Genomic DNA, 141,037 nt, shown 5'->3' with positions numbered 1-141,037 from the left:
ACTTATCAGGGCCAACAACATTTGCAATTGCTTGATCCAAAAACAAATTAATTCCAGTTGTATACGCTTGAAAATTTCGTGGTATCATCAATGACACATCCCGACCAGAATCGAGGCATGTTGACCATCACATGAGGGTGACATAGCCATGTGCGCAGTGCGGGAGTGATAATGATATGAAAATGTGGGTAAATAAAAACCAAACTAGCTAATTTACACTAGATAAATATATAAATGTGTGTGGAGGTGCTTAAAGTATAGATACACATATTCAGAGCATAGGTAACCTAGATGCAGTCCAGCAAGCTAAATATTAATTATACAAGACATGAAAGAAATTCCTACATTATTTGAAGTCTATCAGAACCGTCGTAGAGTCCTTGTAAGCCACCAACACGAACGTCTAACTAGAACCTGGAGGGGCGCAAAATAGAAAATGTGAATGAGCAAAAACATAACTTTTTGAAACCATTTCTCTTTCCAAAAATAATAACCCCTCACCGTAAAACCCGTATAATTTCCCAGAAAATAATAATACATACGTATATAGAAATCATGCTTGAGAGCAATGAAAACCGAAGTATATGCCATGTCAAGTATCTGAGTAATAAATATGTATAAGCCCAGTGATATGAATTAATGCAAAATAATATGCCAGTCGGAGTCACCTAATGTGACATGTATGACTGAACCTATAGATCATCAACATATTCCTGCACATGAGTCAGAACCACCTAATGTGGTCTGTACGACATGATGGGTGTAAAAAGTACGCTCAAGTGCTATGATCACGTGAAGGATGTGCGATGAATCGCGGGTCACCTACGAGTTGGAACCACCTAATGTGGTATGTATGACATGCTGGCAACAAACTTGGATCCAAGTTGAGCGTACGATGCGGGAGGTGAATGATCACGTGAAGGCTGTGCCCTGGCCTTGGGCGGGAGCACTAACACCGGGGTGCAAGATAATGAGCTCTAAATACATCTACACATACCCATACACAATGCAACCACTATCATCATAATGCACTCACCTGAAGCTTACATGGGCCTCCGCAACATCATTCGATATTATGCAAAACTATACTAATGCAAATACTAAAATATAATGCATCCTTGACATGGCATTTAAATCTTGAATTCATTTAAAAATAGTTTTTGGAAATCGTAAAGCATATATACGTATATCTAGAAAACAAAAGCCCACACACTGGTATGTAGCAGGGTCGTAACCCCCGAGTCTCACTTGGCTACACTCGTCATCTGGAAACGTCTCACCTATATGTGAAATAACTAATTTAACATTAATTTGAAAGTATATAACCAAAACCATGTAATAACTTATCATACGTTACTCAATTGGGGTGTTTGAATATACCATCATGGCCTACTCAACACCACAAGCATCCCCATATTTTTAGAAAAAATTTCTGATGTCTCACACACCCTCACACGCCGGCTAAGGCACGTGCTTGGAACAGTTGGACGGAAACCCTAACTGCGTTAGGAATATTCCGTTAAATAAAAGCATATTCCATTATATTTACCTAACGCCGTTAGTATATTCCGTCAAAGTTGACAGAACATTCTACTGTCTTCTCTGGTGGTCTTCGTCGGAGCCGCCGTCTGCAATGCTGGATTCTGGAAAATCTTAAAACCTTAGTTTCTACTTCGTTTTTCAACCAAATTTCACAAATCTTCTATAGATTTGAAGCTCTCAACAAGGAGAATCATAATCTTACCTATTTGAAGACCTAAAACCTTCGGGAAATGGTCGGAAAATAGCTCGACACAACTGGCCAAAATTGGAACTCGACAAACCTGAGTATTCTGACATTCGAACCACTCCAAACTAGCTAGGATCCTTATAGAGTTGATTAGGACCCTTTTTTAGCCTTAAAATCTCATGAAATGTCGACGATCATGTCAGAGTAACAAAGTACCTGGTTCTTCATGATTTCGACGTCCTTTCTTTGAACAAAGGGTATGGTTAGGCTCGCGGGCTTGCAAGGAACCCGATGGTGGTCCTTAGAAGTTCGATCTGTGAGGTTTTGGTTCAGTTTGAGTGTGATGCCTTCAGCTGTACAGACAAATGAAAGAGTTCGAGAAAGATGGAGAGAATGCAGGTTTGTATGTGTGTGTGTGTGTGTGTGTGTGTGTGTGTGTGTGTGTGTGTGTGCGTGATCTGTCACGGGTTAGCGAAAGAAAAATATTAAAGGCTTCCCATTGGGCAACCGTGTAAGGGAAAGGAGAGAGAGAAAGAGTCCAAGTGGCCCAAAAAATATAATTTCAACCCCCAAATTTGATTGGTCTAGGAAATATAGGAATAATTGTGACTAGTTTAGGTTTTATTTTCCTATTTTTACCCAAATATATTCTAATGTTCGTAACCTTTTCGTTATGAACCTGATTCGGCCCTAATTCGCGTCAACACACTCGTGACGATGCGTACAATTTAATGACATCAACGAGAAAGATAATTTAAAACCATATACATACATCCACGTCACTAAGCCTTGAGGGTATTATCGTCACTTTACATACTTGGGGATAAATATATACAATAATTTGAGACGGGTCATCACAGTCAACCAACTCTTGTTCATGCTTTACCACTTTACGAGGGTAAAATATTACGTTGACACTAAGATCCCTACAATCTTTCAATCCCTATCATGTAGGCATAACTACTAGAATTTTCAATTTCTATCTTTCAACCCTCAAACTCTATCATGATTGCAATCTTTTAATTTTCAACACCTATTATAGTAAAAATAAATTAAAATAACAACAAACAGTTATCAAAATTATGCTTATATAATTTATTCTAGTAAATAACAACAAAAAGTTATCAAAGTTATCAAAATAACAACAAAAACAAATTAAAATAACAATTAGAGTGCAAAACAAATTAATTTAACATAATATATTCTTATATTACTAAATATTATAAGTTTATGTTATATTTAATATTGTTAATTTAACATAAATGCTCATAAATATTGTTCATTTCCATTTTCTCATAACAATTCAAGTGACAGAATTAATCAATTTGGCTAAATATTTATTAATTTCACAAAAATAGTAGAAATTTATCTAAGTACTTAAATTAGAATTTTTAAATAAATAAACTTGTGTATTATACAATTTAAAAAGTAAGGAATTTAGTGATAGAAACCTGAATTATGGAAGAATTCCATTGTTGATCAATTCTTTATGTACTCAACCAGCTCAAATAAATTCCCTACCAAAATAAATTGTAAATAAAAATTAAACATAAGAGGGAAAATAAAAATATTAGAAGCAAGAAAAACTTACTGTGGTGAAGAAGGAATTAATGAAGTTGGAAGAACAAATACAAAAGATGTGAGAGAGGAACAAGAAAACACGGGAGAGGGTTTATAAATTGAAAGAACAAATAAGAACGATGCGAGAGAGTAAGAAGAAGACACAGGCAGAGTATATAAAGGCAAGTGTTGTCGAAATAGGAATAGATTGTGTCGGTTAAAACCGACGTGAGTCTGACAGAGTTGACAGTGATGTAAGTGGTGTCGAAATAAGAAAAGTTGCATCATTTCAGACCAACATGAGCCTAACAGACATGACGGTATAAGAAGAAAACATAGGGAGAGTATATAAAGGCTATCAATTTGTCGCCTACAGCAAACACTGGGTTTCAAAACATTTAAAAAAAAATTAAAATCTATGTCAGTCAGAACCGACACAGGCTTTAAAATATTTAAAAACAATAATTAGTGTCAGCTAGAAGCAACACCTATTCCCACACCAACTTTATGTCGCTTAAAAGCGACACGGTTTATTTAATGAACTAGGGTTTCTAATTTAGGAATTTAGGGTTTTTGATTTATGTGGGTTTCTAATTTAGGAATTTTGTGGGTTTCTGATTTTGTTTTGATTCATCAACTAATGTAATTTGTAATAACAAGGGTGGAGGTCTTGGATCGGTGAGGAAGACGACGTCTTTGGTACGATTTGCCGAGTTGAACAAATTGGTTATTTGTGAGATTGATTTGATGTAGTTTTGTGCGTAAGAGTAATGGGTTCTGTTAGAAACTATGGATTTGGGATTTCATGGTTTGCTAATTTCGGGACATGCATGGAAGAATCATTAACATGTGCGGAGTATATACATTGATTTTGTTCTGTTTAAACACATGCAGTGCAAAAAATGTTTGTAGGATTTATTTTTCATGTTTTAAGTAGTGCAAATGGGCGGTTAGGTCCAGTTCCCAAACTCAAAATCTTTCTACCCGGCCCGGCCCGGCTTGTTACATTTTAAAACGAATAGGGCCAGGTTCTTCCAAATTTAGGCCCGGCCCAGCCTGTCCCATGCCTAGCCCTAGTGGTGGATTTGGCAGCTAAAGAAAAGTCCATGAGTGGTATAGTTCTTCTCTTAGGCCAATAATTGTCACATACAAATAATAAACTCATTTTTTTTTTATAAATGATGTTACATTTACAGAGATTTTATTTAGTTTTAATGTATAATTCAATTATCTAGTAGCTATTGAATGGATGAAATTAATTTAAAAGGTGACTGATTATTCTATATGTCCGTGTCTACAAAAAAATATTGTTAAGATTTTTATGAATGAATTGTGGTACATATTAAAAACTTAATGATTAGGTGTTACCGTTGGATTTTTGTAATTTTTTATTTGAATTTTTTCTAAATTTGTTTGAATTTAAAAAAAAATATTATTACGAAAATGTTAAGAAGGGTTGGATTAGAATGAAAATTTGAAATTTACCTCTTATATTTGGTCACTTGTCGAGTACATTGGAAGTAACCATTATGGTGGGCCCCACACTCTAGGAGCACGTGACGCCAACGCCATGCATTTAGATCTGGACTCATAAGCGACTAATGCCATGATTGGTGAGCCTTGACGATCCCAAAATGGTAGATGTGTGTTTTGGGTTGGATTTGAGACCTAGTCATGTCAGTTTAACATAGGTGAAAATGTTATACAATTCCCTTCCTACAATTCACCATATCCCTCTAGCCTAAATCAAAACCTCACTCACCAATAACTACCTACCATAGAGTTGCTCTACTGCCACCTCCTTCCCCAGAATTCGCCTCCTTCCAATCTCTCTTCTTTCTCCACAGCATGTGAGTTAGTCTCTTTATCATTCATAGAACCCTAATGGGCTTAATCTATCTCTAGTTGAAAATCAAAGGTTTAGGATAAATTTAGAATTCTCTACAATCTCATAATTCTCAAATATAACTTCAATTTTTTATTCTTCTCCGTAAGATGGTATTTATAAGATTACAGAGGAGCAATACTAGGAAATAAATCAAAACAATCAGTGGTCAACAAGACAAGGAAACATAAACCAAATCAAATCATATCAAAACCCTAATTAAATCATATAAAATCACTAATTAAATCAAATCCTAAATACTTTCCTTTTTATTTTTCAACACCTTCCTCAAACATATGATGTGAAATCATGAGTTTACCAAGAAAGAAATCTACCAGATTCTCCTTTCACTAACTCGTTTTGCTCAGGGGTACCAGGAGTGGTGTATTAAGCAACAATTTCATGCTCTTGCAGAAACAATGCAAAGGGACCAGGTTGTCTACCAGATTCTCCAAATTTTCCATAGTACTCTCCACCCTATCAGATCTTACCACCTTGATTTTGCAGTCTAGTTGATTCTCTACTTCTGCTTTATAAATTTTGAAAACAGCAAAGCCACTAGATTTCTCAATCAACAAGTATACATACCCAAACCTAGAAAAGTCATATGTAAATGTGATGAAATACTTATAGCCATCATGTGTTTGTGTTAGGAAGGGACTACAAATGTTTGTTGGATCGATTCTAACAGTTTGGTACTTCTAGCTGAACCTTTCTTTTTCTTGTTATAGTTCAATGATGGCAGGATTTGTTCTCTGGTCAATCTTTGCATTCTCTCTCTAGAAATATGCCATAATCTCTTGTGCCATAACTTGGATGAGGTGTCATTTGTCAGTGTTCGTTTGTGCCCCATTGTGTTAACCACACTCATTGGTATATTGCAGTTAAGCTTGAACATATCACCACTTAACACTCCATCACCAATTAGCTTAGAACTTCGAAATATTGAAAAACCAATCTCATTAATATCAAACTTAAACTTTGATTTAACAAGCCTACTAACTGAAACTAAATTTCTTCTCATGGAAGATATATAAGCAACATTAACCAAATCTAGCAAAAAAACAGAAAATAATTCAAGCCTAACTACTCCAATGTACTCCACTGCAACTCTAAGGAGTATTGTCTTGCTCGTTGGGAGCATTTTCAGTGTTAATATTCTGCACTGCATTGACTTGTTTCTTCCCCTTATCTTGTCGAATATTTTGCTCTTCATGCACACAGATGGCAATCAGCTCAGTTCAAGTCCCATTTTTCTTTTTGAACTCTCATAGGGTAAGGAATTTAGGGCGAGATGAACTAGAAAAGGATCATCTATCTTAATGTTAAGTGCATTAAGTTTTGCAGCTACATCAACCATTGAAAGAATGTGCTCTCTCACATCACCACCAAGGTACTTAGTGGTTATAAGGGTGTTCATAAGTGTTCCAGTTTCAACCTTCTCGGATTCCTTGAACTTGGCTTCTATGGAGTCAAGATATGCCTTAGCATTATCTAACTCAGTGATTGTCCCTCGAACTAGATCAGACATTGACCTTTTGATTACCATTAGCGCTATTCTGTTAGCCTTAACCCACTTTTCATATTCATTCTTCTTTTCTGCAATTGCATCATCAGTAGGCTTGGTTGGTTCATTCTCTCTTAGACCTAAATCAAAATCTATGAGCCCGAGAGTTATTTCAATATCTTGCCTCCACTTCTTATAGTTGGTTCCATTAAGTGTTTGAATTAAATTCAGTGAGCTAATTATTGAAAGATTTTCAAATGAAATTAAGCATTCAAGACTCTATATTCTATATAACTGAGACAACTCAACCTTTGTTTGGTTTTTGAAGTTAAATCAGTATCAGTGCAAAATATATAAGTTGCATAAGTAATGGTACAACGTGAAAGCCATCCACATTTGTTTGGCAATTAACTTTCAATGCTTACGCATCTTATATGTTTTCACTGAGCTATCAGTAACCAAACCAACATCTATTAGTCACACCTTTATTTGGGGATATAACCTCATTGTTATGGCTACTGATACAAGCTGATCAATTAAACCTTGAATTTTTAGCAGTTCTTGAATGATTGAAATGAATTTGTTGTGTTTCATTCATCCAATTACATCTCAAAAAACATTGATCATGTTATAACTTTCAGCGTGCTATGAACCTTAAACTTTCAATCATTAAACATGCTTAACAATCACGATTTATGAAGCAAACAATTTCTAAGTTTTAATAGGCCAAAAATAAGTTCTTACACCAGTTATGCATGGTAGATAGTTTTAGGGTTTCTGTGAATACAAGCATAATACAAGAAGCAATCATGGCACTTGTTTGCAGTCTTATATGTATATTACTTAGTTCTATACTCAAACGAGCTAACCCAACCAAAGGAAATTACATAAGGTCTGGAAAGGAGCGAGATTCTTATAAATATGTAGGGATACATCTCTTAAACTTTGTACATATACGTATGCATGCAAGCATTAAAAATAGCAGCAGAAAAGAAACCAAGATTGAAACTTGAAGAAACATCAGTTTATTCATATTGTATGCATGATTTCCTGTATGTTACTTCTCTTATGGATTTTAACTACATAAACGTTGGCTCTGATACCAACTGTTAGACTTAAAACCTTCATGCAAGATTAAAACACCATTGTACTAACCTTGTGAAGACATATTTCCAAGCACAGCAAGCACTGAAGCTGCAGCAAGCACTCTCAAACACTTTGAACTGGAAGGAAGGACTTCTACACACTCGCCACCATTGTATTACTTGAACCTATGGGGAGTTCTATAAGTATATGATTCAGTGGTGTATGCAGGGACCTTCCCATGGTATTTATACTACTACAACCCTACTACAACCCTAGTGCACATTCTCATAATCATGCACTAGAATTCCTTATTGTACAAGGATACAATCTACCAAATCTCAGTCCAAATAAGATAGTATCAAGAGCCCTTATTCTCCAGTTATAACTGGATTATATACTTTACTTGGAGTCCAAGTTATAACTTATAACTAAAACCTAATTGCACTTACATTCCACATCAATCCTTATTAACTATATTGACCTATTAGCCATTGGATTAGAGTTTAACATCCAACATGCTCTCCTTCAACCTGCAGCAGTCATTGGTTCTTGAGCGTGAAACTTATTTTTTAACTTTATGAGTTTTGATTTTGTTTAGGTGTGAAGGGTTATATAAACTCATTAGTTTTTGTACCATTAGATTAATCTTATGGCTCTAATAAAAGAGGTCCTCACAAGTCCTTAAAAAAAGACCTTAGGAGAGCATTCATGTACGTAGGAGAGCGAGTTCAAAACAGTTGGGCTCAGTTGGTTCTGGCTCCATGGTTAGTTGTGATGACTCTCTCTCAAGTCCAACAATCTGTGCTTGATATTCAAACACTTGAAAAAATGAATGCAACCGTTGGTTGCAACGGCAGCTCTTTTATTGTTAGATATTTGACCCATGTTCATTAAAACCACAACGTAGTTGTCACTTAGTATTATGGTCTAATGATATTTCTCTTCACTTGTAAGTGAGAGGTCTTAGTTCGATTCTCCCCAAAAGCGTATTTCAACCACATTATTACTAGTCATTGTGAGGTTTAGCCCACTCTCCCATCCTTTTAATGTAGATAATAACGGTTGTTCAAAAAACCACAACATAGTTTAATAGTCACACTGAAAAAAATTTCTCATATCATAGATGAAATAGTAGTGCCCTATATTTGTCTCTGTAGTTTAGGCTTAAATGTGATTTCGCACCCTCTTGTTTAATTTTATCTGATAGACCGTTATTTGGCTTAACCTACTCTCACATTCCCTTAGTATAGAAATAGCAGTTCCCTATATTTGTCTGTCCAGTTTGGGCTTAAATGTGATACGGCACCCCTTGGTTGGGCTGGGTGTCATCATAGGTTCAGCCCACTTTAGTCATAACCAGCCCAAATTATTTAACTGGACCATTCCAATAACGGCCTATCAGATAAAACTAAACCAATTTTAATATAAAAAAGGATTTTTTCGAATATTTATTTATAAAGAGAGCAGAGCTGTCTTGCTAGAAAAGAAAAGCTGAGAGCTCCCCAAACCAAACACAGTGAAAACCAAGAGAATGTCAGGCATGGAGAGGCTTCAGAGGATGTTCGCCGGCGCCGGAGGAGCTTTGGGGCACCCGCCTCCTGATTCCCCCACCTTGGATTCCTCCGAGCAGGTCTACATCTCCTCCCTCGCCCTCCTCAAGATGCTTAAACACGGTAAAGCTCTTTCCTTCCTCTTTCCATTTTCCAGTACTTTCCGTCTTCTCGAATCAGCTTGAATTTCGATCTCGAAATTGGGGTTTAGGGTTTTGATGTTTTCTGAACGTTGGATTTGATTTTTGGATTTCGAAACCCTAAATAGGCTATTATGTTAGTAAATCATGTCTAACTTATTCATTCGGGATCGTAATTAGGGTTTCTGGAGTTCTTGTTTGTAGTTAACTTTTTTTTCTTACTCGTGCTTTGGGATTTGATAATTAATAGGAAGGGCGGGAGTTCCGATGGAAGTGATGGGATTGATGCTTGGTGAGTTTGTGGATGAGTACACTGTTCGAGTTGTTGATGTCTTTGCGATGCCCCAGAGTGGTACCGGTGTTAGTGTCGAAGCTGTTGACCATGTTTTCCAGACTAACATGCTTGATATGCTGAAGCAGACTGGAAGGTATCTACTCTTCCACTTTGATTAATGAAATTTAGGGTATTTGATGCAAGTGATTTATATGGGTTGCGTTTTCCGAGTTTTAGGTGATAAACATGTCATTGCTTCTTCTGTCTTGTGCATAGATTACATTCAATTGATTGTTTTCCGAAAATCATTAAATTTATAAGAACGGTATGATTCAGTTGGAGACTTTTATTGTATAAGGAGCTCGTGCATGGATTTCTGATGTGGCTCTAGTTTTTAAATTTTTCGTTTCCTTTTGTGAGAATCTTGATCAGCATGGATTTTCATGAGTATGAGTGGAAAGTGAAGCTTGATAAGTTATAATAGCTTATAAACACCTGCATTGTGAAATTGTATAATATTTATACAATTGTGGCATGGGTTACTCTCTGTGTTCTGCACTTTTGTTGTTATGAGCAACTGTCTAGTTTACGCTGATTCCCTATTGTAATTTGTGTTCTACTGACTGGCAATGCAGACCAGAGATGGTGGTAGGGTGGTACCACTCGCATCCTGGATTTGGCTGTTGGCTATCTGGTGTGGACATTAATACACAGCAGGTTGGTTTTATTCACACTTTATAATTCACTGAGCTCAAGTTCATTTTCTTGTTGATATACCACAAACTTCTAACCATGCATAGTGCTTTTGTCAATTATTAGTTTTGCATAGTGTAAAATGTCATGTTTATTTGTGGACATCAGTGCATGTTGATGTCTTCAGGTCTCTTTTTCCTTGTGGCGTCGTTTCTGTAATGTCTGCTTATTTTGTTGTTAGTCTTCCTCTTTGGCTCCCAAATATTAAGATTACTTCTAATCATGCATAGTACTCTTGTCAATTATTAGTTTTGCGTAGTGTAAAATGTCGTATTTATTTGTGGACTTCAGTGCATGTTGATGTCTTCAGGTCTCTTTTTCCTTGTAGCATCGTTTCTGTAATGTCTGCTTATTTTGTTTTTAGTATCCTCCTTGGCCCCCAATTCTGAATCTTTACATTTGAAGGGAGGAGAGTTGCCACTGACTATTCCTAATAGTTGATCAAGATCATATGTGTTTGTGTACAACATTCTTTGATCCTTTTTTCATCAACAAGATTGAGTAATGTTATGCCTTTACTGGCAATGCCCTTGATTAGAATTTGATTGTTGGTTGGGCGGAAAGAGGGGCCTGGGGCTGTGGCAAGTAATTGTCATGCTGCTTACCAAAATGCATTGTTTCTTGTGCTTTTATTCGTGCAGAGCTTTGAAGCTTTGAATCAACGTGCTGTGGCTGTGGTGGTTGATCCCATCCAGAGCGTGAAAGGAAAGGTTGTCATCGATGCCTTCCGCCTTATTAACCCACAAACAATGATGCTTGGCCAGGAACCACGGCAGACAACATCTAATCTTGGACATCTTAATAAACCCTCCATTCAAGTAAGTCCTGAACAAGTAATTTTAAACTCCATTCTTTGTGACCACCACTTTATGAATTCTGATGCAATTTCCTCTTCAGGCATTGATCCATGGGTTGAACCGCCATTATTACTCTATAGCTATTAATTACAGGAAGAATGAGCTTGAGGAGAAAATGCTGCTTAACCTCCACAAGAAGAAATGGACAGATGGGCTGACACTTAGACGCTTTGATAATCATTCGAAGACAAATGAGCAAACTGTTGAGGTAAGAATGGATTTTGTGAACCTTAAGTGTGGTGGTTTGGGAACTTGAAGTTTTTATGTTGATTTTGGCGTCTATTACTGAAGTAAATGATAGTGATATTTAGTACTTACCCATATGGAACCAAGTTAGTATGTTAGTGCACTTGGCTTTCTTGATCACTATGAGGTTATCCGTTGATAATGGTTTCCACTGAAGGTGAGTAGTAGGCAGTGGATGATAAGGAAAGCAATTTAGGGCCACCATATTTTGTCTGCTGGGCAGACCAAGATACTTCTTTAACTGTCAAAAAATCTATGATTGTAGTTTAAGAAAAAACCAATAAAGGTCGGTCTCGGTGTTGTGTGCCTGGTTAGAGGTCCATATCATCACAAAAAATAAAAAACTATAAGAATCTGTATTTTCGAAAAGGTTCAAGGTTATGCCCCTTTGGACTATAGGTTCTATCCTCTCTTGCTAGAGGGACTGAATGTTTTGTTCAGGAAGTTCAAAGTGTGAGCTGCTTTGGATTGATTAGAGGTCGGCTAAAATTTTATTGCCCGAAGTCATGATTGTCTTTTTTATTTGGCTTTTACAGGAGATGAAGAACTTGGCTGTCAAATACAACAAAGCAGTGCAAGAGGAGGATGAATTACCACCTGAGAAGCTTGCAATTGCCAACGTAGGAAGGCAGGATGCCAAGAAGCACCTTGAAGAACACGTCTCCAACCTTATGTCCTCCAACATTGTTCAGACCCTGGGAACAATGCTCGACACTGTCGTGTTCTAGGGAGTTGCGAGTGCAAAACCTTCGTCACTGTCAGAAGAGCATTTAGTAGTTTTCATTGCTTTGAACAATGGGCGTATGTAAGACTAGTTTCATGAAACTTGCTGCATCCAGATGTGGTCTGTTCTACTTGGAGAATTTTCTACTTTCATTTAAAACCGTTTACCATGTTTGTGAAACACATCACCCCTTACTACATCAAACAGCTTCACTGTCACAGTGGCGTCCCGTTTCAATGAAACAGTAGCACGGGTCAATTTCAAACTCATGGTATTATGTTTTTTACGAATAGGTTTCGGCATCTGTTCAATCAATTCAGTTTCCTTTCTTGACTCAAATCGATTCAACCTTTTCCTACTCCGTCGGAGAGCTTCGTTGAGTCTATCGTACAAAGACGAGTCACTCATGGCACTGGGTCGAAATTGTTGCATATATCAGTTAAGGACCATGCCTTTGCAAGGTCAGAGACAAGAAATTTACTTTAAACTAACAAACCCAGCACGCCAATACGCACAATTCTAGCCAAACCTGTAAGAAAATAAAGAAAGCAAACAAGAAACTCAAATGTTAATACATAAAATTAAGCGCACATATCAAACTTTCAAAGAAAAATAAGTTGTGGGTATTGATTATTACAGCAGATTATCCATTTGGGGGCCGTTTCGATATCGAAATTAAATCACTAGCAATTCATTTCAAACCCAAAAAAGTAGAAGATCACAAATTCTCAGTGAAACAAACATGGGGTTTATCAAAAGTAAGTCAACTGATTAGCTTCTGAAACTAAAGCTTCGATTTTATGTACTGGTCCAGCCGGTGCAGCAAGAGAAGCTTCTCAGTGATGCCGGATTTGAAAAGCCATCGTGTTGGTCCTGTGCTTGGTACGGACTGGTCAAGCCATCTTGGTCACCTTACCTTGCTCCGGCACGAAGTGCGTCTCGGAGGAAATCCAGAACAACATCGTCGTTTTGGCCGATTACATCGTCATCCCCGACGATCACTCCCACTCCCCCACCATCTCCGCCAAGGTCTGCTCCAATTCCCCTCTTTCCTTTAATTCGTAATCGACGTCATCGTTTTGTCGTTTTGGATTCCTCATTTTGTTGCAATAGGCAGATACATAGATTAGCAGACAAACCCAGTATTTAGTTTATCGGATTTTCTGCCCTTTGGGTAAAATTTAAGAAGAAAAGAGGATCGAAAACGTAAAGTTTGGATCTTTGTATCCTGCTAGGATGTTTTTCTTGCTAAAATTAGTCGATTTGTAGATTTCACGTATGCCCTCCTATTAATTAAGAGCATACTAAATGAAACTCCTGCTGTAGATTGCGAACGGTAAACAGTTTCTGGTAACCCGAAATCCCGAAATAGTTTCGGTATCCTAAATTCCGGGAATTGCATATTTTCGGTTTGATTTTGGGATATAAAATTTTATCCCAAAATGTTTTGGTTTAAGATTTGAATTGAGGGTTTCGGTTCGAAATCTCGACCCGAATCAGCCCTAAGTTATTTTTCCAAACTTTCTAACTTATTTTATATAAGCCGCTCCCCTTGCACACAGCCATCCCAAATAAACGTATTTTAAACTATCCGCATTCCACACCGCATCTTTTTTTTACATCGATAAGCCAATTAGTCAAAACTATGCTATGCTCCAATGGTATAGTTAATTGGGTAGGCAAATTTGGCCTACTCCCCCAAAATAGATAACATTGCCTTCTTTCACATGTGTAGGCAAATTGGACTATATATCCTTCTATGCTAATCATTTTATGTGGAGGAGAAGATAAAAATAAAAGATAAAAGTAAAGGTTAAATATGAAAGAAAATGGATAATACTTGCATCCCTCCATGTGGGGATGCACATATCTCTCCATTTGCGAATAACTTATCTTAATTGAATAAAATCAACAAACGAAACCGTTCAATTTCTTAATCTTCATTTGAGATCATTCCTACAAATAATAATTTCAATCGGAGATCATTTTGTCATTCAAATATATAGCACAAATCGATGGTATAAGCACCAAGTAACATATTCATAGTAAACCGTCCATTTATTTAATACATTTGGATGATAATAATCTTTGATTCAAATTATTTTTCGTATGAGTGATCTTCATATCAACAAATTGAACAGTTTTGATCGTTGATTTATTTAGTAAAGATACATTATTCACAAATTGGCATATGTGCATCCCCCAAGTATTATCCAAAGCAAATATTAAAGTATCATTTTGCCTACTTGGTTTGCCTAGTTTATTGGAGCGACAAACTTGTTCATGAGGCAATTGTGTATGCGACATGCCACAGCCTTTATAGTACAGTTTTACCTATTTTGTTTGCCTACACCATTGGAGATGCTTATAGCTTAAGTTTGATTTGGACTTCATTCATGGATTGTTCTGTAATGCAAAAAAGTTTGTATCTCAAGAATATTACGAGCATTCACCTCTATACTTGAGATTTTTTGTTCGATCTCTCCTTCTGATGAGATCCCGTGTTCGTTTCTCCCCTCCCATTATGAGGTTTAAACCACACCCCATTCATAGATAAACTAGTATAATCCTATTGAAAATAGCTTTTCTTTATTTCATATCATATATCAACAAGATCAATCACGTTACAAATAAAATAAAAACAACAAGAAGTTTCAAACATTGACAAAGGAATCCCACCATTGAAAATGGCCCCCCACTTTGTCATTTTCCCACATAACAACATTTTCCACAAACTAAAACAAATGCTTCCAATCCATTCAACATCCATTAATCTTGATTAATGAACTTACCCAAATTCCCAATCAAGATCTTAGCCTTGTCACAATTGGGATTAAAGATATGAAAAACATGATCCTCCCCTTGTGTTTCAATCAACTCCTTCCTCCCTCCCCATTTGCTCTTCACCAACTCATCATAGTAAAGCATCCCTCTATCCCTCAATATATCTTTTCCTGCCACCAAAACAAGTATTTTGTCACAAGCCAACCCCTCCAACCCCGGCGATCCGCCCACAAACGGGTTGATAAGCGGGTCGTCGCAGCCTTTCTCCGACGGGCAAACGAAATTCCACCACGTGTCCACCATGGACTTCCTCACCAAATCCCCCACCTCCCCACCAAGTGGCTCCTTCCCCCAAAAGTATGGATTGATCATACCAATCCCGGCTATCTTCAATTTCGGATCCGGATCGGAGGGCTTGATCCGTAAGGCCAAGTGGTGTGCAATGTTGGCCCCTGCGCTGTCTCCGACCAAAAACACGCGCTCGAAATCGACGTGGTCCTTGACCCATGAATCACGACCTTTGCCGCCGTTGAAAACCCAGTTGAGGACGGCCCAGCAGTCTTCGTAAGCGGTGGGGAGCGGGTGCTCAGGTGCTAATCTGTAGTTTACTGAAACCCCTATGGCGTTGGCTTCCGCAACAAGGTTGTTGAGGCTGGTGTGGTAAAGCGGCTCGCCAGCGGAAGCTATGCAGAAGGCTCCACCGTGGAAGTATATGATGAGGGGAAGTTTATGGGCGGGTTTGGCGGTGTTGGGTCGGTAAAGTCGGGCAGACACGCCGGTCTTGGGGAAGATGACGATGTCTTTTGATAAAACTCCGGTTTTTGGGTCGAGGCCGGGAGGAGCGACCTGGGTTCCGGCGAGTCTGTCGATTGTGCCATCTTTGAGGACTCGGAGGTATGGAAGGACATCAAGTAACACTTCCGGTGAGGTGGTTGCAGCCATTTGTATGGAAGAGAAACAAGAGAGAGAGAGGAGAGAGAGAGAGAGAGAGAGAGAGATGGAGGCTTTGAACGTTGGAGAATGACTTGAGTTGACATGCATTTTATGGAGGGGATGAGAAGAGTGTGAGGGAATGGAATTGTATATGGTTGTACCATACACATGCGGCATGTGACATGCCTACACAACTAGAGTATTTTAAAGGTAGAAGAATTTTTGCGCCCAACAGAAAAATAAGGAAGAATAATTTTGCTAGTTGGTTACGGCAATATCATATTATGTGTGTACTTTAATTGGATAGTTTAGTGATTTTGGACAAATAATTTTTCTTGGTCGTATAAACAATTTTGGAGATTATTTCATAAAACACTTGTTATGTGCTTATTTATAAAGCACTTCAACGTGTTTTTAGAAAGCAAGCACTTCAAATTTTAAATAGAAATGTAAGCTTGTTTCAAATTAAAGCACTTCTAGCTAACAACTTTAAGTGTTTATAAGTGATTTTTAGAGAAGCAACTCTTATTATAAAATATAAAACATTGATGTATAACCAATTTATTAAACTTCTTTTTATTAAAAAAATTAATAGGGGACTTGATACCTTTAAACCATACGAGGTACTAATTAACTATAATTAAGTCACACGATGTTCTACTCTAATGGCTCGTTTATTAATTCATAATCAGAATGAGGACAATTGTATTTATGAGGAATTGAATTGAGGAAGAATTGGATTGGGGAGTAATCAGAATTAGATTTATGTTAAAGTTGTTTATTAAATATCTGAAATTGGAGTAGAAATAATGTTAATGGTCGAAGGATTGAGTTAAGTCATGCGATGTGATAAGTATAATTAAGTCACACCTTTAACCCTCATTTAAGCAAAGACTTTATATTAAAAATGTTGTCTCTACTCACTAAACAAACGTCTATAATGTATGTAGACGTTCTTGTGGTTACTAACTTACCAGCAACTTGTAATAACCAGACAAAACACTTTTGTTTATTGCAAAAGAATTATAACTTAAAAACAACGCATCTTCTTGCTCACATCCCTCTCCGGTATGATTCTTCGTCTCACGGCGGTTCTCAATCTCACACGCTCAGCTACCGTAACTTGACACTCCCAGCCGCTTTTTGGATCCGACCACGGTACAAATCTGTTTGTGGGAATTGAAGCCCTACCTTAATTGCCTTTAAGAATTCATATTGCTTCGCGAGGAATTCATTGATTCGTGAGGAGAAGGTGGAATTAACGAGGAAGAGGAGGGAGAAGAAGTCGTGTTGAAGAAGGGTGGTAGTGTAAACACGGATTGCACTACTACATAACTACCTATTAGTGGCGTTCTTAAAAACGACAAGAAAAACAAATTCTTGTCAGATATTAAGTAAAATTCGACAGGAAATGGTAGTAATGTCGGATAAGATAAGCGACATGAATGCTAGCGTTATGAAAGGACTTTTTCTATTGGATAGCACCTAAGTTAAAAAATTCATCAAATTCCAAATCCACTATTACAGTAATTTTTTTTTTTCTTTATCCATGGGCAATGAGTTTCAAATGTATTGGGAGCCCTAAACAAGTCCCCGAGATGGCTTAGTTGATCCATGATTTATGTTTCATCTTTCGTTTGTTTTGAGAAATATATCGATCAATTCTTATTCTTTCTTTTTTATTGATTATGTTCCGATCCAGATGTATGGATCCATGAGTATATCTGTCTACATAGATCATGTTCATGGATTAATGAAAAAATCCCAAAATTAACAAACCGGGTGACCAACAAACATAATTTTTTTTTTTTGAAGGAAAAAACAAATTGAATGAAGAAAAAAAAAAGGAGGATACTCTGAGGGAGAATAGGAAGATGAGTCAGAGAAAGAGCAGTTTGTTGGAACAGTAAAAACCAAAGCTTTACACTTTGGACAAGTTCTAGATTCTTAGATCATCTTCAAATGAGATGTTGAATCTTAAGTGGCACACAATCATATTTGCAATTAAATTTGAAGGTAGGAAGAAAGAGCAAATTACATTGTCACATTAGCCGTCAAATTATATTTTAACATCCCCATTGGACATCCTTATGTCATTTTACAAATATATAGGTACACGTACCTTATTCTGCAAGCAAAGTAATTACAAAGGATTAGGAAACTAAATCCTAAAAATTACATATCCTAATCCTACCTAAAATAAGACAACAATAACATTTACAATTAAGACTCAAATCAACGCTCCCCCTCAAGTTGGTGCATAGATATCGTACATGCCAAACTTGATAATTGAGTCTTGGAAAACCTTACTAGATACTGCATGAGTAAGAACATCAGCTAATTGCTCTCCTGAACTCACAAACGATATAGACACAATCTTCCTTTCAAGATTTTCCTTGATAAAGTGTCGATCAACCTCCACATGTTTTGTTCGATCATGTTGTACCGGATTATCAGCTATTTCGCTTGCAGATTTATTGTCACAATATAACTCCATAGCCTCCTTTGGTTCAAAACCAAGACATCTCAAAAGTTTATATAACCAAAGAAGTTCACATATTCCATGGGCCATCCCTCTATACTCAGTTTCTGCAAACGACCTTGACACCACTTTCTGCTTCTTACTACGCCATGTAACCAAATTACCTCCAACAAATGTAAAATACCCAGATGTAAATCGCCTTTCAGTAACATTGCTAGCCCAATCTGCATCTGTAAACCCCTCAACCTTTAGATGTCCACGTTTTCCATAAAGTATTCATTTACCATGTGCAGACTTCATATGCCAAAATTCGCATTACTGCAGTCATATGATCTTCACTGGGTGAGTGCATAAACTGACTTACAACACTCACAACATATGCAATATCAGGATGAGTATGAGATAAATAAATTAACCTCCGTACAAGTTTTTGATATCTACCCCTATCAACAGGAACCTGATCTGAGTAAATACCCAAGTGATGTTTCTCTACCATAGGAGTATCCATAGGTGTATACCCTAACATACCAGTCTCTTTCAACAAATCTAACACATATTTTCGCTGTGATAAGAAAATTCCTTTAGGTGAACGAGCGACGTCAACTCTAAGAAAGTACTTCAATTGTCCCAAATCTTTCATCTCAAATTCAAATGCAAGATTTACTTTAACTTCTGAATTTCTTCAGAATCATCCCCTGTAATAATCATATCATCCACATAAATGATTAAAGTAGTCAATTTGCCAAGCTTACGCTTCAGAAACAGAGTGTGATTTGAATGACTCTAGTGATATCCATAGTTCTTCATTACTTGAGTAAACCTATCAAACCAAGCGCGGGGCGACGGCTTGAGCCCATAAAGAGATTTACGCAATCTACACACTCATGTACTACCATTCACACCATATCCTGGTGGAAGGACCATATACATTTTCTCTTCTAAGTTCCCATGAAGGAACGCATTCTTCACATCAAATTGTTTAAGAGGCCAATCCATATTTGCAGCTAAGGAAATCAAAACATGCCCCGTATTCATCTTCGCTACCGGAGAAAAAGTTTCTTGGTAATCTACACCATACGTTTGAGTATACCTTTTAGCCACTAAACTTGCTTTGTACCTATCCACTGATCCATCAACCTTGTACTTGATCATAAACACCCAGTGACAGTCAATAGGTTTCTTCCCTTTTGGTAATTGCACTATCTCCTAGGTTTTATTCTTCTACAATGCTGACATTTCTTCATCCATCGCTTGTGTCCACTTAGGGTCTCAGAGGGCTTCTTTTACCTGAGTTGGAATTTTGATTGATTCAATATGATTTACCAACGCCCTACGTTCTGGTGAACAACACTCACATGATACATAATTAGCAATCAGATACTTGACCTTCCCTTCTGGAAAGAACCTGTCAGGTGACACATCACGATTTTGTCTTACTGGCAATTTATAAGTACTTACACCAATATCAAAATTAGTTGTACTATCATTTAAAATACTTACCTCTTGGATATTTAGAGAAGATGGAACAGGCACTGTAAGATCAGAGAGAGAAGGGTAATACATACATACTAGGCATTTCAACAGACTCTTGTCGAACTGGGGTGTACTATTCGGTGTGAGCCTGCTGAATTGGACTATTTTCTTCAATTGTAGTCTGCCGAATTGGGTTACTGGGTTCAGAAAACTCCTGCAGAACAACTGGGCTACTGGGTTCGAAAAACTCTTACAGAACAACTGGGCGAATCTCCACAACTTATCTTTCTCCCCTTGAAGTATATTCCAACCAACTTAGATCACCAATATCATTAATCTCCCCTTGGTAATCTGAATTGGATACAGATGAAGTATAAAAATATTCAAACTCTGAGAAAGTCACATCTATGGTTACAAACATACGTTAACTAGCAGGATGACAACACTTGAATCCCTTCTGATGCAGAGAAAATCCAAGAAAGACACAACGGTATGCACATGGATCAAGCTTACTGCGATGAACTTTCTAAATGTGAACATAAACCACAACTGTCTCCATGATATGACGATTTTTCCTTTCCGCCATCCCATTTTGTTGTGGGGTATTCGGACAGGTAGTTTCGTGAACAATTCCACGATCTTGTAGAAGCTCGAATAACTCATAATTTATGTACTCTCCACCATTGTCAGAACGTAAAACTTTAATATCAAAGGAATATGGAGTTTTAACCATCTGAAGAAACATACAAAACACATTACATACCTCACTTTTATTTTTCAGCACATACAACCACATCATACGGGTGTAGTCATCCACGAAAGTAACAAACCACTTAATTCCTGAAGTAGTACTAACAGGGGAAGGCCCCTACACATCAGTGTACTAGCGCAAACGGAGAAGACCTTCTATTCATACTTGAAGGGAATGAAGCACGATAACTTTTGGCTAAAATACATACTTCACACTTCAATTCTGAGTCTTCGATACCACTTAACAAATCAAGTAACATATGCTTCAAATAACCAAATGATGCATGCCCCAAACGACAATGCAATAACAATACCTTCTATTGATAACTATTACGTGATGCACAAACCAAATTAGCTCTTTCAGGAACCACGTGTTATAACAATGACGAGTACAGGTTGAATTTTGGATTCAGGTGCAACGAATCATATGACATATGATAAGACTTTGTTTCAATCTCTAACCCATCCTCATAGAAAGTGTGTGGCAACCTCAATACATTGTACAATTGCAAAAAACACAGCAATTGTACACAATTTATGGTTTAGTTTTCGGACCGAAACCAAGCTCTTGATGCCAAGAAGAAATACACTAATACTTCGTTATTTTATTTATCATCTAGGGTTTACAAATATATAGGCACACATACCTTATTCTACAAAAAAAGTAATTACAAAGGATTAGGAAACTAAATCCTAAATATTACATATCCTAATCCTACCTAAAATAAGGCTCCAATAACATTTACAATTAAGACTCAAATCAACACATATCAGTACTTAAAACAAAATATTAAGAAATTAGACTTACTAACAAAGTTCCAGCCAATGCCATTAACTACAAAATCACCAAAAAATAATACTAAATAAATAAAATCCCCAAGCCCGTGCCAGAAAGAAATAAAAATAAATAAAAGCAGTTGGAGTTTTTCTTAGCATCTTATGAACAATTATACTATGAGAAGCAGCCAGGTCAACCAAAAATATAAGAAGCAACCTCCACCACCAGGGCACTTACATTCTTGATTGGATATCAATTAATTTTCTATAAGCGGTCAAATTTCGAAATTAAAATAAACAAAAGAAAAAAAATTAAAATAAAAAACGTCATCAAAATGTGACAAAGCAAGGTCCAATAATTTAATTTGATTTGCAAGATGAAGAAAAAATTGGCTTGAAGAATGTGTATTTGAATTGCGATATAAAAATGTCCAACAATTTTGACTTTTAACACTGAAATTTCAAGATCATTCCAAACACATTACTTTTTTTTTTATTCAACTAGTATAAGCCTACACACAAAATTGTGCTGAAATTTTTTACTTTTGTTTTTAAAATTGAAGGAGATGAGAAGAAAGTGAGAGTGGGGAGAAAGGGAGAGAGGTTTGATTTTTTTTTTTTAAAAAAAATTAGAGATGATAAAATCACTTGTAGATGAGGTTTAAACAAAAAACAACAAAATTTTGTTGGTTAGATGTCCAAAATCATGATGTTTTTAGGTGATCAAAATATATGTATTTTATTTTTTTAATGCTCATTTTATATCTTTAAAACATATTAAAAATTACAATCTCTGATATTGCATTTTCAACCAAAAATTACATACATATAACAAAAAAAAAATTAGATTGTCATAATCTATCTGCAATATATTCTTAACTCATAACAAAAATATGAATGGATATTTACCTATAAGTAAGATTGAAACCTACTAAAAGGTAGAAAAAAACATTACTATATCTACAGCAACCCACATGAATCTTACTTGGCTTATAAAACGCATTTGTCATATAGGTAGATCAATATAAAAACTTGTTGCTATAGTTGATTATAAAAATAAAAATAAATTCTGTAACATGGGGTTTAAAACAAGATATAAGAACAAGAAAGAACAAAAAAATACTACTAACAAAGAGATATTAGAAGAGAAATTTTTCTTTTTATACTAACATCTTATCATTGAGAGATAATTATTGATCATAAACTAATAAGATTAAGAAATTGACCTTATTTTAATAAATTGGACTATTCCTACTATTGGCTCAAATTCGTAAATACATTTTCTCTCCACACTTAATTCGCAATGAGCATCATCACATCATCAATTTATTTTCTCATGAATTTAAATTTCGCTAGCAACCAATGCAACCACAAGCAAAATATGCACTCCCAAATTCAGCTGTCCAAAGCCCAATACTATAAGGCCCGGCCCAAAACAAAAGCTCAAAGGTGGATTCCACGTGGGATGCTAACTGTTGTTGTCAAGTGTATCACCTTTTCGTTCCAGTCTTCCTTCCCCATTGGTTTTCTGGTAAAGCTCCGTAACAATGGAGAAGATGATCGCTCTGAGATCGCTCTACCGCTCACTGTCCTGCAGATCTTATCGACTAGCCGCTGCCAACCAGAAGCTTCTGTGCAACTCCCAACCCATCCACTCTTCCGCCGCTGCTGCTCGAGCCCTCTTCAATTCCTTATCCCAATCGCCAAGGACCTCTCTTCCGGTAACTCCTTCCTTCTCCGTTCGACTTCAATCTGGTTTCAATGAAAATTTTGATAGATATGATGCAAATTTGAAATGGGTTATTGTTGCAATTTGATTTTCTGTATTAAAAACTGCATGTTTGAGCTTCTTGTGATGTAAAATGATTTGGGTTTTGTTTTTCTTTTATTTTCTGCTGAAATTCCATGTGGGTATGTTGCGAATCCGCAGATGACTGCAAGTTCCCGTTTTCAAGGGGGTTGGGAAGTAGGAAATTTTATAGTGATGATATGAGTCACTTGCCTGCCATTAAAGACCCTGCGCTGCTCAATGTTTTCAAGGATTTGCTGGCTGCAAGTTGGGATCACTTGCCCAAGATCGTCATCCATGATGCGAAGGCGGCATTGTCTGAGAATACTGATGACCAGACTGGCAAAGAGATTGTCACTAATGTTTTCCGGGCAGCGGAGGCTGTTGAGGAGTTCGGCGGGATGATTACTAATTTAAAGATGGAACTTGATGACAGCATTGGTGCGAGCGGAGAGGTACTATAATCATTAGGGACTTTGTGGTTTCACAGTCACCTGGCTCTGCTGTTCTTTTGATTTTTGTGTTTTCGTATTGTCTGTAGAATGTCAAGCCCTTGTCAGATGAGTACGTGAATGCACTGAAGACCATTTACAATCGCTACATTACCTATTTGGATGCATTTGGGCCTGAGGAGACCTATTTGCGGAAGAAGGTTGAGACAGAGTTGGGAACTAAGCTGATATACTTGAAGATGAGATGCAGTGGAATCGGTTCTGAGTGGGGAAAGGTATTTATACAAAGATGATTAAAGTTATAGCTAGATAAGATTATCGGTTAGTATTACCTTTTGAGAAAGCCATATCAAAGCATAGGTGCAGTTATCTGGTACTTTTCTTATCTGTATGAGCAGCATTGAAGGAAAATTATCTTAGTTATTTAGCTCACTTAGGAGTTAGGAGAATAGAACATCAAAATTGACGCGGTTGCGGTATATATTTTAAGTTTGGTAACGATACTCAGTCCCTTATTTTCTATCTCTCTTCCCGTGGGAACTGGAAAGGGGGTCTTTCAACATAAACGATGCTTTGGCATGAAGCTTTTCATTTCGGCATTTGTGGTACATGGTTTGTTATTATCCCGCAGTGTAGGGACTCCTATTTGGCACATTCACATGCAGTGTGCAAAGCATTACGAATCTATTTGTACACTTCTCATATGATTTTGTATTCTGATTGCAGATCACTGTTCTGGGAACTTCTGGACTGTCTGGGTCATATGTTGAGCAAAGAGCTTAATCCCAGAATTTCAAAGAATGTTAAATGTAATTGGAAGCTTTCCGGTTTTTGGAATCGTGTATGTTGGACTTTCTGGGTCATATGTTCAGATTCTGATGACAGTTAATAAGAGAATATCGATCTTGATCTATTAATGAAATAACGTCGCATCTTGTTCTTTCATTTACGATCGCGTATATCGTTGGAAGTTTTGTTTCGGCCTGTAATTTCAGTTTGATTTGTTTCATTTGCTTCTGTAGAGTTGATAATACTGATGATGGAACAATTTTCAACAATATGCACATGACAGTAGATACAGAAATGATCTCTACTTCTCTAGTAACAAATTACAGAAATTTTCTGTCTGCCAGTGTTAAAGATCGGATGTGCACTGATATTGGGTTGATATTATTGAAAATACATCGATAACATGTCATTATATTATGTTGGCATCGACACATTATTAATGACATATTGATGGTTCAATTGTTACGTATTCGTTTCATAGACACGGACTAAACAAAATGACGTTCAATTAGGGAACTGTCAATAATACTCTTGGCAGGCATCATTATGTTTCGGGCTGGACACAGGTCATGAAAACAAGTAAATATAGGGGCTAATCATGATTTGGATCGAGCTGGTTTCGAATATGGGAATTTATGATGGCTGAGATAAACTACCCGAATTCGAAATACATCTTGGATCAAAAGTATTGAATTAGTCGTCAGACTTTTCCTCCGACTGCAAGACTATATACGTATCTGTATCGGCTACATATCATGTAAACTACAGTATGTTTGTCACTTATTACTGTGATAATCTCACGCATTAATCTCTCTATGTGATGTTATTAAGGATAACACAAACTGCCTCCAGATTATCGCCTTCTCTGCATAGTTCTGTAGCAAGTTTAGTTCAACCGAAGTTTTTTCCGGCAATCAGAGCCTCGTGATTGATGTTCCTCAGTCCTTCTTTCTCTTTTCACCAGAACCATTTCGTTTGTCCGATGGCCAACTCTTCCACCACTGCTTCTGTCGACCCGTCTGTTCTTCCTGTACGTCTCTCACGTTATCACCGTCAAGCTCAATTCCAATAATTACCCTATTTGGTTGTCCCAAACTGTTTCTTTGCTTAAGAGTCAGAACCTCATGGGTTTTGTGGATGGTCCTTCTCCCTGACATCCTCAGTTTCTCTCCGACGATGCTGGGAACAAAACCGACACCGTCAACCCCGATTTTCGGCTGCTGGGGTTTGGTTTTGTTTTTGTTGTTTCTTCTGCGTAAGGCTGTTTCCCCAGTTTCTCTCTTGAATTTGCAGAAGTCAGACTGATTTAATTGCCAACTGGTTTCTTTCATGGTATCATGGCCCCGAAGTCCTAGGTTGCTTCCCAGAACCAATCAGGTATTGTTCGGGCAAAGATTTATATGGAGAAGGCTCCTCGGATCTCAACACAGCTCCCCAAGTGATTGGCACCTTGGATGTGTAGTCTGACTCTCACTTCTTGATGTGCTACAAGAAGAGAACAAAGTTAGTTCTAAAAGGTGCCTTTGTGGGGCCTTAGGTGTAGGACCTTGAGGCTCACAGTCAAATCTAAGTGCTAGGTATGCTACTACTATCTTAGTATAGCAAATGTAGAACAAGTGTGTTTCAAGTTGATTACTTACACCCCAAGTTACTCAAGCTTCTTGTTATCAAAGGATTGTCGTGGATGGGTTAAGTCTACGTTAAGTTATTTTTCTTGCCTTGTAAATAAGGACTTGTAATTCATAGTCTTGTATGTTTAAATGAAAGGAGTCCAAAGCCCCTTAAATTATTTGTTTGATTCTAGGTCACATTTAATGAAAACATCTCCATCACTGCTAATCATATCCAAATGCAAATGGACTCTTAAAGTAGAAAAACAGGTGGAAATAACTTGAATAGATACTGAAGAACGCATTAAGTAATAGATCTACTAATTCATAAAACAAACAAAGAGCTTCGGGCAAGATATCACCTTGTCTAGCAAGGTTGAATTTCTTGCAGTCACTTCTCTTTGAATTTACAGGGTTTATATGCTAAAAAGGGATGAATGGTAAACAAGTTTACACGAGGGAATCGATACTACACCACTGAGGGAGATAGCAGAGCTTTTAAATTAGACAAGAGATAGCTTTTCTAAAGAACTATCACTAGAAAGGACTGAATCTGGATTGATTTCAGCTCTTGGATGCAAATTTGGCTTGAGAGTAAGAGTTTGTTTGTTTGTTTGTTTGTTTGATTGGTTGAGTGTCTCTATCTTTGTTGTCTCTTCTTCCTTTTATAGACAAGTTAGCTCAACTATTGTAGCTTTTGCTCTTGCCCGAAAGTATTTAGAGGGTAGTGAGTCATCAACTTTCTTACTTGTAATGCCATTGGAAAATGTTCTTTGGCTGATAGTAGGTTAGTCTCCATCACTTGTTACTTCAATTATAGACACGTGGCTTGTGTTTCTTGGCTGAGAAAGCCTTAATTTGCTTCTAGGTTTGATGCTGGGCTTCGGGCAAGTCCTCTTTTAATTGGCATCCTTGGGCTTTTCGTCATTCGAGCCCTTTGTTCAAAAATATTTGGGAATTTTTGTATTGTATTTTTACAGAAGCTAATATATATATATATACACACACACACGCAAGAAAAACTTGTGTGGAGTTTGGCTTGCCATTGAATTTTGTTGAGTGGCACTACAATTCACTCACACCTTGCCACATGACAAGTGTTAAATATAATCTTTTATCATTATTTTTTATTTAACATTCTCATAATTATTTTTTATACTAATTAATATACATCATACACCATGAGATCAATCTAATGGTCCTCTCTCCCATTTTTATTCCCAAAATTTTCAAATCTCCGTTCTCTCAGCATTCTCCTACCAATTGGAAAAATCAAAATTAGACTAACATATTCTTAAAATACTCATAATAAAGAAAAGTAAATGTTGTGTCAAACATAGCCAAATAATTCATATTATAAATATAAAGAAGGGAATTTTCATGAAAAGGGTTTGGACTAAGTTTATTTTAATAAAAAATCATGCTATAACTTTATTTAATTAAAAAGACTTAAATTTTAATGAAAAATCCTTAAATTTTAATAAAAATGACAAAAGAACTTAAATTTTAATGAAAATGACATAATTTTAATATTAACAAAATTTAAAAAAAAAAACTGACGCGTGGACTCATACGTCCTCACACTGTTTATGAAACTTCTACACTGTTTATGAAACTTACGACACTATTTATAAAACTTACTGCATTGTTTATGAAAACTTACAACACCGTTTATGAAATTTACTACACTGTTTATAAAACTTAATGGTACTACCCCACTGTCTTGTGTTTGTAACCCGGCCCACTTTCTTTTCTTCCCCTTTTCTTTCTTCTTTTCCTTTTCCCCCGTGAATACTCCAGAACTCTCTCTCTCTCTCTCTCTCTCTCTCTCTCTCTCTCTCTCTTCAAACTCTCTGCCTTCTCGCTAAACCACCATAGCCAAAAATAACTCCAAGCACCATCACTACAAATTCCAATTTAATTGAGATCCCAAACCACCAAATACAAGACCTGCGCAAGCGGGGATCCCTATGGTACCATTGCATGTTAAATTCTATAATGGGAAGTAGGATAATCCAAGTAGGGGTTCTCGGTGAGAGTTGCTCTAATGGAATAGAGCTGCAAACTTTGAAAATAGGAGGTAAAATTAGCTTGGTTTTGTTGTAATCTGCTGCTAGTAATGTCTTCTAGCATCTTGGATCAAATCTGGGTTTGAAATCTGGGTGTGATGGAGTTTTGGGTGGGTGGGTAGGGGACGTTACACAAAGGATATTGAGAAGAAGAAGAAAACAGAAGTTGATATTAGTCATGGCGACAACTGAAACAGACACAAAAATCACAAACCGATCGATTTTTCTTGTCTCTTCGCTTCCTCCTCCACCCTTTAACAAAGCATGGCCAATCTTTTATTCGATCTTCTTCAACTCAACAAAATCTACCCTAGTTACATGCTTGCTTTTATTTTACATGCACACACACTCTCTCTCACTAGATTGATTACTAGCTACCTGCTGCCACTGGAGTGCCTTTAATGGAGCTAGAATCATACCTAAGAGGACTGGAGTGCCTCCCCGGTCCAGCCGAGGAAGCAGCAAATGACAATTGCTTCTTTACAGACGTCATTGATCGCGATTTTTATTTTTTATGTTTTTTTATTTATTTAATTTTTTTTCCTTATCATTAAATAAAATTAGTGTATGGTTTTCATTAAAATATAAAGATTTGAAGTCATTTTCATTAGTTTTCTTATAAAGAAACCTCATCATCTGAACCCAAAAACCCCTGATTATAAGAAAGAAACAAATAACCCTAAAACGCGATCAAACAAACTATTGTATAAAGAAGAAGAAGAAGGAAAAAAAAAAAAGAGTATTGTTTAAAGAACCAAAAACACCCAATTGCCGCTGGGTGCCTTTTTTTTTTTTTTTTTTTAAGAAAAGAAAGAAACAGGGAGAGAATAAAATGAAGAGTCATACACTAAAATATAATTTGGAGGGAACATTTGGGAAGAAAAAAAGGGGATAAGAAGAAATTAGATTGATTTTATGATGGATATTAATTAGTATAAAATTAATTATGAGAATGTGAAATATAAAAAAATGATAAAAGATTATATTTAAACTTGCCACGTCGTGAGTTTTTGAGTAGATTGTAGTGTCACTCAGCAAAATCCAATGAAAACCAAGCTCCACACAAATTTTTCTCTATATATACAAGCTAATTACAAGAGAATGGGAAACTATAAAATTGCAGGAAATCTTAATTACAAAATCAAGCATAGATGTCAACAATGCCTAACTTGTCGAGTGAACTATAATATACTTTGCTAACATGACTTTTGTAAGAACATATGCCACTTGATCTTCAGACTTAATAAACGGTATATAAATTAGTCCAACTTCCAATTTATATTTGATGAAATGTTGATCCACTTCAACATGTTTAGTTCGATGATGTTGAACTAGATTGTGAGCAATGTCGATCGCAGCCTTGTTATAACAATGCAACTTCATTGGTTTCAATGGACTAGAGCCAAAGTTTGACAGTAAATTTCAAACCCACAACAACTCACAAATGACATGAGACATACCTCAAAACTCTGCCTCAATGCTTGATCTGGCAACAACATTTGGCTTTTTGCTTCGCCAGGTAACGAGATTGCCTCCAACATATGTGAAATAACCAGAAGTTGAACGTTTGTCAATGATAGAACTTGTGCAATCTAGTGATAGAACCTACCCAATATGCATCTGTAGACCCAGAACCATCCAAGTGACCTTGTTTTGAAAACGTAAGTCCTTCCCCCAATCATCCTTAAGGTATCTCAAAATGCGATCAACTGCACTATGAGGCTCAATACTAGAACATGCATGAACTGACTAACCACACTTACTGCATATGCAATATCTGGTCTAGTGTATGCTAAATATATTAACCTTCCAACAAGGCGCTAGTATTGTCCCTTATTGGTTGGTGTTTGATCTTCTTGTTTGCACAACTTGTGATTCATCTTTGTAGATGTAGCAGCAAGTTTGTAAGCAAGCATTCCAGTCTTTGTTAGCAAAACTCCATCGCGTATTTCCGTTTTAAATAGGAAACTACCTTTCGGCCATCTGGACAATTCAATCCCCAAGAAATACTTAAGAGAGCAAGGTCCTTCATCTCAAACTCTTGAAACAAGTATATTTGTAGTGCAACTCTTTTCCTATCGCCACCATGTCACCTACATAAACAACCAATGCAATGATTTTGTCAAATAAAACTACTATGATAAAGCACTGATGTCCTTGTCGTCTACTGGTGTTATCACTGGACTTTGATGAGTAACACTACAATACATGCAAAACTCGCCAGTTGACAAGCCTTAAATATAATCTTTTATCATTCTTTTATATTTAAAATTATCATAATTATTTTTCCTACTAATTAATATATAATATGGATCAATCTAATGTTTCCTTTTCTTTTTTTTTTTTTTCCTTCTTTTCTCCTATTTTTTTTCTTCCCAAATTTCCCTCCACTTTGTTTTGCCGTTGGTGTTCACTGTCTCTCCTATTTCTCTCTTTCCCGATTCTGTTTCTTGCCTTCCTTAAATAAATAAAAAATATTGCACCCTCTCCAATTTTATCATGCAAAGCAACCAAGAATCTGTAAGTTTTTTTTCATTCTTTATACAGTAGTTGATTTGATCATGTGAACTTGACATGAATAACCCACGTATATATAGGCGTATTAGTTTTTCTTTCTTTCTTATTTTAATTGGGGATTTTGGGGTGAGGGTGAGGGTGTTTGGTTTCTTTTTCTTTTAAAAAAAATGCGGAGATGCTGGAAATATAGAGCTCATGGATTGAAAATGGATAAATTGAAGAACAATGTGAGATTTTTATTTATATAATCTAGCTAGTTGACAATTAGTCAAAATAATTTTTAGATTCACTTTGTATATCAAGTTTTTTTAACAGCTTATGTTTTGATCAAAGTTTAATTTTCAAACAGTATTATCTATAGTTCTTAATTATATTGGTAGAGATGTACTTTCTTGAAAATAGAAAGCTACTACAATCAAAACAAAGTGAAAGATAACATATAGAATGTGAAAAAATTAACTTGATAATCTGGAGTGTGCACTTTTGTATTTAGAGAGAGGAGAGAAACAGTGGGGGAAAGAAAACGGAGAAATTTTGAGAAGGAAGAAGGTGCAGAATTTCATAAAAAGCAAGAAACAAAACTCGGAGAGAGAAAGAAGTGGGAGAGATAGTGAAGACCAACGGCAAAACAAGATGGAGGGAAATTTGGGTAGAAAAAAAAAAAAAAGAAAAGGAAACATTAGATTGATCCATGGTACATATTAATTAGTAGGAAAAATAATTATAAGAATTTTAAATATAAAATAATGATAAAATATTATATTTAAGACTTGCAATGTGACGAGTTTTAAGTGGATTGTAGTACCACACTGCGAATTCCATTGGCAAGCCAAGCCCTACACAAGTTTTTCTCGTGTTGTTAGTCAGTCCAAGTTTCATCAGTGAAGACTTCTAGGCCTGCTGAAATACCTTATTGAACTCATAGTCCGTTTGTTGTGTTACTTTTAGTGCAAAAAAAAGTCCAATATGCCACTTAGTATTACGGTTTAGTGGTATTCCTCTTCACTTGTAATTAATGGTGAAGCCAGGAATTTTCGAGAGGAGGGGCGGAATTTAAAAGCATTAATAGATTCTGAAAAAAAAAAATTAGACAATGAATTTCTTTTAGATAGTAAACAATATTAATGTTGTTCATAATTTATCTATACAAACAAGTTGTAATTGTTATCGGTAAGGTTTCATGTCATGATATCACATAATAAGCTCATTATCAATAAATGCAAAATCATCTTTCAATATAAACAACCAAACTATCACACAATTGTTGTACATCTCTCTCTATGTAAACATTTCTTTCAATAAAAACAAAAACATTTCTCACATAATATGAACACTAATACCTTTCCCCACAAAACTTTTTGTATATATGAAACAAGTTCTGGAGTCATTATTTCTCAAGAATTAAAAGAAAATAAGATAAAATAATTTTAAATACTAGAAATAATAACAAGAATTAAAAAAGAACAATAACAAACATTAACATCAACATTTGTTTGTTTTTTTTTTTTTGAGTACATCGATATTTTTACACTAAGGGGAATGGGAGTTCTGCTAAACCACACGATGAACAACCTAATGGAGGGGGAGTTCGGCTAAGCCACATGATGGACAATCTAATTTGGTATCGAATTTGCCATGTACAAGATTCGAACCTAAAACTTCTCATTTTCAAGTGAAAATGGATATCACTAGACCGTAATACCGAATGACAACCTTTTATTTTTCTTAAATCTAAAAGTTTAAACAAATGAGACAGAGGGAAGATAATTTTAATTGTGCAGGGGTACTGCGGTTGGAAAAGAAACCACATCAATAGAATTAAAAAGTAAAAATAAAAATAAAGGAGCCCAACCGCACTGTTTCATTAAAGGAATATTGAGTTTTATAACCAAAACATATAATTATGTAAACGACGCAGTTGGGTTCTAAACAAAATTGGATCGTCATCTTCCCTTGATATCAAAACCCAGCAGCGCAACTCAGCGTAGCAGGTTCAAAAAATCGGTCGGAATTCTCACTCTCAGTGGCGATTTTCGACTACGTCGTGTTTTGGCCTGGCTGATTTTAAAAAAAAAAAAAAAAAAAAAGATTGAATGCAGCTCTGCTGCGCGCAGAGCAGAACCAGACAGAGACAGCACCGGAGGAGATGAAGAGCAGCAGCAGGAGGGGAGGGGCTAGCCAGCGCTCCAGCCCTATTTTTCCGGCGAGGAGAGTGGTGACCGCCACTCCTCGCCCTCACGTGGCTTCGCCACTGCTTGCAAGTGAACGTATTAAGTTCTATTTTCGCCAAAGGTGAATTTAAACCACATTATTGCTAGCCTACTATGAGAATAAGCACATCTCATCCCTTTAGTGTAGATAATATCATTTGTTCAAAAAAAAAATTCCAATATAAATTTGAACTGTAATACTGAAGTTGAAAAGCAGGGTGCACAAACGAACAAACAAAATACTACACTTATTCATTGACGAAAAAAAAAAAAATTGTAATGAATACAAGACTCCTATTTGTGGGAGAAGACCAAAGCAAACCCTAAAACTTAACAAACAAGACAAAGAACTCTAATCCTTGACCCACAGGAAAACTAATAACTCAATAAAAACCCTAAATTCCAACAAATGATCTGTGTAAGAATCAACCTGCAGCCTCATTCTAACCACTGAGTTGAATCTACAATTTTACTTTTTCCGGTAATCAGTTCCTGTGGCGCCACCCCTTCTATTGACATCTCCGTTTTTCCCAACATCTCTCATGCTACCACCGTCAAACTCGATCACAAAAATTACCAAATATGGTTGGCCCAAATTGTTCCTGTACTTAAGAGTCTGAAACTCAAGTCTTTTGTGGATGGTTCATCTCCCTGTCCTTCTCAGTTTCTCTCCGACAATGCTGGCAACAAAACCGATACCGTTAACCCCGATTTTGAAGATTGAATCCAAAAGGACCACCTTGCTCTATCCTGTATCGATTGCTCCTTAAGCCCTCATGTGCTCGGCACCATCGCTCACCAGTACCGTACTGCTCGTGAAACTTGGCAAGCTTTGGAGAAACTGTTTGCCTCTTCCAGTCTGAAACATATCTCGCAGCTCCGCAGTGATCTTCTTCATACTACTCGTAATGGTAGGAGGATTGCTGAGTTTCTTTCTGTTGTCAATATGCTTCATTTTCGGTTTCGGTTTCTATTTCTTTTCGTTTGCCGGTTTTCTTATTTCTTCTGTTTAAGGTTGTTTCTTGCTGGTGGACAATTCCGGTCAAATTTAATATATGATAGCATTATTTATCACAAAGTATAGCATAGCATTACAACTGAAACTTTTATTCAATTTGCATTTTATTCCATCCATTTAATCATCTAAACACGAAATAACATTGAACTTTGAACGTCCTTTATTGGTGGTGGTGCGGGCGACCTCCGACTTTAAACCATCTTAACAAACTTAGTGCCTTTTCTCCACGTCCACGACTCAGAGGGCGACTTTGGCAGCGGTGGAAGCAACACAGCCTTCCGGCAAAGCCCAAACGGCCAGCCCTCACAATGACTGAATTGCCGAATTATGGACTGCTGCCTATGAAAATCTCCAAACTCGATCCCACTAAGGCTCGAACAACGCGACAAACTTGTCTTGACAGAAAGAAACACGTCTCTACTTGCAGCGGTGCTTGAGCAGCAAGAAAGGCAGCTTGCAACCGATAAAAATTCTTCTTTCTCATTGCCTTCGTGATCTTCATGATCCTCTTGCTTTTCCGCTCCTTTCTGCGTTATGAATAAATCTCCTGATTTCGAAGAGTAAACGAAAGAGAAGCTATCTGTCAAACTGCTCGGCTTGCGCCTCAGTTTTTCCATAGCACGGCTTCGAATGGCAGACACAATAACCTGATAGAGAAAAAACCAAGCAAACAAAAACGATAAAAACAACCTGCAAAACACTCATGGGTTAACAGAAAATGAAAACTTTAGTATTGAAAAATATTCATTTCGGTTGACATGTAAGTACTTCTTTTTCCTCATCAAAGTCACTTGTCAGGAACTCCTCCCCAGCAGGGCTCGAAGCCGAAAGCTTTCTGCTGGTATGGCAATTCGCAAACACATCGTTGAGACAAGCAGCAAGAAACTTGCATCTTTTGGAAGGATTTGGTGGCTGTTCTTCTTCATGATGAAAGATGCTCATGTTGGAGTTGAAAAAAAGTGCTTTTGGTTTGTAAACTGTAAGCCACAGCTGCTTTGAGATATCTACAAAAGTTAGTGCTTTTGGTGTGAGTTATTCTTACTCGACATGATGCTCGGATTAGACCTTCACCTGCTTTTTTTGACAGTGGCTTCTCAGCTTATTGGGAAAATGGAGAATACTGGTCTCTTTTCTTTGGGGTAAAGACAAAGCTAAAAAAGCATACTAGACGTTTTAACAAAAGCTAAAACTCCTCCCTTGAGGTTGAAAACGCTTTTGCTTATCTCACAGCCAGTAATAATTCTCATTGAAGAAGACTCTTGTAACTTCAATCCGTTTCTTTGGTTTTCTTCCCTATATTTATTATTTAGTACTTTTTCTGTTGTCCGTTTCTTTGGTTTTCTTCCCTATATTTATTATTTAGTACTTCTTCTGTAGTTTTCAATTTACACTTTAAGTTGAAGTTATGGAGAACTAGGACATGATACCAAACCCAATTTTGACATTTTAGTATTTATTTTCTAACAAGACAGTATTCTGAACTACTTTAAACTACAAGAAGGGAAACTCGAACTTCAAGTGCTAAAAGCAGGACATACTGTTTTAACCAACTGACCTAACCTGCGCTTACGAAGTTATTTGTTAAATTTTCCCAAAGTGGGAGTGCTCTTAAAGTCTATATCTCAATGGATGAAAATCATGATACAAGTTAACACATAAATTTGGCATCTTTCCCCAATTTCATTTTCATTGATGACAATCAAAATTAGTTGAATTCAATGTGATGTCCCAACAGAAAGGGCACTTGCATGCTTTCTTCAGCAAAAGAATTAGAAATTTCATGGGCATTAAGTTCTAGTAATATCATAACAAAGAAAAATCATGAGTCTGAGATTTCTTGAGCAATATCTTTGATTTTATTTTCTTTAGTCTCCCTCCACATTGAGTTCATTAAAAACCCTAGATGTGAAAATGGATTGAGACTTAACTGCACCAAGTATGCCAGTGAGACGGTTTCCAAAGCAATAAAGAGTTGCCAAGTAGAAATTAAAACACATGACAATGCCTGTCACTTGCCTTGAATACTATTAGGTTGAAAGTATTAAGCAAGTTCTTCTCGACAACTAAACACATAATTGCATACAACCGGTAACACTTATAGGTCAAATTTACTACAAAATGGCACCTGTCATATCTAAATTAATCAATGAACCAAACCAAAATTTAAACAAGAACATAGGAAATCCTCTACTAGTGATTAAACATGGTTAAATACATCATTCATATCTCAACTTGATCAGACAAGAACAAAGGAAAATTCTCCACCTTACAAGTGCTCTGTAAAGTTTAAAAGCATCATCTCCACCACCAACACCAACCACGCTCGTGAAATCTGCTCCCAACACTAATGTCAACATGTCACTGGTCCCCAATTGATTGATCATTCAATAGCTCCAAATTATTGTTGCCGACCTCCAAATCCGCATGACCAAAACATGGAAAGTTGGAGTCAAATACTCAAACTTTTCGTCCCACCAAAATTCATGTTGTCACAATAAGTTGGATCCAAATGCCGGAATAGTATAATACACAAATAACCAAATTTTTTGATGTGATAATAAATCCGCTGCACTCGAGATCCTAAGTTCGATTTCTCCTTCCGTCATTATTTGCATTAATTAAAAAGGACAAGATATACTCAGCTGGTGGACTTTTGCAGATCCTGCGTTCGATTCCTTCTCCCCCGCCATCCTTGCATTAGTTAAAAATGAAATGATAAATATAAACTCCGAGATATTGTGTTCGATTCTTCCCTTTTCGCCATCGCTTGCATTAATTAGAAAGGACAAGATAAACTCAGGTGGGGGACTTGTGGAGCTGCTGAGATGTGAGAGAGATCAAAGAGTGGAGCTTGGCCACGGCAGAGGTCTGGTCAGGTGGGCACTTAGAGAGAGAAGTGTTTAGAGAGAGAAGGGCCTCGTCGAGCTTCCCAGCTGCCAATGCTGCGCAGCCTGCCTTGTATGCTTGGTCCGCCATTCTTGCATTGAATACGGGTTGATCAGAGCTCTCGGTTTTCGCCATCGAAGACGAAGAAGACGGAGAGCCGAGAAGATCGGTGGCGCGTGCGTATTCGAGATTGCAAATTGCTGTGTTGATCTCCGCCATTAGAGCTTCCGGCATTGCTTTGATGGTCTTCAGCTTCACGCCATCGAACACACTCCGCCATTGGGAGCTTTTTTCTGCAGGACCCATCTCCTGTTTCCGATTTACAGAGAAACCCAATTGTGGATTTTAGTTTAAAATCCCCCAAAACGCAGAATCGTTGATGAAAATTAAATTTCTTTATTTCACAGGAAGAACAAAGCCCTAAATTTTTGTGAAATTAACAAGAAGGAGAAGAAATCGTACCTGGGAAATAGAGATTTTCAACTTTCTTGGATTGATTGGAGAACCAGAAACCTGATCGGATCGCTAAGCATCGTAGACGTCAATTTTGATTATGTTTCTTCAAATTTTTTTTTTTTTTTTGTAATTTAGAATAAAATAAAATAATGAGGTCCTGATTCATCCAAACTCATACAAGGGCCCGTACGATGTTGTTGGGCCGCTATGCTGTTCCAAAAGTTCCGCTTTGATTCTCGAGTTTCAATTGTCGCAATTTAACTCATATAATTTGCTAATAGTAGCAGTTAAATAATAAGATACTCAATTCTGTCAATTTTTTTGACTAAAAAGGTAAAAACAGCGCAATTGCTTATCCAGTGTGAATTATGTGCATCAAAAAAGAAAAATTGCAAATTCTACGAAAAATCTTGAAATTAGGACATTTTTATATTGAATCGATCAGTGAACTACAAAACTAAAATTGCGACAATCGAAACTATAAGGACCGAAGTACAGATTCGCCGAAACTACAGAGAACATAATCATAGTTGGCCTTTCTTTAATCTCTGTTTCAATCATCCCACTCATCCCATTTTCCATGAAATTTCAACTTGAAACACACAAGGCTCTCGTCATTTTAAGCTGTTGAAACTAAAATCTTAAGAGAAAACTTCGTCCCCCATTCGATGGTTATCAATGATCGTAATAAAGTCATCTGAATTGATCAATATCCGAACTTTCAAAGAACAAGACCCGCAAGGGACGACAAGCGATGCTGGCAATGCATTATGTGCTTCGAAAGATATCTTGTTTCCATCTTTTAACAAAGCATACCCCATCTTCTCCAACTCCAAAGAATCAACGAAGAAATAGTCACCGCATCGGCACTGGTAAAAGAGTTGAATGACCTCTCCCGCATCTTCAACCATCACATCTTCTAAGCTGATATCTTCTGCGACCATAGCATCATGACTAGAAGCTCGAAGCGCACTATCATAAAGTGCGCGAGACCTTGAATCGCCAAGGATTTCCCAAGCCTTTTGCACCTTCAGGAATCTATCTCCCGACCCAGATGTACTTTGCAATTTATCAGGATGACTATCAAGGATAGCAGATCGGTAGCTTGCTCGAATAACTTCATAGTTTGCATCTTGCTTCACCGATAGTATGTCATAGTGAGTTTCCTGAATGGGGTGGCTGCCAAGAACCATGGTTGTAGCTACTTGCTACCACATTAGCTTCACTGCACATGAAATGAAAAAATGTCTGTAATTTCTTTACACGTGAATCTAAAGACCCATCAAACGTAACTGAATGCTTGATTTCAAATCACCAATACTGCAACGACACACAACTTTTAGGTTTCGAAATTTGACTATCAAACAATCTGAACAAACACATAAGAGGACATCTAGATCAAGCATTCGGGTTTCTATTGCTCATATAAGCATGAAAATACAACGGCATTCAAGTATTGTGCTAATATCTCTGCAGCTCAATAAACCCTAACCCTTCTCCATCGTTCTACATGTCCACCCGAATGCAGTCCCTCTTTTGGGTTCCTCTGGTCATGCAGACAAACCAAAACATATAAAAAGCTTTAAGCTTGATTCATTAATTTTCTACTAAAATCTTTGACGGATGACAACAAGAGCTTGAACCCACTTGGGAATCGAAAACCTGAATCGAAATTCAACTAAGCCAGACAGGAATATAATCTTGCAGACTTTCAATGTCAATGAACCATAGCTTGAAATCAGAGCCACAGAACGCCCAAATGCGAATTAAACCAATTAAGCAACAACCCACTAACAGAAATTTCCGAATTCTTAACAAGAATAATGATTTCAAAGTGCAAAGAAAAAACTTGAGAATTATATCCAAATGGATTGTTGGTTTTTCTGAACCAAATAACGATCGGATTCTGCACAAATTCAACCAAAATACCAAGACCAAAGAGAAACGTAGAAATTAAGTTACCTTCGTGGGCCGAGCGAGCTCCAATCTCGCGCGAGATGGCATCAATAATGGTGGGCAAAGAATAGCGCGGATTGGAATCGCTTTAAACTCTCACAGTTTTTTTGGCGGCGATGAGAGGCAGCGACTCTCAAAGTGCTATAAGCGTGCAGGTTTTTTTTTTTTTTTTTTTTTTTTTTTTTTTAATAGATGTTAAACAATAAGAAAGTCGGTTAAGCCTCACAATAAATTACTAATAATATAGTTCAAATTCAATTGTAGCCAGAATCAAAAATAAAATCTTTCACTTTGAGTTTAATCTAAAATTTTTAGCTCACTTTTAAAATAACTAAACGTTTATTTTTGTGACAGTATTTTGAAATTTAAAAGCACTTAAAGTCCATTTGTATTGTTATAAAAGATTAATTTCAAAAGTATTTTCATGAAAAACATTTTCAATCATTTTAAAAGTAATTTAAAAAAGTACTTATGGTTCATAAATCTGTTTTATGAAAGAGGTACATTTCAAATGATTCATTCACGAAGCATTGTCAAATACTTTTCAATCGTTTAGGTAAAATCATTGCTAGCATAAGCACTTATAAGTAAAAAGTATTTGTTTAGTAGGGTGGTTTTATCGTCCAACTAACTCAAGCGATCCTCACTAAAATCATTCGCCAACCTTCACTACAAAAACACCCAATTCTCGGAAGAGAACGCTCTCCGGATCTACTTTGTAAATATCCTACGGATGCTCACATTCTAGCTATTCATCGTATATCATACGGTTAGTTTTCGTTAGATACTATTTGTGTTCAATTTTAAATAAAAAAAAGTCAAATGATTTTTAACCGTACAATACACAATGAATGGCTAAGATGTGAAAATCTCTAAGATCCTCACCATTTGGATCCAGATGGGATCCAATTCCCATTTCTCCACCCTAGAACAACCGCGCCAACTCTTCTAGGTTATCTTAGCAAACACCTTGTTAGTCTAAAGAACTTTTGTTCTCGAGAGTTAATAAATCTGTTCAGCCTTCCCCTCGTACCGTCGAGGTTCTCCAAAACTAGTTTGTTCAGGTTTTTGTTATTTGGAACTGTCCTTTGTACAATTGATGAGCATTACAAGCTAAACGAAACTTGAGCAACAAGAAACTGAAAACTTTGTACTCCTACTTTTAAAGATAGAGAGCATTATGTAATCATCCAAAGAATTAGAGAGTATTACACAACGTTCAGACACAGAAATTCATATCCCTCGTTCATTCGCGGGGAGAGTTTCAACGTCTAACGACAAACCTCACTATGCCTCCGACCAGGACTTCTTTATCTTGAATCATCGGCGCCAGACACCATGACAATCCGTATTACAAAAATATGATTGTGAACAAACAAGCAGCATGAAGCGTACCCTGAACCTTCAGTCGCTCCATTTCCCTCTCTTCAAAAATTCTCCCTATTTTCTTCTATTTTCCAATCAACAATTTAAACGGAACTAAAGTATATAAACCCAGGGAGACCATGATTACATATTCCAGTGAAGTTACCTTCGTTCGTGTGCTTTGTGATGTTTCCAGAACATGGTAAGCCTTTGCAGGTCAAGTTACAACGACAAGGGTTTGTCCTTTTCTGCTGGGAGTGGCGAAATCCTATCGTGCACCAACAATGCCAGAGGCCCAAGGAACAACAAGCGGTGCAGATGGATGGCGGTCTCTATATGATTCAGAATACTTGTCCTTAAAATTAAGTTTAGGCGTTTCTGCCTGCATTTTGATGATCGAAAACAAGAAACATTAGACTCAACTGGATCAACATAATCACGAACAAAAGGCAATAAAATCAAATTATACATAAATTGTAATGAAAGGGTTGTTTAGTTCTTACGTATTTAAGCCAGCACTCTCCAAGTTTATGCTCGTAGATATCTGGAGAATAGCAACCAGTTTCTGACGGGCAGTAAACCCATATATTACATCTCTTTTGATTAGGCTTAGCACGTCTAGCTTGGTCCAAGCAAGCCTGACAACAGTCAGCTGCACTATCTTTGTGGTAGTTAAGTCCCCATCTTACAGCAGCACCATCATAATCTGTATGAACTTCTGCATGGCATTCAGGAGGAAGTGGCCTGCCAGGCAAAATTTCGTCTACGGAAAAACAAAGGAATACGTACATTCAACACATGGAATAAGTTTCCACTATCCGAACGAGTAAACTTCTCAAAACTACCAGACAAGGATCATGACTTTTTCTTTTTATTTCATAAAGGAAAATACAAATTACTTTTGTCTAATGATAGAGAGAAGGGCGTGGAGCAGAAATTGATGAATTACCTAAATCGTCTTCTTCACCCTCAGGTTTATCATGATGTTCCGTGTTACGAATTTCAGCAGGAATCCAAAGGCCCATGTCTTCCAAAAGCCAAGTCCAATCCGATTCCAAAGCTTTTAGTAGCATTTCTATAGAAAACAAAATCAGAACAGGAAACACCAGAGTCCGTCAAAACAATCACACTACCGTTTATAGATTGCTACATCATATAAGTTCTGAATCCTAAAAAGAAACCACATGTAGCTGACAAATAATGACCATACCTGCTTCCTCATGAAGAATTGTTGAATTTGAAGCCTCAGTCTCAGTTGCCAACTGCTTAGCTTCTTTTAGTTTTTCCTTGCACCAACTTTCAACTACTTCTGTTTATTTAAGCACCCAGCATCAAAATGATAAGTTAATTACTACAAGTAATGAGAGAATATGTTGCAAACTTGTAATGTACGAGTGAGAAAGCACTCGATACTTGAACAAGGTGAAAGCACTTTACACTCGATACTTGAACAAGGTGAAAGCACTTTACACTTAACTGGAACATATCTAGGGTCTAAAAAAATGCAAGATACACACATATCTAAACTATAGCCAGTCTTACTAAAAAGACAATCAGTATTGGCCCCACTTAATCACAGGATAAATTGAGTAATTCCAAAGTTAACTGAAACAACAGTTATCCAGGTCATCATGCACCACCTACCCAAAGAAAGAAACACGGCACCAGAAAACTAAAAAAGCCACATTAAACTATAAGTGTTTGCTCTATTACGTCACAATTTTTTAGTGTTGACAGAAATACAGAGTATGCCTAAAGCAATCCCTTCCTTGCAAAGATCAGGTTTGACATAAAATCTAGAGAAAATTTATATGCTACCAGAATACCAGGAAGCAATTTGTTCCTCAAGACAAAACAGACAACCTTCTACATCCTTTCACATGCAATCTACTTAAACTTCACTTTAATCCGTCTAACCTTCAGTCCTAAAAATATTTTATTTCTGGATATGTAACAGATAATTTCCCTCTGAAAGCTGAAGCAAGTAGTTGAAATATTGGAAGCAGGAAATCTACCATACGATCATGCAACATCATAAAGAAATAGATAACGGGAAAGCATGCACAAACAGGTAATAAACTTATAGTAAAACATAAGAAGCTTAATGATTAAGGATTTAAACTAAAGCTATGAAATCTTTGGATTCCTCCTTTACCGAAACTTGTACGGTAGCTCAAGAGAACGGTACACTTCATTCAACCTTAATATGACAGTATTAAAGAACCACTTGATAGCTTTTTGAGTTTGTTATCAAAGTCGATAATTGTAGTTTCAGATACAAAAACTAGAATCAACACAGTTCAAAAATAAATTCATCATATCTATTTCAGGACAAAGTTGAATGTCACGGTAAGATAATTATGTTTAAACCATTTATACAAGATTTCAGATTTGATATTGCATGGCTATTAACTATTCTAGTGCAACACAACGATTTGCTTGAAATGTATTTAACAAAAAGAGATGAGCTAAAGAAAATAAAATTGAGCTGCATTGACCTCTCTGCTCAGTAATATTTGCGTTGGGCCTCAAGGTTTTCAACCTATTAATTATCTCATTAGTCATCTTCAGTTTCAAAGGCTGTGGCAATTCGACTGCTGCCTCTCTGTAAAGCTCCTTCTTAAGTGCCTTCACCTTTTGAGCACAACAGAATAGTCCTCCATTAAATTAAAAAGACTCACAGCTATCGCTCTACTGATTCAATCAAACAGATCTACCCACCACCAGAGAACTCAAAATGCATATCTTACCAATCTAATTAGCTCAACCGGTTCAGCTGCTTTTCGAATCCGAATTGATTCCTCCATCTTCCTAATCTGATCCGGAGTGTACTCAAAAGCTGAACCAATTCACAAACAAAACATTCCCTCAATTAAACCAGCATTCAATGTCGAAAAATTCAAAAATTCCCAACTAGGTTCTCTCAAAAACACCTCAAACAGTTACTGGATAATCCAAAGCAGGAAAATTTAAACAAAACTCATCAAACAACAAGCTAAATTCCCAGCTGGGTTCTCTCCAAAAATACCTCAAATAGCTAGTGGATCATTCAAAGAACCAAGATTTACAGAAGCTAGTGAGAGAAAATTAGACAGAGAGAGAGAGACGTACTGGGGCCTGTATCTTTATCGGAGTAGATGTAGAGAGAAGCGTAGAGAGAGCGAAGAACATAGAGAGCAACGGCAATGTTAATGGAGCAAACGATGAGAGTGGTCTTCTTGTACGAAAAAGCCCATTTCCCTCTACCTTTAAATCCCCATTCTCCTCCTACCCGAGCCATGCCTTCGTCTCTTCTCCTTCATCCCACCATATCCGCCGACCTCACAGATCGATCGGAGCCAGACCCAGATCAAAAACCCAAAAGCCCAAAACTTTCGAAGCCTCGCCTCTGCCGACGACAGACCCAGGTCGTCTTTTGCTCCAACGCAGCAGTGGAATGAGTGCTTTGGCTTATGGCTTTTGGCTTCTGGGCTTTTCTTGTCTTGCCTTTTTGGCTGCGATTTCGTAAGATTAACGCAAAGCCATCGTCGTAATTAGGATTAAGGAAGGGATTAATATAATGATTAAGGTTAATGAAGAATGAGTGGCCTGGTCTGCCCAGGGGGGATTAAGGTTAGGACGATAGTGATGATTATGGTGTTTTTCGCAGATGATTGCGTGATTGTTGGTGTTTGCTCGGTAGAGTTGGGATAGCTTAATCAACCTCTTTGCCTTGTCTCCTGTGTCTTGCGCTAACGTGCGCCGTGGGTGTATCAGCTCCTACTGTTTTCTTTTAGGATAAGTAATAGATTTGTGAGGAATGGTATGGAACTATCACAATCACAAACGTGAGACCCTTTATCATCTCACAGTTATAGTTTAACGTTAATCTGGATCAATAATATAAAATATTGTATTAAAAACATGATGTGTTAAAAGAGTCTCACTTTATAAAAATTAGATTGGAAACATTTTAAAATAAAATTATATCATCACCGAACACTTTAGTGTTATTCCAATACAACTTGTATAACTTGAATTATTTTAGTTTGAATCAGTCTAGATTAAACTCATAATTTCATATAAGTTAGAAACAATACATTAATTGACACACCCCGACCTAAATCGAGGCGTGTTGGCCGTCACGTAGTGATGACGTAGCCATGTGTGCAGTGCGGAAGTGACAGTGATATGAAAATGTGAGTAATAAAAAAAAAAAAAAACAATCCAACACTAACTAATTTACACTAAGATAACTATAAAAGTGTGCAAAGGTGTTCAAGGTAGTAATACAAGTACTTAGAGCGTAGGTAGCCTAAGTGCAGTCCAGCAGGCTAAGTATTAATTATACAAGACAGGAAAGAAAGTTCCTACATTATTTGAAGTCTGTCAGAACTGCCGTAGAATCCTCATAAGCCACCAACACAAACGTCTACATAGAACCTAAAGGGGCTTAAAACAGAAAACGTGAGTGGGCAAAAACAAAGTTTTTAAAACCATTTCTCTTTCCAAAAATAATAACCCTCACCGTAAAACCCGTATAATTTCCCAGAAAATAATAATACATACATATATAGAAATCATGCTCGAGAATAGTGAAAACCAAATATATGCCATGTCAAGTATCTTAGCATGGAAATAAGCCAGGTGAAGTAAATCAATGTAAAATGATATGCCAGCCAAAGTCACCTAACGTGACCTGTACAGCTGAACCTATAGCTCATCAGGTATGCCTGCACAATAGTCAGAGCCACCTATTATGGTCTGTACGATAGGACTAGGTGTAAATAAGTACGCTCAAATGCTACGATCACGTGATGACTGTGCGATAAATCGCGGGTCACCTATGAGTCGGAACCACCTATTATGGTCTATACGACAGGGTTGTGCACCAAACTTGGATTCAAGGTGAGTGTGTAATGCGGGAGGTGAACATCACGTGAAGGATTGTGCCCTGGCCACAGGCAGGAGCACTAACACTGGGGTGAAGGATAATGAGCTCTAAATGCGTCTACGTATAATCACAAACAATGCATTCCACTATCATCAATATATACTCACCTGAAGCTTACCTGAGCGTCCGCAACTTCAAGCAACAACGTGCATATCTATACTAGTGCACATTCTAAAATGTAATGCAATTGATATGGCATTTAAAATCGTAAATCCATTTAAAACAATTTAGGGGAAAACGTAAAGCATATATATATATATATATATATATATAACCAAATGTCCACTCACTGGTATGTAACAGGGTCGTAACCCTCGAGTCTCGCCTGGCTACGCTTGTCCTCCGCAAATGTCTCACCTATATGTGAAACAACTATTTTAACGTTAATTTGAAAGTACATAACCAAAACCGTGTAATAACTTCTCATACATTGCTCAGTTGAGGTGTTTGAATATATTATCGTGGCCTACTCAACACCACGAGCATCCCAATATTTTTAGAAAAATTTCTGATGTCCCACGCGCCGGCCATGCACGGGCACGTGCCTGGCACGTTGGATGGAAACCCTAACGGCGTTAGGGAATATTCCATTAAATAGTAGCATATACCGTTAACTTTACCTGACGCCGTCAGTATATTCTGTCAAAGTTGACGGAATATGCTCCTTTCTTCTCTGGTGCCTCGCCGGAATTCGTTGCCAGCTGCTGCATCATCGGAAACTAGAAATTCTTAAAACCTTAGTTTCTACTTCGTTTCAACACCAAAATTCACAAATTTAATGGAATCGAAGCTCTCAACTATGAGAATATAACCATACCTCTTTGAGGTCCTAAAATTGACGGAAAATGGTCGGAAAATCCTTCAATATTTTGGCTAAGTCTGCAACTCGATAAACCCGAGTGTCCCGATGTTCAAACCACTCCAAAATTGTTCCAATATGCTAAGGAAGTTGTATGGCGACTGCCACGAGTCTTAAATTCTTAGATAAATCCCACGATCATGTCAAAGTGGTTCAATTCCTCGCTGGAGTTTATGGAATCTCGGATTCTCGAAGTCAAATCACCAAACAAAAGGTATCACCAAATTCTAGAGCTCAAGAGGAGTAGGAATCTGGAAACATCAAGCTCGATCCGTAGAGTTTTGGTTTAGTTTGAGGGTAAGTGCTCTCGGTTGTATGGACAGAAGGAATTTTCGAGAAGAGATAGGAGAAGAAGGTTGCACGTGTGTGTGTGTGTGTAAGTTACGGGATTGACAGAAAGAAGAAAGAAAATAAAACTTGATTGGGCCCAAGGAGGTAGGAGCCCAAATAATTGGTTGTAACTTACCCGTTTACGCGCATTACTAATCGTAACTTCCTCATTACGATTCCGATTCGACCCTAACTCACGTCAATGTGCTTGTGACGTGTAAAATTTAATTATGTCATCGAGAAAAATAATTTAAAACTATATACGTACATCCACGTCACTAAGCCTTGAGGGCATAATCATCATTTTCACACATTCGAAGAGAAAATATATATTTATTCGGGACGGGTTGTTACATTGATTGTGAGAACAAAAAAAGTAAATGTTACTCAATCAGACTTAATTTGAGTTAGGTACATCAAATTATTAACAGGATAGCAAACATAATCATTTTTTTTTTTTGGTGGAACCAAACCTAGTCTTTAACCTTGTTGATTTGAACTTCAATGTCATCCGAGTCCAAAAAAAAAAATTTCATCTATGTCAAGAATTGATTGAACAAATATATATTTACTTAAATTGTGATTAGTATTTAATTAATAATTAATTTTGTTTTAATTTATGACTATATATCCCTATCCATCAAGCTACGTGCATGCATTTCATTTTATACAACAATGAAAGATGTGATGTGCCATAGCTTTATTTGATAATTTATAATTAGGAGGATTATAACACTAAAACCTTATTATTTAATATGGAACTATCAATCTGTAAGACCACAATATGGGCTCGTTTGAAAAATGATTTTTGATGACTAAAAACGCTTTTAAAGAAACTATTTTTTAGTTAGTTCTAAAACCACTTAAAGTGCTTTATTTAAGAAGCACATAATTGGTAGTTCTTGAATGAAGCACTTCAAAAATATTTCCAAGATTAACTTGCTTTTTTACTAAGAATTGGTTTCAAAAACATTTTTTTTTCTAAAAACGCTTTCAATTATTTAAAATGTGACATCCCACATCGTCCAGGAGAGTGATCCTTATATGTATATTCCCATCCCTACCTAGCATGAGGCCTTTTGGGAGCTCACTGGCTTCAGGTTCCGTAGGAACTCCGAAGTTAAGCGAGAAGGGGGCTAGAACAATCCCCTGATGGGTGACCCACTGGGAAGTTGCTCGTGAGTTCCCAAAAACAAAACCGTGAGAGAATGGTAAGCCCAAAGCGGACAATATCGTGCAACGGTGGTGGAGCGGGCCCGGGAAGTGATCTGCCCCGGGCCGGGATGTGACATTTGGTATCAGAGCCTAACCCTGGCTGCGTGTGTGCCGACGAAGACGTCGGGCCCCTAAGAGGGGTGGATTGTGACATCCCACATCGCCCAGGAGAGTGATCCTTATATGTATATTCCCATCCCTACTTAGCACAAGGCTTTTTGGGAGCTCACTGACTTCAGGTTTCGTAGGAACTCCGAAGTTAAGTGAGAAGGGGGCTAGAGCAATCCCATGATGGGTGACCCACTGGGAAGTTGCTCGTGAGTTCCCAAAACAAAACTGTGAGGGAATGGTAAGCCCAAAGCGGACAATATCGAGCTACGGTGGTGGAGCGGGCTCGGGAAGTGATATGCCCCGGACCGAGATGTGACATAAAAGCACTTCTCAAACAAGCCCTATATGAAATTGTTTCACTTAAAATGTATATGACTTGTACGAATATTTTTCCAATAAACACAAATTTATAATAAAAAGTTCAACGTGCTCATAATAAAGAAGAAGGGAACTTTAATGAAAAGCTCTTGACATTGTTCACTTTAACGAAAAACCACATTTTTACACTAAAAAGTCAATCATGTTACTATTCCCCTTACCCTTTATTTTGTCCTTATCGTTAAAACTCAAAATGTTCAAGCCATTTTTATTAGTTTTCCTAAAGAACAATGCTTGGCTATTAAAATAAAGTAGAAACTCTTACTCAAAATTCTTCGTGTTCAAATCATAAAGCTTTGTGCTTATAATCAGAATCGTGCATAGACGGTTTGTAATGCTTTTTACCAATTCCACTTATCTGTTTTTATACAATTCGATAACTAAATGACCTTAGTTTTAATTGATTTTTGCAAGACGAACTCTTTAGAGTGATTTATAATATAAAAGATTGCGATTATAAACACGAAATTGTATACATTGTCAACGAATGATTTTAAGTAGAAACTCTTATTGTCACTCAGTACTACAGTCTAGTGATGTTCTTTTTACTTGTAAGTGTAGAAGTTGTAGGTTTAATTATCGCCAAAGACAAATTTGAACAAAATTATTGCTAGCACATTATGAAACTATTCTTATTATAGAAAATATCGTTTGTTCAAAAAATAAAAAATAAAAGAGTAGAAACTCTCCTCATTCAAAGTAGCCAAGTTGTTATAATCTAAACAAGCCGTTAGACCAGCGACTAAAACAATCATAGGGCTTACAAGAGGAAGCAGTATAAGTGGCCCAATAGGCCGGACTCGGTCCATGTCTAGTTACTCGCTCCGAAAGAGGAAAATGGCGGGAAAATCAAGAACTGCAGAAGTAGCTTTACTAGGGCACACGCCCTCTGAGACTCGGACCAATTTGGGGGCTGCAATTAGATTGAGATCAAAGCCATGGAGATGAACGACGGCGAGAACGAAGAATTTGGGTTCTCCAGAAACTACTTTCTGGCAAAGGAGCTCCGCGGCTCCGGCAAGAAATCGCAATCTAAGCTCTCGGATATCGATATCGTCGATGAGCAGGTACCGCTGGCTCGAATTCAATTCTTTCAGAATCTTCCATTTTTTGTTGTTATTATTGTTAAAGCTTGAAACTTTGGCAGGAACTGGTTGCGGCGGCGGCTCAAATCGAACCAAACATGAGAAAGAGGTGAAGGATTTGATGAACAGTTACAAGAGTTCGTACCCAGAATGGGCGTTTGAACTGAGGTATTCCACTGACTCGTAGATTGATTAGAAATATTTGAAACGCTGTTATTTCAATTGGGTTTGTTGATTTTTCATTTCATATCCGTTTTTCAGCATCTAATGTTCAAATTGGATGGATTTTCGACTTAATTTTACTACGAAATGAGAACATAATGATCTTCTGGCTGCATATGCTACAAATTATACTGCTTTATGGTACTTAATTATATCATCGACCACATTTGGCATCGGAGTTTTTTCACCAATGGCAATGAGTGCCCTCTTTCTATAGGCATTTGGATTAGTATTTGGCTACAAGGAGTTGCATTATATCCTTTCTGCAATTGATTAAGTTCTGGACTTGAAGTCTGCTATTTACTAATGTTATGCTATTTTGATGTTATTATTCACCCTTTGCTTTATTGTTCGTAGATGTGGTCTTGGCCTTCTTATGTATGGATTTGGATCTAAGAAGGCCTTGCTTGAAGATTTTGCTTCAACATCGTTGACGGATTATTCTGTGCTTGTTGTCAACGGCTATCTTCAAGGAATAAATATAAAACAGGTAATATTTATAGGGAACACTATTCCACATCCAAAGCAATATGCAATTATTCTACATTTTCCTGTTGTGTGGTTTTATCTTATTGGCAATAAGAATTTGATTTACCGGGTTTTCCTGGCCTAGTATATTGTATGCAATCTGCTATAAACTTTATGAACAATGTGTGGATCACCTTTGTCTCATGTAGGTTGTCTCCAAAAGCAGCCTAACCCATCTTCCTTGTCGTCTGAAAATATGACGTAATATGGAAAGAAGAAAAGGGGATAGGGTTGAAGCTAAAACAAACATTACCATGTCCGTTAACATGTTATCTAATATTTGCAATGTAGGTTGTGGTAGCCTTAGCTGAACTTTTGTGGGATCAATTGAAAACCAAAAGGACTCCTCTAGAAGCTCGTCAAAAGTGCAACAACCATTTAGTTCTAGGTCCATGGATGATCTTCTTGCATTTTTGGATGGATCAGAAGATACGACAAACGAATGTATAGTATGTGTTGTCATTCACAACATTGATGGACCTGGATTAAGGGACTCAGAAACCCAACAGTGTCTTGCACGAGTTGCTTCTTGCTCTCATATTCGCATTGTGGCCTCTATCGATCATGTCAATGCACCTCTTTGTAAGTCTATTCTTGTTATAATTTGTTATATCGGGTTCTGAGTCTCTGACTTATGTTGGATCCTGAAACTTTGCCTCTATGTCTTTGTAAAAATAGAACTAAAGAAGAAAACCGTTTTTTGTTACCCTGCAAGACAAAAACTTCATACGTCATCAAGTTTAATCACACCTTCTTTCCATTTAATAGTGTGGGACAAGAAGATGGTTCACACACAATTCAACTGGTGCTGGCATCACGTTCCTACCTTTGCGCCGTACAAGGTCGAAGGAATGCTTATTCCACTGATTCTTGCACATGGAAATACCACCCAAAGTGCCAAAGGTGCTACAATAGTTTTGCAGAGTTTGACATCCAATGCTCAGAGCGTGTTCAAAGTTCTTGCAGAATATCAACTATCCCACTCGAACGAAGAAGGTAAGTAGCCATACTGCCTATATTAACTCTTGGAGCTTTAGCCTCTATAATCCGTTCCATCCGTTATTTGATAACTTGTGTGTTGTTCAGGGATGCCGATTGATAATCTGTACGCAACCTGTCGAGAGCGGTTCCTCGTGAGCAGCCAGCTTACGCTTAACTCCCATTTGACGGAATTCAAAGATCATGAGTTGGTGAAGACCAAAAGGAATTCTGATGGCCAGGATTGCTTGCACATTCCTCTCACAAATGAGGCACTTGAAAAACTGCTAGCGGACCTGAGTCAATGAATTGTTATTTAACTACTCGGTCTTTCAAAATTATGTGGATTTTATGTCCTGATACAAGTGGCAATAATCCAAAATTCTCACTCCCTGCTTAAAAAGTGACTGAAGTGCATCGAAACGTGTACTAATCTCCTCGCTTGTGCTCGGATCATGTGCGGCTCTGCAGTGTGTGGGAGGTTTCATTTTTATCGCATGCGCCTAAACAGAGCATTTTGTGGGTAGAAGAGACTCAAATATAGGATGATGAAAGGAGTGTCAATCAGCCTCTTTAGTTTTGGTAAATTGTACCGATTTACTCTCTCAACTATTAATTTGACGTTCAAATACGTCTCTGTCAAATTTTCTAAAATATTAAAAGCAAGAGTTTTTGCCCATTCAATCAGGAAAAATTGATTTTGGCATTGGACGTTCTAAAAGTAGGTATTATCGAGTATTCAGTAACGCTTGTTGACATTTCAGCATTCGTTTTCGTTTCAAAGCCTATCCGAAAGAGAATCGTGGTGAAAATTGAGTTGAAAACGTAGCTCAAATGAAAAGGACAAAGGACAAATTAGATTTGTTAACATTTACTTCAACAGAAAACCAACCAAACCGGATGGAGATGGACTGGACCTCTCAAAGAAAACGACAAGTAGTCAAACAACATTACAACGCGTATTAATCTCTCCCAAAAAAATCAAACACAAGGAAGGGTATGGGTCTAAGTAATGTTAGGCAGGTCAAGCTTTTTTAATTAAATTTGTAAATTAAATAATATGTTATTAATAAGAAATAAGAATGTTAATCGACACCTAATCAATAATTCAATCATCTAAAACCACATTATTTGATTTGCAAATTTAATACTTTAGTTTAGAAATATTTCTCTTCGCTTGTAAGTGAGAGATTTTAAGTTTGAATCTTGCCAAATACGAATTTAAACCACATTATTGCTAGCTCATTGTGAGGTTAAACCAACTATTCTCCACATTAGTATAGATAATATAGTACTCCGAGTCTATCCAACGTCCATACACCTCCGTCTAATAAGCCACCGCCACGTATGAAGAAGAAAGGGTATTTCCGTAATTGACGGCTCAAACTGACTGGATTAGGCACGCTTTTTTGTGGCGAAGTGTAGATGAGCGAGCGCTCTCTGTCTCTCGGTAACTTAGCAGAAAGTCCAAAATGCCCAAAGCTGGCAATACGCCCATACCATTCCCCCCACCTGAAAGCTGCAAGCTTTTTACTTGGGACGGAAACCAGATAATCACACGCTCCATCTCTTCATCCGTTTGACGGAATTGAACTCCAACCCAATAATCGTCTGCAGTTTCCAGAAAAACCCAATTCGAAAAGTCAGCTTTTTGTTCTGCAGAAAAGTTTGGGTTGCTGGGCGCGGCGGCGGTGGAGGAGGAGGAGATGTGGGGGCTCGGGGGTCAGTGCTATTGGGGGAGGAAGGAGCGGGGGAGCTATGGGATTGAAGGGATAGTGGTGGTGTTTGCGTGGATGTCGAGCCAGGAGAGGCAGCTGAAGAGCTTCGTGGAGCTTTACTCGTCTCTGGGTTGGAACTCACTCGTCTGCCACTCCCAATTTCTCAATATGTAAGTTTCTGTTCTGATTTTTTCGCTGATCTGGAGATATTTTTCTTATCAAGTTTCTGCTTTTGCTTTTCCAATTGGGTTTGACTTCTTGTGGTTAATCACTTAATGGCTTTTGGCTTTTTGGGTCGTTGGAGGAAATTGGTTGCTTAATATTTTGAGTGTTTTGGGAGTTATTGTGGTTAATTTAGCGGTAGCTGGATCTAGTATGTGGTAATTAATGTTTCCGTACTCGACAGATTTTGTGTGGGAAATGTTTTTGAGCCCCCCCTTCCCTTTTCCTTGGTTTGATGAAAACAGGGTTATGTTAAGCAGCTGCATGAAGCTGCTTAAAACCTTACTGTGAAACCCGCATGGGAAAAACCACGGTGAAGGAAATAGAGTACCCCACATGCCCCAACTATAAATTACATTAATCCGGACTCCATCCAAATTGACAGACCCTCCCGATTTGTGGAGTTCTTTGAAATTGAGCTGCAGAAATAGTATTTCGACAGCAGAGGAGTAGAAATTGTATTGGATGAATGTTGTCGAGTTCCTTGATGTATGCGGAAATTTGTGGAGTAGAAATAGTATTTCGACGGCTTGCAACTTATTTATACTGGTTGGCGGCATTTAGGGAAACATTATTGGCAGCAGGCATTTTACAGAGGAAGGTCTGCCTTTAATTGAATAGACAGAATAATTCTTTTGTAGAAGAATGTTTCAGGAGGAGTACTAAGTACATTGTGTTTTATATCTCCCTCCCTGTGATGATATAATTCGCCCCAAAGTTCAATCTTCAATTGTTCCAAAGCTCAAAATAACTCGTAGAATACATGATGTAGTTTCAACTTTGATGGGTGGGCTTTTGCGATATGCATTTGTAGAACTCGAGTTATTATATTTGGATCTGTCTGTTATTGTGGCTGCAATCATTCAATTAAAATTGCATCATTTTGGTTTTGGACTAATGTTTGATATACATGATTTCTGCAGGTTCTTCCCCGAAAAGGCTACAACTATAGCGACGGATATTCTAAATGAACTTGTTGAGGTCAGTTTTATTACATTTATCCAACAATAGGTTCAGAGAGACTAACGATCCTGTCTAATTGATTTTCCTGAGTAAAGTTAACCAATTGCCGCTTCCTTTTATATGAAATGCAGGAGTTGAAGATTAAACCTTGCCCAGTGGTCTTCACTTCTTTTTCTGGTGGTCCGAAAGCCTGTATGCTCAAAGTTCTTCAGGTAATTCCTTTTACTTCTTAATGCTCCATATTTTATTTGTATTTTCAATGTTAAAAGGATTTCACTGGTCATGTAAAGTAGCTTTCAATTGATTGAGGATAAGTATTGACTGCGTTTTTCGTTTCGCGCAGATAATTGGGGGAACCTGTGAAGCAAAATTGAATCTGGTATACTTTTTTTCTTACTTTCGCATTTCACTAATGATAACTTGACAAAAAAATGTTAGGTAATTATTAATGATTTTATATGTCAGAGGCAATATAGGGTGTTCCATTTTGACTAGTTCTTACAGTTTTGAAAGTTATGAACATCAATTTTGATCATTCGTAATCATTTCAATTTTCAACTTTTTGGCCCTGAAGGATGATTGCCGATTAGTTAAAGACTGTATTGCTGGCCACATCTATGATTCGAGCCCAGTGGACTTTACTAGTGATCTGGGTGCTAAATTTGTTCTTCACCCAAGTGTCCTGAAAATATCTAAGCCACCAAGATTTGCATCCTGGATGGCGCATAGCATTGCATCTGGGCTCGATGCGCTCTTTCTCAACAGGTTTGAGGCACAGCGTGCTGAGTACTGGCAGACTCTCTACTCCACCACTGTGAGTAATGACATATACTCCAGGTTGTCTACTCTCTAAAAATCTCGTTTTTATTTCTCTTCCCTTTATTCTTTATGATTCTTATGCAGGGCATGCAGGCCCCGTATCTCATCTTATGCTCGGAGAATGACGATCTCGCTCCCTATCAAGTTATCCATAATTTTTCGCAGCGCTTACGAGAACTTGGGGCTGATGTTAAACTAGTAAAATGGAATGACTCTCCTCACGTAGGTCTGCTTCTAAACATAAACTCGAAGGCTATTTATAACGAATGCTATTCCTTGTAGAGCTTTCAACCATACCGTGTTATTAAATTTACAGTTTATGTAGTATTCTTTTTCCCAAATTCTTATTTATTCACGTTCTTTCCTGTTTTCGAGAGCATCATCTAAATATTCTAAAATCGTACAACTTGATTCAATTCTTCACTCACAGGTCACTACAGGCGTTATCCAATTGATTACAAAGTTGCTGTAAACGAGCTCCTTGGTAAAGCAGCAGGAGTTTATTCTCAAAGAATTAGACGGCTGGAAGGAGAAACATTGGGCATGCAGGCAACACAAGATGAGATCGTCGACAATGAACCGATGAGTAGCATTAGAAAAGCTGCGGGAGGCTCAAATGGGTTTCGAGGAGTCACTCTGGCCTCAAGCGATCACTTCTTCACCACGCCCGTCTCAATGGAGTATGAGGGAGGTAGACATGTTGGGTCCATGCAGGAAGAACGGAAGGAAGGGATAATTCACGTGCATAACCCGCCAACTCCAAGCATGAATGCCCACGGGGTTCTCGGGCAGATCCTTTTTGACGTCTGTGTTCCGAAGACTGTTGAGGATTGGGATATCAAGCCATCATCGGGTTCTTGGAGCGGGAAAGGCAGCTCACTGGCTTCAAGAAGACGACATACCCCCTTTAATCCGATCAAGTGCATCCGTCGCTCAAGATTATAAGAGAGATCAAGTTTTTATCTTTATTTTTTCATTTCTTGCTTTCTTTCTGGAATAAGGAGGATAAGCTGATGATGATCTCCTCTACCATAAAAAATGTAGAGTGACGCTGTTCAATGACACTGAACAACCCTTAGGCTTTAGAGGAAGTTGTAAATGTAAAAAAGAAAGCAATAATAAATTAGCAAAATAATGTTTCTTGTACCAAAATAAATCTTCAGAAAATGAGTTTGGCGTCCATCAAAATCAGATTAATATCAAGCAGATGGGAAGAAGAACGAAGTGGACGACCCCCGCTTGTAGCGTGGCTGCTGCTTTCTGGTTTGATTCTGAGGATCCGGACACTGCATTCTTCTTTAAAGGTTTTTTTTTTTTTTTTTTTTTTTTGGAGCAAAGGTAACATGCATTACCAACGACAAACATTACAACACAAAGGTCCAACAACAAAAAACACAAACAAACAAAAGAGCCCCAACCAAAAGTTGAGACCAAAACAAAGAAAACACATAAACAACAGGAGCCGATGTGTCATCCGTCATAACCGCTGTTGCAACCACCAAAACAGCAGCCGGGCATGTCAATCTAGCCAAATTCGCTCCCCAAACAAAGCCCCGCCTTATCAGTACCAACAGCCAATTCCAGGCTTCACTCCAAGCCCAGCTATAGATACCTGAGAACCTGCAGCCAAGTGAAAGAAGCTCATGGCAGTCCACGAGCAACACTGCCAACAAGGGCAAACAACAAAGAGAAGGGTGGGGGTGCAAGGAACACCCGACCCAGTGCAAGCACCATATCAAAGCACACCAACTCGAAACACCACAACAAATTGCGGTAAATGGTGATTGAAGCTTGGAAATTAGATGAATATGGATGAGAGACAGAGGGAGAGAAGAAGGCAAATCGACCAATAAAACCAGGGAAGAAAATAACGGATGAAAGAGGAAAAAGAGAGGAAGAAAGAAACAAAAGAAAACCCACGGATCCCAACCGGAGCTAGGATCGACAGCACCAGAATTGAACTACCACTCACACAACTCGGTGAGATTAACCCTCCCACATAGGGAAGGTCTCTCACGGAGAAAGGAAAGTTTCGGGTTTTTAGAATACTGATGCACACACTATACATTCTTCTTCTTTTAAGTTTGGTTTCTATTCATGGTAATTGTATTGTAACTCGATCATGAATGCAAATTTCAGTAAAACAAAAAGAAAATTAGTTTTTAATTTTTACCAAAAAAAAAAAAAAAAATTTTGACTTGGGCACGCAAATCAACTTCATTGAAGTGGAATCAACCAACTCTTCTTCTTCAAAAGTCAAAATAACAGTAATCTTCTTCACCTGGGACACACAGCAGCCGATCACTTTAATCAGACATGAAGATACTCGTCACCGGCGCCTCCGGTTACTTAGGCGGAAGATTATGCCGCGCACTACTGAAACAAGGCCACTCCGTCCGCGCCCTCGTCCGCCCCACCAGCGACCTCTCCTCCCTTCCTCCACCGTCATCCACCGGTAACGCTTACCTCGAGCTTGTCTACGGCGACGTCACTGACTACGAATCCCTCCTCTCCGCCTTCTCCAACTGCGAAGTCGTTTTCCACGCCGCCGCCGTCGTGGAGCCCTGGCTTCCCGACCCCTCCAAATTCTTCTCCGTAAGCTCACTATTCGCCAAAATCCTAAATTGAATTAAAAATTTTCATCTCTTTGCGAATTCGATTCTTAAAATTAGGTCAATTTTGCCTTCCGATTCCGTTAGGTCAACGTCGGGGGATTGAAGAACGTGCTGCGAGCGGTCCGGGAGACGAAGACCGTACAGAAAATCATCTACACGTCGTCGTTTTTCGCGCTCGGATCAACCGACGGCGGCGTCGCTGACGAGACGCAGGTCCATCACGAGAAGTTCTTCTGCACGGAGTACGAGAGATCGAAAGCCGCCGCCGATAAAATCGCGCTGCGAGCCGCACAGCAAGAGGAGCTGCCGTTGGTGCTGCTTTATCCCGGAGTCATCTACGGCCCCGGAAAGCTCACCGCCGGCAACGTCGTCGCTCGGTTGGTCGTCGAGCGATTCAACGGCCGGTTGCCGGGGTACATTGGCTCCGGGAACGACAGGTATTCGTTTAGCCATGTGGACGACGTCGTAGACGGCCATATCAGAGCAATGGCAAAAGGTCGAACAGGTGAGAGGTATCTGCTGGCAGGCGAAAACGCGTCGTTTAAGCACGTTTTCGATGTGGCGGCGGTGATCACACAAACCGGCAGGCCGAAATTTGGGATCCCATTGTGGCTGATTGAGGTGTACGGATGGGCGTCTGTTCTTTTCTCTCGGATCACTGGGAAGCTTCCCCTGATTAGTCCTCCGGTGAGTTTGTTTCGTTCTTTGTCGATATGGCATCAATAATGTGTTGATATTATTGGCACCAACCAAACATACTAGCATGTTATTGAGCATTTTTGTTATTTCGATAGTATTAATGCACGTCAGGACGTCCTGCACACAGAATTTCTGTATGTGCTTGAATTTTGGGTGCTGATTTTGTTGTGTGCTTCTTCTGTGGGTGCAGACTGTTTATGTTCTGAGGCATCAGTGGGCGTATTCGTACGAGAAGGCGAAGGCCGAGCTGGGTTATAATCCTAGAGGATTGAAAGAAGGATTGGGGGAGGTGTTGCCATGGCTCAAGAGCTTGGGTTTGATCAGATACTAATCCTATCAACTTTATGTTGTTAACTAGTGAAACTTTTCGGTAGAACAGAATGTGGTGCTATGCAACAATGTGTTGATATCAAGTTGGTGTTTTTGATTTGTGTGTTAACTTTTCTTCTAATCCCTACACAAGCAGAAATGGTGAACCTTATTTTGTGACGGTAGCGATAGAGTATCAATGCGGTCTGAGTTCGACTCGTTTTTAGATTGCTTGAGCTCAATTCATACCATTCTGAGCGGGAGTTTGGAAGACTTGGGATGATCTGCTTGTTCTGGAAGAAATTTTCTGGATCGACGGCGGTCTTCACCGTCACTTGTTCATAGCTATTGTTTCCAAATCTATTCACCCCGAAATTCAAGGTCCCTGTAGTTCAAGAAAGCACTTCTAGGGTTCTTGGACACACATGGGGTCATGAATCTGAAACCTGATTTCCGTTTGTGTAATTCATCTCTGCTTCGTACCTTGCTTCTCCTCCAACTCACCGAGTACTGAACTTTGAACAAGTTCCCGGCACGGTGTTGAAAAGGCATCACATAGGCCGGAATCTGGCTCATTTTCCCGCCATACGGATTGAAAACCAACCCTGTTTTACCTATTTCAATCATCTGCTCACAGCAACTCCAACCTTCCCTTAGCATCAACAATCCGATCATCAATGATATTGTTGACAGCCAGGCTGTACTTGCTCAACATGTTTCCATACCCACCACCGCTTGTGTGCCCGCCAACACCAACCGTGGGGCAAATACGGGTCGGAAAGCTGTGGACTTTCCCCTTCTTCGAAATCCAATAGTACAATTCCCCGAGCGTGGTGGCAGCCTGAACCCAAATCGAATTGTCTTCGATGTATATATTGACCAGACTAGTTAAACATGTCAATGAGTGATTAGCGAGTCACGCAACCCCAATAATAGTATTATTAGTAATTTAGTAGAACCCAATAGTATTGAGTCCGAACTGTTGGGATTGTGTGGTTGGCTAATCATTACTGATAGTACATTAGTCTTGCTAATAAAATTTTGCACTAGGATGGAACTCTAGGGCTTGAGCCACCATGTGTTGTAGTTAATCATGGGACGCTTGTCACAACCACAGTACATGCAGAGGGATTTGGGAAACAGCAGATTCGGACTCATTAAACCCACAGTTGATTGCTGACCAATCAGCTTGACTGTCACGGATCAATTACTCAACGCAGCGGGGAACTTAGCAGTCCACTAGCACTGGGGTTTTCAAATTTCACACTTTGCCACCATTTTCCTCCTTTCATCCAAAGTTACAGAGAGAGAAGGCCCAAGAAAATTTACTGTTTGTTTCTCGGGAAAAAAATGGTAGCGCCCAAGTTATCGTACGAGGAGTCTCGCCGGCAGCGAATGGAGGAAAACAAGAAGAGAATGGAAGCTCTCAATCTGCCTATGCTTGCTCAAGCTCTTAAGAAAACCCCAAATTCCCCAAAACCCTCCCCTGTAATCCCCTAAAACCGTAAACCCCTCCTTCTCTCACCAAAAAAATCAGCTCTGACTCTTGTTTTCTATTTTATTCGCAGATGAAGCGCGCGAAGGCCCGCACAGTGGAGAAGCAGCTCGTGGAGGTGAGGAGGTCCTCCCGGGTCGCAAATCTTCCGACCCCGGTTTACAAAGAAGTGGTAGGTCCTTTTGTTTTTCATCTGAATGCTCATGTGCTTGTTTCTTTTTGTATTTCGAATCGGAAAGTTGAAAGCTTTAGTGATTTTGTGGTTTGTGGCAGGCTGTGGTGGATCGGGAGATGAGGCCCAGAAGGTATTCTACTAATAGACATAGGGATTTGTCAAACCGGGTTTATGCTTCCGATGAAGCCAGAGATGACGCCACTGCGAGAGCTGAGGCATTAGAGTCCGATTTGGGATCCGATTACCCGACCATGGTGAAACCGATGCTGCAATCCCATGTTACTGGTGGATTCTGGCTGGTAAATAAATCTGCTTTTTGTGCTCAAAATGTCGCATTTTCATACCCAAATTTCTTCTGAATTCTATATGCTTGTTGTTTGATAAAAAATTTACGAACTTTTTAGTCATTAAGGCTGTAATTTCCGTTATCTTGTATATGCTCTGAAACTGATTCAAGAACCGATTTATTCTTTCTTTTGCTCTAGGATTTGAGTGAAATGGATAACCCACTATTTTCTCGGTAATTTAATGAGTAATCCATCTTCTGCCTTCAAGTTGGACACAATTTTTGCAATTCTTCTTTCAATATACCTTGAATATAGTGGGTTATCCAGTTCAGCCTTATCCACCAAACGAGGCCTACATTTATTATCAATTATCTCCAGTATCCTGCTTCATAATGTGTATGAAGGAACAGTCAATTTCATACACCAGTATAGGTATACTTTCCCTCATTCTGTTTAATGCACTGCAACAGGGTCTTCCAAAATATTTCTGCAGTAAGAACCTCCCGAAGCGTGATGATATTGTGATTTTGATAGATGAAGATGGGGACGAGTGCGAGGTTATATACTTGGCTGAGAAAAGAGGACTCAGTGGTGGATGGAGAGGGTTTGCAATTGATCATGGTTTGGTGGATGGGGATGCATTGGTCTTTCAACTAATTCGGCCTAAAACGCTCAAGGTTTGGTTACAAGTTACAAAGTTGAACTAAAATTACAACTGTTTGCAAGTTTCTGCTTAAAAGTTTTAGCATTTCACAATTGGTTTGGTTAAATGAGGCTGATTATTTGTTAAGCTCCAAAATAAGTATATTGCCTTCAATAGATACCAATTAATTAAACTAGATAAGTGCTCTACATAATACTATTTTCTGTACAAGATCATCCTATCATTTTGCATTCCACTTTCAGTTTTTTTGTTTCATGTACTCATGTTGTTGTTTCAGGTGTACATTTTAAGGGTGGAAAGAGCTGAATAGGGCTACAAGCTTCAACTATTGTCAATGTTGGTGGGTTTTTTGTGGTCATTGTTGTCAAGGTAAATTTTGAGTATTGTTTCTCTCTTGCCGTTTCAGCTATGCGTTGACTAATGGAAGAACAATATGTCATCTGATTTCTACTGCTTCCTCGTCATTTAAGACCGCTGATGATATTTTCTACGATTTGTAAATGTGCATTTCATATTTAGCCTCTTGGTCGAGTCATACACTTACTTTTTGGCTTATGGGTTCCCAAGTTCTTCAACAGATCAAACCCAATGTTTGTTCTGCTGCGAGATTGAGATAGGTTAATTGACCATATGCATAGAAAGCCTACACAGCTGTGACTTAATGAACTGTAAGCTAGTTTCAGAGTTGATTCGTCATATGCAACCATTAAGCAAGGCATTTGTTTGCATTTAGTTAACTAGAAGAAAGACACCTCGAAAGTTTAAGACTAGTAAAATTTATCATATCATTAAGGTTATATGAGCATATGCATTATGCATCTGTCTGTATTATACGTAGAAACCATGTATCTTGTAAATTCTAATGCCTTGACTCGCTTGAATAGCATACTAGGATGGATGTACCCGAAGCTGCCTTCAGTTTTCACGTAACTGAACGAATTTATGGTCTATAGGTTGCTTTCAACAATCCATAAGTTGCGTATTTTGTCTTTGAATGGCTTTCTTCCTTTTTTGCCTCTTGGACTTGGTTGCTTTCTACATAAATGTTAGCAATTTTACCTCATCAGAATTCAAGCGATTTTGTTCATCTTAATTTCTCGTCTTCTCTCTCACACGGCTCTTTTACTTCTTATTGCAGGTAAAAAGGATTTTGGACAGACTATCTGTTTAGTGATGAGCTTAGTTGTAATAGAAACCACCAACGGAGCCTTGTACGGTTAGCGGACGAAGCAATCATCTGCAATCATATTTTTGAATGTTCACTGGTGTCCGTGCATCATCCGCAATCATATTTTTGAATGTTCACTGGTGTCCCTTTAGACCTGTATGAAGAACCCACGAGCAAATATGAATGGACATCCGATTTATTCTTATCTTTCCCGTTTCTCTGCTTCTATATTTCATAAACTAGGAACTTAAAACTTCGCCGTGAAAAATGGCAATCAATACAATCAATTTGCTTCACGCATTCATTTCTTTAACATGGACAAGCAACAAGCGACGATTAAACTAAAACCCTCAATTGTTTTACTTTGGCAATGGGATAAACTTACCTAGGTTTAGATGACGGTTTAGATGTTACTTTGTCAGTATCTCAATCTAATCACTTGCTGCTACATTTCACCCGATTTACAAGTTACTAGACCGATGGTAAATTTGGAAGTTTGAATTTGAAAAGCTGCGTGCATGAACGTCCCATTTTAATGGCAATATTTATGGAAGTGAAAACAAGGAGTTACTGCTGGCTGTGTGGGTGCAGAACATTTCTCAATGCAGTGGGAACTCAACGGTCGACTAGCAACGGCTCTTTTAAATATTCAAACTTTTGCCACCATTTCACTTCCTTCTTTCCACCCAAAACCCTAAAGAAACCGAGAGCGAGACAGAGAAAGTCTCAGAGAATTTTCTGTTTGGTTGTCGGGAAAATGGTGATGGCCAAGTCTAAGTTGTCTTACGAGGAGTCTCGCCGGCAGAGAATGGAGGAAAACAAGAAGAGAATGGAAGCTCTCAATCTCCCTCTGCTTGCTCAAGCTCTTAAAAAAACCCCAAATTCTCCCAAACCTTCCCCTGTAAGCTTAAGATCCCTCTCTTTCTCTCTCTCTCTCTCTCTCTTCCCACACACATACACGAAATAAACACAACTCACATTCTGCCTGTTTCTCTTGTGTTTTCAGATGAAGCGCGCCGGGAAGCCTCGCACGTATGAGGTGAAGATGGTGGAGGTGAGGAGGTCCACCCGGGTTGCGAATCGACCTGCACCGGATTACAAAGAAGTGGGTCATTTTATTTTTCCTCTAACTTGCTCAAAGTTTCAATCTTTATATTTTTGAATATGTAAGTTTCAATCTTTTGTGTTGTTATGATTTGTGACAGGTTGTGGCGGAGCGAGTAATGATTCCAAGAAGGTGCTACGCCACCAATCGGCATAGGGATATGGCGAACCGGGTGTATGCTTCCGACGAAGCCAGAGCCACCGCGATGGTGAAAGCCGACGAATTGGAGCTCAGTTTGGGATCCGATCACCCGACATTTGTGAAGACAATGCTCCAATCACATGTCACTGGTGGATTCTGGCTGGTAAACATTATTCTCATCTTTTGGACAACATGGTTTACTTTATTTGTGTTTTATACGTTAGAATAATGTAAAGTCTGATATCAAAAATCTGACAAAATAAAATATGACATAGAATGAAAGGATTCACTAATAATTGCATCCTAGGATTTTTGTATAAAACCGCTCACCCGTTGCATTGTGCATGTGATTAAGTTGGTGTGACTAATGAAACGCTAGTCCGTCTCTCTCAAATCTCAAAGATTAGAGCCGTCGCTGGACAATGTAGCAATGTGCTGTCAAATTCACATGTTTAATTAGTATCTGTCCAGTGTGCTGTTTCATATTGTGTATGCAATTGCAATCATATCTTGTGTAATTTTGGCAACAGGGTCTTCAAGTCAGCTTCTGCAAGAACCACCTCCCAAAGGGTGAAGAAATTATGACACTGATCGATGAAGATGGAAACGAGTACCCGACTATATACTTGGCCCCAAAAACAGGACTCAGCGGCGGATGGAAAGGATTTGCAGTTGCTCATGATCTTGTGGATGGAGATGCATTGGTTTTTCAATTGATTCGGCCTACAACATTCAAGGTGATTGGCAAAGCTGCAAAATAAGTGTTTTGCACTTGAATTTCAGATTAGTTTTTGCTAATCTTCTTTGTTTTCAGATTAGTTCTCATTTGAAGTGTAATGTACTAGTATTATCTTTTCAGGTGTACATTATAAGGGTGGAGAGACCTGGGCAGGCAAGCTCTGAAGAATCAACTTAGGTAATTGTTTCTAGTCACTCCCATCGCGGTCAAATTTACTGATTCCCGTGTTATAATATACTATCTACAAGGTATAATATGATTAGACAACATAATTGACATTTCATTTGTCAAATGGTATAGTAGTGAGGCTTATTTGGTAAGTAAAATCGTTAATTTAAATGATATGAACTGATGTGGCGTGGAGTATTGATTTAACAAATATTTACACATGCAATAAAATCTGCGTATTCCTTTTGGTCATTTGTGATGTCTTTAGGAACACCAAATGGAGAGGGCAGTTAGTACATCATATATAAATGAAGCAAGTTGTGATGCAACTGTGACCACAATCTGATGCTACTGTCTCTGTTTATGTAGAAACCATGTGGCCTACTTTGGCTGGACTCACGTAATGTGATGCAACTCAAAGTTGCCTTCACGCAAGTTAATCAATTTATTATGGTTTATATGTCTCTTATCTCTGAGACATTCGTATCCATATCCGATTGTATACTATGTTTACGCTCTTTATTCAGTAGCGAGAGATTAATAGAATAGATATACAACCGGTTACAAAACAGATTCTCTCCTTGTACTCACGATTTTCTTAGATATCCATTTTTGTGTACATTTCTAATCCCGTTAGTTAAACATAAAAAATTATACAATCAGTTACAAAATAAATTCTCGACGTATCTCCTCTCTCTCTCTCTCTCATACAACCCCTTCACTTTTTTGCAGGAACAAGAGTTGGGGGATTGGAATGTAGAGTTTTATATGTATATTTTGCAACGAGTTCCATTTGCTGCTAGAAAGGTGCATGTTTTAGGGGATGAGTCAATCATCTGCAATCATGTCTGGTGTCCATCAACAGATCTATATATGGAACTCCGTTGATGAGCAAATTATGAATGGACAGGAGCTGCTTCTTTATCCTTAATTCCCTTTTTTTTCCATTTATATATATATATATATAACAATACTTGATAAAGAAAGACAGCTAGATTGCATGTTATGTTACGGGCATGTGGCTTTCAGAGACTGAAAACTTTTGCCATGGCAAATGGCAATCAATTCAAGCCATTGACTTCATTGCCAATTTACTTTACGATAATGATTTATGCACCCTATTTTTTTTCTCTTATATCTCGTTCACGCATTTTTTGAATTTTTTTTTTTGATTTAATCAGTTTAAATGTCAGGAATAAACAATAGTGGGTAGTGAAAAAAAAAACTGTGCATGTGGAAATATATAGCCTTCTATACTGTGAGAATCAATACACAATCAAAACCACAGAGAAAATAGCTCATCTAAATGTAACTGAGACCGAGTGCAATAACAATTGGGTCTAGAGTTTTTCCTTCAAAACGAGACTATTTGGCGACAAAACCAATTTACTTTTTTATTTTATTTTTTGCAATATTTCGTCAACATAGTCTTAGTTTATTGGTTGTGATTATAAATTAAGCCAAGTGGAGACCCGTTGTTGTTTTATTATTTAATTTTATTTAATTTGCTAGGCAAAAAAGCTTTGAGCTATTTTTCAGTTAGTAGTAGATGACATTTATTAAAGTGACAAAAAATAATAATATCTACACATTTTGATGTGAATTCGACTTCACCAATCGTCGTCTTAACTAGTAAGAATTTAACCCGCTAATTTATTAAAAAAAAAAAAAATCCTGCATGTAAGAAAAGCAAATAAATAGAACATGCGTCTGCGTCTGCGTGACATGTATGAAGGATAAATCTGCGCTCCTGTACAGCGGGATCTATTGTACGAAGCCGAATGAGCCACATGGAATCCCAAGCTGTTCGAGCTTTTGAGCCGATCATTTATTAAAATAAAATAGAAAGTAATTTATTTATTAGCGTGACTGATTAATTAACTGGCGCCGAGAATTCCGGACTCTCCAGGTGGAGGACGGGACAAAAGGGGGTTAGGATTTTTTCAAGCAAAAAATATTGGCCCAAATAAATCTGCCTGTGGGTCCCCCCATACCAATGGGTCCCACAATTTAATCATAATCTTCCGAGTCTAACTACGTGACATTAACGTTGTGTTATGATTGATCTTTATCATTGAGCTGAAACGAAAAAATGGTTAATCATTATGTCACATTGTGGATACTTTGATAAGAAAAATGTGAAAACAAAAAGAAGACAAGTGTTAAGAAAACTCTATCAAAGTAGGAATTTCGATTGAGTTTTTATCACCTCATAATCTAACGCTAATTTTCGTATCAATATTATAAATCGTTGTGTTAAAAACATGACGTGACAGATAATTCATAAAAAATCTTACTTTTGAGTGAGTCTCTAACTCCCCTTAGCATTTTTCAAATAGTAATTGATGGTTTCATTGCTTGTAGGAATCAAATGCCACCTAAAACCAAGGTTGGGCTTCTCCAGCTCTGGCTCTTGTGCGGGCAGTGGTTAGCCCACCGCTTGCTCTTGCCTTTTTGGATTGGTTAAGGTGTTTCTTTGGGATTGAGGGCAACACTGTTGACTTGATTTTTACCTTCCACGAAGGGGTAAAGATGCTTTAACAAGTAATTAAAAATACCATTAATTACACTAACCGGCTGAAACGTTCATTGTGGAAGATTAATATCTTTGTGATTAGTGTTTTGTCGGGGATTATTTGTTTTGTCGGGGACTATTTTGCTTGACTGGGTCCTCCTAAGGTTGCTAAGAAGAAAAATAAAATTAAAAGTAAATAAATCACATAATTTGTCCTAATTAGTCGACCACATCAGATTCCTCACAATCAAGGGGCCCACTGGAGCCCACCATCCCTCGTGGGCCCACACAGAACTAGAGAGCGAGAGACAGATCCTTTTCGCTCTTGGCTCTTGCGCGCCATACAAGCCAAACGGCGCGTAAAAAAAGGGGCTCCAAGCGCCGAATGTAAGAAATGACGCGATTTCCTGCCACGTCAGTGCCAGGAAATAATTACTTAATTGATCAATTATTCTCTCTAATTTTATTTCTTTAAATTTTGTTTTTGTTAAAATAAGAAAGAAAGCGAGAAGAACAGCTTCATTTCCGCTTTTTCATCTCATTATTCGCTCTCTCGAAGGAGAATGGAATTTTCACAGTGCGCCGGGATCCGCGTTTCTCGATCACGCCAACCCGCCACCGCTGTCGCATCCGCCGCGCCTGGCCCTCGTCTCCTTCCCGCGTAATCGTCATTGCTGTTTTTGCTGATCGGTCCCACTCTTCCTGTACTTTTTCTTCTCCTTTTCTCGGATTCGTGTTCCGCATTGCGATTTCTGTGCATTTGTTAACAAAATTTACGGCTTTTAAGACGATGAAAGTCGTTCGAGTCGTTTGAAGATCTCGGTGATTTGTTGCCGTTTTAGCTTCTGGTATCGACGATTTTATTCTTTTTTGAAAGGATTTAGATTTATGGTTAGATTGGAAAATGCGTGAAACGGTGCGTTTGATTGACGCACGTATGTGCTGGTTTTTGCTTTGTTTGCAGGATTTGGATTGAGAATCGGCGATGGAGGATTAGAGGTAGGAGGAGGAGGAGGAGAGAGAAAGAAAAGGAGGGGGGAGAGAGAGAGAGAGAGAGAGAGAGTGTGTGTGTGTGTGTGTGTTGAGGTGTTTGAGTTTGGGGAACAATGTCCACCAGGAGCGAAAATCATCAGACGGTTCCGCTTTCGGTGCTGCTCAAGCGTGAATTGGCCAATGAGAAGATTGAGAGACCGGAGCTTATACACGGTCAGGCGAGTCAGAGCAAGAAAGGAGAGGATTTCACGTTGGTAAAGACGGAATGTCAAAGAATTGTGGGAGATGGAGTTTCTACGTATTCAGTTTTCGGGGTATTTTTCTTTCATTTTTCGTTTCTTTCTGTTTTGGCGTTGTAGACCATTTGAATTGAAGAAAATGTAGAAATAGCTAAGAAGTTAATTTGATGTTCATCAAAGGGGTAAACTTTTTGACTAAATGCTATGCTTAGAAATGTCGGTCACCTAGTTTTGGGTGTATGTTTGTTCATGATTTCCTTCTTTGTGTTTTGGTATATGATCTTTTGGTAATTAAGATGCATAGTATTTACATAAACTAGATGTGTTTGAGTATGTAGTTGACTGCTGTGATGGTTCAGCTAGCCATGTGCGCAAGGATGTGGCGGTCATGCTGGGAATTTCAAACTTGTGCCCATGTTTGATAAAAAAAACCCAAGTTCTAATGAGCCCTTATTAGGATTACGCTGATAAGTCTGCCAAAACAGTTATTGGTAGTAGATCGTAAACATTTGCGGTCCCTTTGGCTTCTTCCTAATCTGAGGAACGTGTTTTTATTCCTTTTTTCATATTCTATAAATACTATGGGGACCATTGTTGAAGCATGGCTATATTCTTACTGAACCATGTCTTGCAGCTATTTGATGGGCATAACGGGTCAGCAGCTGCTATCTACTCTAAGGAGAATCTTCTGAATAATGTTTTGGCCGCTATCCCTTCAGATCTAAACAAAGATGAATGGGTAGCAGCATTGCCAAGGGCTTTTGTAGCAGGCTTCGTCAAGACAGACAAAGAATTCCAAGAGAGAGGTATGGATAATTTTAATCTGTTTTTACTTTTAGCTCTTGCTTTACCTTAAAGTTGAGTATTGAGTCTATTGACCAACTCTTAATGGTTTTTCCTATGGTAAAATTCCTATCATATATGTTGGTATGTGGGGTTTTTTTTTTTTTTGTACAGTTTGAAACTGGATTACCTTTGTAACATATGCATGCGATTGAAACTAGAGTTACTAAGTAGATGGTTTGGCTGTGCCTGGGTCATAAGGGGAGATGCATAATATTATCCCTTGTTTGAGAAAGCATCTCAAATCCACGCTCTGTGTGAAATTGCTCATATATCCAACCTATACTGCATACTAATCATATTTTGGTTTATATAAAATTATAAGTTAACTGTATGCCTATATGCTGTTTTTTTTGTCCTTCTTCTTATAACTGTCAAAGGTTTAGTGGACTGTAGAGTTTACCTGAGTTCACCCAAAATTATTTAAGCTGAGAATTTAGTGTCCTAGCTTTATGGTTTATACTACATTTACTAGCACCTGTATAAGTTCATTTTGGTATGAGAGCTGTGTCTTCTGTTGACTTGCAAACATATCATAGCCTCATGCTACTTATATGTGGGGAATTATAGCTCCAGTTGTACAGCCACTCAATCCCCATGTCTATTTTTCACTTCCTTAGCCTAACTTACCCTAACTTAAACTCCCAACACATGCACATGCAATGTATATGAGATCCTTCAAAAATGTGTGTATGTGTTTTTCTTGTTTATATGTTTGTTATAAAAATGTTTTCGTCCATTTTGGAGATTGTGCATGCCTAAGGATATCAACGAATAAGTTAATTGTTGTATTTGAGGGTTACCGGTTGTATATTTGATTTTGTAATTTTTATGAGTTTCAGTATAATGGTTAATTTCTTGTTTTGTTGTGTGCATGATTTCATGCATTTTATTGCCATCTTTCAGCTAAAACATCAGGAACAACTGTCACATTTGTGATTATAGAAGGATGGGTCATATCTGTTGCATCCGTTGGTGATTCTCGTTGCATAGTTGAACCTGCTGAAGGTGGAGTTTATTATTTATCAGCAGATCATAGGCTTGAAATCAATGAAGAGGAGTAAGTTATCTGTATGATGTGTTTTGTGACTCACTTAATAATCTGTAACCTTTATTAACCCTCCAACTAATTTAATAGGAGGCAGCGTATCACCTCAAGTGGGGGTGAGGTTGGTCGGCTTAATACTGGTGGTGGAGCAGAGGTAACTTTTCTTCATGCCGTACTTAAGTGTATTGTTCATGAAGTTTTCTGTACAAACACAAATTAAGAAATGAAGAAAGGCATATTAAATCCTGGTGGATGAGACAAGTGTGCGTAAGGATAGGTTGAATATATGTAGGACCCTGATGTTGATAAAATTAATCTTGAAATGCACAAACTAATTTGGATGACTTTTCCTTGTAGATCGGTCCTTTGAGGTGTTGGCCTGGAGGCTTGTGTCTGTCACGATCCATTGGTGATCTGGATGTGGGGGAGTTCATTGTTCCTGTTCCTTATGTGAAGCAAATCAAGGTGTGTTTCTAGTCTTGTTACATTTAACAATGTTCATTGCCCTTGTTTTGATTTCCATGTGCTTGATTCCCTCTTGGATGTTGGTACCAAAAGATTCAGCAGACATTCATAGAAGCAACTATTATATTACTGTGAACCTTTGAAATAGTTACCCTTATATTCTTATGATTTCTTGAAATAATCATCTGTTTCTTTTCATTGTCGAAACTACAGTATTCTTTCATGCTTCATTTGAAATGATTATTTTAAAGAAAATGTTGTATTTTTTTCCCACAGTTGTCAAGCGCAGGTGGTAGAATTATCATGTCAAGTGACGGAGTCTGGGATGCTTTGTCTGCAGAAGAAGCTCTTGATTGTTGCCGTGGGATGCCACCGGACGCGGCAGCTGCACAAATTGTTAAGGTATAATAACAGTTATGGTTTTCAGTTTTCTGTAAATAATGGTAGATATTTATATATTCCATAGCTTTGGTGCCTTGACACATGGTTTAGATGCTTTGCCAGAGCTATTGTGCTGGGAGGAATCTTGCTTTCTTACTTCAATACTATGTTTTAAACTTTTTGTTCTACTTCCAGGATGCTGTAGGGCATAAGGGACTTCGGGATGATACAACCTGCATTGTGATTGATATTTTACCACAAGAGAAGCCACAAGCTCCGTTATCCCAACCAAAGAGGCACGGAAAAGGAGTGTTGTTTAAATCCATGTTTAAGAAAAAGTCCTCTGAATCATCTTCTAATGTTGAAAAAGAATATATTGAGCCAGACGAGGTGGAGGAATTATTTGAGGAAGGTTCTGCTTCACTTTCCGAAAGGTTTGTGCTTAAGAAACATCTTCATTATGTGCTTAAGAAACATCTTCATAGCCTAAACATTATTTTGATCTCTGGATCAGGCGTCACGTGAAGTGTTGTATTTTTGTTTGGAAGTTTTGTTATCACTTGAACTTTCTATCATGGAGTTATTTCATTATCCGTATAACTTTGCATGGTGGGGGTTTATGTTGGTTTACTGGATTCTGACAGGATTGTTGTGTGGAATGCAGGTTAGATACAAAATACCCGCTCTGCAACATGTTCAAGTTGTTTATGTGTGCAGTTTGTCAAGTAGAAATTGAACCGGGAGAGGGTATTTCAATACACGCTGGGTCATCGAACCCAGGAAAAGTGAGACCTTGGGATGGCCCCTTCCTTTGCTCGAGTTGCCAAGAGAAAAAAGAGGCCATGGAGGGGCAAAGACCATCAGGAAGTATGACAAACTTTTCCCCCCTCTTTCATTTTATTTTTATTTTATTCGTTTATTTGTTGTTTTTCAAATTTATGTTGCATCCTCTAATTTATCTTCGGTTTGTTTCTTTCAGGAAGACGCGATAGCGATAGTGATTAGGCAACACTTTCTCAGCACTATTTTCTTTCGAGACCACTAACAAAATTACTTTGAGGTTGTTGATGAGTGGGAAGGTGGTGCATCTGTTGATACTATTTCCCTTCAATATCTCACCGGGATTTATAGAACCAGATCCGTTTTGGCACTCAACTTAGAAACCCTATCTGGATCTATCTCACATTCTCATGTTTCAAGTCGGAAGATCCCAGATAGACCTGCATGCTTCTTTAAGATCCGTATTTTTTACTTCAGAGCCACGTAGACAGTGCCTGCCTCCCTTAAAGAGGTTGTGGAAGGGCTGGATGAACTAAAGCATAATGTGCATCGGAGGTAACTCTCTCTGGATCCATACCCTTCTATTTTACGGAGCTAACCTTGATTCAATACACTCTTCGATGTCATATTATTATATTAGGTGAACTTGATGAGACCTCAGACTGATTCATTACACAGTAGGGGAAATTTGATGATGAATTTTTATTTTTCTTTGCCTTACGAAGGATGTCTTTTTATTCTTTTCTACTGATGTCTTCTTTCCCTCTTTGTAAATTCCCTGGTTCCTGCCATTGTTCTTCAAACGGTCAAAACGGTTGCTGTAATTGTAATTTATAAATGCCAAAAAGGCATCATTTGATAGATTTTTTGTTCGTGGCTTCGTAATGTGCACTTGAATCTACTTGTGGATTATTTTGTTTATCATTTTGATTTGCTATCAAGTCTGGTTGTTTAGAGTTGTCGTCATTTGGTAATGCGGCACGGCTGTGCTCGTCATTAATCCGGTATGCGAGTTTTTCGTACCGAGGGTCCCAATCCCACTCTGTCGTATGGTTTAGAGTTGAAGGCCGGCAGTCAGTAGCAGGGACCATTTGGCTGGTTGGTTTAAAGGAGCCAACTTGAGGTTAGAAAAGAAAGCTCGTCGGCACAATAGAAATGTGTTGACTTCATTTGACTTTTGTTGTGCTCACGAACCTTGGAACTTTTGAGATTGAACTTGCTTTTGCCGGTTTGGTTGGCTCGAAAAACCGAACCAAACCTGATCATTTGGTAGGGTTTGCCAGCTCACGGGTTAACGTACAAAACCTCACATGCTGATGTTTGTTTGTTAGTTAGTTATCACCTTTTGCTTCTCGATGGCTTTAGGGTTCCCATGACCTGGTAGTCCTCTATGAAGAAAGAATAAGAATATGAGTGGCTACTAGCTAAAGCAAAAAGGAAGAAGGGCATACTCACAAACTCTCTTAAGATCTCTCCATATGGAGTGAATGCGAAGTCTTTGTTTTATGCCATGTTTTCTTCTTCATTCTCTCTCTAGTGGACCAACAAGATAACGTGATCGTAGCTATTTCACTCAAACTGTAGCATGTAGATCTGTTTATTATATATATCTTATAGTTGGGACATATCAACATATATCGTCCAACCATAGTATGAGCTCGTTTGGAAGTATTTTTAAAATAACTTAAAACACTTTTAGAGAAAATATTATTGGATTTCAAAAGAACTTTTATACAAGAAGCATTGGTTATGTGCTTCCTACAAGAAGGACCTGATTACAAGTGTTGTTTCAAAAAACATCAATTTAAAAATACTTCCAAACAAACTCTATAAGTCATAAAATGATAAACGACCTCGCTTGTGTTATCAATATCTATATATAGAAGTTTCTCATTAAGTAGAGTATAACCTTATCCTTTGGAGAAATGAGAAAAAAAGAATATGGTAATATGAACGGTGTGAGAAGTGGTGAGGATGGATTGAGTGAGTCGACCACAATAATTGGTGCATGATTGAGATGTCGACCTTAACTATACGAACAAAATTCCTCTACTATGGATGATGCCTCATGGACCACTGCGTGCACGTGTGTTTGGGTCTACCATCACTCACACACCTTACTTTATAGTTTTGTATTCACCCACAATTTCTGCCACCCCATTCTTTTGTTGTATGTTAATCACCCCCTTGTGTATGGAAATGACAAATTAACCCATTAAGTTGTTAATGAGTACCCGTTAAAACCTGTTTAATTTGATATCACCATAATATGAAAGTGAGATTGGCATTAGTGATGATTGTGTAAAGTGAAATCAAACTAATGGATCTTATGAATATTCATTAACAATTCAATGGATTGATTTGCCACATCTAATCGTGTATTAGGGCTGCTCTAACTGGCTGCTCAAATTTGTTTATTTGTATCGATTAGATTAATTCAATCAAAAAGCGAAGTGCGCAAACTATTTCTCTTTTGAAAAATTGTCTCGCAAGTCAGTCTTAGTATACACTTGTCATATACATCCGCGTGGCTCATAAAGGTGTGCTCGAATATATCAATGAGTCGCATGTATCTATTCATCACATGACATGTATGTTGTATAAAACCAGTAAATAACACAAAATGTATGATTTTACATAACCATTTGTTTATTTCTCTCATTATGTAATTTTACAACAAATATTTGATCAATTGACACATGACAAGAGATATAGAACAATTCTATATACAATTTAGTCCTTTTTTGCTCACCCCCTAACTCAAAGTAACCTTTCCCCCTCTAAAATCATGTCACATTTATTTAAGTAACCGTAGTTGCCTATGCATTTAACTAAATCTCTTATAAGAAAAAAAATTTTTTGAATAAATTAAAAATATAACTTACCATGTATTCCTTTATCTATATCCCTTAGATTAAAGAATTGATCTCACTTTTCGACAACTCTGATCATGGAAAACCTTCCGCACCCCTTGTTCTCACTTTGTGCTATCAGAGCAATTCTACCTCTATAAAGCTCTTAGAGCACTTTCAGTGTAGGAAGGCTCCTTAGACAATATGCAACTCAATTCCTTTAAATGAACAGTAACTGCCCAAGTACATGTTCACCCCTAAATTGAATAGTCCAGGAGTATTAAAATATTAGTATTTTTTATTTTATGAAATAATAAAAGATAACTTTATTTTTAATTTTGGATAATAGTAAAAGATTAGTTGAAAGTATTCAAAAATATTGAAATGTATTATAAGGTGGAAGAACATAGTTACGTATTTAGAGAAAAATATATATAGAATTTTTTATATTTTTAATTAGCATTTTTAATAATTTTTTTAATAATTTAAATTCTGGCTGACGTCATGATGACATCATCCTTATGTCACATAGGCAGGGCGCTGAGTTAGACAATTATTCCTTGACTTTTCCATCGGGTTCACTTTGGGTCCTATTGCCCGAGTGGGCTGGAGTGTTTTGGGAACGGGGAGAGTAGATTGGGTTGCCTATCCCCAAGGCAATAAACAACGGTGGAGTTGCTCTTATAGGCAATTCAATCCCCTAAGTGAACAATAACTGCTTTTAGTGAACAGTAACTGTCCAAATGTATCTTTACCCCTAAACTGAATAGCCCAGACTATTAGTATTACAATATTGTTATTTTTTATTTATAAAATAATAAAAGATAATAGTAGTTTTAATAATTTCGAATAATAATAAAAAATTAGTTAAAAGTATTTGAAAATATTGAAATGTGATGTAAAATGAAAAAACATGGTTATGTATTTATAAAAAAAATATATATATTTATATTTTTAATTAATTTTTTCTAATTTTTAATTATTACTGATGTCATACTGACGTCAGCCTTGCGTAACATGGCTGGGCCTGTCAATTCCTACCTCGGGGGAACAACTCGGATTTTTTTGGGCTGGAAGCGCTGATGCAAATTTATTCTCCTCTTTGCCATGGTACAGTTCCATGGTGTAAGATAGTCAAAAGCGTTTTTCTTTTAGTTGTTGCTGTGTTGAAACAAAAGAAAAAGTTTGTGTAGCCGAGGAAGTTAAGGTGACCGGCCTCATTTCTTTCAAAACTGATTGATGGGTGAACCATATGAATCCAATCTTGGTCTTCATGATCATGGTTAATTAGTCTTATTCCAGAACATAGTCGTAATTATGACAAAATATCATGGGCCCTTCTCTTTCCGACATTGAATCATCAATCAGTTGCGTTTAATACTTTTTGACATTTTAACAGATGTATTGTGTATATATTAGTTGTCATATCATGTGATTTACGAAAGGTAAAAGGTAGTTTAAAATTTTGAACTCTTTGACATCATTCAAGTATATATATTTTTTATGGTACAAGTGATGTTGCATAAATCATCTTTTTAGATTATATTTTGTAGAATGTTATTGATGGTTGGATTCTATTTTTAAATCAGTAATAGCCAAATCCAATAATCAACCGTTACATCATGTGATTTACAAAATATAAAAAAGACGATATGTCTAACATTTTCTTTAGGAGACTTTAACGAAAATGTCCCGGTTACTGTTCACTTTAACGAAAAATCATATTTTTACACTAAAAAGTCAATTATGGTACTATTCACTTTACCCTTTATTTTGTCATTATTGTTAAAATTCAAAACTTTTAACCTCTTTTCAATAGTTGGTATTTGTGTGAACAAAGACCACTGTTCTGTCTCTCTACGCAACTTGTTTTAGACAATGAGAGAGTTTTATATATAGTCTCGAATATGAAGATCTCAGTATCAACTGGAAGTAGACAACTTTGACATATTTGGTGATGAAGAAATGACCCCGTGAGGAATAAAAGATTTAAGAATCAGAATCATCAAGAAAATGGTTTGAAACTTGAATCCAAGCTTCACGTCGCTCAATAGAAAATGAGAGGTGTTCTATAAAATACGAAGGAATAAATTGAACAAGGATAAGTTATAACACGTTTACTTATTTGAAATAAAAAAGTTATGAGCGGAGAAAGTGAAAAATATGGAGAAAATGAGAAGGATTGAGATAGATTACCTTTTTATCCTAATTAATCTAGTTCTTGAATTTTTAGGTGTTAGATTATTGATCGTGCCCACATATTTTTTTAATGTGTTAGTAAATGCATGAGAAGTCAAAATTAAGTATGACTTTAATACCAATGTGTTAATATTAAAGGTAATGCTAAGGAGACTAAATTCGTAGACAAAATTTGCAAACTAAATGATATATTATCAATAAAAATGAGCACGTTTATCAACGCTTAAATAATAATCTAATCATCAACTTCTATGTCATTTAGTTTTCAAAATTGTGTTTATAAATTTAGTCTCCCTAACATTAGCCTAATATTAAACCAAAAACGGAAAGTTACCCCTTCAGTCGAAGACTAGTGGTAGCCTTCGTTGTGGAAGGGTGGTGCTTCAGGATTACAACATATTGGTTCTAAGAACAAAACGAGCTTAACAGACCACTGTCTTCTCATTCTTGAGTGAGATGCTGGCATGTTTATGTCCAGATTTCAGAATTGTCCATTACTAAACATACTGATATTGTCTTAACTACCAACACAGCCTAATAGTTGATGAATTTCATCACAAAAAAAAACATCGTTTTGATTAAAAGTAAAACCATTTCATGTAAGTAATAATTTATTAAGTGAAGTTTCTAGAATTTTATTCTTCAATAATTTAGTTTTTAACGTTTGTATTAGAGTTATTTGATTCTTGACCTCTTACTTACAGATAATATCAATGCATATGGAGTCAACAAATGCTGAGCTACATGTTACATCATGTAAATCCAAAGCAAAAATGATACTTTTATCATCTACTTGTACCATTATTTATACTGTCTCTCTAATAAAGATAGGATCTACATTATGGTACAACTAGGTAATGATAGGGTCCACCAACGCATGTGGTTTTCATCTCTATTAGAGAAATGATACAAATGATGGTGCAATTAGGTGATAAGTGTAACATTACTCAATCCAAATTCTCTTTTATTCTCCCTTCCCAATTTCATTCTAAAACAAATAATCAAGCCATACGTGTGGAGTCTAAAATAATCTTAAAAATTCTAGAGGCGATGTGTGGATTTTTGGTCAAGAAAGACAAGATTGCTCTCATTACATGGGCATGCTTCTCAGATACTCCCATGAGCAGCTCAGCACCCTGAAGTTCTAAGCAACTGCTAACAGCTCACTTGCTTATGACAAGGAAAAGTGAAAATCAATTAGGGATATTTATACAATTATCTTAAGATATTATTTCCTATTTAATATCTTGAGAATATTCTCTTCGTACATCTTGGCCAATAGGATACCGTCATGTGTAAGATAAAACCTTAACACCATGACCAACCCTCTCCCTTATATATATCTCTATCTCTACCAAAAAGCTTTTGCTATCCCTAAAAGCTCTAAACACATACACTTTTGAGAGAAACCAACTTAGGCATCAGAGATCTATTGACCAAGCCCTCCAACCCCAGCTTAGTTCTTTGATCAAAGGTGTTAATTGTTTTGCAGGTACATTTTTGTAAAAGTATGAAATGACAGAAATTTACGTCAAAAATATGTATCTTGTTGTAAGCCTATTTGATTGAACGATCTAGGGTTTAGAGAGAGAGGGGGGCTAGGCACAATTAGAGAAAAGAGAAAGTGATTGAATTGTGAGGTGTGTTTGATTCACCCCATTGTGCCTTTATTTATAGTAGTAGGATAGGTAAAAACCTTTCCCTTTAGGATTACAACATTAAATATGTAATCTACTCCTAATAGGAATATAAGATACATTCCTAAATTTCCTAGGATTTACACAATAACATCCCTCACGACGGGAAGACTGTCTCATCAAAGTGACAATCCGCAAAACGTGCGGTAAAGAGATCTTCTGTCAAGGGTTCTAAGTAGTGAACAATTGATGGCGAATCGTAACCGACATAGATTCCCATTTTTCTCTGATGACCCATTTTGGTACGTAGTTGCGGCGCTATTGGCACATATATGGCGCACCCAAACACCCGTAAATACGAGACGTCAGGCTCGCATCCAGTGACCAACTGTAACAGTGAATGTGGTTGGGTAACAGTGGGTCTCAGGCGGACCAATATAGTTGCGTGCAATATTGCATAGCCCCAGGCAGATATCAACAATTTGGTTCTCATAACCAAAGTCTGAGTTATCAATTGAAGGCACTTTATGAAAGCTTTTGCCAGACCGTTTTGGATGTGAACATGGGCTACATGATGTTCCACATCAATCCATACTGACATGCAATAATCGTCAAACTTCTGTGATGTAAACTCTCCAGCGTTATCCAGTCGAGTCGACTTAATCAGATAATTAGGGTGGTGATCCCTTAGCTTAATGATTTGAGCTAGGAGTTTAGCAAACGCGGCGTTGTGTGTGGACAATAGGCAAACATGTAACCATCTTGTCGATGCATTAACCAACACCATAAAGTATCTAAATGGTCTGCAGGTTGGTTCGATAGGTCCACAAATGTCCCCTTGAATCCTCTAAAGAAATTTAGAGGGTCGTGATTAATCTTTGTATATGAGGGTTGAGTATTCAACTTCCCTAAAGAACACGCTTTGCATGGCAGAAGTCCAACATAAGGATGTAACTTATGCTCGTGTGAAGATTTAAGGATATGGCACATCATGTCACGTCCAGGATATCCCAAACGGTCATGCCAAAGCAACAAAATGTCCTGGAACTCAGGCATAGGGCCGGCCACAGTGTAGGCTTCTATGCCGCAAATGGTTGTGATGTATAACCTACTCGGCAGACATTCCAACTTCTCATGAATACTCTTCTGGCCATATTCATACGAAGCGATACAAAGAAATTCAGAACCATGATCTTCATTGGTTTCAATATGATATTGATTATCTCGAATATCTCTAAAACTCATCAACGTTATTCTGGAACGTGGAGAATAGAGTGCCTCCTTAATGGTCAAGATAGTACCATTAGAGAACATGATACGTGCCTTTCCATATCCTTCAATCAGGTTGGATGAGCCTGAGAGAGTTGTCAAATGAGCTTTCTTGGGTATCAAGTTAATAAAATAGTGTCATTCACACAAGATGGTGTGCGTGGTTACACTATCTACCAAACAACTAACTTTACCACTCGACATATGCGTGACCAATGATCATTTGATCCACAACGATAACACATGTCCAGTTTAGTAGAAGCAGGCTGAATGGGAGCTTTACCTTTGTTCTTGAAGTTTAGGGCCTTAAGGGCGAGTGATGGATGCTGCTGGGTCACATTTCTTCCCTTAGGTGAGGCACTCTGTTGACCTTGGGCCCATGGTGGGGCTTGCCACCCATTGCCACGGCCACGACGATTCTTTCGTCATTTATTGTCACATCCTGGGCTCGACTCCGCCGTAGCACGATATTGTCTGCTTTGGGCCCCTACCACACCCTCACGGTTTTGTTTTTGGGAACTCACATGAAAACTTCCCAGTAGATCACCCATCTTGGGATTGCTCTCGGGTGAACTCACTTAACTTCGGAATTCCAATGGAACCCGAAGCCAGTGAGCTCCCAAAAGGCCTCGTGCTAGGTAGAGATGGGAATATACATATAATGCTTACATGATCCACTCCCCTAGGCGATGTGAGATGTTACAATCCACCCCTCTTAGGGGTCCGACATCCTCGTCGACATATATCCGGCCAAGGATTGGCTTTGATACCAAACAACATGACGGCCAGCATGCCTCGATCTAGGTCGGGGTGTGTCATTTATGGTTGCTAGAATTGGTCGCATGCGCTTCAGGCGCGGCGTTCGAGCCAGTTGGTTGAGATTGATGATTCTTTATCAAAAGCTGGTTCCGCTTTTCAGTGAGAAGTAAAATAGAGATCAAATCCGAAAACTTGGTGAATTTCTATGCCCTATATTGTTGCTACAGGACAATATTGGTGGCATGGAAGGTAGAATAGGTCTTCTCCAGGAGATCTGATTCAGTTGGTTATACTTTGCAGAATTTCAACAATGAATGGAATCTACAAACTTCAAAGTTGTATTCATTCACGGACTTAAAATCCTTGAAGCAAAGATGCTGCTAGTCGTGTCTTGCTTAAGGCAAGTATATGTCTTTCTGGTGATCGAAATGGTCGGCCAGAGCAAGCCAGGGGGTGTGTGGGTCCTCCTCAGCGAGATACTCAGTCTGCAGTGCATCATGGATGTGTCTTCGAATGAAGATCATTGCAGTAGCCTTCTGAGCTTCGTCAACAGGTTTGTCGGCGATGGGTGTCTCAATGGTGGCTCTAATACCCTTTGCAGTCAAATGGAGCTTCACGTCTTGAACCCACTTCAGATAGTTTCTTCCAGAGACTTCTAGAGCGGAGAAATCGAGCTTGTTTAAGTTCGACATGTCCCTAAAACGGAGGGGAAAAAAACGTGATTAGTCATACGGTAAGCCATATACATATATCGTAGAACATACATGTTCTATAAACATGTATTGGTTTAATTTATGCATGAAAACTACAGGTTTTATGTGGTATGTTTTGAATGAAAACTTCAGGTTTTAAAGACACTAAATTTAAAATTACAGGTTCAATTTAGTTTTATGAACAATTAGTTCATAATGAGAGGTTTCTGCAAGAAACACATAATGCAATATACTAATTTGAATATAGTGGATTTGAGGTTCTTTGGGAACTCAAGTGTGAGAGTTTCATTACTACGAAAATATGTTACGATTCAAAGTATAAAAAAGGTTTATGCAAGAAACACATAATGCAATATACTAATTTGAATATAGTGGATTTGAGGTTCTTTGGGAACTCAAGTGTGAGAGTTTCGTTACTACGAAAATATGTTACGATTCAAAGTATAAAAATAAATTATTGAATCGTTAATGTCCAAAAGTGATTTTCAGGTCAATAATTCTGGATTCATTATCATATTAATGGACTGCAGGTCACTTTTAATTAATTCAATAAATCGGGCCATATGGGGTCAATTATTGAAGCTAAATAATATTAAAATAATATTATCGGGTCGAAAATATAGCCCCACGAATAATTGGGCTCAGGTTGGGTGCCTTGAGTAAAAGGCAAGGCCCTAAATGGCCTTGGGAGGGGGCTGCAAGCCACGGGGGTGTGGGGGAAACCCCAGCAGCATCTGGGTTTCAATTTTGGCCTAGGGGACGGCATTGGACAAGGCCTAGTGAAAGCTGGCCTGTGGGTTAGGGCACGGGAAGCCCAGCCGCAGTGGGCTAGTTGTATGTATGCGGGCCGAGGCAGTTGCAAAGCCCAACAACCATAAAGGTTGAGGTGTGCAGGTTATGGGTCGAGACAAGGGAGCAGGGCTGCAGGCCCGTGTGACATGGAACCCAAGCCGAGGCTTGGTTCTGTCCGAGAGGGAGCAGCATGCCCAAAAAAGGTTGTGCACGTGGTCCAACTTGTCAATGCCATCCATGGTGATGCCAAAGATTACCCAAAATTTTTCGAACCTAGGGTTTAGGAAACCCTAAGTATGCTTCTAATTTAAGTTTATGCATTGACTCACATATTCTAACAATTTAATTGTGCGATGCATGAAACAAATATATATATTGACAAATATGAACATATACAATATATATATATATCGTAAGGAAAATATAAACATAGAGGGTTCATGCATCATGGGGAATATTTTCATGCTTCGTGGACGTTTCAAATATCTTCTTTTATTTTAAGCATACCTGATTAGCAGAAGACAAAAATAAGCCTTTGAATTTTGTGGATGATAGACTCCCGTCAAGTCCTCAGCTTCTGACAAGAGCATGCTGATAACGTGTTATAGATTATTTGGTTGAACGATCTAAGGTTTAGAGAGAGAGGGGGGCCGACCACAATTAGAGAGAGTGATTTAATTATGAGATGTGTTTGATTCATTCTATTGTGTCTTTATTTATAGTAGTATGATAGATAAAAACCTTTTCCCTTTAGGATTACAACATTAAATAGGTAATCTACTCCTAAAAGGAATATAAGATATGTTCCTAAATTCCTTAGAATTTACATATTCACATTCGTATTCTAAATATGACTACAACGTATTTTGCTTGGTTTGAAATCTTATCTTCTCGATCAAAAGGCCTTCAACTCCCACGAGTGACATCTGACATCACACACCAACATACATAGATATACTAAATATCTCCGACACCAACACCTTCCCCAACGTTGTACACCACTACACTACACATAGTAATTAAAAGCGAAAGGCAGGAGCAGATAAGTGCCTTTGGTTTATAAACTCAAAGATTCTCTTGATATATGGGGCAGTAACAAACCCTAGCTAGCTAGGGTTTTGCATTTTTCACTATGTGGTGTGTACAGTGTACCTGAGAGAGAACATGAGAGGAGGATGGAGGACCAGTCCTCACTGGCAAAACAGTTAAATACAGACTTGTACCAAAAACAAAGTGTTGCCTCGCCATTCCCATCTCCCTTTTTAGAGCAAGTTTGGATCTTTCTGACCTCATTTCCCAAATCCTCCTCAGTAGCTGTTAGATTTCGACAAGGACCCACCAACCTATAGAAACACAGCTAAATTTATCATCTCATCCCATTCTATTATTTATATTATATAACGAAAATTGCTTGGCTCCTTCTCAAAATGGATCGTTACTCATTTTAGCAAATCACAGTTAATGATATTACTCTAAAAATTTATACAAAACATATTAGACAGTGACAGAATTATCTTATAAAAGGAGGAGTGAAGTATTCTCCATCGATAAGCCATTATTCATAAAAAAGAACTAATAATGCGTGGCAGTATGGATTATTCTGCATAAAAGACATTGGAAGCCCAACTGCACAAGACTGACAAGACTCCTTTTCTCTCTCCTCTCCTCTCTCTCCACTGCTTCCTGATCTTCTTATCCCTCCCCCAAAGGTTTGGTAGTATTCAAAGAACCAAACTCTTTTAGAGAAAAATAATCAGAAATTGGGTTTTGATCCTTGTTTCAGTTTTTCAACAAAATCATTTGAGTTATGGCCACCCATCAGCTGGAAAAAACCAGAGAAATTGCTCTAGACACCCTCAGCAGGCATGAAGAAGAAAGGTTAAAACAGTTACCAAAAACTGCCCCTGCCTCACCACCTTCATCTTCCTCCTCCCCCTCCCATGAATTCTCCTTCACAATCTCTCTCCACACTTCTTCTTCTTCCACGTCAAACCCTAATCACCAATCCAAATCCAAAACCAGCACCACCCCACCTTCTTTCGCCATTGATTTGTCCCCCGCAGATGAAATATTCTTCCACGGCCACCTCCTCCCCCTCCAGTTTCTCTCCCATCTCCCCGTCTCTCCTCGCTCCTCCACCAACTCCCTCGACAGCTTCACCCTCCCCCTCAAAGAGCTGGTAGAAGATCAAAAACCAACCAGAAAAACCGCCACAACCAATGCCGAAAACTGCATTCGAAACCGAAACATCCTAAACAAGAAGAACAACAGCTGCAGCAGCATCGACAAGAGAATCCCACGTCAGGGAAGCAAACACGAGACCAGGGGAAGAACAAAGTCCAAGTCCTTTTCGATTTTCGGGCTTCCTAGATGGCGAAAAGATTGTGAAAATAGCGAAAAGGAGGAGAACAACAAGGAGATGAAGAACAAGAGGAAGGTAAGGTTTGATGTGAGTCACATACTGAAGAGGTACGTGAGAATGGTGAGGCCGCTGTTGTTGTTTAGAGGGAGGAGAGAGAAGGGGCAGTTCCGGCGGCAGCCCTATTCGTTTTCGGGGAATTTGAGCATGTTAAACAAACATGAGTTGAGAGGAAGGATGGGACAGTTTTCGGCGCCGGCGTCAATGAGGACATCTCCGACGAATAGTGGGCATCTTGTTGCAACTGCAGCTACTAATGTTCCTTGTTCTTCAAGTGACAGCACCATGGAAGAGTTGCAGGCTGCAATTCAAGCTGCAATTGCTCATTGCAAGAACTCCATTGCCACAGAAGAGAAGCCCAAATGTTGAAGAAAATTAGATAGGAAGGTATAATTCAGAGGGAATTTTATATTTGTATTTGATTAATTATTTGCATATAAAGGGGATTTTCATATATATATATATATATATATATATATATATATGATGATGGTGCATGTATTAAATGAGTTAAAAAAAAATGTTCAGTAGATTACTCCATCTGCATTCAAATTGGTTTAAAATCCAAACATGAGCAATTCACGAATGTAGATGCATTTTCTTTTTATGGTTACACAAGTAGACTTGTTTTTCATGGCAGTGATTTTCGCGCCTCCATTTTTGTCTCTTGATTCTCCTTTTATTTATTCGATCTAAAAATTAGAAAAAATGAGAATAAATATAGCGAGAGAAAAAAAGAGTTTGAAAATCAATTCCCCTTTTCAATTATCTCTAGGCATGTTCTTGCATTCTCTGGGGACCAACTGTTTTTTCTTTCATGTAACACAGTTAACTTCGGTCTAAATTTCAATCAAGATGTCCATCTTCCAAAGTTTTGGAAAAAGTTAAAAATACGAGTATAAAATCATCACGCAAATGAATACACGCATGAGAAGAAAATTTATTATGTTATCAGTTATGTACAATCAAATATCTATTTCTCTTCTCACATAACGAAAGGGACAAATACAAAATTGTATACAACCGATGACACTCAATAATCTCCCATACACAAGTATAGAATGTTATAACAAGAAACAGTTGAGCTTTGACAATGATGACTTCCTAGTCCCTACAAAAAGAGGCAGTGAGAAAGGAGTGGAATCTTTTCCTATCAAAAGTGTACTGTAAACAGAAATAGAAATGTAGGGGCTGCTGTGATTGTGGGTCGTTAATGGCCCCAGAATTTAAAAGAAAGCAAGTTCACAAGTACAATTATCATTCAAGATAACAATAATGCACAGGGTACAAATGATAATCTGGTATCACAAATAAAAAAACACATGAGCAAATCAGGTAGCTCTAATTGAATCAGTCATACTTTAGGATTAAAGATGTGGTGCTCAAGTGATTGGATGACTCGTTATCTTTTTGTGGTTTCATCTTTTATGTTTGTTATAGTGTCACATAGCATTCACAATCCCACCAAAGCAAAAAAAAACCACCCAATTCCTTGAAAGTGCATGCCTTTTGTTCCTTTTAATCATTTAATCCTACAAAAAAGAGAAAGGGGACTCACCAACAAAAACCCTTTTCCAATTGGAAGTTACACACATAAAACACACTAGAGAGAGTGCTTTGTGTGTCGCTGCTCACTAAGACTAAAGCTCGTTGGCCTTAGCTGCGGAGATAAACTTCCGTAAAACCTGTTGCATGTCTTGGCTCTGTAACTCTCTTATCACACGCCATCTGACGAGAGAGATAATGATATCAGTATAGACAACATGTGCTAGTAAGCTTGCTTTTCTCCTCAGCTAGCTGCACATATGCGACAGTTTTCAAAAGCATTAGATTTGACCAATACAAGTTTCTCTTTCTCAGCCACCAAGGAAAACATGATAATAAAAGTTGTTTGCTGCTTGGCTCAAGGAAATCTTGCAACTCATGATTAAGTTTGCATCTTTTCCTAAAGAACATTTTTTTTAAGTCAATAGAAGCTGATCAAAGCCTAAAGGGTTGAGGCTGAATAATGAGTTCTCAGATGCATTTTACCCTCCTTACCAAATATCAGAATACAACTAAATTGGAAAACAAGCATTTTTACTTACACATTAAACACTTTTAGGCTTCATTTGTAAAGTGTAGAAATATATCCACTCGAGGCCTCTCAAATAGTTCTAGAGCCCCTTGGGTAGTGCTCGAACTTCTCCTCTGTATGCTCGAGCTCTTTAGATTGGTTAAAATTCCGGACGTCTAAACAACTAGGCTGAACTTATTAAACATGTCCCAACTTTAGCTCCGTTTATAAATTTTGCATAATTCAAAGAAGATCACCCAACAGAAAGGGAGGATAATTTGTTTTCAATTTCATTAGAAATGGATATGAAGCCTGCTTCGTGTAAGCTTATTATTTGAGTCGGGGCTCATATGGCGATGGTGACAAGGCTCAACGAGGACATTTTGTATAAGTTGGGACTCAGCCCAATTGTGTACCAACCCAAAGCCCTAGTCGCGTATGGGCTATAATAGGATGAGAGACTGGTACATGAACCAAATTTGATGTCTGTGACATTTAACTATTTAAGTGAAAGGTTTCAAATTCGAATCATTTTTTAATTTTTAATTTACAATAACATACTTACACTTAAGAGTAAAGTGATAAATTAGTATTGAAATCATCAATGAAATTTAAAACTTAGACCACCCACTTACAAGAAAAAAAAAAGTAACATGATAGCGTATTACTAATGTCATCTCCTGCTGAGGGCCATGCGGTACTTTTAGCCTGAATGTATGCAAAATCAGTCTCCACCCAAAGGCTAATAAGAGTCTGCCATAAAGAATCAGCTCGCCAGCCCTTGGCTTACTTTTTCTGCGAGTCCCACCATGTGCAGCCAACAAGTGCATTGTAAATTTTGTTTTGAAGAAACGATATTATTTACACTAAGGATGAATGGTGAACTTAACCTCACAATGAGCTAGTGATAATATGGTTTAAACTCGCATTTGATGAGAATCGAACTTAGGATCTCTCACTTACAAATAAAGATGAATATCATTAGACTACTAAATGATACAAATGAATTGTAAATTGAATACCTAACCCTACTTATTATATGACTTAACTCAAATGCTATCATGCCTTAAAATAGAATACCCATTGACAAGTGGGAGCAATAACAATAGAAGCTGTGGAAGATCGTGTAGTAGTAATATATCTGCCCATCGCTACGTATGGTTGGCGTACAACCTAAGGGCTTCTTAGCCGAAAGAAAAAAAAGAAAAATGTATGCCCGGTTTGGTACCTTTAGTCTAAAGATTATATCAAAAAATTTAGTCTATTGTTTGTCCAATTAGATATAAGTTTGTTTTTCCTAGTGCCTCAAGCTCTTCTTGGTAAATACCTAACAAGGAAAATATTGGTTCAAGATTGTTTTGCAACTTCAAATGCTTCTAAAAGGAATATATATATATATATATATACTTTTTTTTTTATCAAACGATAAATATTGTTATATTAATAATCGACGGGATTCGAATCTAGCATGTCATGAAAAGATCCAACACTTTTTCACTACTGCGATAAATGACCACTTGCAAGGAGTCAAAACCCTTTTTATAATCTAAGCACCTTGAAAACTGGAAGAAATATCCTAGAAACATATGCAGATATTTCAAGTGGCCCGCTTGTTTGCATGGTCAACACCCAACCACCAGCAATTAATGAATTCCATCTTATATTATAGTTTTGTAACTGGGATACAAAACTGATCAGGATCATATCATATGCATCCAACAAACATATATATAAACGTTTAAACGTTTAAACGTTTAAACGTTAATCAGTCAGTATTTTGAGTTGAAACCTACTGTCTATGTCGCTTCCATTTTATCCAAATTGTAATTTTTTGACTGGTGTCAAACACCGTTAATTGCTGAGGTCTGGTCTTGCTCGACAGTTGATGACGCACATTCGAAGCTATTTGTATTGCTTTGATATGTTTATTTGATGATTAGAGCAAATGAGAACCATAGTATAGACAAATTAGTACCGTTTGATTTAATATGCGGTTAACTGCTGAATCAAGTTGACGGCCAACTTGACTTATGTCACAACAGTTGCTTACTTGGTCTACATATAACTTAACCTTCCTTTATATATTTATATATTTATATATCCATGTAAATGATGTGTAACAAACCAACAGGATCCTCTCCGAATCGGATCTTGTTGGTGAGGATCCTAAAGATTCGTAAATCATGTCCGTTCATCGTACATATTGCAGTTAGTTTTTATCAGGTACTGTTTGTATTTATTTTTAAATAAAAATATTTAAAATGATTTATGACTGCACGATATAAGATGAACGGATATAATTCATGAATTCACGAATCATCACAGAAAGGATCATGATTCTATAACAAATAGCGGAGGGGACAAAGAATGGTTGAAAAGCGCAAAAAATTGGAAATTGGAGGTCTCAAGTTCGAAATCCGCTGTTGATGTGGAAGCCAGATTTGTGGCCAATGGGAGGCTGAAATGCCTCTACGAGTTTTTCCGACCTCTGAAAGGGATGGATAATCATGACTTACCACCGGTTGTTCCCATTTTTAAAGAAAAAAAAAAACACAAAAACGACAACAAAATTAACAATTGTAAAGTATGGGTTTTGAGCTCCAATTTGGGTCGGTACTAGTCTACTAGAGTCAAACCCAATGAAGCGATCTATGAACTTTTTAATCCAAATTTCTATCATTTATTATGTTTAATTCGGTTTTTAAGTTTTATAGATGTTTTTTTCAAAATTTTGTAATCTTTTTTTCGATTATGATTTCCAGCAACCCTAGGGTTGAATTCGGATTAAAAGTCATTTTCATGTGATGTTTGAGTTGTTATCATTCATTTCATTCAATCATAAATCTTGAGGATTAAAAAAATGGTGGTGCTGTTCACACTTATATTTTTATATCTAGCACAACCCTTTAACTCATGTCATTTGATTATCTTTATTCATTGAACGGTCGAAAATTGATAAGTGTTAAGTAAAAAAGAGTGTCCATATACCACAAAAAATTATAAATTTAAAATAATCTCATACGTTTTTGTGTTGTTGATAATATAACCAAAGTTACCATTTAATTTTCTTTCTTATTTTCACACAATCCCAATCAACATACAGATGCAAAACAAATCATAGAACAAAATCCATCATGAGAATCAAAAGATTGGATGATCAAATCATGAATGGTACTTATATTTATCTATTAATTAATTACTTAATTTATTTATCATACAAGTGACATTATATATTAATTTACATCAAATAAAAAAATATATATATTCAAGACGCGTTGAAAATAAATTATATATGATAATTTTTTCGCTGTAAAATATGTACACACCTATTTTCTATTCTACAAGAAAGAAAGTCCGACATGTTTCCACATGGCGGCAAAACTTAACGTGTTGAAGAAAAGGTTAAATGGAGCCCACTTAATTCAAATGCTCACCTGTCTCAAATAAAATGCCACCCCTCCTAAGAAAAATCATGTTACATAAAGAACAGACTTTTCAGATATCTAGAACTAGTCAGAACATCGCATAGCATATTATAAATAATACTATATCGAAAAATATGTTATTGTTTCTTATACCTTAAGAAATTTTTCTTGAAATGTTATATGAATTTATACATTTTTTTTTCAATTTGTCATATAAATTAAAATTTTAAGGGATTTTTATATCAATTTTTCAAGATTATGATATCAATGTTATTTCGAACATTTTAAGGGAGTCGTTCTTTAGAATCAGGGCCGACGAGTCGACTTCCTCAACTTTTGCATGATGCTGAATCTACCTTGAGTATTTACACACTCAAGGGGGAGGGGGTGTGTTGTGAACTTTCCTAGTTTAAGTGTGATTGTGTAAATCCTAGATTAGATTTGATTTTAGTTATTTTTTTCTATATGAACTTGTATTCTTGGGGATGAAGGATTTCTTTTCTTCTTTTATTACTATAAATAAAAGCATTACGTATGAGGATAACATATCCTCAACACACACATTTCCCTACATTCTACAAATACATCTCTTCTCTCTCTCTTCCTTTGTCGCTGACCATCTTTCATTTATCAGATAAAATAGACTACAATACACACCTATTTTTTATTCTACAAGAAAGAATGTCCGACATGTTTCCACATGGCGGCAAAACTTAACGTACTAAAGAAAAGGTTTACTTGGAGCCCACTAAGTTCAAATGCCACCCCTCCGAAGAAAAATCATGTTACATAAAGAAAAGACTTTTCAGATATCTAGAACTAGTCAGAACATCGCGTAACATATTATAAATAATACTATATCGAAAAGAGGTATGATATTTACACACCCTATTTTACTTCTTACACATTTTTTTAATTTTTAACCGTCGGATCGAATGAATTGAAGAAGATCAACGAACATAAATTATCAAGGGGTGTGTGAGAAGTAAAATGGGGTGTGTGGATAGCATACCCCTATCGAAAAATATTTTATTGTTTCTTTTATGTTAAGAAATTTTTTCTTGAAATGTTATATGAACATATACATTTTTTTTTCAATTGGTCATATAAATTAAGATTTTAAGAGATTTGTCATATCAATTTTTCAAGGTTATGATATTAAGGTTATTTCGGACTTTTTAACTCACCACACCTCTTTAGACTTATTTTGAACATTTCAACCCCCTTTTTCTTAAGAACATGGTAGACACCGTTGAATTCTCAAAGCTTGCAATTAGTTAAATTCCATATAAGTGAGCCTAATGTACTTTTTAGTAGTTCACTATAAGTTTTGAAATGAACACAGGTCTAATGTCCAAATCAATTTATTCATCTGCCTGCTAATGTAAATATATCTTTGTGTAAAAATAAAAAATAAAAGAAAAATCATGAAAATTAGGTCAAAAATTTGAAATAATCCTGAACACAAATGAATGTCACTTACTTTGGAAAAAAAACAAATAAACTTAACATAGTTAAAATGAGATACATTAATACTTTCAAAAAATTAATACAACAAATAGCTTAAAAGTTTGTTCATATGACAAAATCCGTATAAATTTATATGACTTTTCAAAAAATTTCGTACGTGATGTCTTGACATTTCAAAAATCCCTCCACTTCAACCATCTCTCGTATGCTTACGTGCAACAACTCTCTCTCTCTCTCTCTCTCTCCCTCTCTCTCTCCCCTGACCTGTTTCTTTCAGGTCAGTTCATTTCTCGACCCTTTTATTTATTTTAGTTTAGATTTATTCCTCTTTTTTTTCTTATTTATTTCATCAATCATCACTGTCAGAAGAATAAGGGGAAGGGAAAAAAAATGAAAAAAATGAAAAAATGCGGCGCCTTTAAATATTTGTTGGAATTTTAATGGTGATTGAAGGCTCAGCACATTCGAATAATTAGCACCGAATATTCTTTCATCACCATAACTGCTATTCCCTCTTCCTTTGGCGGTTCCTCAGAATTATATCTTTAGTTTTTGGTCATCCGTTGATGCCTTCTTTCTTGGTTGTCTGTTGATTTCGAGCTGTTGGGTTTTTAAAATCCAATGGTTTGTGGGGGCTTCTGATTGAAAAAAGGGATATCAGAGAGGGATTTCGTTGCTTTTCTGATGCATGCAGTAACTGCTTGGAGTTAAAACTGTGGTAAATTGTTAAATTTTGGGTTTTGATCAATTGGGTTGTTAAATTCTTGGTAAATTGGTCATCTGGGTTGCCTCAGAATTCAATCTTTGGATCAAAGTTTGTTGCTTTGAAGGTTTTTCGTGAGGAAATCGTCCGGGTCCGGGTGTGCGTAGATTATGATTGAGTTTTGAGGATTTGGTTAATTGAGTGTCCTGAGAAATTAGATAGGGGAGGAATAGGATGTATGCGGTTGGGAGGCTAGGGAGTTATATATCAAGAGGGGTATACACCGTCTCCGGCCCGTTCCACCCTTTTGGTGGAGCTGTGGATATAATTGTAGTTGAACAACAAGATGGGAGCTTCAAATCGTCGGCGTGGAATGTGAAATTTGGGAAGTTTCAAGGGGTTTTGAAGACAAAGGAGAAGGTGGTCAACATTAATGTCAATGGGGAGGATGCTACTTTCCATATGTATTTGGATCATAAAGGGGAAGCTTATTTTCTTAGGGAGGTTGATGCAGAAGAAGGGGAGGCTGTGTTGTATCCTTCGTCTTCGAGTGATGAGACGGATGAGCAATGTCGGGAAAACAGGCAGCCATTGAAGTCCATGAGTTGCAATTATGATGCTGAGAATTTGACAACAGTTGATCAGATTGAAACGCTTAACGGGAAGATTTTGTCCAGGACTAATTCCCGGAGGTCACGAATTTTTGGGCTATTTGGGAGCAGGTCGATGAAGGAGCGCAAGAGTAAGGAGGAAGAGGGGGTTGATAGTGAGGTGAGAAGGGTGGATTCATTGGAGCGGGCCGAGTTTGCAGCTAACCTTTTGGAGGTGAAGTGGTCCACTAGTCTTGCCACTAAAAAATTCAGGAAGGATAATGCTTCCCGTTTTTCGTCTCCTAATATGTTAGTTAATGAAGATATGCAGATTGATGCCGAGGAAAGCCGGCTGAGCTCATCTCTGCCTGTGTCTAGAGTATCCAGTGATGTTGGTGAATCTTTTATTGCGGCAACTGAACAAGATGGGAATGCAATTGCTGTCATATCCAATGTCACAGGTTCTGATCTTGAAATTCAAAGTTCTTTTGAGCTAGAAGCTTGCCCTGGCAAGCATTTGAATGAGAAAGATGTTGTATTACCTGGCTGTGACATTTCTCATGCGGCGGGTGGGTTAGATGGAGTCCAACCCTTTATTTATTGTGAAACATTGTACATTGCCAGAGAAAGAAGTGGCCAAGTTCATGTTCATGCCAGAACTGAGCTGCTATCTAAGGTAATCTTTCTATCAAATCTGTTGCAATAGAAACCAAAACTTTTAAACTAATTAGGAATTTTAAGATACAATGTTTACTATGACTTATTTACCAACGCAAATATGCTCGAAATTTAGGAAACGCAGTTTGGTTATAAATATCAATTGGCTAATATTATTCTTAATTAAGTGTACACCTGGATTGTCAAGACTGAGATATTTAGTGTACTTCATCAGGATTCAGTTACTGAGCAACATGCTGGTGATACTTCCATGGAGGTACATTCAGTGGAGGCTACTGAAATTTGTTCACAAGAGACAGATGCACATTCATGCACAGACTGTAATATTGACCTTGAAGGGTCAGCAATAGTTCAACAATGCAATATTCAGACAGTCCAGCGAAATTCATTACCTGGTTCAGTTAAAAAAGTTGAGTCACAGAGCATGTCTAGTTTAAACAACTCTGGTGATCAAGTTCAAGAAGAGAAAAATACAAAAGAGGAAGAAATCGGATCATGCGATTTACAAACCCTGTCTGGGTCCGTTATTGGCCATGTCATGACAGAAGCAGCAAGTGTGTTGCCAGTGGGATTAGAGGAAGAACAATTTCTCTTCAGTGACGATGAAATCAGAATCACTGAGGTTCAGTGCACGGAATCGTGTTCTTCATCATGTGTAGACAGAGAAAATAGTCTCTCGTGTAGTCCAAAAGACAGTACAAACTATGAATCATATTCATCTCCAGAAAAGTTTGTTCCAGAAGACCCCCCAACTGATTTTGAGAAATCAATTGGAAAACTGGAGGCAGCATCAGCTGCAATTGGTATTCCTAGAAATCGTAAGGCTGCTGCTGATAAGGAAGTCGGGAAGCTGGTCGCATCATTACCCAATATGTGGCCTCATACTGACAAGTTGAGTGCACTTGATCTTCATTATCCCTTGAGCTGTTCACTGGACTCAAATGTCAATCCCTTGAAGTCAATATGGCAAGGTAAAGATGATTTGAGCTGTAGAAAGTTGGACACTGAAGAAGAGAAACAATTAGCACAGGAAACACCAGATATGGAGAATACTCAGGGTTCAGTGGAGCTCAGAGATGGTCCTGCCATTCCTGCAGTTGGTGAGAAACTTAGATATTTACATGTATGATATTTCCTGCACTAAAATGCTGAAAAGTATTCTATTTGCTTTCTTGTTGGTAGTGTGCACATACTACAGTCTACATGATTATATTACAGTACTAAGAATTGATATATTCCAAGTCAGAGTGAAATATGATCAATCTGACCATTTTTTCACTTTATTTTTTGTTAGACTTATTGCCAGAATATTCTCTCTGATGAAAATTGGAAGGGCCTAATTTGTTTTTTGGTGAATAAATATTTCTCAAGTGGTAAAATGTAGAAAGTGAAATAAATTTTGCTTTGTGCAAAGCTCTCTCGCTGGAAACACTTCTTATATGAAGGGATGAAAGCTGGTACTGCTTTTCAAACAGTTTTCGGAAAAATTCGATCTTGATAAATGTACTAATTGATAGACTTGTTATCTGTAGTTGTTTTCCATGGGATGTAGCTGCTTTATTGCTTTAGGATGATTCCATTTTGGAAAGTGCAAATATCTGAGCTGAAAGGCATATTAGCTGTCTACTGACTGGGATAAAACTATTACAGGAGATCCATCTAAAGCAAATGTTGCCACCAGTGGAAGTTGGAAACTCTGGCCTTTCGGTTCAAGGAGATCAAATTCCAGGAAAGCAATGCAGCCAGATGTGAATGGTGGTAAAAGTCCTGATGCTCAGAATGCTACAGAGAGCACCGTTGCCACTGATGGAGATAAGAATATGCTTACAGATGGAGATAAGAATATGCTTGCACCCAAGGGGATGAAGAAAATGGAGAGGGTACTCGCTCCAACGTCTGAGCAGCTGGCGTCCTTGAAACTCAAAGAAGGGAAGAATACAGTAACCTTCACATTCTTTACTGCAATGCTGGGGAAGCAGCAGGTTGTTTATTGTTTTGATTTTTATTTGGGTTCTCAACCTGGCTGTTCATTTTTAGTCTGATTTCTTTCTCATCGTTTGTTTTTCAGATGTAGTTACTGTCCTTTCTAACAATTCTTGTTGCTCAACAGGTTGATGCCAGAATTTATCTGTGGAAATGGAACACTCGCATAGTGATCTCAGACGTGGATGGGACAATCACAAAGTAAGGCTGTTCTTTCCAAACAATTCTTTGGTAAATTGTATTTTGAGAAATTTTTTCTGTCTTGCATAAGTAATGAAGTACAGTGATTTTTAGGTTTTTTTTTTTTTTTTTAATCAAATATGAGCAACAGTTTTTCTTTAACGATTCAGTTGTTCTTTATGCATTCACTTGTTGATTACTTGTGGGGGGAGGGGGGCGGTTCTCTTTGATTTGTCTGATCCCGCTTGATTTGCTTTGTTTTACAGGTCAGATGTTCTAGGTCAATTCATGCCCTTGGTTGGGGTAGATTGGTCACATATAGGTGTTACAAATTTGTTTTCTGCCATTAAGGTTTGTTTATCTCGTCCTTTTTATTTCTTGTGCTCGTGATCATGATTATTTTTAGTTCATGCTTATTTATTGACTGCAATTTTCACATTGCATTTCATCACTCCTTACAATGCATTTTGAGTACTCTGGTGGGTTGGCCTTTAGCCAACATAGGTAGCCGAAAACACATAGAGGGACTTCTCATTAACCTAATCTGTTGGCCCATCTGTGGTTCGCTCATTCAGTCATAAAGTGTCATCAGCCTACAAATTATAGGCATGATTACCTTTATAATGTGCCCGTCTCTCATCTCTTATTGCCATTGTCTCTTACACAAACATGTTACATTTTGTGTATGAATTACTCATAACTACACTGACATTGCATCTTTAAAGGAATTGATTGTTATTTCTATGCTGCAGGAAAATGGATATCAATTGCTTTTTTTGAGTGCACGTGCCATTTCTCAAGCCTCTGTCACCAGACAATTTTTATTCAACCTTAAGCAGGTTATGGTTAACCCATGCTAAATCCTTGATTTTCATTTTCAAACTAGAGTTAAGAAATCAAAATGCGATATGTATTTAGTTCTTTGCTTTCAAATATGCAGGACGGGAAGGCTTTACCAGATGGTCCCGTTGTTATTTCCCCAGATGGACTTTTTCCTTCTCTCTTTCGCGAAGGTAAGTGATGTTGGTGCACTTCTTTTTTCTAGAACTTCAACAGAGGTCTAATTTAAATTGCTAAAGTGTTCCATTTAGTTTTTCAGGCATTCTATGCGTTCGGTTCATTGCCCTTTTTTTTGCAATAATCCTGATAAAAAACTGAAATGATAAACTACGCTTCATAGAGAGGAAGTGCATCCTTTCCTTGTTGAATAATGCAGAGAAAACAATTTATATGGATAACAGAGTGGAATGTAAAATTACGTTATTTGATCACTAGACATCACATGCAATTTTCTGGTCACTAAGTCGTATGTAGTTTCTAATGCCTATCGACACTCTGTTTTCCTCAGTTATCAGGAGGGCTCCTCATGAATTCAAAATCGCATGCTTGGAGGTTAGTGTATTAAATCTTCACCTGATCACTTGTTTTACTGCCTTTCACCTTCTTGATGTTAAATAATTTGTTTCAAAGGATACTTCCGAACAATAATACATATGGGTTCAAGTATCCTTTTAAATATCTTACGTTTTTCTCTGTTTCAGGATATCAAATCATTGTTCCCTTCTGATGCAAATCCATTCTATGCCGGTTTTGGAAACAGAGATACCGATGAGTTCAGCTACCTTAAGGTTGGAATCCCGAAAGGAAAAATATTCATTATTAATCCCAAGGTAATTATGACCTTCACTATATAGCAGCAATTTAAATATTTCTAATTTTGTAATGTCTAATGCCAACCTTTCTTCGTTATGGTTTGGGTATGCAGGGTGAGGTTGTTGTGAACCGCCGTGTTGACACAAAGTCATATACCTCCCTTCATGCTCTTGTGAACGGCATGTTTCCACCCAAAAACTCATCTGAGCAGGTTTTGATTGTGCAATGCTTTTTCATTTTAAATATGTTACGGTCGAGGTCTTCTTTCAAAATCATTCTGCCCTGTTCGCCCTTTCCTGTGTGGCCACTAATCATTTGAGCATGCTTTTTTATTTATTTTCCCTGTTGATTACAGGAGGACTTTAATTCGTGGAATTTCTGGAAACTCCCACCGTGCGATATTGATGTTTGAGGTGTCGAAGAGAGTTTATTGCTTTTTCTTCTCGCCTGCGCTAGATATGGAGATGGATCAGTTTTTCCATGCACGTGTTTAGAAGTGTCGAGGTAAAATCCTCATTTCTCATTTGCCTAATCTGTCTGTGCATGGAATTTTTTGTTGTAGTATGACAATGCTAATTCATCAAGACATGTTGGTGACAGATCTCATAGGTCGTGCCGTTGTATGTAGCTAGGAATGATTGGCTAAATGACTGCTTTGCCGTTTGCCGGGCTGGGTGATTTATCGGCGACCTGAAACAATATATGGAAGAGTTGGATCAGTCCCACCTCCATGCTGCTGCTCCATTTTCTCTTCTGTTTTTTTTTTCTTCTTCTGCTCAATCCAAGTTTGTGTAGTCTGTTTCTGTACATTCCATGACCACTTCAAGTTGTAAGTATTATTTGGAAGTCAAATGGGTAAATAGGCATTCACATTCACATATAATTTAACTGTAAAGTCCTTGTTTCCAAATGTAAATTGATTTCTCATGTGGATTCAAGTATCTAGTTTTGCTCTTTCTGTTGTACTTAATCCATACTCAGCATTTTGCCAGATGCACATACTTCATCACATAATATGTAATTACGCGAATTGTTATGTTTTCATATGCCATCTTAAACTGGTAGATATGTATGCAAGGATGCGAGCGATAGTAAATGCTTGTAACCAACTAAGCTACAAGCCCGTTGCAATTCTTTTAAACTTGGTGGGAACAAAATCATCGTGAGAAAGCATACAGGAAGGAACCGGCTCATCTGCATTGCCAAGTAATCTCTGAAGAATACAAATGATGCCACACAACTCGTGCATTTTAATGTCCAATTCAATCACATTCAGTTATGTAAGTACATATACATAGGACTCGTAAAAGGTACGAGAACAAGCTGACATCAAGAGCCACCATGTTTAAATGTGCCACCAGGACCATACAGAATAATACATTTTATTTTTCTATCTCCAATTAATTTACCCAAGCTATAGAGGTTAGAGACTTAATACATATACCAGATAGAGCTGATCAGAAGTTTACGATCTTGACACCCAAATGCTTCTGTGCAAACTCTACAAGGTTGTCGAGCTCGTCCTCATCAACGAAGCCATTGCTATTGGCGTCTGCAGACCGCACTCCAAGCCTGCTCTTGAACCTGGCAAACCGGCCCCCGGAGCTCTTTTTTGCTTATTCGACCGTCTTTGTCGACATCAAATTTCTTCAACCATTTCTTCAACTCCTCCGTCGTCATAACACGTTTGCCATCGCTCGTGACGCAGCGACTTTTAATAGCCATAATATTATAATAAACTTTTGTTTTGTGAAAGCCTCAAAGCCCTGTATTTATAATCTATTTGTAAATTGATTAATTATTTTTTTGTTGGCGTTGGTTCACTCTCACTTTTTGTTTAAGTGTCATTAATTAGGTCTAGTCCATGATTTTATTTTTTTTATTTTTTTATTTTTTTTTAACAGAATGAGATTCTGATGGAGTATGCTTTTTTTGACCTATTTGTTAAAGTGTGATATTAATTAGGTCTAAGCCATGCTTATTTTACCGAATGAGATTCTGATGCATGCATTTTTTTGATCTACTAGGCTACTATCAATTTTTATTCACAATTTCTGCACAATCGTTACTTTATCATTAAGGGTGAGTCTGACAGATGTTTAGATTGAGACAAATGACTGAAAGAGTATCGATAAAGATAATTAACTAGGTTCGTAAACCTTTTACCTAAAGAAAAAGATAATTAGGCCTACTACCAACAAAGAATATAAGGACGAAGTATCGAATAGCTACCAAATGCAACTATGGATATGTCACAACATCATAATTGATATTTTCAATATATGTAATCATCCAAATCATCCCATAGTGGGTGGATGATCCAAATTTAAAAGAAAAGAAATTGCAAATTTGAGACTATTATTTCATGTAAACTTTATTTTTTTTATGTTTACAAGTATTGATTTTTATGTTCTCATTTTTTTTTTTACACTCGATACTAATTTACTCATAAAATTTACTCATCCACTTTTTATTATAAATATATTATATATAGTTGATAAATAAATATGAAAAAACCACATTTAAGTACGAGATGTTTTTGCTCTTCTCTGCAAACTAGTACGAGAATCACTTTTTCAAACGGGTAACGAATTTGCTTGGTTATCCATATATTCCTGGAAAAAGAAACATACATGAATCCATTTTCCGTTTTCTAAGTGGTATATGGCATATGTTGCCCTGTGGTATGCTGACCTTTTATAGATTCCACTTTGAATTTCCAATAGTGAATTCTCCTATTGGAATGAGCTCATTTTTCTACTTTCAAATAACGTGTCTTCACTATAAATTTTTTTTATAATCAAAATTATTCAATTTTTTAATCTTCGTTTGAAGATCATCCTTATTTGAATCGAAGATCGTTTAGTCATCTAAATGTATCAAATAAATCGACGGTTGATTTATTTGCTATAGTTGGATGACAAAACAATCTCCGATTGAAATGGTTTTTTTATTTTTTTCTATAGGGATGACTTTCTAGTGAAGAGTAAGATATTGAACAGTTTCGATTACGAAAAAGTTACAGTAAAGATACATTATTTGGGCTTGGGGATGAGCTCATCCCTCAAGAGGGGAATGCAAACATTATCCTTCATTTATGATAATACTTGTGTTTTCCCCATAGGGAAATGCATATATTCCACCTTTTACGGATAACTTAATTTCACTGTATAAACTTTATAATCGTAACCGTTCAACTTCTTAGCCTTGATTTGAAGATCATCCCTACATAAAAAAAAAAGTACTTATTCGAATCGGATATCGTTTAGTCACTCAAATGTATCAAATAAATGAACTGTTCATCATGAGTATGTTACTTGATATTCATACTGTCGATTTGTTCTATACATTTGGATGACTAAACAATCTCTGATTTCAATGATTTTCAAGTCAATATTAAAAAATCGAACAATTTCGATTATGATATTCATACGGTAAATAGACTTTTTTTTTTTTTTTTTTTGGGGGGGGGGTAAGGAGTGGAATATGTGCATTCCATGAAGAACACAAGTATTATCCAAATTAAACTTTATAAAAAGATTTTAGTGGGAATTCCTTTTTTCTTTTAATTTAACTTTCATTTGGTTTTAAAATTTAGATCTGTGTATTTTTCCTAGCTACCTAATTGAGCAATTCATATTCTGGATGCGCAGGATGCATGTCAAGTTGCTTCGCTCATGTTACCATCCTTTGTACATCTGTAAAAATATGACTTCTTGATTTAATTTTGTGTACAATATTTACAATATCTAGAATTATTTTTAGTGAACTATCAAACGCTATGACCCAATATTAATTGAAATCTAAAATGATTACAACTGCAAATTACTTGACATTCAAGGAAATACTCTATTTAAGGAGGAGAATCCGGAGATGAGAATTTTATTCTAACAATCTATAGATGATGAAATTTATCATGCGGCCTACCTATGTATGTGTTAGTTTGTGTACATACATGATATATATACATGCATGAATATATTGCGGAAATATAGACGTCTGTACCTAGTAAAGCAAAAAAATTATTTCTTTACTTTGCTCTGGCTTCATTAATATATATACGTAGGGATCAAATACATTTACCCTGTCCAACGAGGAGTCAGCCTCCTTCATTGGTTATACTATACACACGCATACAGAAATATATATAGAAATACCAGACACGACGAGTTAGATGTAATATAGCAGGCACGTAAGTGAAAAAAACTGATTACGCCACTTTAACTAAAGGGTATACCCAAGTTTTAGGGCATAGTCGACAAGCTTGTCCAGCTCGTTGTCTAGAGAAATGAAGTCGTCGCCGTTGTCATCTGCATGCCAAAGACTTAACCAAGCTCTAACGCTGGTCCATGTCGCGCCGAGTTTCGCAAAAGCTGCCTCGAGCTCAGCCTTGGAAAGTTGGCCGTCTCCGTTCTTGTCGAAGCTTTTGAAAACCATCCTTATCTGCTCCTCTGTGTAGGGTTTTCTGGCCTTCTTACCGTCATCCGGCCTAAAGTGATGAATGAGATCCCTAACCATGATACTCTATATAGATATATATGGTGATCTTGAAATTTTCTTCTGTGTTTTGTTCTACACACTACAAGAAAACTAAAAGGCTTGGCATGAATTGATGAGTGACTTGCACTATATTTATATAGGGGTGTACCCAGCAGCCTGGCCCTACGTGTAATATTCTAATGTGGTACAGGTAAAGCGTCTTTGTAGGTGAGTCGTTATAGATGCTTATTTCACTTTGGTCAAAAGGCGGCATCCCCCAAAAGAGTAGCAAACATATATATATATATTAAGTGCCATTTACTAACTCATTTCATTATGTTACTTTAAAAATTTTGTGACTCCAACCCACTCTTCAAATTTTGTTTTTTTACTTAAAAATATTCATATCTTAACTTTGTCTTATCTTATTAAGCCCAAATTTTATTTTCAAACTCTTCACCTAACAATACTTGTAAATATACATGGATTGCTATCTCTGTTGGACATACATTTTTCTTACGTGCATAACAAAACTAACTTTGTTACCTAATTGTTGTTAACCAAGCTTGATCTTATGAGAGGAAGAAGAATATAGCAGACTTAGAGAGAGAGAGAGAGAGAGAGAGAGAGAGAGAGAGAGAGAGAGAGAGAGAGAGAGAGAGAGAGAGAAATCTTAGAGAAGAAGTAATCTGTTTATTTTGATTAATTTCCTTAACTGTTTACATCATCCTTATAGTATATATACAACTAAGGTTGCTTACAACATAAGCTAACTACTTGTCTAATCTTATGACATCTGTCAAGAGTATAGCCCTTAGATTGATTACTCCTTACAATTGTTACCTCCCTTGAAGATGCTCATGTTTATTACTACAAGTGATAAAAGTATATACTACAATAGAAATGCTTATGGAATTATTCGCAAAGAGTGATTGAATGGAATAATATTCAACTTTAGGGTTAAGAAGCCTTTTGATATGGTTTATAGAAATTAATTTATTAGTTTAATATTGTAGATGATCACCAAACAATCCCCAAAAGTTGCACCCTTTAATTTATGAACCATACTTTCCTCATTCTCAGTAAGGAGAAAAGTCTTTATTTTGAATTTCACGTTTGTACAGTAAAATAATGTCACGTTAGTAGAATGATGACTTTTCTCTTTACTGAAAATGATACAAGTTTCATCCTTACTTTTGTAGTCAAATAGAGAAACTCTTAGAACCATTTGGATGGAAGGACTCTCAATTGCATGGAAACGTACATAGAATTTTTACAATAAGCTTGTATTATTTTTGGTTGGTTAAGATTAAATCTTTTTTTTTATTATTATTACAAGCTAATTAAATCTTTTTTATTATTATTACAATCTATCTTTGTTAGGATGCTGACTAGGATGATGACTCAGCACAATTAGTTAGTTGTTATAACTAATAATGGGCGGGAAAAGTTGGTTAGTTAGTTCTGTTAGAGATAAGGTTGTTAGCAGATAGCTTAGTGCTATATAAGGAAAACTGCTATAAGGAAGAATGTCTTGTTGTACAAGTTGATTACTACAGAAAATAAATTGTTGCTGCTATTACATTGAGTAAGAAGTGAAGCTAGGGTTCTATCATTGTTATCAGAGCCAGGTTTGGATCCTGGGACCTGTTTGTAGAAAAAATGGCCTTTGTTTTCATTGCAAAGAAGAGTATCATAGAGGCCATTCTTCTGAAAAGAACAACTGCTTCTTATTGATGTTCAAGATCCTGATGATGTAGTAACCGTGGAGGAAGAAAATCTGGAACCTAGAATAACTGCATGTACCTTGTTTGGTACTCCTGGCCCTAAATCGATCAAAACTATGAAAGTTGGAGGAATGATAAAAAAAACTGCTCAGTAGTTATGCTTATTGACTCAAGTAGTTCCCATAATTTCATTGATCTGTCCTTGGTCAAAAGAATTAGGGGACAATTAGACATTACTCAATATCATTAGGGTCACATAGGTCTCGCGCTATACCAAACGAAACTCAATATCATTAGGGTCATTCTCAGTTTGTATGTGTTATGGGTCGAGCACTTCGGGAAAGAACAGAGCATGAACCTTCTGTACAAATGTTACCGTCTGAGAAACAGCTTGTTCCAAGTCAGTTTATTTTACCTGATCGGGTCAATAGGAAATGTAATTGAGAAGAATCCCAGCATCCACAAATCTTGGAGAAAGTATTGGTTTTTTACGACCAGAAAATGGGAACTCTCTGCGAGCGATTTGTTTAGAGGAGCTTCAGTGATGAGAAGGTTTACAGAGAAAGATGTGAGGTCTATAGGGATGACTTCGAAGTGTACGATATCTTTTGTGAAAATGGCTTGAACATTCGACCCGATGATTTAGTGATCCACTATGCGACATGTGTTCAGAGCCAATCTTGAGATTTTGAAAGCCCTGTGCGAAAGTTAAACGTAAACCTCAAACCAAATGTTGCATGATATATTTTTTTAATTTTTTTTTCAAGGTTTGAGCCTGTGCATATAAAATAAAACTTACAAACTATGCAACAAAATTTTACTTAGCAGTGGTTATTAGTTTTATTTGTAATAGTGGGAGCTTGGTTCTTGATTCGAACTTGATTGTGAACATCCAATTTTGGTTTTTGTTTTATTGTGAAAAAAAGGCTAAAATTAAAAAGACAACTCCTAGATTCGAACACCCACGGGCCCGCATGGATAAAAACACGGATTACACTATGTTGCCAATGTATTCAATTACACTCATTCCTTTTACAAGGAGGAAGAAAAAAAAAATTTGGAGGCTTATGCAATGGCACTACTTGCACCTTTTTAGGGCCGGCTCTTTGTAAGCTGATGGTCGGATTATTTTTTTTTTTTTGGCAGGTAATTGAGAGAAATTTTATTTTGACTGGGAAGGAAAAGAGACAATTGGTAATAATCCGTTCATTGGGAGAAAATGTTATTTTTACTGAGAACGTAAAAAGTGTGCCTACTCTCATATTGTCGCATGTAGTTATACAAGATACACCAACTACTTTTTCATTTTTTCAGATATGATAATATGATTATGGAGCCATGGATTATGATTGTGTGTGTACCACAAGTGGGAAGAATTTATTCACATGGACCACAAGTGGGAAGAATTTATTCACATGGATCAAAAGGTATTTTGAGGTTAATGTTTGTGTCCCTCCATGGAGTGAACTTACTTGCCCACACAAGTGGGAAGAATTTATTCACATGGATCAAAAGGTTTTTTGAGGATAATGTTTGTGTCCCTCCATGGAGGGAACTTAATTGCCTCCTCACTTACGATTAACAAACTTTTCTTATCCGAATATTATAATAGAAACCGTTCATTCTCTTTATAATCATCTAAAGATCATATCATAAAAAAAATTATTCAATTTCGAGATCCATTAGTCCTCCTTAATTATTAAACTAATCAACCGTTTAGGTAACAAGCAATATCATCATGATGAATCCTCTATTTGTTTATGCATATGAATGACTAAAAGATCTCCAATTGAATAACTTTTTGAAAATATGATCTTTAGATGATGGTTACAATTATAATATTCGGACAAAAATGTTCGTTAATTGTAATGGAGAACAAGTGAGTTCCCCCAATAGAAAGGACACATGCATTATCCTTTTTTTATTATTATTATTTTTTTTATTATTGTCATGATCAAAAGGAAACTTTTAAAGAAATTGAAATTTTTAACATCATTGGAGCAAATAAACATGACATATGAAATGTTTTTCGTTTTTCTTTTCTAAGAAATGGATCGAATTATGGGTCGAGTGAGTATGTATTTATATATATATATATACTAGCCTCTCTGCACGCACTAACGTGCGTGCGAGAGGCATTTTTGCATCACGGGCGCTACGCGCCCCTAAAGGTGTATTGTGTTAGTTTTTCCCATTGTAATTGTCAAGATATACTTTAAATGTATTGTGTAAAGAGGAACTTTTTTTTTTATCATGCACGTCCTAAAAAGTTATCATGTTTTTCATTTTTACTTTGTGTAAAGTAATGATTTAAATGTTATTCATGCACTTATCAAACAACATACGATTTTAGATGCAAGTTCCTACCTAAAGCCTATGAACGATAGCAAGTATATGTAAATAAATAAAAAATAGTAGATGAAAACAGTAAGTACTCGTAGCAAAATACAAAACAATTTAAATGTCAAAATAAAAAATATTATGTTCAATCATCTAATTTAGTCTTTTTGCACCTGCCCAATGTACCCAAAATATGAAATTTATGAATTGCACACTAACCATTCCACCTTTTTTTTTTTTTTTTTTTTTCGTTTGGCTGATAGAATTTGATTTCACGAAATGAGCTATGCTTGATCATTATTATGAATTTGGTAATTAAGTTACTCAGTGTAGTTAGAATTCTATTATATCCATCAGTACCATTTTACCCTTATATATTGTACAGATGTACAGAAGATCAAGAGTTAGGTTCCTTAAACTCTCATATAAAAAAATAAAAAAATATGATTAATTATTTAATGTTGTATAGAAAATGTGAACTGATCAATATATTTTGTAACATGTGGATTAGTGGGTGTATTAAAAGGGTGCACAACAACATTTTTTTATTATGGTGGACAAAAAGGTATTATGGGCAATATTTGGCGTCATTCGAGCAGGTGGCAGATCATTTATTCAATGGCTGTGTGAATGGGATAGTTGATGCGGTTAGAGGAGTGAGTACATAATTATGGGTGTGCCATTTTGGGTTGGGACTGAGATGTTCAACATTAGAGCATGGGTTAGGCTATGTAGTTCCAATTGCTTGAGTTGAAGAAAGGTTGATGAGATAATGGTGTTACCGTACAATCATCCCATCATTCCAAAGTGATAATGGTGTTATCGTATGCCATATTGTCATATTGCCACGTTTGTTGAAGAATTTAGGAGCATATATTCCATCCAATTTGCACATATGTGAGTAATCTCTCATACATTTTTTACTATTTTTTCTTTAAAACAACAATGAAGATAAAATGAGAAAACATATACTATTTATAAATAAAAAAAATCTGAAAATATGACATGTAATTTCATTTCTAAATACATATTGACAACACTTAATGTCCTTAAATCAAAATGTTTTAGATTCATAAGTTTTCAATCAAAGTTATAGGCTAGCTAGGGATGAACTCCTAATATATGAAGCAAAGCAAAATATGGACAACATGTACATATGTAAACATAGCGTCTACGTGTGAAATCAAAGCCATGATTGCCACCCATTTGCTTGCACTTGATGCTTTAGATTTTCATGGTTAATCTGCAAGAAATAATGATAAAATAAGAAGTCTAACTGTAATGCACAATCCCAACTATAAAGATTGTAAGCAACATAACCTAAATACCTTTAAGTTTGACAATTTTCTCATGGCAATATTTTTACTCCAGTTACTTGTAGAATACTGAAAGATAAATATATTTGTCAAGTTTGAGGTAACAAACTGTAACCATATTTACAAAATTAAATAATAAGAAATATTACCTTAATCTTGTACTTCAACCTTTGCACTTTGAGACGGGTGTGATGCTTGTAAAACTAACAAAAAATGCAATTTTATTTATATTTGAAAATTGAATGCAATTTGAATTTATAGTATACTTTTGTATGAAAATAAAAGAAGACTTACCGTATTTAGAAAAGTTGTTTGGCCTCTGTTAATCTTTTTCCTGCACCCATAAATTGTTTTATTTTATTTTATAATTTGAGATAATTAATTTGTAGAATGATATAGAGAATGCCAATAAAAATAAACAGGTAAGAAATGGTGTTGTACCTAATTTGTTGGACTTTATTCCAAATACGTATGATTTGAGGAGTTGTTGAAGGTTTTAATTCTTCTACAGCCTTTTTCATGCGCCACCTATATATTGAAGGTATATATAAAATAATTAAGTTCCTTGTAACAAATTTAGTATATAATTTAGGATACATACTGCTCATGCTTCTTCTTTTTCCACTCTTTAAGAATCAGTTGGCTTAGATCAGTAGTTTTTACTCCGACAGATATCTCCCAACCAGGTGTAAAAATAGAGACACGTCTGTTTGGGATCTTATGAATAGGTAGTTCCTTCTTCATTTTTTGTGGGTATTCTTGTAAATATCCTGAGAATGAAAACAAATAATTTTTAAAATTACCATAGCACACATATAGCACATTAATATAATCAAAATTGAAACTCATAATCTAACCGATATTTTAAAAAACGCACAATGAAGATTCCAAAGGAAGAAGTTAAAAGAACCCATATGAAGCTAAACCTGGGAATTCATACAATTACATATTATGCTTGCATGAAAATGTGTAAAATGAGTACAACCATGCAGGAAAAAGAAGTGAAAAAAAGAAACTTACACCTAGATTAATTTCCTTTTTATGCCTGGGGAGAAGAAGTGGGAGAAGAATGGCAAAGCAAAAAAGCGAAAAATTGAAATAAAGAAGAATGATGACTCGAGCGTTGCTTAATACCAGTTTTATTTTAATTAGAGCGCAAGGGATCGTGAAATTGGAATGGTTGAATGTAGAGTGTGTAGAGTAACTCATGGACATTATTGCCAGATAAATATTGATCAATATGTTTGATCATTTGTTTTTATTATTATTTTCCAGTTTTTACGGTACTACAGTGTGTGATATTGTTTATGAAGATTGGATGGTATCTGATTGTCCAGTTACTCATCATTGTATAATAATTTGTTGTTGATTTTAGCTATCTGGCTACCATGTTTATTTATTTGTTTATATTGTTTCTACTTTTTTTTTCTCAATTTTTAAACGTTAGGTGAGGGTTGATGACTGATTTTAAACGTTATTTATCAAACTGCTTTTTGCTCAACGTGGGTGCAGTTTTCATTTTCCACGTTCCATTTTTTATTTGAGGGATTTCTCGTGTCTCTTTTGTATTTTTTTTATCAATTCTTTTTTTGCCGAATTTTTATCAATTTTTTTTCAATAAAATAATATATTGGTAGTTCAGTTTGATTAGAAACTCTGCTTTTTGCTGAATGTTGGGTGCAATTTTTCAGTTTCACGTTTTATTTTTTATTTGAAGTATCCGTCCTTTTTTATTTTTTATTTTTTTTCATTTTTTCCCAATAAAATAAACTTTTACAAATTTTTATAGATTTATATGGGATAATAATCTCTCTCCTAAAATGGAGGAGGATTGGGGTTATTCCCTTTTCTAGTGAGATTTAATACACGTCTTCCCCATTTTTATTGTTTTATTTTTTGTTTGATCTAATATAATGAATTTTAGATTTATGTTTTTTGACAAAATTGCCCTTGTGTGTTTTCATGTATCAAATTTGGTCAGTTCTAATTTTTTTTGTTTAAGAGGCTTTTTAGTCCAATTTTTTTTGGTGAAACTTTGAGACACCAAATTGTGCTTCTGACTCTCTAATATTAGAGATATCTTGATATATATCTTACCCTTTCCCATTCCACATGCAAGCTGCTTTGTCAATTTTATGTTGCCACAATTGTAAGAACTCAATTTAAAAACAAACTCCATTTGAATGAAGCCACCTATTAAGAAATCAAATATTACTCTGATACACATAAACTATGGACTAACCTGGGAGCGAAGATTATTAGTTTTAACCCCCAACAGCTCAATCTTCTCACCGCAATCAAGAACCTGCAAAACATATGAATTTTGATGACTAAAAATCGATCCACATTTACGTACATGTAATGAAAATGGAAAAGGAATATGAATAGTAAAAAGGAATTAGACTGAGAAAAGTCAGAATGACTATTCTCCAAATGAAACAGGCATCAAGTTCAACAATTGAAAAGCATATTACGAACTTAAATGAAAAGCCTAAATACTCTATAGCCATTCTACCAAAGGAAAAAAACTCTATACCCATGTTTTTACCTTTTTATCCATCTACGTGGTAGTTTTGTTTTGCTAGAAGACTACAAATTGAAATAATTTTTTTTTTTTTAAATCTAAATCATATAAGAGTATTTTTGGATTATGGTTATTTCAAAATTTTTGCCTTTTGTATTTATATATATAGAAGAAGAAAATATAATAATAGTAATAATATTATAAAAAATCCCGGCAAAGAAATATTGCATACCAAGAAATTGAAAGAAAGTAGGATAAGGAGGGAGATCGTGAGATTTGGCCTTAATTCATCAAAAGCTTGGAACTGCAAGAAAAATAATAATCAATAAATGGTTGTTATAAGCACATGAATAAGAATGTAGGGATTATAAATAATAAGATAGAATCTCACACAGAAAGGATAAAACAACAAAGAATTAAAGCCAGAGAGATTTAGTGAAATCGTTACCATTTGTAATCCTATCATACGGTTACAAATATATAAAAATTGCTAATATACAAACCAATGAAGTGAAACACCTTATCTATATATATAGAAGAAGAAAATATAATAATAGTAATAATATTATAGCTTGAAATACAAACAAAAGGTTTGGAAAAACCTGGTTTCTGTATTTTTTTTTGCATTTGGAATTGAAAAGAACTCGAGCAAACACTGAAAAGAGAGCCAACATAATGAAACCTAACCATTTGTTTTATACTGTTGCTTCAAAAAAAACTACAATTCTTGTCTTCGGTAAGCCTCACATATTCATCATCGGGGTGTTTTATTTAATTTTTTTTTTTTTTAGAAAACAGAATGAATAGAGTTGTACGTGGAATTGTGTGAGGAAGAAGTTTGATCAGAAAATGGGGGAATAGAAGATAGACGTGGGTTGTATGGAAACTGCTATGCAGTTTGAAAATTAAACGTGCTAATCCTGAAGATTTTTCTCCCCACGTTGGTTGTTCTCTCTCCTAAAATGGAGGAGTTATCTGTTTCTTTTTCTTTTTCTGTTAATAAAACAAATTTTATATTTTTGTATTCTGACAAAAATGTCCATGAGTTTTTTAATGTATTTTATTGTGTCGGTTTTTGTTTTTTTTTGTTTGAGGGTTATTTTAGTCTAGAACTTTTTGGTGAAGCCTTGAGACACCAAAGTTGATTGCTGGCTTTCTAATATTAAAGATATATATATATATATATATATATATAAGACATTACACTAGAATTCGAGTTAGTAATCAAGTCGAGTTCGGGTTAGATTTGGGAGCTAAATGCATAATATATGTGCATATACATACATACATAAATACATACGTGCATAGTCGAATGTATATGTAAGACGACATGTGGACTAAAAATTATGGTGGATTAGTTCTGACTTCTCAGTCGGCAAGGATGTTGAGCGATTATGCCGTTCCTTATGACGGTGCTGCTGGTCCCTAGTAATATGCTCAGGTGCTGCTATTCTTCTTCTTAGGCGTACAAGTCAAGGATTCATGTATTCATCTGGCTTCTATGGAGTAGTGGGTTATTATCCATATCTTGTATATGGTCTTTGTTTGTGCAAGGTGTATTGATTTAGATCAAATCTTTCTATTGCATAAACCCTCCTCTGTTCAGTTATGAATTGTAATCAAATCTTGAATTTGATCTTGTTCAATGAATTTCACTGTTCGCAAAAAAAAAGTTTCTTGTTATTATTTTTTTATATTACATAAGTATTACATACATAAGAGGGGCAACACATGATCGCCTCCTTCCTTCTTTACAAGCCAGCAACTACTAATAACTCAGTACGTACTATAATTGTTTTAGCGTATACCCACATTTTAGGGCATAGTTGGCAAGGTCATTCCTCTGCAGAAATGAGCCCGTCACGGTTGGCATCTGCATGCCTCAGAGCTCTCCTCGCCCTGAAACCACCCCAATGCGACCCGAGCTTTCTGAAGGCTGCCTTCACCTCCTCTTTGGACAGCATGCCATCGCCGTCCTTGTCAAAACTATTGAAGAGATTCAACACCTGCTCCCTAGTCCATGGAACACCGGTTGGCTCCTTATGAATGACATCCCTAACCATGAATCTATATAGAGATATATAGTGGTCTTGAGATTTTCTTCTGTGTTGTGTTCTACACACTACAAGAAAACTAAAAGACTTGGCGTGAATTGATAGTGACTTGCAAGAAATATATATAGGGGTATACCCGGCAGCCCGCTGGCCGTGTATATAATATTCTAATGCAGTCAGAGATCTTAGAATTATCAATAAACAATCCAACTTAGCGTAATATCAAAGCTTCTAAACCCTAATATTAATTCTTGTTTGGATTAACTGTTTTTGTGCGAACAGGTAAAGCATGGAAGTTTGTAGGAGACTAGATATAGATGCTTATTTGACTTTGGTCAAAAGGCAGCATCTCCGAAATAGAAGCAAATTCTTTTTTGTTTTTAAAAGTGTCATTTACTAACTCATTTCATTATGCTACTTTAAAAATTTTGTGACTCCAACCCACTTTTTCAACAGACTCGTCAAATTTTGTTTTTCACTTAAAAATATTAATATTTTAATTTTATCTTATCTTATCAAGCTCATATTTTATTTTCAAACTCTTCACCCAACAATACTTGTAAATATACTTTGGGTTGCTATCTCCATTAGACATATATTTTTCTTAAATGCATAACAAATCTAACTTTGCTACCTAATAGTTACATCCCTTGAAGATGCTAATGTTTATTACTACAAGTGATAAAAGTATATACTACAGTAGAAATGCTTATGGAATTATTCACAGAGAGTGATTGTGTTGAAGCCCTTGATATGGTTTAAAGAATTTTTTTTTTATTATTAGTAAATATAATATTGTAGATGATCACCAAACAATCCCCAAGAGTTGCATGAATTAATTTATGAACCGTACTTTCCTCATTCCCAGTAAGGAGAAAAGTCTTTATTTTAGATTTCACGTTTGTACAGTAAAATAATGTCACATTAGTAGAATAAGTACTTTTCTCTTTACTGAAAATAATACAAGTTTCATCCTTACATTTGTAGTCAAATAGAAAAACTCTTAGAACCATTTGGATGGAAGGACACTCAATTGCATGGAAACGTACACAGAAGTTTTACAATAAGTGGTGAAGATTAAATTTTATTATTATTATTACAAGCTATTTTATTATTACTCTAAAATATATTAAAAGGAGGGAGAAAGTCTGAACCCACGATGCACTGTGTTATAGAATAGGCCTTATCAACTAAGAAGACCTACCACTTGCTAAAACTAAAAACGTTAAACCCTAGATCAATGAATTTATTTGGATTAAAAAAAATGTTTTGAGGTCTCAATCCTAGAAACGCTAGGGGTACTCCTAGTTGAAATTCTCAAAACTTACAAACAAGAAGCAAATTAGGGCACATGTCACTAGTACAAAAACATGTTTGCGCAACGAAAACTTGCGCGACGCAGCTAACTGCATCGCGGAAAGTATGTTGGCGTGATGTTAAACACAAAACGTTGCGCAAATGGCCTTTGCGCGACTGCACTTTGCGTGACGTATGTGCACATGCGTCGCGCAAAGCTGTTTTGCGCGACGCCACATACGTCACGCAAAGTCAACGACTTTTCTTTCCTTTACTTAATCAGTTTGGGTGGTAGAAACTGCAAACTAGTTGCAGCAGCTACCTCCCTCCCCCATCTTTGTTCTAAACGTTCTCCAATTCTCTCCGTTCCTTAATCTATTTGTATCCGGTAAGCAATTTGATTTTGTATATGCAACCTTGAATTGAGAATTCAAACTAAAACTACTAATTTGATATTGTACAGGATTTTTGTATACAATTATCATTGAAGAACGAATTTGAAGGTATTTTTTTCATATTGCATATGGGATTTTTGTATATGTACCTTTGGTTACTTGCTATGCCCTTTTTTGGTAATGGTGGAGTTTTGTGAGATTGAATTTTGATGTAATCTTTATTAATTTTACCTATTAAAAGGAGTGAGATTGTAGATATATTGTTGAAGACTTGTTTGGGCTTCATTTGAATACTTTATCGAGGTTAACTTATATATTTACATAGAAGAAATTGTAAGAAATGTTGGTTTCCCCTTGAAATTTCCTTAATTTGTGCTATACGGTTGAATTGAGGGTAAATGCCCACTTTCGACCCATCCCTCTCTCCCTTACAATTTCCTTAATTTCCTTAATCATGTTTATTAATATATGATATGAAGTGGTTGAACTTTGAACAAATTGTGTTTCAATTAGACATTATATTCTTGGTTTTTTTTTCGTTAATTTTTTAGTGGATTTTGGAGATTTTATGGATTTCAGGATTCAATTACTTTCCATTTTTCATATTTAGTCACCAAGTAGTTGAAGTAGGAGTGCTTTGTTGTTGACCAATTCAACTTGGCTATCGTTTTCTTTTGAGTTTTGGTTCGACCTTTTGAGTTTTTTTAAATATAACTTTGCGCAACGCCAGAGTGAGCCAATGCGTCATGCAAAGGCTGTTTGAGTTTTTTCTTTTTTTTTTTTCAGACATTTTGCATGTACATTCATATACTTTATAATTAAATACTTTTTCTTGGTTTATTATTTATTTTTTAGAATTTAATTACAATATGTATTAAAACATAAACCAGAAATATTTTTGTCAAAAAAAAAAAAAAAAAGTGTTTGCGCGACGAAGAAGTTCCATAGGTCACGCCAAGTGTCTTTGCGCGACCTCTGGGATGCGTCACGCAAAGTATCTTTGCGCGACGTCGGGTATACGTCATGCAAAGTATCTTTGCGCGATGTCAAGAGACGTGTGTCACGCAAATTGTATTTGTGTGACGTCATGTGCGTCACGCAAGGTGTTCTTAATACTTTCCCCGAGTATAAATACTTTAAATTGATGATCGAATTAGTTCATTGTATTCATATAGGGTCAAGGAGTGTAGCTGTAAAAAATCATCAAAATCGGAGTTAAAACTACCGTTAAATCATTATTTTTCATTTATAACCGTCGAAAAGTTTTGTCGCGTTACTTGATCTCTAAATGTTTTTTTTTCCCTATTTTTGGCGTATACGATCTCGAAGCATATACAAACAAGTTTGACGGTTGGATCGTTGAAACTAGTTTCGTACAATGTGTTTCCCATCAAAATGGTAGATTTACTAACACTTAGAGTTTATTAATACTTTCATTAACTATAACATAAGATTTTGTGGTATCCACTTGTGTAAATACTTTAAATTGACGATCGAATTAGTTCATTGTATTCATATAGGGTCAAGGAGTGTAGCTGTAAAAAAATAATCAAAATCGGAGTTAAAACTACCGTTAAATCGTTATTTTTCATTTATAACCGTCGAAAAGTTTTGTCGCGTTACTTGATCGCTAAATGTTTTTTTTTTCCTATTTTTGGCGTATGCGATCTCGAAGCATATACAAACAAGTTTGATGGTTGGATCGTTGAAACTAGTTTCGTACAATGTGTTTCCCATCAAAATGGTAGATTTACTAACACTTAAAAGTTTATTAATACTTTCATTAACTATAACATAAGATTTTGTGGTATCCACTTGTGTAAATACTTTAAATTGATGATCGAATTAGTTCATTGTATTCATATAGGGTCAAGGAGTGCAGCTGTAAAAAATCATCAAAATCGGAGTTAAAACTACCGTTAAATCGTTATTTTTCATTTATAACCGTCGAAAAGTTTTGTCGCGTTACTTGATCGCTAAATGTTTTTTTTTCCTATTTTTGGCGTATGCGATCTTGAAGCATATACAAACAAGTTTGACGGTTGGATCGTTGAAACTAGTTTCGTACAATGTGTTTCCCATCAAAATGGTAGATTTACTAACACTTAGAGTTTATTAATACTTTCATTAACTATAACATAAGATTTTGTGGTATCCACTTGTGTAAATACTTTAAATTGACGATCGAATTAGTTCATTGTATTCATATAGGGTCAAGGAGTGCAGCTGTAAAAAATCATCAAAATCGGAGTTAAAACTACCGTTAAATCGTTATTTTTCATTTATAACCGTCGAAAAGTTTTGTCGCGTTACTTGATCGCTAAATGTTTTTTTTTCCTATTTTTGGCGTATGCGATCTCGAAGCATATACAAACAAGTTTGACGGTTGGATCGTTGAAACTTGTTTCGTACAATGTGTTTCCCATCAAGTGCAATGGTATATGTATTTACTAAATAGATTTTAATTTATTTAATTTGTACTTATAACACTTAAGAAATTGAATGATATATATGTAAAAAAAATTATTATGGGTTTTTTTTAGAATAATATATTATTGTGGTGTTTATGTGAAATAAAAATTGAACTTGAAAGGAGTAAAGTCACATTTTTGGTAATTTTTTTAATACTTAAAAAAAAAAAAACCTTGCGCTACGCTTTAATCGTCGCGCAAAACCACTTTGCGTGACGTCAAATTGTATACCTACGTCACGCAAATTGATAATTTTGGCGGTCCACAACGAAAATTAGGCGTTTTTTTTCAAATTTTCCAAGTTTTGCAACCATATATCTTATCCTCTTTTCCTCTCGGTTTTTCTTTCCGTAGACCTCTTTTCAGACCTCTTATCCTCTTCCTCTTCCTCTTATCCTCTTCCTCTCGGTTCATCTGCTCTGCTGCTACTCTGCTACTCCGCCACCTACCCGTGCTTCCTCCCTCTTCGTCTTCTCCTCCAGCAATTTGTGCCCTTAGTTCTCAATATGATTCACAGTAAAAACCCAGAAACTTAGAGGTACGAAAATTCCAATTTTTTTTTGTGTTTTTGATTTATTTTCAGTGTTAATTTCTGATTAAATTATTATTTGTGATAAACCCACTTAGAATCTGATATGGGTTTTTCTTGGATTCCAGAGTAAAAATGTTGAAACTTAAAGGTATGAAATTTTTTATAATTTTCTGGTGCACCTGTGATTAAATAGAACCTAATTTGATTTTACCCACAAGTGCAGATCTTACCCCGCAGTGCTCAATCTAGAGAATTGGTACTCATAATCAATAAGATTCGTACGGCTTATTGGTATCAATTTTGGTTGCAGCAATGCTATTCTTGCTGAAGACCTGCCATGTAAGTGATTTAGTTTTTGCTTTTCGAATTTCTACTTTTCATGCATAATTATGAATATGTGGATGATTTGTGGGTAATATTTTCTACTTAATCTCCAATTCAAAGAGAAGGATATTGAATTGTATTATCATTTTAGTTAAAATGTGTTACCATTTTAGTTAAATATATCCCTAATTGATCTGACTAACCACCCAAAAAGGATTATCGTACAAAATGTCTGCAAATAGATCGAATACTATTAATGAAAATTAATCCTTAATGCTTCCATCTGACTACATGATAGTATTTTGTGGCTAAACATAGTTTTTACTCGATCAAATATTTGCCAACTTACATCGACAAATTCATTCTCCGTAATTTGAACATCAAAAGCCAAATCACACATGAATCCCCAAACTTTAGCTTTACCATTACTAATCCTCTTGCTAAGGGAATTTAAAAAAAAAAAATCATAAGCAAGCATGAATCTTATTATATAAGGACCTTCCAAATTTTATCAAGTGTTACATAAAGTAATATATTTTATGTGCAGAAATTCAAATCATATTAGTTGTAAATCATATTAGTTGCAGATCATGAAACAATTTCATCTTTGGTTTAGGAGAATAGGCTTGATTCAATGAGATTTGGATTCATGAGTTATAGCCATCTGAGATAGGCAATAGTGTTTGCATTCTTTAGAAAAAATTTAGGAGCTACAAAACTATGCTTTAAATTTGAGTTTTGTGATTACTATTTTTGTTCTTTATCTTACTAAAATTTTGGTAAACTTTCAGCAACTCTTGCATAGCGAAATGACTCCCACCACCCAACAAACGCAACTGCTGCAATTTCAATTGCAGTTCTTGAAGAAAGGTAAGCCTATGTTCTGTACAAAGTCTTGGATTTTTTTATATGGGGTTTTATTTTTTTGTGCTTTTTTTTGTTCTCTTGAGAATATTAATATTGTTGAGATTCAACTATTGCATAGGTTAAATTTTACTTCAAATTGTAGTAATTGTCATACAAGTTTATATTTTTGTATAGAATTGCAGACGGTTTGAATTTTGGATGGAGTTTAGAATATTTGTAAGTTGGTTCTGTTGTGGGATCTCCATGTAGCAAATTTATCCTACTTTGTATTTCTAAAATCGTAGGTTAGTTTGTCTATTGTAGCTATATAATTCTTCCATGTTTTTCAGATCATGGAGTGAGTTTCTCATGCTGAGATTGTAACCCAATCAATAAGTAAGTGAAACACAGAAGTTCTATATCTCATGTTAGTTTTGATCCATTTCTAAAAATCCTATGCATGGTACAAGAAAAACACTTCTTTGCTGCAAAGAAGAGTAAACTACTGGACAACAATGTCAAAAGTTGGGACCTAGAAAACAAGATATTTGCAAAAAAAAAAAAAAAAAAAAGGGAAATCTAATGATCAAATTCAAGAAATATTTAATCTCACAAAATTTTAAGCCAATCAGTTACGCAACCAAATCAAATTCTATGAAATTCTAGCAAAATACAACCCCCAATAGAACACAAATGAACGATAAAAAATACGAAATATCAACAACCAAATTCGGTAAAATAACAAACCACAGCGAAAAATCAAATATTTGGCGATGAATAAGATAATTTTTTACTGTGTATTATATTACATGGATGTAAATAAGATAATTTTTTCATATCAATTGTTCTTTATAGAACATAGGGATGTAAATAGATTTTGATATGGAACTAGAAAGAAGAATACCAAATGAAGCACTTATTTGTTGAGATATTTATTTTGCTTGGAAAAAAATTGAGATATTGTGGATTATTACTGACATATAGAAAACTATAAGCTTTTGATATTGGATTATTATCGACGTGTTCAAGGACGTTTACGTTCGACCTGGCAATGAGATCGCTGAGCAGCTTCATGTAAGTAGATGTAATTGTTATTATTCTTATATTTATGAATCGTTCAAATATTATTTATATTTTGTTATTAACCATTATACGTTTTTTCTTTATTATTACAGGCTACTATGGTGGAAAAGGGCGATGCTGTTCTCCAAGAAGCAACATCGCAACTTCCCTCGGAAACCCCGATGGAGGACGTCACTTTACCCGAGGATGTAGGTTTTCAGATCATGACTGAGGTCCTGGATCAAAAGTACGGTCGTCGTCATGGCAAGGTTGTTCAGGGTATGGGGAAGGCGCGGGTTCGTGAGACGGGTGCCTCTTCTTCCAAATCGACCACAGGAGAGGTCAACGCCCTGAAGGAGGAAGTGACAACCCTTAAAGGTCAGCTTGCAGCCCAGGACGAGCAGATAAAGGCCCAAAGTGAGCAGATGAGGGCCCAAAGCGAGCATATAAAGGCGGAGAACGAGCAGATGAGAGCTGAGAACGAACAGATGAGAGCCCAGATGAGTATGATTGTACAGGCCTTAGCGGTGTCCGGTCTCCAAATCCAGCTGCCAGCACCTGATCTTACTCCACCTTCGACCTCCCAGCCACCTCACTTACCCAATACCCAGTAGTTTTCAAACCTAGAAGACTACTTGTTGTAGTTTTTTCTTTTTTTGTTTAGACATCTTGTATGCACATTTTCATATATATGGTTTATAATTAATTTTTTTCTTGGTTTATTGTTTATTGTTTAGAATAATTACAATATTTATTAAAAAAAAATATTAATAAATCAAAAATATTTTTGTCAAAAAAATTTAAAAAAAATAAAAACATAAAAATTTGCGCGACGAAGAAGTTCCATAGGTCACACAAAGTGGGTTTGCGTGACGTAGGTATGTGTCACGCAAAGTGTCTTTGAGTGATGCCAACCGACTTTGCGTGACTCATCCTACGTCACGCCAACCCACTTTGCGTGACGCATCATACGTCACGCCAACCCACTTTGCGTGACGCACACCTACGTCACGCCACCCACTTTGCGTGACGCATGTTACGTCACACCAACACACTTTGCGTGATGCACACCTACGTCACACCAGCCCACTTTGCGTGACGCATGTTACTACGTCACGCAAAGACACTTTGCGTGACGTATGTAACTTCTTCGTCGCGCAAAACCTTCTTTCACAGGCGTGGCGCGACGCCTATCGCGCGACGAAGGTTCGTCACGCAAATTTTTGCGCGACGTTTTTTTGACTTTGCGCGACGAAGGACCTACGTCACCCAAAGTATTTTTTGTACTAGTGTGTAGATTGTCGTAGTGGTGTCCTTATAAGAATAAAGGGAAACATATCATTGCCTCAAAATATCTCACATCGAATAAAAATGAAGGATTGGTATGCATGAACTTTTGGGTATCCTTCACTTACAAGTTTGTTTGTGAGGACAAGTTTTACTCATAAATTATTTTAATTTAATTTGCATCAAAATTTGATTCTTTGATTTACAGCACACCTTATGGCATCAATAATTTTCTCAAACTACGTATTTTTTCAAGACTCAAGATCCAAATCTAAGAAGTCTGTAACATTATGAATATTATATACAGAGACAAATCGACAACCATTACCACTTTAGATTCCAAATGGATAAAGAGTACCGTGGAGCCTAAAATAATCTCAAAAATTCTAGAGGCGACACGTGAATTTTTGCTTTAAAAAGACAATATTTCCCTCGTTAAATAGGCAGACTTCCAAGATATTCCTACGCATAGCTCAGCGCCCCCTGAAGGTCTAAGTAGTTGAATAAGACAACTCACTTGCCCATGGCAAGGAAAAGCCAAAGACATTAAAGATAAGGGTTAATTATCAAATCCTATCTTTAATACATTCACAATTAAAGATTGACTCCATTCAAGTAAGTGATCCATATTTAAGTCAATCAAAGATATTTACAACATTATTTCAAGATATTATTTCCTATTTAATATTTTGAGAATATTCTCTCTGTAAACCTTGGCCAATAGGATGCCATCATGTGTAGGGTAAAATCTTAACACTATGGCCGATCACTCCCCTGTATATACCTCCATCTCTACCAAATTTCGGTCAGCTTTTGCTACCCCTAAAAACCCTAAACACAGACTTTTTTCAGAGAAACTAACTTAGGCATCGGAGATCCATTGGCCTAACCTCCTCCCCCTATCCTCGTGGGAGCATGAGGCTTAGGTCTCTAATCAAAGGTATTGATTGTCTTTGATCAAAGGTATTGATTGTCTTTGATCAAATGTGTTGATTGTTTTGCAGGTGCATTTTAGTTCATTTGTAAAAGTATGGATATGAAACGAAATGATGTACAATCCCATCATCCAAATTAGGGATTTATTCAATTATTTAATGATAATGCTTGTGTTTCCTACAGAGAGGTTTACTTATCTCTCATTTATGATTAACAAACCTTTATCACCATCTAAATATCATATCTTCAAAAGATCATTCAATTTAGAGATCCTTTGGTCATCGATACATGTTATACTAATAAACGGTTTTGGTAACAAGTAACATCCTCAAGATGAACCATTCATATGTTTAATCCATATGAATAGCTAAAAGATCTCGAAATGAAATAATTTTTTGTAGATATGATATTTAGATGTTGATGAAAATAATAAACAATTCTGTTTATGATGTTTGGATGGTAAAGATTCATTATTCATAAGTAGAGGTAAAGTAAGTCATCCCACTGGGGACACAAACATTATCCATTATTTAATGTACAATATTATAAACCACTACGAGGTGGCCTAGTGGTTGGGGAAGAATTTCAGGCCCATCTTTTGCACGACATGTCTTAGGTTCGATTCTTGGCATTGGGGTGAATCACATGATGGTGGTCGGGGGAAGACTAAAATGCCTATGTGAGTCTTCTTGGCCTTTGAAAGGGTGGACAGTTGTGACGAAGCCACCCTGTCACATCTGGCCTGGGCCCTACCATATCCCGGGCTCAACTCTACTGTAGCATGATATTGTTTGCTTTGGGCCCTGACCACACCCTCACAATTTTGTTTCTGGGAATTCACACGAGAACTTCCCAGTGGGTCATCCATCCTAGGAATGCTCTCGTGCGAACTCGCTTAACTTCGAAGTTCCGATGGAACCCGAAGCCAGTGAGCTCCCAAAAGGCCTCGTGCTAGGTAGAGATAAGAATATACATATAAGGCTTATAGGATCCACTCCCTTGGGCGATGTGGGATGTTACAATCCACCCCCTTTAGGGGCCCGACGTCCTCGTCGGCACACATTCGGCCAAGGATTGACTCTGATACCAAATTGTCACATCCCAGCCCAGGCCCCCACCACATCCCAGGCTTGACTCCACTGTAGCATGATATTGTCTGCTTTGGGCCCTGACCACGCCCTCACGGTTTTGTTTTTGGGAACTCACACGAGATTTTCCCAGTGGGTCACCCATCTTGGGAATGCTCTCACACGAACTCTCTTAACTTCGGAGTTCCGATGGAACCCGAAACTAGTGAGCTCCCAAAAGGCCTCGTGTTAGGTAGAAATGAGAATATACATATAAGGCTTACAGGATCCACTCCCCTAGGCGATATAGGATGTTACACACCCGTTGATTTTTTATTTTTTATAAATATAATATCAAAAAGAAATATTATTATGTTAGTAATTACTTTCTGATAAAAAATGATAACAATCTATTCAAGTAGTAGTTACCTTTATTTGGTTTTGGTTAGAAATATCTGTTTTGACTAATACATAAGTGAAGATAATAATTTGCGCAGTGAGTTTTATATCTAAATCATAACTAATCATAAAACAATGATAAAAGTATGAGAGTAAATATGTAACCCTCATATTTGTTGATGTTAATATCTAATAAGGTTGACAATGGTGGTTTTTAGGATTTTAAGATGTGAATATTAGGGGTTTTGATTTTGGGCCTGATATCCAGTAAATGGTTAGTGATGAAATTGATATAGAGATATATAGTGGTTCACTCATAATCGGGTACATCCATTGTAGTAATATTATGTATTTGCATGAGGTTACAAATATTACATGAAAGGAAAAGAAGCATTCAGCTTAATATGCAATAGGGAGATTTGGAAATGGGAATATGATGTAGGCTTCTTGCAGTCGGTATCTGAACCAGGATGGTCTAAGAAATTTCTACTGTTACTTGAGGTTTGACACTTGAACCCCTTTCCTATATTTCCCTCTTATTTTATATAATGGTTAGCCAATTTCTAACCAGTGCCTTTCCATGTGTTGTGATGTCATTGCCTGCCCTGATCTGAACCTTTCATGTGCTTAAAACACTTTTCTCCCCTCAACACCAGGATCTATTAGGCTAGATTCCTTAGCCTTTGTCAGGGGTTAGTGGTCGGTAATGCTTTGAGGTGGTGGCTGGGGGACAAGGATTCTTGCTGGATTCACTTTGTGGGCATTAGGGGGATCTTGTAATCATGTCCGTTCATCGTACTCTTTATATTCAATTTAAAATTTAAAATTTAAAATGATTTCGGACCGCACGATGTACGATGAACGGACATGATTACAAGATTCCACGAATCCCCAGAAAGAAGATCCGACGAGGATCATTTTTTATGGCTGGTCTCGATCTATGGCAATATGTGTTAAATGTGGTGCCAAGCACGAATTTCTTTTCTAATCATGTTAAGGATGTCTTTTTGGGATTTTCATATGGCTCAGACCTATTTATTGGATATGGGTTTCTGTTACGTTTTTATAATGGGTCATTGAAAAATGATTCTATCATTTGTTAACAAGTCCCCCAACTCGTTATCCAAGAATTTCCTCTTGATATAGAGTTTTTCCCAAAAAGAACATGGCCTTTCTTAACATATCACATTATAAAAAAGTGCTACCTTGAGGTGCACTGGTCTGTATATTTCTGGATGTGATCAGTATGCCAGTACCCCAACTCCATATGCCTATAAAGGGATCTTTTCCGGATCCTTTCCTCCAAATCCTAGGGATCCACCAATCCAAGCCATTGAAATTTGATCTAGCAGCTACAAATAGGGGTTCACTTTAAAAGTTATAATAACTTTAACTGTTGGATCAAATTTCAATGACGCGGATTAGTGGATCCTTAGGCTTAGAAGGAAGGGATTCAGAGAGGATCCATTTCCTAACCTAATGAAATGCAGTAGAGGTACAGGTCAAGAAAGAGCGATCGGTGTGATGTGATGTTTGGTGAGTGGTGGCTGATGGTACAAGCATTAAAGGTCCGGTCATTTCGTCTTCCCACAATTTTTAATTTGTCCATGGATATGGTGATCTGGTTGAGTTGGGCCCCAAACAGTTGGACGATCGAGATTAACTTTCAAGTGTGAAATAAAAAGGAGTAGGAAGAGAGAAAATGCTTAATTTTGCCATTGGAAGAGAAGCATGGTAGACAAAAGAAAGAAAAATGGGAGTGTTTGTGCGAAGGACCTGCATGCAGAGCTAAACACCTTTGATCAGAAAAATTTGGTAAGTCTTCTTCCCTTGTTTTGAATCAAATGTAATGTACTGAAACTTTGAATTTGTTGGTTGGCTCGAGGAAGGAGACTGCCAATGGACAGTGTAAATTAATGGGTTTGTGTTGGATGATCATTGTGAGCATAGGCCGAAGTTCTTTGCAGTGTTATGGGGAGGAAATAGTGTTTTAATTGGTGAACAAACAACTGTGGTGCAAGGAAGGATGAAAAATAATGTTAGGGTTTGGTATAGAAACTCAAGACTTTCTCTGAAAGCTTTTCTTAGAGAGTAAGAAAAGCATGTTTCTCATTAATTAACAAATGACGAATACAACCACTAATATATAGCCTTTGACTATTCTCTCTCTAACTAACCAAAACAGATTATCTGTCTAACTAACCAAAACAAAATACTTTACAACACACCTATAAAAAACTAATAAGCATATGTTGTTATGACTTGGCATCTTCATCTTTACACCCCATCAAGCCAAACTTGGAAAAAGGCAGGATTCCAAGTGAGAGCTTGGATTGTATAAATTGAAACATGGATTTAGACAAGGACTTTGTATGAATATCAGTAATCTAATCCTGACTGCACACATATTGGACTTTGATTAAGTTGGCAAGAACCAATTCCTGGATATAGTGATAATCTATTTCAACATGGTTAATATGAGCATGAAAAATAGGATTAGAAGCAAGAGATATGGCTGAAATGTTATCACACCAGAGAATGGGTTTAACAATCATGGGAAAACCAAAATCTGTCAACACTTTGCATATCCAAGTAATCTTTGTTATAGTTTGAGCCAAAGACCTATGCTTTGCCCCAGTGGATGAATGAGCCACTACGGTTTGTTTCTTTGCACACCAACTAATCAAGTTAGAACCTAGAAAGGCACAAAAACCCTTAGTGGATCTTTTATGAAATGTGCAGTTAGCCCAATCTGCATTCGAGGAGGCAAAAAGATGTAAAAGACTTTGTTTGAATAGAAGACCTTGAGATATTGTGCCCTTGAGGAATCTTAAAATCCTCTTGGCTGCTTGCATATGTGTAATTGTTAGTGCATGCATAAACTCTCACACCTGATTTACAGCAAAAGAAATATCAGGTCTGGTTCAAGTGAGGTATTGCAAACCACCAACTAGAGATCGATATTTAGTGGGATTAGGTAACAATTCACCACCGTGATCCAACTTTGCAGAATTGAGAGGTGTACAACAGGGTTTAGCTCCATCCATATTAGTCTTTTGTAAGAGATCAAGTAAATACTTGCCTTGATGCATAAAAAAATTGTCTTTGGTTCTATGAACTTCCAAGCCCAAAAAGTAGTGTAAGGGTCCTAAGTCGTTGACTGGAAATAGGGTACTCAACTATTGAATAAGTTGTTGGCAGAGAGAAGCATTGAGACCTTTGATGAGAATATCATCAACATAAAGGAGTACAATGACCAAGGTTGGAACTTTAAGAACAAACAGAGAGGCATCAAAAGATGATTGAGTAAAACCAAGAGATTTGAAAGCCTGAAACAACTTATCAAACCAGGCCCTAAGGCTTGTTTAAGACCATACAAAGATTTCTTGAGCTTACACATATGATTTAGAAGAGATGGATCTTGAAACCAAGAGGCTGCACCATGAACACTTCTTATTTTAAATCCCTATGAAGGAAAGCATTGCTAATATCTAACTAATTAAGGAACCGGTTGAATTGCACAGCAAATGTTAATTAGATTCTGATGGTGATAGGTTTAGCTACAGGGTTGAATGTTTCTTTATAATATAAACCTTCCTTCTGGTGAAAGCTTTTGGCAACAAGCCGGGCTTTGTATCTTTCAATGGAGCCATCAGGTTCTTTTTAATTCTAAATACCCATTTGTAGCCAACAACATTATGAGAGAATGTATAAGGGACAAGAGTCCAAGTACCTGTAGACTGAAGAGCATTGAATTCATTTTGCATTGTTAATCTCCAATTTGCAGATTTTGAAGCTTGCAAATATGTTGTAGGAATCACTTCGATGGAAGAAGGAATAAGATGTTTAGTTGCATTGAATGCCTTTGGTTTATAAATGCCATTCTTAGACCTTGTCGTCATGGGGTGTACATTTTAAACTTCTTGTATATGTGGAACTTGTTGCACAGAAAAATGATTAAATTCTGTGGTGTCACTTGGCACAATTGAAGCAGTGGAGGTAGGTTCAATACAAATTGGAAGAGGAGTTGAAGCACAAGATGGAGCATTAGATGAAATGCATGAGGTAGAGAAAACTCCAAATCATTAGGCTGAGATGTAGAGGAAGAAACAGAAGACACAGGTGATGGAAATGTAGTCTCATCAAAGACTACATGTCTTGAAATATAAACCCTTTGTGTTTATGCGTCCAGACATCTATAACCTTTATGTTGTAGGCTATATCCCAAGAAAATACATCTTTTACTTTTCCTATCAAGTTTGGAGGACACATAAGGTTTTAACTATGGAAAGCACAAACAATCAATGACTTTGAGCCTTGAGTAATCTGGAACTGTATGAAATAATAACTCCCAAGGTGATTGTGAAATCCCAGAGATTGGCAATCTGTTAATGAGATATAATGCAGTAGTGAAGGCTTCAACCCAGTATTGGTAAGGAACATGAGATTGAACCAATAAAGTTTTAGTTGTCTCAACTAGATGTCGATGTTTCCTTTCTACATAACCTTTTTGTTCTGGTGTGTGTAGACAACTTAATTGATGAAGAATGCCATGAGTTTGAAGATATGATTTAAAAGAGAGACCTGTAAACTCACCCCTTGAATCAGAACGTACAGTTTTGATTGTATTTCCAATTGTGTTTTCTACATAGTTTTTAAAAGTACAAAAGTAGACTACACTTGAGACTTGAGCTTTAAAGGAAACATCCAACTATACTTGCTGAAATCATCAACTATGAAAAGATAGTACTTAAATCCACTCACTAGAGTTACAGGAGCAGGACCCTATAAATCACAATGTAACAATCCTAAGCTATGGGTAGTTGATGATGTGGAAGAACCAAATGGTAACTTGTGATTCTTTGCTATAGTACACTCAGAGCAAAATAAATCCACAGTTGATCTTCCTTTGACTGCAAGTTTATTAATAGATAATAGTCTATGAAATATAGAAGAAGAGGGATAGCCTAGTTGACTGTGCCAGAGCCGGATAGGAGCTTGAACACTCACCAGAGCATGAGAATAGTTGGATGAGGATAAACCAGGGGAAGAAGAGCTTTGCAAAGGATAAAAATCATCCTTAACTAGACCCTGCAAAAACGTCTTCCCTATAGAACAATCCTTTACACTGGATCCATCAGAATCAAGAGTCAATGCACATTAGTTATCTTTTACAAACTGATAAGTAGACAACAGATTATGCTTCATTTTTGGAACATGAAGAACATTGCACAATTTAAAGGCAGCATTAGAGGTATGCAATGAAGAAAAACCAATATGTTGTATGGACAGACCTATACCATCACCAATGTAGACTTTGTCCTCTCCAGTGTATGGTGTAGGTGAAATGATATTGGCAATGTTATTTGTGATATGACAAATGGCACCAAAGTTAATAAGACAAGAAGGGGATAGGTTGGAGCTGTAATGTGCACACATGGCTGTGAATTTTGCAGGTGGAATTCTTCCCGAAAAGTCAGGATTCATGCAATTAAAGCAATCAATGGCTTCATGACTGGTGGAACCACAAATCTGACAGATGATATAATTTCCAATGAAATTAGAACCACGAAACCCTTGATTCTAACCTCAGTTTGAAGAATTTCCATGAAAATTACCTCGAGAACCACGATTGTTATTGGTGAACTGATGTCCTCAATTGCTCTTTCGTCCATGATTAGAGTGAAATCGAGAAGAATTTTGATGTGAGAATTGATTCTGAATGGCAAGTGCTTGAGGCGGTGATGTGGGAAGCAGAGGTGTTTGTGATTGCACTGAGAATGCCTAAAACGGTTCAGTAGTGGATGAGATATTCTTGTGACGAGACATGAAGAGTTCTTTTGTGAGAAGAATGCTATGTAATTCATCCAAAGAAGTGGAAGGCATGCGAAGCATGAGTGAATCAATGAAAGATTCGAACTCATTTGGTAAGCCAGCTAGTGTTGCCGCCATTAAATCACGATTGGAGATCGGTGCTCCAGTTGTAGAGAGAGACTCAGAGATCTCTTTCAATTATTGCAGATATTCGGACATGGATTGATAGCCTTTTCTATATGGCTTGGAGACGAGATCGAAGTTGATGAATATGATCATAAAAAACACCACCAAAACGTTGCTCAAGCTTGATCCAGAGATCGCGAGAGGAAAATACACTAACAGTAAAGAGAATTACATATTCATAAAGTGTAGAATTCAACCAGATCAGAAGATTTGATCTTTCTCATACCAGAGGTTAAATGTAAGGTTTATAGAGTGATCTGGGAGAAAGGGAGGTGGACACACCTCAGTTCCATCAACAATTCCAATAAGCTTATAGCGACGAAAAATCGGTGCAAACAGTGCACGCCATGGAAGGGAGTTGGAGCGTTTAAGCTTGATTGGCCATACTCCCAATGTTCTGAATCGTAAAAGATGTATACGAATTTGATGAATTTGTGAAATTAAGGTTTTGAGAAGAGGAATTGGGGACTGGATGTTGAAGCGATTCATGTTGAGATGATGAATCAGAAGGAGAAGCCATGGCAACAGAGATGAAAATTCTTAAAGATAATCAAGAAATCAAAGATGTGTAACGAAGACGATGAGGATCGAGAATGCCGGAAGGTAGGAGGCGAATGATACCATATAGAAACTTAAGACTTTCTCTGGAAGCTTTTCTTAGAACGTAAGAAAAGTATGTTTCTCATTAATTAACAAATGAAGAATACAACCATTAATGTATAGCCTTTGACTATTCTCTCTCTAACTAACCAAAACATAATACTTTACAACACACCTATAACAAACTAATAACCATAAGTTGTTATGACTTGGCATATTCATCTTTATTTGGGTGGCTGAAGTTGTTTGTGAGATAATATCGAATTTTTTTACGAACTACACTTGTTTTACTTGCCCATGTTTGTGTGTCTTTTTGTGTATAGGAAACTGGTAGGCGGAGAAAAGTTGAGTATTCCATTTATGTTAAAAATGTTGAGTGCAAGTTCAACGTCCAAAAATAAACGAAGAAGGGAAGGTCTGTCAGTGCTGGCAGTGATATAGACTTGGAAGTGTTCAAGGATGCAATCGACGCTTTGTTGAGAATTAAGCTGCATACTAAGCTTAAATCAACCTGCAGATGACAATCCTGCAGATTGAAAGTGAAGAGAATGAAGAATTCGAAGAGATAAAGAACTTGCCTTTTTTAGAAATAGCCGTTAGCTTTAAAGTTGTAACAGCTAGTTTTATTTCCTATTTTAGAAACCTACACCACTGTTATTCTTATCTGTTTGGGATGTACTGTGTTATTCGATCCTCCTTCAAGTGGAAGGATCGTAGCCTCCGATGACCTGAATGGCTGGAGATGAGTCCTTGATCCCTGAAAATAGGATCTGAGCATTTGACTAATTAGAAGAATATAGGCTTGTATTCTTTGAGTTTTTCACATAGAAAAAATACTGAACATTCTCATTTTCTTAGTGTTCTTCCTTTTCTGCATAGATTTTTTGGTTTAAAGTTTCAATCTTTGTTTGTTAATCAATGTAAAACATAAAGTTTGATACCATTTCAACATGGTATCAGAGCTTTAGGTCTGATTCCAGAGAGGGCGTAAATTGTGAGAGAGGTTCTTTCTGAAAAATTCCTAGAAGGGATAAAGGTGGTTCCTTTATTGGTTGGTTCACTGATATTGACTAAGAAAATGGTGGGATTAGGTTTTTCAAGTGGAGATTTACGAACTCCACAGTTTGATAGTGCAAACTACAATTTTTGGGCTATCAAAATGGAGACTATCCTCCTAGCACATGATCTATGGGATGTAGTAGAGATCAAAGTACAACCGCAACCGATTCTTGAGGAGGAAGAAGGCTCTGGAGATGAAGAAAGTGAGGCTGAATAAGTTTCAGTGGAAGCACCCACCATCTCCAGAGAAGACAAAATCAAAAACACCAAGGTGCTGAGTGTCATTCAAGGAGCGATAACTGATGAGCTCTTCCCTCGCATTAGAAACGAAAAGACTGCAAAAAGGGCTTGGGATATTATGAGAAAAGAGTTCAGAGGAGATAAAAATGTAAGAGCTGTAAAACTTCAAGCAGTTAGGGCAGATTTTGAGTATATGAGAATGACAGATGGTGAAAACCTAGATGACTATTTGGCTAGGTTTTTTGGAATTGTGAATAATTTGAAATCACTTGGTGAAGATGTGTTTGAAAAAATGATTGTGCAAAAACTATTGATCAGTCTAAGTAGAAGGTATAAGTCCATTATGTCTATCATTAAGGAAACTCGAGATCTGGATACTATTAAAGTTGAAGAAGTCATTGCATCCATCAAAGTCTATGATAAAAGGGAAGACTTGCATGATGAAAGGGATAAATTGATAGAAACTGGGAAAGTCTTTAGTAGCCTCAAAGTTGGCAATAACCAAGCCACTGGTACTTACAAAGGTTCACAGAGTAAGCCAAATCAAAAGTGGCAGGGACAATACAAAAAGGGATCAAATTGGTCTTAAAGTGGAAACTTGAACAACAATAATGGCTCAAGCTGGAACAACAGTTCTGGAGGAAATTGGAACAATAGGTTCAATTCACAGAACAAGCAAGGGAGTAGTAATCAAAGTGGTGTGAAACCACAGTGTCAAGTTTGTCAGAAATATCATTTTGGTGTGTGCAAATACAAAGGAAAAGCCAAGTGTGGAAAATGCAACCGGTTTGGTCATATTGCAAATGACTATGATAGTCATAAGCAAGTAGCTAATTGTGCAAAGGAAGAAGAAGTAACCACAGGAACCATGTTCTATGCTTGTCACTCTTCAATTATGCAAGATAGAAGTGTATGGTTTGTGGACATTGCCTGCAGCAACTACATGACATCTCAGGAGTCTGTGTTAATAAACATTGACATATCTATAACTTGTAAAGTTAAAATGGGCACTAGAGATCTTGTACAAGCAATTGGGAAAGGCACTCTAGTGGTTAAAACTCAGCGTGGGAAAAGATATATAAATGAAGTGTTGTTACAGTAAGATATTGAACAATTTCGATTACGAAAAAGTTACAGTAAAGATATTGAACAGTTTCGATTACGAAAAAGTTACAGTAAAGATATTGAACAATTTCTATAGGGATGACTTTCAAGTGAAGAGTAAGATATTGAACAGTTTCGATTACAAAAAAGTTACAGTAAAGATACATTATTTGGGCTTAGGGATGAGCTCATCCCTCAAGAGGGGAATGCAAACTTTGCATTATCCTTCATTTATGATAATACTTGTGTTTCCCCATAGGGAAATGCATATATTCCACCTTTTACGGATAACGTAATTTCACTTTATAATCGTAACCGTTCAACTTCTTAGCCTTGATTTGAAGATCATCCCTACAATAAATAAATAAATAACTTATTCGAATCGGATATCGTTTAGTCACTCAAATGTATCAAATAAATGAACGGTTCATCATGAGAATGTTACTTGATATTCATACTGTCGATTTGTTCTATACATTTGGATGACTAAACAATTTCCGATTTGAATGATTTTCAAGTCAATATTAAAAAATCGAACAGTTTTGATTATGATATTCATATGGTAAATGGACGTTTTTTTTTTTTTTTTTTTTTGGGGGGGGGGGGGTAAGGAGTGGAATATGTGCATTCCATGAAGTATTATCCAAATTAAACTTTATAAAAAGATTTTAGTGGGAATTCCTTTTTTCTTTTAATTTAACTTTCATTTGGTTTTAAATTTTAGATCTGTGTATTTTTCTAGCTACCTAATCGAGCAATTCATATTCTGGATGCGCAGGATGCATGTCAAGTTGCTTCGCTCATGTTACCATCCTTTGTACATCTGTAAAAATATGACTTCTTGATTTAATTTTGTGTACAATATTTACTATATCTAGAATTATTTTTAGTGAACTATCAAACCCTATGACCCAATATTAATTGAAATCTAAAATGATTAAAACTGTAAATTACTTGACATTCAAGGAAATACTCTATTTAAGGAGGAGAATCCGGAGATGAGAATTTTACTCTAACAATCTATAGATGATGAAATTTATCATGCGGCCTACCTATGTATGTGTTAGTTTGTGTACATACATGATATATATACATGCATGAATATATTGCGGAAATATAGACGTCTGTACCTAGTAAAGCAAAAAAATTATTTCTTTACTTTGCTCTGGCTTCATTAATATATATAAGTAGGGATCAAATACATTTACCCTGTCCAACGAGGAGTCAGCCTCCTTCATTGGTTATACTATACACACGCATACAGAAATATATATAGAAATACCAGACACGACGAGTTAGATGTAATATAGCAGGCACGTAAGTGAAAAAACTGATTACACCACTTTAACTAAAGGGTATACCCAAGTTTTAGGGCATAGTCGACAAGCTTGTCTAGCTCGTTGTCTAGAGAAATGAAGTCGTCGCCGTTGTCATCTGCATGCCAAAGACTTAACCAAGCTCTAACGCTGGTCCATATCGCGCCGAGTTCCACGAAAGCTGCCTCGAGCTCAGCCTTGGAAAGTTGGCCGTCTCTGTTCTTGTCGAAGCTTTTGAAAACCATCCTTATCTGCTTCTCTGTGTAGGGCATTCTGGCCTTCTTACGGTGATCCGGCCCAAGGAGATCAACCACCCTTGGCTCCGTGGAGGGAACTTCCGGCTGATCCACAACCTTTCTCCACCTCATTATACTCTTCAAATTGATCAACTGGCGTGATCTTAACTTGCAAAATACTACAAGAAATTATAAAGCTGAGGTGACTTGCTTCCACATATGAAATTATAGGCAAATTAATATATAGGGCTCTGCCTGGTCCCCTGTGTGCCATGGCACACTCTGGACCATACGAATTATTCTAATTCTTGGACCTAGGGGTCCTCGTGTAGAAATATAAGTAGTCATTTTGTTTTTTTTGTTTTTTTGTTTTTTTTTTGTTTTTACATAACTACCAATCTATAGTATTTTGGTCAGCACTTGGTTGATATATATTTGGGATATTAAAAAGAATAATGTTATTTAACTACAGTTCGACTACCTATCCACATGTCTAAGACAACCAAAAACTTTAACAATAATTACTAACATTAGTTGTATAGAATGATGAGATTGGTAAAGACCTATAAGTAGCTAATGAGGTGGAAAAAACAATATCCATCCCTTAGCCACTGATAAGGCTTTATCCATCTCATTTTGTTCAACTAACATTAGTGATTATTGTTAACTTTTCTTATAGTAAGAGAAGGAGTCTATAATATGATTAGTATATTAATGTGAGCCGAATACAAGCAATCATCTTGTAATATTGGCAATGTACCAAGTCCTATAGTTTGGTATATATATTACTCCAGCCAATCACTCTCTAAACAATAATTGATTCTCATGGATGAAATTAATAAGTTCTCAATCTTCTCTTGTTGAGTCTTTTTTTTTTTGTTCTAGCTCACTTGTAGGCGCTATATGTTGCATTTCAATTTTAAGCGGATTATTTATAATTTTTGTGTATATATGTGGACTAGATTTTTGCGTGCACATAAAGCATGGAACTTTGCAATAGTAAAGCTTATAACAGTAAAATTATTCGTCTGCCAATTTTTGTTATGGACAGTAATGGCAAGGAATAGTTTGTTCAATTTTTGGGTTTGTGAGGCATTAGGATTTTTCTTTTTGTTTGGTTGGTAGATTTGGGAAACCTCTTGGAAAGTGTTCAACATGTTGTATTGGTAGATTTGGGAAGCCTCTTGGAAAGTGTTCAACATGTCGTATTTTAACGATATATATGTTGATCATTTCTTTTTGTTTGGTTGGTTGGCCATAGGATTTTTTTATTTTTTTTATTTTTTATTTTTTATTTTTTTTGTTTATGAGGCCTTATTATGTAATAAATTTTCTATTCAGTGTATATAGAGGTAGGATTGAGGAATATATATTTTGACACATTTTTAGGGGTTCACTCTATATTGTACTTTGACGATCAAAGTGTCTAATTTTTAAGTATTTTCTAAAAAATAAATTCTAACAAAAGTATACCTAAATTCAAAAATATATGATCGTTGGACTAAATGATAGTAATTTTAGTATTTCTCTGTATTACATATTCAGGATGACATCTGAATGATGAAATGAAATCTTTACAAAAATGTTTGCCAACAAATTAAATTTCAGTGAAATAAATGTTTGCCAACAAATTAAATTTTTGACTCACAAACGGCTTACATGGCACATATCATGGGTCCTGCCATATTGTACACATGACATGTAACTTATCAAAGCCGGAAAAATCATCAAATAGTGACACATGTCAACATATGAGACATTTGTCAAACAAATCAAATCAAGTACAAAAGGAGGAAAAATAACCCTAATCTAATCAAATTATATCAACTAGGGTTTCGTTTCCTAAAACAAAGATTGTGATTCAATTTATGACAAAATTAAATCAATTATTCTAAGGTGAATTAAATCATAATATGATCGGACCAATTACGGGATTGACACTGGGTCTTCCAAACCATGCCCAATTTTTTGCTTGTAAATACTAGGCACTAATTCATAAGAGGGAGAAGGGAAAAGGAAAAAAAAAAAAAAAAAAAAGGAAGCAAGTTGAGGCTACAGAGACATGCACACATCTCCTAGAAGCTGAAACACTCTACACACTTAAAAGACTCATAAAGTTCTTTGCATTCTTCGTGACACTCGAAAAGAGCCATCTAGCACCGTTACACATGCCCATTCCTCACCACCATAAGCCAAACTCTTGTGGCATTCATTGGTTTAGAAGACTCAAAAAGCTCTTTGTATTCTTCGCCATACCCGTGAAGAACCATTAAACACCACTACACGTGTTGGTTCCTCTATTGCCACAAGCCAAATCCTTGTGGCATTCGTTGGTTCGAGAACAAGTCACTTTGACCCTTAGATCAACATCTCTACAAATACATTCTACAAGCCCGAATGTCGAATAAGAGGATTCAGACTTTGCATCGAAGATTATAACCCTAAACTTTCATTAGTACAAAATTTATTTTGTACCTATATTCTTGTTTCATTTGTCGCTTGACTTTTTATGTTTACAGTTACAAAATAAAAATCATAAAAAAATGTGTCAAAATGTATAAAATAAAAAGCATAAAAAAATGTGTCAAAATGTATATAAAAAAATGTGCGTCCCCGGATATAATTCATATATATCAAAGCTTTCTTTCTTGTAAAAAGTGAAGTCAAATTAGCTTGACTTGTATAAACAAGAATAAAACTATAGCACAAGAGTTGTCGTTATAAGAATAAAGATAAGGATGATGCCGTCTCAAAATATCTCACATGGAGTAAAAGAGAAGGATGGCACAGCTTTAGGTTATACCTTTACAAGTTGTATATCTAGTTTTGCAAGGGCAAATTTACAAGACAACAATCATGCCCACTAGTGGAGACACCATATATGAAAAATGGAGTAGGATTTTTTATTTTTTATTTTTCTAATATTATATCATTCTCTTCTTTCATCTCACACTCTTCTTTTTTGTCTTTTTCTCTACATAAAAAATTCAAAACAAAATGTAGACGTATTATAATCGTAACTTTTTTAATAAAAAGGGATTAAAAAAGAGAGAGATTAGAAAATGAGATAATCCCTACTCCATGAAAAATAGTGTAATGGATATGAAACAAAAAGTAGTATTGCAAAGCGATAGCCGTAACCCTATGGCCTTCGTGCGCACAATTTAAGACATTACATTTAACAAATAACAATATTAACATTATGTGTGATAATTTATTTATTTTTAACATTTGACCAAAATTTTCTTGAAAAGTAAGCATATATTTAATAAATTAGAGATAGGGTTAATATTTTTTTATTATCCTGGAGTTTTTGTGTTTTCAGCATTTCTTACATTAATTTTTTTTTGTCTCAGTCTAGTACCTAAATTCATAATTTTGAAGCATTTTCATACATTCATTAAGTTTCCTATCAGAACATTCTTTAACTGATGACGTGACATCCATGTGAACAATAACTTAGGGCCACGTGTCATTATGGGCCAACTGGTTTTGCTGCGTGGGTTTTCGAATTAAAGGGTTAAGAACTTAAGATGGAGAGTTTTTGATACTTTTTGCTATGGTGGGTTTTTGATATTTTTTGCTATGGTGTTGAAAATTTCTGGTTTTTGGTGAATTTTTTTAGCTATGGCGGATGTGATGAGAGGGTGTAATCGAGGAGGAGGCAGGGGGAAGTGAGGATATATTGAAGAGGGAGAGGGAGGACAGATAATAATAATAATAATAATAATTATTATTATTATTATTATTTACTTTTTTAATAGTCAATAGGCCTATGTTGACACGTGACGTTCAATTATTGTCTACGTGGATGCCATGTCATCAATTAATAGAGAAATTTTTATTATGACAGGAACACGAGTGTTACATCACGTGTTTTTATGCAAGTGATGAGAAATTTTATTTTTTAAGTTGTTAACTTTTTAACGCACATATCCTACCATTTGTATAATGACACATGGTGTACCATCTTGTGTGTTGTTCACGCTGAAAATCTCTCCAGTTAATAGAGGTTTTGACTGAAAATTTAACAAATGTATAAAAGTGTCATAGAATTATGCATTTGGGTAACATATTTAGATGAAAAAAACTTGATATATAAAATGTTCAAAATCAAGAAATTTCAGAATAGTAAACTGATATTAACCTTAGATATCAAGTACATATAATTGACATTAAGTACATATACAGGATTACGCACTGGAAAAATATTGTAAACATTCACCCTCGCTCCGAGTTCGATCTACTCGATCTCCCAATATTAGACTTTAGACACTAACTGATATTCGACTTTAGACACTAAACATTCACCCTCGCCATATACAGCTACGGCTACTCGTATGTAACTAAAAACTACTTTTATACATACACACTCTCACACACACACAAGTACCCAGCTTGAACTAGGATAAACCCTGTACTTCAACTTATTTACATTTTATACCCACGTTTTAGGGCATAACTGAGAAGTTCGCCAATCTCCTCCATAGAAATGAAGCCGTCCTTGTTGGCATCTGCATGCCCTAGTGCTCTCCAAGCTCTGAAGGAGCTCCAAAGCGAGCCTAACTTCTTGAAGGATGCCTTCAGCTCTTCCTTTGAAAGCCTGCCATCTTTATCCTTGTCAAAACTTTTGAACACTTCCATCACCTGCTCCTCCGTCCACGGAATTTGGACTTTCTTGTCGACAATTGTAGGCGGAAAATGGATCTCTCTGACCATATTAGTCTACAAATTCTAAGCCTCTGTGATTGTTTTGCTCACTTTCTAAAGAAGGATACAAGAAAGGATGTGTCTGTGTGTGTATATATATATATGGAAAGGGATCCTCTCCAGATCCCTTCCTCCTAATTAACCAAATCAGTGGATCCGTACTATTAAAATTTAATCCAACGGCTACAAACAGGGGCTCACTTTAAAAGTTATAATAACTTCAAATGTTGGATCAAATTTCAATGGTACAGATCCACTTATTTGATGGATTAGGAGAAAAGGATCCGGAGAGGATCCTTTCCAATATATATATAAGGAGAGGGTTATACGCGTTTATTTGTAGCACTATATTCTTGTGGGGTACCCTAGCCTTATGTTCGAGAATTAAATAATATTTAATTCAATTGACTAAGCTGAAAAATTATGGTTCATCCAAATAATTGGTATATTTGATTTGATTTGATTTTTTTTTTTTTTTTTTGTGCGTGTACGTAAAGCATGGAGCTTTGCAAAGTGATGGATAATGTATATCTAGGCTATTCTTGTTGACTAGATCACATGGGTTTGGATGAACTAGCTTTGATTTTTTTTGCAGTTTCATATCGATCACTACAAGTGAGTGATGGAGAGCTGAAAGCTAAAACGGATCACAATAGAACTCTTCGTATCTGTCAATAATTCACAAAGATAGAAAGGAATAATTCAACTTTTTAGGTTTGGGAAGCCTCTGTGTTCATTTCTTTCTTTAATTTGGACACGTAGAGACAATTATTTATATTAGCTAGGTATATAGAGGAAAATTAATGAAAATTGTTTGAAAATTTTGAGTTTTAATGATAAGAAAAAAATAAAGAGTAAAATGAATAGTATAATACTTGACTTTTTAGTGTAAAAATGTGATTTTTCATTAAAGTAAACAGTACCGATAACTTTCGTTAAAGTTCCCGACATATAGATAGTTATAAAAGCGTGATATGAACTAAATAAATCAAATTATTAGTATTTTATTTCATTCATCAAACAATCGACCTCATATCTGGGATTGGAGAGAATCAGAATTCACCATGGGGCATCAAATAAAAAAGATGAGAATCTCAATGGATTCTTTTCGCCGGCCCTTCATCTTAGGACCCATGGAATATATCCACAATTTTATATCAAAGGTCTGGTAAACTAACCATATCAGTCAAAGCGTCCATTTCCCCGAAAAACACAAACGGTTTTAATTTACCATTTGCCCCCTAAACTTTTGGAGTTTTCCATTTTAACTTTTTAACTATTTTTGGTCTCAAATTGGTCCTTAAACTTTGAAAATATGTAAAATAAGGTCATCCGCGAGTCAATCACAAAAATTGATAGAATCACTGGTGCGCTCCATTCAATGCGTGGTTGGTTGGAACAGACCACATTGTCAACATCAAACTGACATCAAATCTTCGTAACTTCTGTAAACTTCAAAGAGAGATGAGAGATTGGCAAAATAATGTAACACTAAAATGACTAATTAATTGTTACACATGTAATTTTTTTCCATTAAATTACATTATTTATTCAAGTCAGCTATAGCTATGCCCCTACGGTGAAACTAGCTTCATCGATTGGATCCCTTTTTGTCATATTTTAAATAAAAAACATTCAAACTGGATCAACTTATTATTTTTGTTGATTTTGTCTATTTTTTAGCATAAATGTATATCATTGACAAACATAATCACGTGCCAATAGATTGAGAATAGTTTAGTAATTGTAAATGAATTATTGAAATGCCCTTAAAAAAGTGGTGGCATATCTGTTACCTTTGTAACAAAAGTTACGTTATTTTTTTCGCATTATTTAACACACTTTAAAAGTTTAGAGACCAACTATAGATGAAAAAGTTGAAGGATGAAAGTAGAAAACTATAAAAAAATTCAGAGGCCAAATACGAATTCAACCCTTCCCAAAAAACAACAAAGCGTGTCTCACCAACTCCTTTTTCCTTTTTTTTTTTAAAAATATTTATGATTATGGAGCCATGGATATTCATATAAGAATTATGGTTGTGTGTACCAAAAGTGGGAACAATCTGGTCACATGGATCGAAAGTTTTTTTTAGAATAATGGTTGTGTCCTCCATGGGACTTGAGAAATAAACATGGCATATGAAGTGTTTTTTGTTTTTCTTTTCTAAGAAATGGATTCAGTATGGGTAGAGTGAGTATATATTTATATAAAAAGACATTACACTAGAATTCCAGTTAGTAATCAAGTCGAGTTCGGGTTAGAATTCGAGTTAGTACGTAATCAAGTGAGTATACATTCATCACATACAAACATAAATAAATACATACGCGCTTAGTGAATCCATGTTTTCATGTTTTCATCTGGCTTATATGGAGTAGTGGGTTATTGTTCTTATCTTGTATGTGCTCTTTGTTTGCGCAAGGTGTCTTGATTTAGGAACAAATCTTTCTATTGCATAAATTCTCCTCTGTTGGGTTATGAATTGTAATCAAATCTTGTATTTGATCTCCTTTTTTTTTTTTTTTAGTTATATTACATAAGCATTACATACATAAGAGGGGCAATACACGATCGCCTTCTTCGCTACAAGCATGCAGCTACTAATAACCCAGTATGTACTATAATTAATTTAGCTTATACCCACAGTCTAGGGCATAGTTGACAAGGTTTTTGATCTCCTCTTTAGAAATCATCCCGTCATGGTTGGCATCTGCATGACCCAAAGCTCTCCTCGCCCTGAAACCACCCCAACGCGACCCGAGCTTTCTGAAGGCTGCCTTCAGCTCCTCTTGGGACAACATGCCGTCGCCGTCCGAGTCAAAACTATTGAAGAGATTCACCACCTGCTCCCTAGTCCATGGAACACCGGTTGGCTCCTTATGAATGACATCCCTAACCATGATACTATATAGATATATATGGTGATCTTGAAATTTTCTTCTGTGTTTTGTTCTACACACTACAAGAAAACTAAAAGGCTTAGCATGAATTGATGATTGACTTGCACTATATTTATATAGGGGTGTACCCAGCAGCCTGGCCCTACGTGTAATATTCTAATGCGGTACAGGTAAAGCGTCTTTGTAGGTGAGTCGTTATAGACGCTTATTTCACTTTGGTCAAAAGGCGGCATCCCCCAAAAGAGTAGCAAACATATATATATTAAGTGCCATTTACTAACTCATTTCATTATGTTACTTTAAAAATTTTGTGACTCCAACCCACTCTTCAAATTTTATTTTTTTACTTAAAAATATTCATATCTTAACTTTGTCTTATCTTATTAAGCCCAAATTTTATTTTCAAACTCTTCACCTAACAATACTTGTAAATATACATGGATTGCTATCTCTATTGGACATACATTTTTCTTACGTGCATAATAAAACTAACTTTGTTACCTAATTGTTGTTAACCAAGCTTGATCTTATGAGAGGAAGAAGAATATAGCAGACTTAGAGAGAGAGAGAGAGAGAGAGAGAGAGAGAGAGGGAGAGAGAGAGAGAGAGAGAGAGAGAG

General features: G+C 36.6%; 16 protein-coding genes and 1 long non-coding RNA gene across 29 annotated transcripts; 12 read left to right on the top strand and 5 right to left on the bottom strand.

The window, feature by feature from the left end:
• Positions 1-6,405: 6,405 nt before the first annotated feature.
• Positions 6,406-7,188, bottom strand: LOC103941081. The gene is made up of 2 exons (XM_009351261.2): positions 7,184-7,188; positions 6,406-6,916 (listed from the first exon to the last, which is right to left on the bottom strand). The coding sequence occupies exons 1-2, from the start codon at positions 7,186-7,188 to the stop codon at positions 6,406-6,408; spliced, it is 516 nt and encodes a 171-aa protein (XP_009349536.2).
• A 2,050-nt stretch (positions 7,189-9,238) lies between these two features.
• LOC103949824 (26S proteasome non-ATPase regulatory subunit 14 homolog) lies at positions 9,239-12,493 on the top strand. Its single transcript, XM_009360949.3, has 6 exons — positions 9,239-9,440; positions 9,708-9,885; positions 10,367-10,448; positions 11,126-11,302; positions 11,382-11,549; positions 12,124-12,493. Exons 1-6 carry the CDS (start codon positions 9,299-9,301, stop codon positions 12,313-12,315), a joined length of 939 nt encoding a protein of 312 aa, XP_009359224.1. The 5' UTR covers positions 9,239-9,298; the 3' UTR covers positions 12,316-12,493.
• Positions 12,494-14,881: 2,388 nt separating this feature from the next.
• LOC103941072 (probable carboxylesterase 2) lies at positions 14,882-16,319 on the bottom strand. Its single transcript, XM_009351251.3, has one exon. The coding sequence runs from the start codon at positions 16,203-16,205 to the stop codon at positions 15,081-15,083; it is 1,125 nt and encodes a 374-aa protein (XP_009349526.2). The 5' UTR covers positions 16,206-16,319; the 3' UTR covers positions 14,882-15,080.
• Positions 16,320-23,042: 6,723 nt separating this feature from the next.
• LOC103941073 (succinate dehydrogenase subunit 5, mitochondrial-like) lies at positions 23,043-24,696 on the top strand. Its single transcript, XM_009351252.3, is given in 5 exon segments — positions 23,043-23,199; positions 23,202-23,231; positions 23,441-23,754; positions 23,841-24,026; positions 24,478-24,696. Coding segments are annotated over 5 exon segments (729 nt in total). The 5' UTR covers positions 23,043-23,057; the 3' UTR covers positions 24,535-24,696.
• Positions 24,697-33,988: 9,292 nt separating this feature from the next.
• Positions 33,989-39,424, bottom strand: LOC103949774 (DPH4 homolog). Of its 3 annotated transcripts, none has more exons than XM_048580273.1 (4): positions 39,269-39,424; positions 37,313-38,531; positions 34,733-37,159; positions 33,989-34,654 (listed from the first exon to the last, which is right to left on the bottom strand). In XM_048580273.1, the coding sequence occupies exon 2, from the start codon at positions 38,497-38,499 to the stop codon at positions 37,948-37,950; it is 552 nt and encodes a 183-aa protein (XP_048436230.1). In that variant the 5' UTR covers positions 38,500-38,531; positions 39,269-39,424; the 3' UTR covers positions 33,989-34,654; positions 34,733-37,159; positions 37,313-37,947. The 3 variants fall into 3 exon arrangements, with proteins under 3 accessions (XP_048436230.1, XP_009359171.2, XP_009349528.2); XM_009360896.3 differs by having other exon boundaries at positions 33,989-34,611; XM_009351253.3 differs by lacking the exons at positions 37,313-38,531; positions 39,269-39,424 and having other exon boundaries at positions 33,989-34,611; positions 34,733-35,209.
• A 962-nt stretch (positions 39,425-40,386) lies between these two features.
• LOC103949765 lies at positions 40,387-43,910 on the bottom strand. Its single transcript, XM_009360889.3, has 7 exons — positions 43,739-43,910; positions 43,378-43,466; positions 43,126-43,261; positions 41,838-41,936; positions 41,577-41,702; positions 41,131-41,390; positions 40,387-41,009 (listed from the first exon to the last, which is right to left on the bottom strand). Exons 1-7 carry the CDS (start codon positions 43,905-43,907, stop codon positions 40,896-40,898), a joined length of 993 nt encoding a protein of 330 aa, XP_009359164.2. The 5' UTR covers positions 43,908-43,910; the 3' UTR covers positions 40,387-40,895.
• A 5,372-nt stretch (positions 43,911-49,282) lies between these two features.
• On the top strand, positions 49,283-51,950 carry LOC103949895 (origin of replication complex subunit 2-like). Its single transcript, XM_009361035.3, is given in 8 exon segments — positions 49,283-49,520; positions 49,601-49,628; positions 49,631-49,706; positions 50,118-50,250; positions 50,580-50,628; positions 50,631-50,870; positions 51,057-51,284; positions 51,375-51,950. Coding segments are annotated over 8 exon segments (1,083 nt in total). The 5' UTR covers positions 49,283-49,391; the 3' UTR covers positions 51,575-51,950.
• Positions 51,951-52,701: 751 nt separating this feature from the next.
• On the top strand, positions 52,702-56,140 carry LOC103949749. Its single transcript, XM_009360873.3, has 7 exons — positions 52,702-53,154; positions 54,130-54,187; positions 54,301-54,381; positions 54,513-54,548; positions 54,744-54,983; positions 55,073-55,214; positions 55,419-56,140. The coding sequence occupies exons 1-7, from the start codon at positions 52,973-52,975 to the stop codon at positions 55,931-55,933; spliced, it is 1,254 nt and encodes a 417-aa protein (XP_009359148.2). The 5' UTR covers positions 52,702-52,972; the 3' UTR covers positions 55,934-56,140.
• A 145-nt stretch (positions 56,141-56,285) lies between these two features.
• On the bottom strand, positions 56,286-57,405 carry LOC125475500. Its single transcript, XR_007256867.1, has 2 exons — positions 57,270-57,405; positions 56,286-56,608 (listed from the first exon to the last, which is right to left on the bottom strand). It is a non-coding gene; the product is annotated as an uncharacterized LOC125475500 (long non-coding RNA).
• On the top strand, positions 56,606-58,741 carry LOC103941079 (putative dihydroflavonol 4-reductase). The gene is made up of 3 exons (XM_009351260.3): positions 56,606-57,583; positions 57,688-58,290; positions 58,493-58,741. The coding sequence occupies exons 1-3, from the start codon at positions 57,305-57,307 to the stop codon at positions 58,631-58,633; spliced, it is 1,023 nt and encodes a 340-aa protein (XP_009349535.2). The 5' UTR covers positions 56,606-57,304; the 3' UTR covers positions 58,634-58,741.
• A 134-nt stretch (positions 58,742-58,875) lies between these two features.
• LOC103949725 (B3 domain-containing protein At3g19184-like) lies at positions 58,876-62,605 on the top strand. Its single transcript, XM_009361062.3, has 6 exons — positions 58,876-60,099; positions 60,180-60,278; positions 60,380-60,580; positions 61,039-61,245; positions 61,510-61,601; positions 62,371-62,605. The coding sequence occupies exons 1-5, from the start codon at positions 59,962-59,964 to the stop codon at positions 61,540-61,542; spliced, it is 678 nt and encodes a 225-aa protein (XP_009359337.2). The 5' UTR covers positions 58,876-59,961; the 3' UTR covers positions 61,543-61,601; positions 62,371-62,605.
• A 414-nt stretch (positions 62,606-63,019) lies between these two features.
• Positions 63,020-65,683, top strand: LOC103949935 (B3 domain-containing protein At5g42700-like). 2 transcript variants are annotated; one of them, XM_048580573.1, is made up of 6 exons: positions 63,020-63,301; positions 63,407-63,505; positions 63,606-63,809; positions 64,177-64,383; positions 64,492-64,562; positions 65,286-65,683. In XM_048580573.1, the coding sequence occupies exons 1-5, from the start codon at positions 63,158-63,160 to the stop codon at positions 64,516-64,518; spliced, it is 681 nt and encodes a 226-aa protein (XP_048436530.1). In that variant the 5' UTR covers positions 63,020-63,157; the 3' UTR covers positions 64,519-64,562; positions 65,286-65,683. The 2 variants fall into 2 exon arrangements, with proteins under 2 accessions (XP_048436530.1, XP_009359350.2); XM_009361075.3 differs by having other exon boundaries at positions 63,027-63,301; positions 64,506-64,562.
• Positions 65,684-67,567: 1,884 nt separating this feature from the next.
• Positions 67,568-72,527, top strand: LOC103949699 (probable protein phosphatase 2C 12). Of its 2 annotated transcripts, none has more exons than XM_009360813.3 (10): positions 67,568-67,772; positions 68,033-68,375; positions 68,935-69,106; positions 70,050-70,203; positions 70,282-70,345; positions 70,549-70,656; positions 70,933-71,058; positions 71,233-71,471; positions 71,702-71,904; positions 72,017-72,527. In XM_009360813.3, exons 2-10 carry the CDS (start codon positions 68,175-68,177, stop codon positions 72,040-72,042), a joined length of 1,293 nt encoding a protein of 430 aa, XP_009359088.1. In that variant the 5' UTR covers positions 67,568-67,772; positions 68,033-68,174; the 3' UTR covers positions 72,043-72,527. The 2 variants fall into 2 exon arrangements, with proteins under 2 accessions (XP_009359088.1, XP_048436229.1); XM_048580272.1 differs by having other exon boundaries at positions 67,568-67,916.
• Positions 72,528-83,809: 11,282 nt separating this feature from the next.
• Positions 83,810-85,114, top strand: LOC103949956 (BRI1 kinase inhibitor 1-like). Its single transcript, XM_048580270.1, has one exon. The coding sequence runs from the start codon at positions 83,846-83,848 to the stop codon at positions 84,824-84,826; it is 981 nt and encodes a 326-aa protein (XP_048436227.1). The 5' UTR covers positions 83,810-83,845; the 3' UTR covers positions 84,827-85,114.
• Positions 85,115-92,242: 7,128 nt separating this feature from the next.
• LOC103949679 (phosphatidate phosphatase PAH2-like) lies at positions 92,243-98,160 on the top strand. The gene is made up of 12 exons (XM_048580269.1): positions 92,243-93,377; positions 93,594-94,479; positions 95,030-95,361; positions 95,490-95,563; positions 95,809-95,893; positions 96,295-96,381; positions 96,483-96,555; positions 96,891-96,934; positions 97,084-97,212; positions 97,308-97,406; positions 97,551-97,699; positions 97,796-98,160. Exons 1-11 carry the CDS (start codon positions 92,346-92,348, stop codon positions 97,605-97,607), a joined length of 2,898 nt encoding a protein of 965 aa, XP_048436226.1. The 5' UTR covers positions 92,243-92,345; the 3' UTR covers positions 97,608-97,699; positions 97,796-98,160.
• Positions 98,161-116,128: 17,968 nt separating this feature from the next.
• On the top strand, positions 116,129-119,256 carry LOC103928284. Of its 9 annotated transcripts, none has more exons than XR_007256865.1 (8): positions 116,129-116,335; positions 116,455-116,477; positions 116,553-116,668; positions 117,445-117,523; positions 117,695-117,736; positions 117,850-117,895; positions 118,495-118,573; positions 118,675-119,256. XR_007256865.1 is itself a non-coding variant. In XM_048580268.1 (3 exons), exon 3 carries the CDS (start codon positions 118,681-118,683, stop codon positions 119,173-119,175), a length of 495 nt encoding a protein of 164 aa, XP_048436225.1. In that variant the 5' UTR covers positions 117,537-117,895; positions 118,529-118,573; positions 118,675-118,680; the 3' UTR covers positions 119,176-119,254. The 9 variants fall into 9 exon arrangements, 1 of the variants encoding a protein (XP_048436225.1); XR_007256863.1 differs by having other exon boundaries at positions 118,529-118,573; positions 118,675-119,255; XR_007256860.1 differs by having other exon boundaries at positions 117,695-117,895; positions 118,529-118,573.
• An 11,011-nt stretch (positions 119,257-130,267) lies between these two features.
• On the top strand, positions 130,268-131,251 carry LOC125475436. Its single transcript, XM_048580165.1, has 2 exons — positions 130,268-130,682; positions 130,908-131,251. Exons 1-2 carry the CDS (start codon positions 130,268-130,270, stop codon positions 131,249-131,251), a joined length of 759 nt encoding a protein of 252 aa, XP_048436122.1.
• Positions 131,252-141,037: the final 9,786 nt, after the last annotated feature.

This window comes from the organism of the source record quoted next, unplaced genomic scaffold, assembly GCF_019419815.1.
Source record: "Pyrus x bretschneideri cultivar Hongxiangsu unplaced genomic scaffold, Pyrus_bretschneideri_v1 Contig15, whole genome shotgun sequence".
In the NCBI taxonomy this organism is placed as follows: Eukaryota; Viridiplantae; Streptophyta; class Magnoliopsida; order Rosales; family Rosaceae; genus Pyrus; species Pyrus x bretschneideri.
This window is presented reverse-complemented; position numbering and strand designations above follow the sequence as displayed.

What these genes read in the sequence shown, in the direction of transcription:
- LOC103949824 (XM_009360949.3), top strand. Translation starts at nt 9,299, where the DNA reads ATGTCAGGCATGGAGAGGCTTCAGAGGATGTTCGCCGGCGCCGGAGGA. An exon ending in TGGACATTAATACACAGCAG is followed by an intron (nt 10,449 to 11,125) that starts GTTGGTTTTATT and finishes TTATTCGTGCAG; the next exon opens with AGCTTTGAAGCTTTGAATCA. An exon ending in TTAATAAACCCTCCATTCAA is followed by an intron (nt 11,303 to 11,381) that starts GTAAGTCCTGAA and finishes TTTCCTCTTCAG; the next exon opens with GCATTGATCCATGGGTTGAA.
- LOC103941072 (XM_009351251.3), bottom strand. Translation starts at nt 16,205, where the DNA reads ATGCCGCATGTGTATGGTACAACCATATACAATTCCATTCCCTCACAC.
- LOC103949774 (XM_009351253.3), bottom strand. Translation starts at nt 34,906, where the DNA reads ATGAGCATCTTTCATCATGAAGAAGAACAGCCACCAAATCCTTCCAAA. An exon ending in ACTTTGATGAGGAAAAAGAA is followed by an intron (nt 34,612 to 34,732) that starts GTACTTACATGT and finishes TTTCTCTATCAG; the next exon opens with GTTATTGTGTCTGCCATTCG.
- LOC103949765 (XM_009360889.3), bottom strand. Translation starts at nt 43,907, where the DNA reads ATGGCTCGGGTAGGAGGAGAATGGGGATTTAAAGGTAGAGGGAAATGG. An exon ending in CGATAAAGATACAGGCCCCA is followed by an intron (nt 43,467 to 43,738) that starts GTACGTCTCTCT and finishes GAATTGGTTCAG; the next exon opens with CTTTTGAGTACACTCCGGAT. An exon ending in AAATATTACTGAGCAGAGAG is followed by an intron (nt 41,937 to 43,125) that starts GTCAATGCAGCT and finishes TTAAATAAACAG; the next exon opens with AAGTAGTTGAAAGTTGGTGC.
- LOC103949749 (XM_009360873.3), top strand. Translation starts at nt 52,973, where the DNA reads ATGTGGGGGCTCGGGGGTCAGTGCTATTGGGGGAGGAAGGAGCGGGGG. An exon ending in TTCTAAATGAACTTGTTGAG is followed by an intron (nt 54,188 to 54,300) that starts GTCAGTTTTATT and finishes TATGAAATGCAG; the next exon opens with GAGTTGAAGATTAAACCTTG. An exon ending in GAATGACTCTCCTCACGTAG is followed by an intron (nt 55,215 to 55,418) that starts GTCTGCTTCTAA and finishes CTTCACTCACAG; the next exon opens with GTCACTACAGGCGTTATCCA.
- LOC103941079 (XM_009351260.3), top strand. Translation starts at nt 57,305, where the DNA reads ATGAAGATACTCGTCACCGGCGCCTCCGGTTACTTAGGCGGAAGATTA. An exon ending in ACCCCTCCAAATTCTTCTCC is followed by an intron (nt 57,584 to 57,687) that starts GTAAGCTCACTA and finishes CGATTCCGTTAG; the next exon opens with GTCAACGTCGGGGGATTGAA. An exon ending in TTCCCCTGATTAGTCCTCCG is followed by an intron (nt 58,291 to 58,492) that starts GTGAGTTTGTTT and finishes CTGTGGGTGCAG; the next exon opens with ACTGTTTATGTTCTGAGGCA.
- LOC103949725 (XM_009361062.3), top strand. Translation starts at nt 59,962, where the DNA reads ATGGTAGCGCCCAAGTTATCGTACGAGGAGTCTCGCCGGCAGCGAATG. An exon ending in CCCCGGTTTACAAAGAAGTG is followed by an intron (nt 60,279 to 60,379) that starts GTAGGTCCTTTT and finishes GGTTTGTGGCAG; the next exon opens with GCTGTGGTGGATCGGGAGAT. An exon ending in TTCGGCCTAAAACGCTCAAG is followed by an intron (nt 61,246 to 61,509) that starts GTTTGGTTACAA and finishes TTGTTGTTTCAG; the next exon opens with GTGTACATTTTAAGGGTGGA.
- LOC103949935 (XM_009361075.3), top strand. Translation starts at nt 63,158, where the DNA reads ATGGTGATGGCCAAGTCTAAGTTGTCTTACGAGGAGTCTCGCCGGCAG. An exon ending in TCACTGGTGGATTCTGGCTG is followed by an intron (nt 63,810 to 64,176) that starts GTAAACATTATT and finishes TTTTGGCAACAG; the next exon opens with GGTCTTCAAGTCAGCTTCTG. An exon ending in TTCGGCCTACAACATTCAAG is followed by an intron (nt 64,384 to 64,505) that starts GTGATTGGCAAA and finishes TTATCTTTTCAG; the next exon opens with GTGTACATTATAAGGGTGGA.
- LOC103949699 (XM_009360813.3), top strand. Translation starts at nt 68,175, where the DNA reads ATGTCCACCAGGAGCGAAAATCATCAGACGGTTCCGCTTTCGGTGCTG. An exon ending in CTTGAAATCAATGAAGAGGA is followed by an intron (nt 70,204 to 70,281) that starts GTAAGTTATCTG and finishes CTAATTTAATAG; the next exon opens with GAGGCAGCGTATCACCTCAA. An exon ending in GGGGCAAAGACCATCAGGAA is followed by an intron (nt 71,905 to 72,016) that starts GTATGACAAACT and finishes TGTTTCTTTCAG; the next exon opens with GAAGACGCGATAGCGATAGT.
- LOC103949956 (XM_048580270.1), top strand. Translation starts at nt 83,846, where the DNA reads ATGGCCACCCATCAGCTGGAAAAAACCAGAGAAATTGCTCTAGACACC.
- LOC103949679 (XM_048580269.1), top strand. Translation starts at nt 92,346, where the DNA reads ATGTATGCGGTTGGGAGGCTAGGGAGTTATATATCAAGAGGGGTATAC. An exon ending in TTTTATTCAACCTTAAGCAG is followed by an intron (nt 96,382 to 96,482) that starts GTTATGGTTAAC and finishes TCAAATATGCAG; the next exon opens with GACGGGAAGGCTTTACCAGA. An exon ending in TCCTTCTCTCTTTCGCGAAG is followed by an intron (nt 96,556 to 96,890) that starts GTAAGTGATGTT and finishes TGTTTTCCTCAG; the next exon opens with TTATCAGGAGGGCTCCTCAT.
- LOC103928284 (XM_048580268.1), top strand. Translation starts at nt 118,681, where the DNA reads ATGGTGGAAAAGGGCGATGCTGTTCTCCAAGAAGCAACATCGCAACTT.
- LOC125475436 (XM_048580165.1), top strand. Translation starts at nt 130,268, where the DNA reads ATGAGAAAAGAGTTCAGAGGAGATAAAAATGTAAGAGCTGTAAAACTT. An exon ending in TACTTACAAAGGTTCACAGA is followed by an intron (nt 130,683 to 130,907) that starts GTAAGCCAAATC and finishes GCAAATACAAAG; the next exon opens with GAAAAGCCAAGTGTGGAAAA.